This window comes from Cynocephalus volans, chromosome 10, assembly GCF_027409185.1.
Source record: "Cynocephalus volans isolate mCynVol1 chromosome 10, mCynVol1.pri, whole genome shotgun sequence".
NCBI classification, from domain to species: Eukaryota; Metazoa; Chordata; class Mammalia; order Dermoptera; family Cynocephalidae; genus Cynocephalus; species Cynocephalus volans.
In genome coordinates, this window is record NC_084469.1 from 93,063,477 (window position 1) to 93,200,023 (window position 136,547).

A 136,547-nucleotide genomic window follows, 5' to 3' on the forward strand; every position below is an offset into this window, starting at 1 on the left:
CTGCAGCTGGGGTGGGGCTGTGGGGTCACTAGTTGTGCCTAGAGGTCCCCACACCCTGCAGGGTGGTGGTCCCCGAGGCAGCAACTGGTGGCTGGTGAGGGGACAGGGGGAAGTTACTGAGAGACCCAGGCCCAAAATGCATGTGTCTGGCTTCACGGGGGTGGGGGGGCACACAGTTGCAGGTGCAGGCCCAGGGCTGTGCACACGTGTATGCACGTGTCTGTGCATGTGGCTGGTGACAGGTTCCAGGGAGACTCCCTACTGTGGGCCAGGCACTCATCCCGATGATGACCAAGACAGGTCCAGCCTCTGCCCTTTGGGGTCCAAGCCCATGGGGGCGACAGACAAGGGGCCTGACAGCAAGATTGTACTGAGAGGAGCCCCTTGGCTGGGGAAGTCAAAAGGTGGTGTCTGACCTGAATCTGAAGGTGCTGAGGGACAGCGCCGAGTGGCGATCTGTAGAAAGGACTTCCCAGGCAGGAGGAACAGCATGTGCAAAGGCCCTGGGGTGGGACAAAACTACTGTTTTTGTGTTGATCCATTTGAAGTCACCTTTTGTGTTACAACTTTGTCTCAAAAACAATAAAATTGTCATAACAGCAAAAAGGTGGAAACATCCCAAGTGTTCATCAGCCGGTGAATGGACACACACAGTGTGGTCCATCCACACACAGGAACATCACTCAGCCACGAACAGGAACGAGGCTCTGACACACGCTGCCACGTGGATGGACCTTGAACACGTCACACTCAGTGACAGACGCCAGACACACAAGGCCACACAGTGTGTGACTCCATTTACATGAAATGCCCAGAACAGGCCAATCCGCAGAGACAGAAAGTGGAGTCGTGGTTGCCGGGGGTTGGGGGAGGGGATGGGGAGTGACCACTGATGAAGACGGGGTTTCTTTTCGGGGTGATGGAATGTTCTGGAACTAGAGGTGGTGCTTGCACAAGTCTGTGAATGTGCTAAAATCCCCGCAATTGTACTTTAAGTGGATGGATATTGTTCTATGTGAATTATATCTCAATAAACCTGTCACGTTTTTAATAGTAACACCGAAGTTCGCGGCTAAGACTCTGTCCCCGTGGCCAGGTTGGAGAGCTTGTGCGTGGGGGGCTGGGGGTGGGTGGATTGGGGAGATCACCCCCCTCCCTCTCTGAGCCTCGGGATCCTCCTCTGGGGTGTGGGGGATCCCCAGGGCCTCCCCCCATGGTGCTCAGCACGGGTGGGCGTCCGTCCATCCGTCCACCCGCCGCTGGGCAGGGGCAGGGTGGGCACACACAAGGGTCTTTGTGCGGCTCACGGGCCTCATTAGGAAGCAGCCCCTGTCGCCGGGCCCAGCACAGCTGAATTAATTAGCTGACAGCGTTCCCTCTCGGCTAATTGTGCCCAAGACGCTGCAGTCACGGCGGGTGGGATGCAGCTGACGCTCGGTTGCAAGGACCCCTGTCCCTCAGACGGGTAACCCCCAGCCTCTCTGTGCATCAGTATCCTCCATCTGGGGGCTTGGCTGGGGTGAAGGCCCCTGGGACCCCAGAATCCACAGACATGCCTTTTGCAAAGCAAGAAGGGGATTCAGAGATGACAGACCAACCCCCACCTTGGCCTGGGGCACATGGGGAAACTGAGTCACGCATCAGTGGAGCTTGGCAACGGAGATGTCACAGAATCTGATTGGATCTCGAGATCCACCACGGATCCTGAGCCCCCCTGCACTCCAAACACAAACGAGGGCTGGTGGCCTCAGCCAGTCCTGGGCCCCAGGGATTCTGCCTTGCTCAGGCATGCCAGGTAGTGGCCACTTATAAGCACCTGCTGTGTACCCAGAGCTGGCCACCCACAGCCGTGTTTCTGCTCCAGGGCGGAAGGAGGGTGTTCCCATGGCCCAGAGGGGGAAACAGACCCACGATGGTTATGAAGGACATGGTGCCCCATAAATGCTAGTTCCAAGGCCTGGCCCCAAAACAAAGCATGAAACCATGAATCGCAGCTTCTCCGTGAGGCCTGGGCCCCCAATGTTCCTCAAGACGCCCCCTCTCCAGGCCGACTCCAGACCCACCTCCAAATTCTTAGCGTAAAGCTCTCCTGCAACACGTCCACGGCCCCAGACCCGCGCCTTTTGAGGTTTATGCTCATTTTATTATAAAAAAATACAGAATCCAAAGTTGATCGTGACGGAAGGAGGGGAGGCCCAGTCGCCAGCTCCAGGCGTGGCAACGCCGCCCACCCCGCCGACCCCCTACAAAAGCCCCCCGCCCGCCCACGCCCACCTCCTGGCGGCCGTACACAATATATATTTATATGTCATATCTATAAAACACAGAGTCAGGAAAGGCGGGCAGAAATATGAAATCTGTATAAACGCAATGTCTCGTTCATGAAAGTGTCTTCGGGGAGAGGTTCCCTTTCTTTTTGGTAGTGGTTCCTTCCCGCCCTCTTTATTTTGTCCTTTTTTTTTTTTTTTTTTTCTTAGAAACGTTATTGGGTCACGGAGTTGGGGGGCAGGTCGGGGGGGGGGGCTCCGACAGATGAAACGAGCTTATTGCAAAATGCAGCCTCTACCCTAAAATCTCCACCCACCCCACCCCCGCCAAAATAAAAGACCCGACAGGGCTGAGCAGAGCGAGAACGTTCCAGTCCGTCCGCAGGAACACAGGAAAAATAAAGCACAGTAAATGCTTGCTGGCTCTATTTACAGGAATATAACGTCTTCGCAGCCTGGGAGAGGCTGGGGGGCGGGGGGCTCCTCTGCACTGGCGGAAGCGGTTTCTATGGAGGCGGGAAGGGACTCCACGGTGGTGGCCGCCAGGAGCAAGAGGTGGGGCTGCGGGGTCTCCCGGAGCAGTTAGGGACACTCACCATTTGCCCCATTGGGCTCACTCTCGACTGTGTTGGGGCCTCTGGGGGGCCCTCGGTGGGTTCCAGCTGGACCCGACAAGTGGGGTGCAGAGCAGAGAGAAGCGGCTAGACCAGGTGTCAGCGACCCCGCCCCCCCATCCATTCTGTTTCCTCCCCAAAGTCACCAGCAACAGCAGGGAATAAATTAAATTAAAAACTCAAGTCTTTTCTGTTCCAACCGTGAAAAATACACTAAGAAAAAATAAAACTGCCGAGAGGTTCTCAGGTTCCCGGTGCCCCTGGAGGAGATGGCTAGGCCCGGAAGCCCCTTGGGGCACGGGGGCCCCTCGGCTGTCCCTCCCTGGGGCCTGCACAGGGGCAGGTGGACAGCCCCCTGCCCAGCGGGGCAGCACCAGTGGAGAAAGGAGCAGCGTCTCTATTTGGTCTCGGAGGCGTGGGGACCGTGGCCAGATCCTGAGGGCCAAGGTCAGGCGGTCCAGGTGCGGCTGTCCAGGTGCGGCTGTCCAGGTGGGGCCGGCGTCCCAGGGCCAGGACTAGGAGCCCAGGAGTGTCCAGAGTACAGGGACGGTGCTGAGGAAGAGGCGGCCGCTGCCCAGGCTGCTGCATGAGTTATTGCTGGTGAAGATGGGCTCAGGGGCCTCGTACAGGGTCTCATCTCGGGGGGACACAGAGGCAGGAGGGTGAGTGGGTGGTGCAGACCCCTCCTGGGATCCCCAGGTGCGCCTGGCCTCAGCATGCACATCTGTGCAATGGGCTCCCCACCCCACCAAGCAGGTTCTCAGAGGGCCACTCGCTGCCCAGTCGGGTCCCGGATCCCATGTCCCCTCCTCCCTAGTGTGGTGGCCCCACCCCCTTGCCTGGCTCCCTGATAGCGACCTGAAGTCCTTAAACATCTCAACTGAATGGTATTGGGTGCCAGTCGGGGCTGAGCCTCCAAGCACAGAGTGTAGCAAACAGTAGGCCCCCAAGAAACGTGTGCTTGGTGCTGGGCGTGGTCCCTAAGCTGCTGGGAGTCCCCCACTTCTCTCAGGCTGTGACTGTGATGTCCCAAGGGCGCAGAACACAAGACCCTCCGGTCCCTCCTGAGGACTTCTCTGATGCCCACTCTCCGGGCAAAGGACTTCCGCTTTCTCTCTGAAAGGTCTGAAATGTTTGCAGATGTGGAAACTGAGGCTGGGGGCAGGGCTGAGGTTGTGGGGCTTCCGAGGCTGTGCTGTGACCACACCTGCCCCCTGGTCTTCTGACCGCTCCTTGGTTCTGTGGGTTTAGGACACAGGGGTGGGGGCCTACATCCTGCCCGTCCCCTGAGCACTTACTGGTCGGCCGCACGTAAACTTTCAGCCGCAGGCAGGGCCGGTCCACGGCATTGGGTGGCGTGGCAGCTGGAAGAGAGGGGGTGGGGGTCGGTGAGGCAGGGGGTCTCGGTATCCAAGGCCTGTGGGGCTGCAGTCTGCTTCCCCACGTTGGTGACCCAGCCCTGACCCAAGGTGGGGGGATCCACCCTAAAACTCCTAGTCATACGTCAAAGCCCCAGACGCAACGCCCCGTTTCCTGACAGTCCTCCTGCACAGCCCCCCGCCGCTCCCTCTGCCCAACGCTGACCCCAGAGGCTACGCACGTCTGTGTCATTGTCCTGCCCTGTGTTACCCAGGGGCAGCAGAGTGAGGCTAGGAAGTGATAAATAAAAATACACTTGTTAAAAGTAAAAAAATAATAAATTAAAAAAAGGGATTCAGCCACATAATTGACCTGGGTTCAGATCCCTGCTCTGGGTGCCTGTGGGCAAGTCCCCTCCTCTCTGGCACACAGCAGGTGCTCTGGAAACCATGATTTCCATCTGGGAGGGACCCAGGGTGCCGGTCACGTGGAGGCAGAAGCCACATTAGGTTCTGAGGCCGGAGATTGCACCGTTATTCCGCCCGCTCCTTGGCCCACGTGGCACCCGGGCGGCGGGGCTTCTGCGGTGTCAGGATGAGTCGGGGGCGGGGGCCAGGCCCGACCCCGCTGGGCTGTGCACGCGCGTGAGCGGGGGGACACGTGTGCGCCCCACACGGGACGTGGTCGGGCTGTCCCTGCCGGGCGCAGGGACCCCGGTGGCCTGTCGCTCGGCAGCCGCCACCTCTGCCCGCCCCCCAGAAGCCCCTCATGGTGGGAGATGAAGATAAAAAGCACGTAACCAAAATAACATTCGTCACAGAGATAGGACGAATAATTACAGTCATTATCTTTATGAAACTCCCGTCTCAGAAAGAAAAATGTCATTTTTCTTATATTACGGGGACTTAATTTAAACACCTTCTCCTGGCTTCCCCCCACCGTTTCTTCCCTGAATTAAAAGGAAACAATCCAAATAGAGCAGAGAAAGGAGGAAATGGGGACTTGTAAAGTTTAATGTGACACAGCGGGGAGCCGGGTGGCGGGTTCCTCCCCGCGGCCCCACTCCCCATCTGCCCGCGATGCTGAGAAATGTGGACCCCCACGCCACGACGGAGGCACGGAGGCCAAGGTGGGCTGCCCCGTTCCCCCATCTCAGGGTGGGCAATGCCTGGACCCCCGTATTCCTGGCCAAGTTCATGGAGAGGAAGGGGCTGCCCAGGTTGTGGCCGAGTCAGGACTCGCACCTGGGCCTGGCTGCTGCGTTTCCCTGGCATTCTACGGAGAGGAAAGGGCCAGCGCGGACCCTGAAGGTGCAGCCGGGACGGGGGCAGCCTCCCCTCAGCCCAGCCTGGGTGTCCCCGTGGCTGCCACCCACCAACCTTTAAACAAACAGCCCACCCTTCTGGGGAGGCCGGGAGCCCAGCGGTGCTGGGGGAGGGCCCGTGAGACCCCTGCCTGGTCCTGGGTGAGGCTGGGACAGAAGGTGGGTTTGGCCACACTCCCTCCAGTGCTGGGCTCCAGATGCCTCAGTTTCCCTCCTCAGTGCACCGGGGGGTGGGCGCCCCTGTTCTCAGTTGGGTCCATCAGCTCGGCCAGCCCGGAGGCCGAGTGGTCTGAGCTGGAGGCTGAGGTCACAGACGAGGTCACGATCGTGTGTGTGTGTGTGTGTGTGTGTGTGTGTGTGTGTGTGTGTGTGTGTGTGTGTGTGTGTGTGTGTGTGTGTCCTCAGCCCTGCTCTGAGCCTCAGTTTCCCCATGTGCGAAGGGTGGATGCTGACGGACAGTCTCGGCCTCCCAGGCTCTCCGGATGACCACCGGGGAACTTGGCACCCGGCAACCGCGGCCCCCGCCCCGTGCCCCGGGCCCGCCACTCACAGATGTAGTAATACTCGTGGCCCGGGCGGAACTCAAAGCCCAGGGAGAAGGGCGTGAAGAGCTGGAACTTCTCGGAGAACTTGAGCGGCCCCCCGGGCGCCGCGGGCCGGTTGCACTCCCAGCGCTTGAAGCCACGCTGCCGGTGGTCGCAGGACGCGTGGCCCTCGCCGTTGACCATGTACAGCACGTAGTGCTCCATGCGCTCGGCGGGTGGCAGCGGCGTCCCGTAATGTGGGCAGTAGATGTCCAGGTAGTCATTGATGCTGACCTCCACCGTGTAGCCGCCGCCGTCGTCCGCGCCACCCGCGTGGAACCTGCGGGGCAGGGGCGGTCAGCGACGGGGATGGACAGTCCGTGCACGGAGAGCTCCAGGGTCAGAACCCACAGTCCCCTGCCTGGCACCTCCCTGGCCTCAGCGTCCCCAGCTGTGCCACAGCAGGGCCGAGGAACAGGGGTGCACCCGGGCAGGCTGACATCTGGACCCCACTGCACACACAGGCCAAGCGGGGGTCCTGACTCTGCGCCTCCGCAGGAGCCGCCTCCTCCACCAGGAGGTCCCCACCCAGAAACGTGCTGCCGATCGTCCACGCCCCCTCCTCCAGCCAGCCCCCCACCCTGCACACACCCTTCCCCAGCTCCACCTGCCAAAGAGGACCAGGGCAGTGTGGGGGACACTGGCCAGGTGTGCCGGGTCCCTGTGGGGCAAGCTCTGCCTTTATCCCAGCCTCAGTTTCCTGGCAGGGGTGTGGCTTGGAGTGAAGGACCTCGGCTCCCCCGGGCAGCTACCAAGGGTTACACCCACTGCCCAGCTCAGAGGTGCCCTGGGCTCGGCCCCCAGCCTCACCCCTTCTGTCCAGCATGACCCAGCTGGTCCCTTGCCCCCTCTGAGCATCTCGAACCCTGACCCTGAGTCTTCCCTCCTGAGCCACGGAATCCAGCAGCTGCCCCTCCAACCTCCAGGGCACCCCACCAGGATCCTCCATGCCTGACACCTCGTTTCCCCCTGGCCCTGCCTTGTCTGTCGTGGATGGAGGTCAGCTGAGGGAGGGACCGGCAGCTCCCCCTCCATCTCTGCATCTCTGCCTCGGGCTACAGCCGCAGGAACCCTTAGATCTCCAGGATGTGGTCCCCGGGGTCCCTGTCGTGTAGACGCGGCCCGGACAGAGGGGGGTGCGAGGGGGGGCCCTGAGAGGGGCTTATTAGCACATAAAAGGCCTGAGCAGGGATGGATGGGGCAGGCGGGCTCACCCACGCAGCTCCTGCCTCCTCCCTCCCGCACAGGCCGGGGAAACTGAGGCCCAGCAAGGGTCGGCAGCAGAGAGGGCGCGAGAGGGCGCAGGCTGCTCCCACCCCAGCCCTGCCAGTGCCTCTGTGCCCACTGCGCCAGCCGCCACCGCCGCCTGCAGGAGGGAGCCTGCCGCGGGCCCCATGCCGGGTGCACTAATTGGTACAGCGGGCGCGGGAGGGGCAGCCGGATTATCAGATGGCATCGGCCTGGCCCCTCACCGCCCCTGAGACGCTGCAGCAGGCGGGGCTGAGGGGTCCCGGGTCCCCAGGGGTGTGGAGGAGGCGGGCAGGAAACTCCTGCTCACTCATGCCTTGGTTTCCCCGCTGCTCACTGGGGATCCAGCACAAAGATTTCCAGAGCCTGTGGCTGGGTCGAAGCTGGAGGAATTGCAGGAGCTGGAGGGAGGGGACTCACCAACCAGCCCCTTCCTCACTCTGTTGGATTCGTCCAGGGATGGGAGCTCACGTCACACCCACTTCCCCAGGAACCCGGCACAGAGGCAGGGAGGACGCGCTGCCGAGGAAACCCCTGCAGGGGTTGGTCTCAGGCCTCCGGACAGCGTGGCTGGAGCCCAGCTGGGCCTCAGGTTCATCCTCCCCTATAAGCCTCGTCTTCCCCTCCGTGCAGGAAGACCATCCTCGTGGCTGCGGGGAGAGCTTGGAGTGTGTCCACGGTGGGTGACGCACAGACGCAGAACAGCCCTGGGACAGCCTCAGACGGAGACAGCCTGGGACCCAGCCCATCCCTGGGTTGCTTAGTGGCCGGAGGGGCACACAGTCTCATTGACCTGCCGTGGACTCTGGCCCCTTGGGCACGATCGATGCAGAAGCCGCTCCAGGCTTTTTGAAAAGTCATTTCGCTCCTTCCCCGCCAGAGTGAAAGCCTCATTGATCAGCTGATCGATGCAGCCACGGCCCACAGCTTGCCCGGGACCCACCCACACCCAGGCCGGGCCCTGCAGGGGAGGCTGCGATGGGGGAGCCACAGGCAGGGGAGAGGGCGGATCTGGGCTGGAGACCCCCTGTCCTGGCCCTCAGTTTCCCCTGACATCCCTGCAGTGATGGCCAGTGATCCACAACTCGGCCTGAAAGAGCCTGGCTCGGCAGGACCCTTCCGGAGACGGGACTGGGTGTGGGCAGGTGGCCGTAGCGGCAGCCACTCCTTCCTGCAGCCAACACAGCCATGTGCTCTCTTCCCATCTCGTCTTTTGCAAAACATCAGAGACTGAGGCCACTTTGCCTGCTCAGTGGCTGACACTCAGGCCCCACCAGGCCGCAGCGAGGGCCTCTAGGCTCCTGATCTCCCCAAGTCCAAGGCTCGCTCTTCTGAATGTAAATCAGATCCCGCGACCTGCTGTTCAAAGCCCTCCCGTGAGCACCTCATTGCTCCGAATAAAACGCACACCCCCACTGACCTGGCCTCCCCAGGGCTCTCTCCTGTCCAGCCGCACCAGCCTCCTGATTCCACCCCAGGGCCTCTGAACGTGCTGTTCCTGCCGCCTGAATGCTCTTCTGGTCTCTGCCTGCATCTCAACCCGGCATGATCATGTTTATACCTTTACATGGTCTGCTGTCTGCCTCCCCGGGACCGTGAGGGTCGGCCACCTTCTCTGCCCCTTTCCCCATGGCCAGCACAGGCCCTGTATACAGTGGCACTCAATATATGTTTGTTGATGAACAAGTGAATTAAAAAGGCCAAAGGTTTGAAGACTTTGAGATGCTAGAGTCATGGGGAGCAGAAAGCAGCCCCCAGGTGAGGGGAGGCAGGGACCCCAGACAGGCAGGTGAAGGGGGAAGCCTCCCACCCCCGCCCGAGCTCTGGCCGCCTAAGTGGGCCATTTGTTTGCTTCCTGTCTTTGAGATAGCGACGGCCTTGCTGCGTTGGCATTCCCGGTTCCAAGTTGGTGGGTGAGCCAGGGGCGGGCACCTCACCCCTGCTCAGGGTGGCGCCTGCGTGGGGGGAGACACCCCCACCCCAGAACCAAGCGTGGTGAGAGCGAGACAAAGCCTTCATTTTCTCCACAAGTGCCACAGAAGCCTGGCAATGCAAACGCTCGGTGGGAGAGGCAGATAGAGATCGCAATTCCCACTAAGGGGTTAATGACTGATTCAAGGTCTTTTCCCAGACAGAGGGAGGGAAGGCCTGTTTCCTCCCCCGGCCACACCTTCACCCCACGCTGGTTCATCCTGCCGGCCAGGTGCCAACATCCATTCCTCCAGGCAGCCCTCCTGACCCGGGGGATCCTCACCCACCAGGGCTCCCTGTCCTGCCCTCCGAAGACCACCCCGCCATACCCTGCAGCCCCCTCTGGCGACCACCCAGCCTGCCACTCATTAGCTCCAATCCGGCGATCACCAAGTCATGAGGCACTAATAGCAAAGCGACTAATCAGGAGTCTCACCCAAAACCAGGGTGAGAGTGTGGTAAGCCGTCCTCCCAGACGGGAAACTGAGGCACGGGAGGAGCCAGCAGCCAGGGCCCCTGCAGGCGGGCGGGTGGGCACCTTCCCACAGGCCACCAAGTGGGTCTCCTCCTCTGCCTCTTGGCCTGTGCCTGTCCGCATCTCTCTAACGGGGCCGAGAAACTCCTGGGGGGTCTCCAGGCCCTACGTGGGGCAGAGCCCGCCCATCCCCTCCTACTGCCCCCACTGAGGCCTCCTGAACCTCAGCATCCACTCTCGGCTTTTCAAGGGGCCAAAGAGCTGTCCCCCCGATATCAGGAATGGCTGCCTTTCTTCCTGCCCAAGGGCTGGGTGGGCCCTTGAGGGAAATTAAGGACCCGAGGGTAAACTGAGGCAGGGACCCCCCCAGAGCCGAAGCAAGAGAGAAAAAAACGGGGCCGGAACAAAAGGCCAGGCAGGGGTTCACAGGGTCAGGCCCCCGTACCCCTGGGCCACGGACTCAGGTGAGGTGGGGGTGGCCAGGGTGCAGCGTCCAGAGGGTGTGGCTGTTCTGGGTCACCCCAACCTCTGGCTGTGCCCCAGTGCACGCAGGCTGTCCCTGACACTCCTTGGTCAGTCCAGGCATAGTCACCTCTTGAAGAAGTGGGGACACCCCAGACTGTGCCTGACTTCCTAGTGGCCTCGGTGAGTCACTCCCTCTCAGGGCCTCGGCCACCACACCTGTGATGTGGGATATCTGACCCCCCACCACAGGGCGGGCGGGCTCGGGGGTGTCAAAGCTGGGGGTAGGGCAGGCAAGGGCACTGCTTGGCACGTCAGTGGATGAAGGCCCTCAAAGCCAAGGTCCCCAGGTCACACAGGGAGACCCAGGCACGGCGGCTTTACAGTGGCCCCCCGCTGCGCTCCCCCATGTCAACCGAGACCCCTGCCAGGGCCGGCTCGGCTGCGGTGTTCAAACCTTGGTTAAAACAAAACCCTGCCTGCTCCTCCACTGGTGCCTGCCGAGCACTCAGCAGTGTGTCTGGGACGGTGGCAGCACCGTGGGGACCAGGCAGGAGGTGGCTCTGCAGCTTGCCCCAGCTCGGCACACTGTCTGGAAGACAAAGCCACTCATTCCCGCTGGACCCATTGCCCAGAGAGAAACCCCCCAAAGCAGCAGCTGCAGGGCAAGGCTGGGCCAGGGCACAGTGCCTCAGGGGCAGGGAAGGGGGTGTTGTCACCGAGCGCACATGGCCATGGGGGGCGGGACCCCCATGCCAGCCAGCCCAGCTCAAGGGCAGAGGAAGGGACCAACGGAAGGAAACCATCGGCCTCCCAAAAACGCTGCCTCCCAGCCCGCCCTCAGGGCATCTGCCATCCTAAGTACAACCTCCACCCCTGCCCGTGACCCTGAGGGCCCCTGAGGACACTCGCCGAGAAGGTCAGCCCCTTGCCCAGCCCGGCCCCAGCGGCAGGCTGGAGGTCACATCCCACTGTGCGACAACTCGCCGAGGGGCAGGGGTCCTCCCCACCTCCCAGCCTCGGTTTCTTTATCTGCACACGGAGGCCACCGAGGTCCACAGCAGGGAGAGACGAAGGCTGGGACAGGAAGGACGTGGTCACCTGTCCCACCCCGGGAAGCCCAAAGAAGGGGAGAGACAGAGACCTGAAGAAACAGTGACCCCCGTACATCAACAGGAACATCGGCTGGAACATTCGGGATCGGGCCACACTGACTGCCAGAGGCCCCTCCTCTGGACTGCAGCAGTGCCTCGGTTTCCCTCTCCATGTGGGGGCCTCCAGGGCCCTCAATGGTGCTCATGCCCTGCCCGTCCATGCCCCGCTGCCGTCGCTGAGCCAAACAACCTGCCGGGCTCGAGAGGGGCTGGGTCCCCCGCACTGATTCATCCAGCAGCCCGGCCACCCACCAGAGGTCACGCCCAGGCCTCCCACAGCCCCCTGGACCCCACCCTCGGCCCCAAATCCCCCAGGCCCACTGCCTCGCTCTCCAAGTGCCCCCAAGCCGGCAGGGAGCCGAGCTTCTCTCCAACAAAACAAAAACCCTCATGCAGCAAAACTCAGCATCACCCCTCCAAAGCCGGCTCCCCAGAGGCCAAGCGAGGCCGGCACTTCCATGGGGACTGGCGACATCAGCCACCGTGGCCACAGGAAGACATCTGCCTCAGGGGCCGGGACATCTCCTGCCTGGATGTGTGAGAGGGGGCTTGGCCGCAGCCCACCCAGAGGGCCATCAGGCCGTGAGGGACCCAGAGAGGGGTGGCCACAGCCTAGTGATGCCAGCGGGGACAGGCAGTAGCCCCAGTGTCCCCCACCTGGTCGGCACCGCCAGGTCCACATGGACTGGGTTTCCAATCAGAAGGTGGGACTGCGTGTACCTGCTCTGGGCCTCAATGGCCCGGCTGCACCTGGCCCTGTCCCCGTACCCGTGGGTAGAGAAGGTGAACAGTAGGGTGACGGGTGTGGACCGCTGTGGCCCTTGCTGCTCCCACACGAAAGACCCTGGGGCCAGCGGCACTGTCGCCCACACGGACACACTTACACAGCCACAGGCAGGCACCCCACAGATGAGCACGCACGCATGCACTTGACGCGCAGACACGCATGTGTACCCAGATGCTGCAAATGTTGCGTACATGGACACGTTCGTGCAGATGTGGGTGCACCGCACACGCAGGCACACTCGCGTGCACATGCAGGCGCTCATTCCACAACTGCACAGACACACATGTGAACATGCCAGTGGTCAGGCCGCCATGCACACGCAGAATCACACGGCAGCCTGCCACACAAGACACACACCTCCCAGGACCCTCAGGACACTCGTGTGTTATAGAGAAGAACACGCAGCCACACGCAACCACATGTAACCACACATACAGCAACCCAATGTGACTCTCAGGCACATCTGCACCCCACGTACAAAGATGCACAAGGATGCACACGCGCCGCCAGGCAAATACACACAAAATGCAGTGGCCGGGCCAGGTGAAGGCAGTCAGGCCAGGTCTAAGCCAGGGACCCGCCCAGCCCATTCCGGCCTGGCTAGAAACAGGCCCAGAGATACCCAGCAGCCAGTTCAGGGACGCTCAGCCCAGGTGGAGTGGGAGCCGGTCAGACAGACGCTGGACAGCAGCCAGTGGACGGGGGACTGAGGCCGGGTGGCCCCACCCTAGGGTGGCCCAAGGAGGTGGGTGCGGGGCTCCCTTGGCAAGGCCACGTCCACCAGCTGCGTGTGCACAGGACATGCACTTCACAACAGGGAGAATGCAACTGGGGAAACACAGCCACATACTTATTACCTTGGCGCAGGTACCGGGCCGGCCGGGTGGGCGGGTGGCCGACCTCGCTGCCCCACTGCCTGTGCCTGTGGGGCCCCCATCTGAGTACAGCAGCCCCTCTAGCTGCCCCCGTGCTGGCCTATCCATTGAGTGTGTCCGTCCCCTTCTCACAGTGCCTCTCATGCATGCGTCCCTCACACTCAGGGTCCCTACCTCTCTCCCCACGTCTCCTCCATCTGATGTAGTCACCAGCCTCTGCTCCAACCCCTTTCCTGTCTCCCCAGCCCACCCTGCCTCCTGCCTGGGGCCTGGCTGCCGCCCTTGCACCACCAGGCCGATCCCCCATCACCCAGGCACAGGCTCCAATACAGCCACCCGCAGACACCCAATCTCCTAAAGGGTCCCCGTGCTGCCGAGCTCCACTTCTGCAGAGCCCTGCAACGTTGCGACGAAACCCTGATTCTGGACGGATCTGGGCTTCCTGGGCAAGGCGTTCCCCCAGGCCCTGGGCTCCATTGCAGGGTGCTGGGCACAGTCACCATCAACCCCGGATGCCCCAGGCAGGAGGAAGAGGAGGGTCTTGGTGCTGCCGGGTCTGCTCTGTGCACCAGCAAGGCTGTCCCCTCGGGCAGCAGTTGGAGCAGGGCTGTCAGGTCAGACCCAGAGCAACAGGAGGTGGCCAAGTGGCCGGCCCAAGACAGGCACTGGGGAGGTCACCTCTTTCCCCTGGCCAGGGGTCCCGCCTGTGGTCCACGGCCCTGTGGCAGGTGAGGGCAGCAAGGTGACCCTGCCGACCCTCTTCCTTCCCCATTGCTGGCTCCTCGTGTGTTTGGCGTTTGCTAGAACAAAGGACAGGCCATGCCGGGGACCGGAGATTCCGGAGCTGAAACCAAAAACTTGGGCCAGAGAAGCGCTGCCTGCTGGGCTCCCTGAGCAGCCGGCGACAGGGAAGAGCCTTAATCAAACCCACATGTGACCGGCACAGTGAGCAGCATGGGGACCAGCTCTTCGGTGGCCCAGTCGTCCCTCCGCAGCCCAGGGTCCCTGCCCTTGATGCTGGGGGCCCCAACCCCACAGCCAGGCAACCGAGGGGGTAATCTGGGCTGGCTCCCCACCCCCACAGTGGAACACGGGCCGCCCTTGTCCCAGAGCCTGCCTCAAAGACAGTCCTTTATGCAACTTTCTGCCTGGGGATCGGGGACAGCAGGGGACAGTAGGCTCCAGAGGGCGGCTCGGACGGCACAGGAAGCGGCTGGAAAGCGGAGAGAAAGTGACCGGTGGCAGAGAAGCAGGGAGTGGGGACACTGGCTGCCTTGCCCGGGATGTGCAGCCCCGCCAGCCGTGGACCGACCCTGAGCCTCGGGACCCCCAAAGCCCTGACTCCCATGGGACTCCCAGTCTGCTCTGGCCTTTGAGACCCCCGAATGGGCAAGAGGACCTGGTCAGTCACCAGCAAACTTTTCGTACCCAGACTAAGTAACGGGGCTCCTTCTGCCCCCAATGCATTGTGCTCAGTGCCTGGCATGGCCCGGGTCCGAAACACAGGGGGTTGTGCAGTAGGCAGGCGGGGCACCTCGGCCGGGTGTGGCAAGCTGGGTGTGAGGCCACACGGGTCCCCATCCCCAGTCTCCTCCCCTCGCGGTGACCTTGAGCCAGACCTCTTCCCCTTCTGCGCCTCAGTTTCCCCATCAGCGTCAGAAGCACAGAAGAGGACACTACCCTGTCGCACCTCCCATGACTGCCCCCAGCCCCCTTGGTCCCTCAGTCTCCCTGTCCCTCCAAAGCTGGAATCCCGGACCCCTGGACTGAACGCAGTCGCCGGGTCAGTAGGAAGGGACCCTCCAACTTCCCCAAGTTCAGCTGCAGACCCATCCGCAGGTCGCGCCCCAGACTCCCGCCCGAGGGCATCGTCCCCACCGCTGGGGCAACGTCCCCGGGGATCCCCGCCAACTCTGAAGCCGACGGGGGTCCCCCGAGTCCAGGAAGGGAACTCAAGAGGCCGCAGGGCTTGGAGGGTGCCAGAGGGGTTCCCCAAACTCGTGGAGACGTGGGCACCCCGGGGACCGCGGGGCTCGAGTCCCCCGAGTCGGCCCGGCAGCGGGGCGCCCCGGTGGGGGGGGTGCCCGAGGGGCGCGTGTCCCCCAAACTCCGGGGGCCAGCGCTCCCTGGGGGCCTCCCCGCCCTGGAGGCCGCGCGCGCCCGGGGCGCCCCGGTGGGGTGCGGGCGGGGTGCGGGGTGTGCTCCGGGGTCCCGGCGCCCGCGGCCGCGCTCACCTGGGGTTGCTGCGGTTCCAGTAGACGGCGTAGCGGTCCGCGTTGGCGCGGGCGGCGTCCTCGGCGCGCGCCAGGGGCGGCCGCAGCAGGAGCAGCAGCGGCAGCAGCGGCAGCAGCGGGCGCCGCGCGCGCGCCATGGCCCGGGTCCGGCCGCCGCGCTCCCCGGCCGCCGCCTGCCACCGTCTCCGCCTCCTCCGCCGCCGCCGCGCGGGCGGGCTGGGGGCGGGCGCGAAGAGGGCGCGGCGGCGCTTGGAGATCCCCGGCCGCCCCCGCCTCCGCGCGTGCGACCTCGGGCGCCGAGAAGTCAGGCGGCGGCGGGGGAGGAGGGGCCCCGGGCGCGGGACTCTCGGAGCGCGGGTCGCCGCCGCCGGGGAGGGGCCGGGGCTCCGGCCTTTGTCCCGCCCGAGCGCCGGGAGGGCCGCGGGCGCCCCCTCCCGCCGTGCCCCGGCCACACGGGGCTGGGCCGGGGGGTCTCCCGCTTCCACCGCGCCCCCCCTCCCTGGCCCAATGTCCTCAGGGTCCTGCTGCAGCGACCCCAAGCTCTGCGCGGTGTGGGGGGAATCGGCATCGGCGTGGCCTGGCTGAGGGTCTCGGAGGGGCATGGGACGCATTCATGCCCCAGGCCACTGCCTGTGCAGGACGTGCAAGAGGACCCCGGCCCACCTCCCCAGTGCAAACACTATCAGCCCAGACAAACCTTCAATCAGGCCCAGCGAACTCGGCGCCTCCAGCGGGGCCCAGGGGAGAGCTTTGGGGTCCAGCAGACCAAAGTCTGAAACCTCCTCTGCTGCTGCCTCTCTGGGGGCCTCCAGGAGTCACTCCCCTCTCTAGCCTGTTTTCTTCTGGCCATCCCTACCTTGCCCCTAAGGGTGCCAGGCCCACAATAGGTGGCCCAACACATGTTGAGTCTGAGTCTGAGCAGCTCAGGGTGGGATCCAAGCAGCCCACAGTGCGATCCAGGCTGACAGCAGGGAAGTCCACACGCAGGAATCCAGCAGGCAGAGGACGACGGACCAGAAGAGTGTTCCGGGCAGAGGGCACAGCCAGAGCGAAGGCCTGGGGTCTGACCTGTTCGGGGAACTCAGAATGACCTCTCCTGGGAGGCTGACTGCAGGCAAGGACCTGGGACTGGGTCTATCGCTGCCCTTTCTCATGCCACAGCCTCCACCCTCACCAGACTTCTGGGCATGTAGAGGGTATGTTATCACCAAGTGCTGGCTGGAAAGTACCAGTGGTACCCAGCCAATTTCCATCTCTCTTTGATTGTTTCATTTGCCAGGCCTGGTGCAGAGGAGGGAACCACAGACTGGGAGCTAAGAGTCTTAAACTGGAAGGTCCCCATAGGAGGGATTATCAAAACTCCCTTCAGGGACTGTGAGAGCTCAGAGATTGACAAACTAACCTGTTCCCCAGCAAGGCAGGAGTGGCAAATGAACCTACCATGGCCACACACCTGCGATATGTTGTGGGCTTGTTCCACGTGTCCCCTGGGCTCCCTCCCTCCTCCCCCACTTCCCCACACCACCCGACCTTTGCTCAGGATGTGCCCTGCTTGGAAGTCTGTCCCTTCGCTTCCCTTTAAAATCCTGTTCATCCTTCAGGGCCTGTCCCACCTGCTGCCCCACCTTCCCTGCCATGACAAGTTGCTCGGTCCTCTGCCATTGGGAGCTCAGCCCGTCTGTTCTGGGTGTTCTGGGCTTGAGGTCTTGTCACCTGACCTGACTGCAGATGCCCGCATTTGAAGGCCTGGGGCGGGCCCAGCTGGCTCCCAGGAGGAGGATGGAAACTTGTCCCGGCTGTGACCGAGGCAGGCTGGGAAGGCACCCTGGGTGGCTGGGTCTGGTCTGGCTTTTTGGGGAGCAGAGGGGTGGCCACTCCTGATGGGAGCATGTCCTGAGCAGAGGTGTGGCAGCTGGATCCAAGCCCTGGACATGGCACCACAAGCCCAGGGGTGTCAGTGTGTCCAGCCAGGCCTCAGCAGTTTGCCTGGAGAAGGGCGCGTCCCAGAAGCTCCCTCTGCCCTCGGAGGACAACCCCTGCCCACTTTATGAGACCCTGTAGGTTGCGAGGGTGGATGGGAGAAAGGGGTCTCCACTCAAACCCAGCAGGGCCTGGGCCTGCTCAGGGGGAGCCAGAAGGGCACATGGGGCTGAGGGGACCACCTCGGCAAAGGCCCGGCGGGTTGGCTCATTAGCATGCAGGGGCCACCAAGGCGAGAGCCGCTGCCGCCTCTGAGCAGATTTGAGCAGAAGCTCTGTCTCCCTTCTGTTCTTGTCTCTCAAGGTCACAGCCCAAGCGGGGACAGGAACAAAGGCGCCATCCCTATCCCACTTCCCTGTGCCCGCTGGCCGCGCCTAGAGGAGGGGACTGGGAAGGGGAGGGCAGGGTACGGCTGCTCCAAGGCCTGGCTGCGGGCAAGGCTGCTCGAGGGGACACCTGCCCGGCCAGGGGGCTACTGTGGGAGCCCAGGAAGCCCTGTCCCCTCCCAAGGCTGGGGGCTGTGCCAACCTCAAGGCTGGGCAGGCAGGGGATCAGCTGGGGTGAGGGTCACTCTGGAGTAAGTTTCCTTTGGAGTCAAGGATCAGAGGTCAGGCTCACTCCAGGCACAAGCATCAGTCAGGGTCAGAGTTTATCCAGTATCAGCTATCAGCCCCAGGATAGGGTCTTTAATGGAGGCCCACCCTTGTCTACCCGGGTCTACCCCAGACTCGGTGGCGGGGGTCTTTTCTGGCCCGTCCCCCTCACCCGCCACCCACTATCCCAGGCCACAGGACAAGGCCGCAGGGCTCGGAATCAGTGTCTTGCGGCACCTCAGCCTTCAAAGGCCACAGCCTGACAAAGGAAGCTAAAAATATGCAGGGAGAAATTTCTCATTACAGAATAAATTGAACCAAAACCGCTGCCTGCTCTGGCTGGAGTGGTTTTCAGATGCCCCAGCTCGGCCAGGTGGGGGTCGGGCAGTAAGGGGTTGCCATGGCAAGGGAGCGCCACTCCTGATGTGAGCCCAAGCTGCCTCCACTGGTCTCCCCACCTGTGGGGCAGGGACAAGTGTCTGCACCCTGCGGGGGGCAAGGAGTGTCACCCCTGGGCTTTAGATAGTTGTCCTTGAAAATAAAATTGTGTCCCTTCCTCCTGCTGACTAAAGTTCCCATCCCCCTGTCCAGCCGGGCCCTTAAAAATCTCAGCATGGACCCCGAGACTCCTGCAGGCCCAGGGCCAGCAGGGGGACGGGACAGGCAAGTGCTACTTCCCATCTCATCCACCTCCCCCCAGCTCCTGGGCCTGGACACAGATCCGTCCTCCGCTGGCCACCACCACCAGCCAGACCCCCATGTTCAGAGCTTCCTAGGACGATGGAAACGTTCTGCATCGGCGCTACCCCACGCAGCTCTGGGTGGCGACTGAGACATAGGATTTTTAATTTCAAGTAATTTTAATGATGTACATATAAGTAGCTGCTGTACGTGCTTCCCGGAGCAGAAGCTGTGCCTACCCAGGACACAGATGTTAACAGCCGCCTTGGGGTTAGTGGCAGCTCAGGGCCCCCCCACAGAGAATGACTTGGGTACCAGGGGCCACCGACATGTGCAGCCTGCAAGGCCACCTCACAGGCCTATCCACCTGTCCCCATTTCCCAGATGGAGAAACTGAGGCCGGGAGTCTGGGGCCTGTCTGAGGCCACAGTTCTGGAACCTAGGCCTGACCAGCTGCAGTGCAGGAGACCCCAACCTGGAGCCTGGTGGAGGGGTCTGGTTGCCGTGTGTTCAGTGGGCACATCTGGGGGGACGGGGGGGCAGGAGGTGGTGGGAGGGGCCCGGGGCCTGAGCACCCCCACCTGGCACGGGACTTAGTATCTGCACAGGTGGCTCCCGTGTGCGAAGGTGTGTGTGGTCACGTGTGTCCAGCGAGGCTGTGTCCACCCGTACACGTGACCATGGATGTCGCACGTCATGTGTGCCTGGGCCTGCGTGCTGGAGTGCATGAGGGTGAGGAAGGTGGAGGGAACCCGGCCCATGTCAGCTGCAGGCGTGCACACGCGCACACAGCCCGAGGGCCAGCCCAGACCCCAGGCCTTTCATCTTGTGCTGACAGGCCCCTCTCCCAGCTCTTAGCCGTGGAGAACTCCCTGCTAATAGTGCATTAACCTTGGCGGGGCTGCCAATTACTCCGCACTCACGCCGGGAGTGCGGGCGCGGTGGACAGGCCCTGACAGGCAGCAGGCAGAGCCCACCCTCCCCACCCGAGGTGGGGGCAGGAGGCGGTGGGGCTGGGGAGGGGGTGCAGCGTATTCCCGGCTCTGGATGGCAGAGCGTGGGTCTCTCCTGACCTCATTAGAGTAATTAATGTGCCTTTTGAAGCTCAAGAAATCGCTCAGAGCTGTTGGAAAGGGGCGCAGATCACAGGGTGGGGGGACCAGGGACAGTGTCTTCGCGCCTGTTAAAAGCGTGTCCCAGTGGGTCAGACGTGGAGAAGTGGAGGCACAGAGACAGAGACAAAATGAAGGAGGCAGATGAAAAGAGACAAACAGCGAGACGGACGGCTCAGAGACTGGCCCCCAGGGCCAGATGGAAACGCAACAGCTGGAGCTGCCCTCCCTACCCATGATCTCGGGGCCTCCCTGGGGCTCCAGCCTCATTCTGGGGGCTGCCTCCCCAGGGCAGGATCCTTCTAAACAGGCTGCGGTGTGCAGGCAGGGAGGACTTCCTGGAGGCAGTGGCTGAGGTTGAGGCAGGGAAAGGGGCACTGGAGCAGGAAGAGATATGTGAGCAGAGTCGGGGAGGGGTCAGCGGGTAGAGACGCCTCAACGAAGAGACTGGGGATGAGGACAGAGGACTCTGGCTGGAGAGGGGTGACCAGCCTGACAATGGGCAATAGACTCTGCCCATCCCAGGGTGGACGTGGGGATGAGAGGGAGCTCAGAAAGAATCATGAGAAATGGGCTCCCCGGACAGACCTGTACCCGCCGCTCCCTGGAGTAACAGTTTGGCTCCTGGGGAGAAGGCAACAGAAGGGGGAGGTCAGAGGGGGCCGGGGTCCCCTCCAGATGCCCCACCTGAGCCCAGCAGAGGCTGGGTGGGACAAGGCTGCCACCTGGTGGTGGCTCCTCCTTATGACACGGCGGTGGTGGCTCTGGCCATTTGGCCTGGGGGGAGATCTCAGGCTGGGCAGCCAGGGGTCTCCAAGTCACCAAGGCCAAACTTACAGGGACAGGAGGTGACAGAAGGTGACAAGACAGAGCCAGACCCAGTCCAGACAGCAGCCTGCAGGAAGAACAAGGCCTTCAGAGGGACCAATGGGAACTCAGGCCCACAGACGATTCCACAGGAGGCTGACGGGTTAGGGGCGCATAGGGCACGGGGCCCTCAGGCTGCAGGCAACTCCAGCACCCCTACACCACAGCCCCGGGGCTCCTCTGGAAACTCCCCCAAAGGTGCTGGTGAGCTGAGGTGAGGATCTCTGGGGGCGTGGCCCTTGACCCTCAGGCTGAAGGTGGCACATGGAGAAGGGAGCCTGCAGCAGAGGATCTGATGGATGAGTAGTTAGTTCTCTCTAGGCCAAGAGGCAAAAAGGGGCAGGTGGCCCGCATTTCTCTGTTTACACCTATCCTCAGGACAGCTGGGAACCAGGCCAGAGAAGCCCAGCTTGGTTGCAGATGGGGAAACTGAGGCCGGTTCAAACCCTGCTTCATCACCCACCCCCCACACACTGAGCCAGGACACCCAAATCTGGAGACAGCAGGGAGCCGCGTGCCAAATGAACAGCCACTGCTGTTTTTGTACCCAGTCCAGGGGGAAGGCATTCCCAGACAGGCCCCTAAATCCACCTGCCCACCAGGCTTCAGCTCAGGGCTGCTTCATCCCTATGGGCAGAGAGAGAGGTGCACGAGTGACAGTCCAGCAAGGGGGCCCGAGTCCTGGCAGGCAGCTGTCGGGGCTCCTCTGGCTTCCATCCCAACACCCTTGGCCAGGTTGGAGCAGCATCCGGGAAGGCGAGGCCGCACAGGTTCCATCAGAGACTCTCGGTGAGGCCAGCACCTATGCCAAGAGAACAGGCCCAGGCGCCAGGCGTGGGCCGTCTCCTGTCCTTTCCATAGGATGCTGGAAACGCCACCTCCCCACTGCAGCATCTGGAAGGTGAGGAGTAAGAGGTGAAGAGGACCCACCCCACCAGGCAGAGACAGGAACTTGTCACCGCTGTACCTGAGGCTTACCCTGAACTGGTGTGGCAGGAGTGCTCCTCCCGCAGGATGGGGCAGCCTGTCCAGGCCCCCTCCATGCACCAGGATCCAGCCTCCCCTAGCCTGCCACACCCTGCCCCAGTGCCTGCCTCCAGGGAGGGGGCGGTCCTCCAGCTGGGGCAGGTAGAAAAAGCCCAACTCATGTCCAGCCTCAGGGCCTTTGTCCCTGATACTCCCTCTGTCTGGAATGCTCTTCCAGGGGCTGGTCCCATTAGATGCCACGGTGAAGCCTTCCCTAACCCTCCCAGCCAGGCAGCACCTGTAGTCCACTCTCCACCTCCGATTTAGACCTTGCCCATTAGGATCTGGCCCAGAGTGAGCACCCACTACCCCAAATGCTGCAAACTCCTCCTTCAAGAGATGGGTAAGTGAGGCCAGAAGAGACTGCTCCGAGTTGGCTACGGCCTGACCACCACTGTCTGCTGTGGTTATGCTGACGACCCCACCGGTTGGCTGAGTCCTTGGACCCTGAGACCTCCACCGGGACCCACCCACCCGAAGGCCCCTGGAGATGGAGAAAGGCTGTGCTACCATCTCAGATTCTTCGTCTCAAAAACAGTCTCCTTGTCGCTGTCCACGGAGGCCATCTCAGTGGGGTCCTCAGTGTTGGCCAGGAGGCCGTATCTGCTCCGCTGCGGCTTCTTCAACCTGGAAGCAGGTCCAGACATGCTCAGCCGCGTCTTGGGACCCCTGCTGGGAAATCTTCCCAGGCATTACGGACATACTGTCCCGCTTCCCTCCTTCCCGTGGGACCCTCACTGTTGTCCCTGCCCCGTCCCCACCACCCTGCTGCCAGCTCCCCAGCCGAGCTGGGTATTTGTCATGGTGATAGCCACACAATTATTAATGGCTGTCACAGCGTAAGCAGACACCTTCCTTGGCAAGTGCTGTTGTAACTGCCATTTCACTGATAAGCAGACTGAGGCTCAGAGAACGCTGTTTGCCTTAGTCAACCGAATGTTAGACTGTCTCAGGCCCAAGCCCCTGTCGGCCACAGTCCCTGCCCTTCTGCAGCCCAGCAAAGAGAGGACCTTCCTGCAGAGGACAGAGCAGGGAGGTCAGCCGTGGAGAGAAAACCAAAACGGGAAGTTAGGGACCCAGAGGAGATCTGGGCCTCAGACCGGAAAGCCAGGGGCTGCGGAGTGTGGAAGGAGAGAAACCGCCTAACGCTCCAAGTGGACCAGCGGCCCCTCTAAAGACCCCGCGAGAAGGCACAGGGAGGGGTGGGAGGGGCCCGAGGGCGGGCACAGCAGGGCCGAGAAAGGCTGGCCTGAGGGGACGGGGAGAAGCGGGACCCCAGGAGGTCCCTGGCCGCGGGCGAGAGGCGGCGGACCCAAGGAGAGGCGCGCGGGGGGACGTCGGGGTGGGGAGACGCCGGGGCGCCGAGCCGCGGTGCCCAGGGACAGCAGCTGAGGCGCCATCACTCGTCTCCGCCCAGCGCGGGCAGGACGAAGACCCTGCGACGAGTGCGAATCGGCCTGGGCCCTGCGCGCGGCGGGAGGGCCACGTGACCGACCTGTCCGGCGACGCGACACCCGCCCGGGAAGGGGCGGTGCCCGCAGCCCAGTACGTGACGCGCGAGGCGCGCGCCGATTGGCCAGTGCCGGCCGGGAGGCGACGCGCGCGCACACGCACCTGAAGGCCCGGATGAGGAAGTAGAGTGCGGCCAGCGCGCTGAGGCCCACGAGCACGCAGAAGGCGCGCAGCAGCGGCGAGCCCGGTGCGTCAGGCGCCAGCACCTTCGTGCTGTTGGCCGGCGCACCCGGATGGCTGCCGTTTGTCACGGTGGGCGGCGACGGCGCGGCCTCCTGGGCCCTACACAGCCGCGCGGACAGCAGCAGTAGCAGCAGCGGCAGGAACGGCGGCAGCACGCGCGGCCCCATGGCCCGACGGAAGCGCTGGCGGCCCCGCCCTCTTCGGCCGTCACTCCCGTGCGCGACCAATGGCTCGCGGGGGCGGGGCCCGTCCCGGAAGCGCCATCCTGCCCTTCCCACAGTACCCCGCGTCCGCGCCACCGCCCCCTGCCGGCCTGTGCGGGGCTGGGCCCGTCCATCCGCAGCCACAGCCTCAGTCCCGCCGGACCTGGCCACCGCCTACGCTCGGGGGGCCGACCTGCTGCTCCGCCAAGCCGGGCAGCTCAGCGGGTGGCGAGCTCCCTCTCGGTCGGTGACCGCGGGGTGCTCCTGTGTCCAGCCCCTGCCCGAGCGGCTTCCCTCTACGTGGGCCCCCGCCACCTCTCCCGGGACCCACCCTTCACGCCGCACCCCAAACCACACACTGCGCCTTGTGGGTGCACACACGGGCCCTTTATTCAAATCCAGCTCTCCTTGGTGTCGCCCTGCCGCGGGTGAGACATGCTGCTGCTGCGCCAGCCGCCAGCACACCCAGCACAGGATGCCCGTCCTGCTGGAAGCACCCGCAGCCCGCTGACAAAGCGCCTGCGGGAACGGGGAGCAGGGGTGAGGCGGCGAGGACAGGGCCCGGCACAGGCCCTCGTGGGAAGCCCCCCTCCCAGCCCAAAAGCTGCTCCCCGGGTGGGATCACAGAGGAGCAAGAGTCCAGGACAGGAAAACCAGCAGAAAGGCCAGGTGCAGGAGGGCAAGGGGGCCCAGGCACCACTAGCAACAGAGGGCCTCAGGGCTGCATGTTGCCCACCCCAAAAGCACTTACAGGGGATAAGCCTGAAAGGCAGGCAGCTGTGTCTCTGACTGTGATTCCAGGTAAAGTCCCTCCTGGGACGGTGACCCTGCAGGTCATCTCTGCTTTCAGGCCAGCCTTCCCTGTGTCCCAGCTGGGTCCTCTTCAACCTGTCAAAGCAAAGGAGCGTTATTTCTGATGTCCGTGCTGGGGCTCACGGCTGCCCCTCCCTGCCCCTCCCCCAAAATCATCCACAGCACCCAAGAGGGTCTCAAGCTAGTCACAGGGCCATGACATCAGAGGCACCGTCAAGGGCCAGCGTGCCCAGGGCGGGTCTGCACCTGTGGAGATACGGCCAGAGCCACGTTCCACCCTTAAAGCAGAGCCAGCTGCCCACTTGAGATGGAGCTGCTTAGAGACCGGTGAGGGCTCTGGGGAAAAAAACTAATGGTGGCCACAGACATCAGAGAAAGCCAGTTAGGAGCATGACTCAGGAGGTCTGGAAAAGACTGTCAATTGATGAACAAAAAATCCAAAAGGCAGGGTGTTCGGTGGTCTCCAATCCTGCTTACGGATCGTACCTATGAGCGAGGCGTCACTGCCCGCAGCCGCTCACCTGGCCGAAAGCGGGGAAGGGCAAACAGCCAGGCCTGACTTTAGGTCTAGCTTAATTGTTAAAAATAAAAAAAAAAAAAGGAAAAACAAAAACAGTCAAAGGAACATTCCCCGGGTACATAACTTTACTTTCAAATGAGCTCTCAACAAGAGGAGGGATGTGGACACGAGCGAAAGGCGTTACCTCGAATTACAGGGCTATCTCCACATATGAGCTAGCCAAGGGAGCAGCTTGCGTCTCAGAGGTTTCTGTTGGGCGCACAACACTTCTGTCCTCCGAGGGCTGCAGCTTCCATAGGCTAGCAGAGAACGCTCAGAACTTGTGAACCAGCAGCAGAGCTAGCTAACGAGCCCGTCAGCCTGCAGTCGCCCAGGGACGCCACGTGCTGTCCACTCTGGCCTGCTTCTAGACCAAGGCTGTCCAGGTCAGTGTCAGGTGCCCACATGTACACTGTCCCTACTAAGTGGCCCGCCCCGTTGAGCTCTCCGGCTGCCACCACCAGCAGCCTCCCAGGGCTGCCCTGCAGTCTGAGCTGCCCGCTCCCGTCACCCACCTGGCTCACCTAACGGGACCGATGGCAGTCAGCTTTACTCTGCCTTTCCTCGTCTACCTCTCTGCAGGTCTCAAGTCGGACTTACAGACCTACCACTCCTCAAACTGCTGAGCTCAGGTCTGACTGCAACAGCCGCAGCAGGGAGTGTGTTGTGCAATGAAAGGGAAATTGTCAGAGCAAGGTTCGTTTCACACGGTCTTTTAATCGGCTTCGTAAAGCCAAAGAAAACTGCATACAAGAATTCCTTAGCCACTGCAAATACAACATCAATGGAGGATGCATACGTCTTCCGATAAAAAAGGACAATATAAATAAACATCTTCAAGAACCTCTCGGGGACGTCTGCACGTCTACCGTGGGCATACAGGGCACAGATGGGTGTACAGGCCGGGGCTCCAGGGCAGCCTCTGCCACCCCAGCACGGTGTCCTACCACACTACACTCAGAAACATTACATGGAGTTGGAAAAAAGCCACAGCTTGCTCAGCTTCCGACAGAGCGGATTCAGAGTTCGATCTCAGAGAGAAGTGAATTGGGGCACCCAACTTCACTGGGCCAACCCCACTAAAAAGATAAAAAAGGCAACACAACCAAAAAAAAAGAACCTAAAACGAAAACCAAAAAAACTCCCCAAAACCCACATAACCCCCGACGACTTTTTCTAAAAATTCATGGCTCACGGTAAAAAAAAAAAAAGTAAATCTGAAGAGCTTTTCAAAACGTTTTTAAAACCCTTAAAAACGGACAGCGCTTCCTTTAAAAAAAAAAAAAAAAAAAAGTCTACCGATGAGGCCACGTCGGGGGTCAGAAGCAGGCAGGCTGGGTGTGACAAGATCAGAACTCAAATAACTACAAAAGTGGGCATACAAGGAGGTGTGTTCACTACACATGAACGATTCAGCGAAGCTCCCAAAATCTTTAAATATACAGCCATTGGAAGGACGATCTCGAGCAGGAAGGATTTTTACTCGTTGTGTGTAGCTGAGGACAAGAAGCAGGCACAGTGTAAAGGCACTGAAGCACACAAGAGGCAGCATTTCACACCCCTGAGTCCAGACCTGGAGGGCTCGACCCTGCGGCTTGGGAGCAACCAACCCCCCCTACAGCCGAGGGAGGCCGTGACCGGGCGGACACGCATGCACCTATGCTGGACTGCTCGGCAGGTCCCTCTCTCTCCCTTTCGTTTCTGGTCAGTCTGATTTGGCTTTTATGTTCTGTGGCAGAAATAGCTCCGAGAGGACAGACTTGTTCTTTATGGGCAAACACGGTGACAAGATCTGAGCATCAAGCCTAAGTTGCTCGCAGAGGGCACCAAGCCGTACACAGCTCCCACCGCAGGCCACGGCAGCGTGGCACCCTTGGAGCGTGACTTACCGTAACTGTCGTAGCTGTCTCTGTAGGACCCACCCGAGCTCCGGTCACCATAGCCACCCTGACTCCGGCTGCAGAAAAGACACATGGGAGCTGGACGGCACCTGTCTACTGACGTTCGCCTGGGGTACACCGTGCTGCCAGCCCCCCCATGCCAGCCGTTCATTATGGGGACGGCTCCAGGGTACTTTAGACAAAGGTCAAAAACCACCCCCAGCTGTGCTCCCCTCAGCTCTCCTACCCCATAACTATTCTAGGCAGTCCCCTCTCTCTGTCTGCGCCACCTCCTCACCTCTCCTCCATGCCCGGCCACCCTTGTGCCCAGGCTGGACCTCCACCTCCCTCACCTGCTGTAGTAGTCTCTGGAGCCTCCGTAGCCCCCACTCCTGGACTCGAACCGGCTGCCCCCATAGCCTCGGTCCCCTCCTCCTGCAGACAAACAAGGAGGAGGACTGAGTTCCAGCCACTGACAGTAGCACTTCCACCGCACCCTCAAGGATCCCAGTCCCTACTCTTGGCACTCACCTCTGGAGAACCCACGGCCCCGGCCTCGGCCTCCGCGGAAGAAGCCCCGGCCTCCGGCAGAGCCACCTCGGTACCCACGGGATCGGTTGTCAGACGACTTGCCTGCCTGGTCAACTCTGATCTGCCGCCCATCTACAGACTGGAGACCAGAGGTGGCACAGATCAGCCTCTGCACCTCCCCATCCTCTGCAACCTCGTGCAGCCCAAACAGCCCCCTCACCTTCCCATTCATGGCCATCATGGCGTCCTTGGCGTCATCGATGTTCTCAAAGGTGACAAAACCAAACCCCCGAGATCGCTGGGTCTCCCTGTCTTTCACGACCACCACTGTGCAGGGGAGAAAGGTCTGTGGTCAGCACCCCGTCGTCCCCATGAACAGAAACGAGGACAAACCAGCCCCATTCAGCCACCTGCCTGGCTCCAGCCTCACCTTCAGAGATCTGTCCATATTTTGAGAAAACCTGCTCCAGCGACTGCTCATTGGTGTCAAAACTCAGCCCTCCAACGAAAAGCTTGCCTTCATCTGATGCCATGGTGGCCTGTGGCAAACACATACCACTGATGTCCTGAAGGAGCGTCATCTCTCACCACCTCCCCTCCACTGTTTTATACAAATGACATATGCTCTTTAGAGGAATTACTGGAAAATCATTTTTTCTCCATTCTGTTCTGTCCCAAATTCACACCTGGGATTTCTTAACTCAAAAAAACTCATTCACCACCCTGGACCCAGGGGGGGAGGGGCGGGGGCGTCTTTTTTGTAAGTGGCCCGGTTCCACCTACTCCCTCACAGTGAGGGCGGGGCCTCCCGTGCCTCCTTCCCGTCCCCAGCCTCGGCCGGGGCAAGGGTGTCCCCCTCCGTCCCTCTTAGGGGACTGGACCAGGAGCTAGGGTGTCACTTTGAGCCAGACACACGTTTCATAATTAGCACCTCTGCAGAGACCTTTATGTTTGAAAACCAGGACTACTTAAGGGGGCGGGACAAAAGCTTTTACTGGCTGGGGACGACCACAGGCCAAGGGCTCCGGGCACAAAGGCCTGAACACATGTGGAAGCCGCGCACTGGGGACTGTGCCATTTCGGACCCAAACTCTGGGCACAAGGCATGACCGGGCAAGGGAACACTAGAACTGAGCTGGCCAGGCCCGCATTCGCGAGGGTGTCCTTCCCCTCGTGCAACTCCAACGGGAAAAAGAGGAAACTAAGGCTCGGGGACGCGGTAGGCCCGGAAACAGGCCAAGGAGGCAGGACCCGCCGAATGGCCCCGCCCCGCCGCGCGCATGCGCCCCGCGCACGCCCTGCGCCACTGCATCCGGGTACTCGGCGCTCCCGCCATTTCGCTGGGCGCAGCATCGAGCTCGCGGCCGCCATTTTGCGGCAGCTTCCCGCTCACCGGCGGCTCGGGCCTGCGGTGGTGGGCATCCTCTGGCCGCGGCTTGGCCTGGTCTCCCGCTGCCCCTCGCCGCCGGCGGGGCGGACCCCACCCCGGGCCCGCCCCGGCACCGCCCCCTCCCAGGGGCGTGCCGCCGCGGCCACGCCTCGTCTAGCCGCCGCAAGCCGCCCGCCGCCCCAGGCTCCTCGGAGCCGGCGCCGCCAGGGCCCTCACCACGGAGTCGGGCAGGTCCCTGACGCAGGCAGGAAGACGACACACTACAACGACCAGAGCCTCCTAATGCGCGAGTGAGGGGGGGCGCTGCGGAGCCCGGCCTTATATGTGCCGCCGCTGGGCCCCGCCCCGAAGACCCGCCCCCCGCGCCGCGCAGGCCAGTAAGAAGCCCGGAGAGCCGCGGCCGCGCCTCATATTCATGAGCTGGGGGGCCGGGCCTGTCACGGCCCCGCCCTCTCCCGCGCGCTGCCGCCGGGCACAGTGATTGGCTGGGATGTTCCCAGTCCGCAATCCTCCGCCCGCGTGCATGGGGGCGTGGCCGGCGCACCGCGGGGCGGGGCTGACCCACTTCCCCGTGCCCGCCCCCTGGCCTGCGGCGGGGAACAAAGGAGCTTCTGGCCGCTGCTTCCAGGTGCTCCAGCCTAGTGGGGACCCTGACCTTTGCTGTGCCCCAACGATCCCGACATGCGGTCCTTGCCCAGATCGCCATGCCCACCCAAGCCCCGGCTCTCAGACAGCCCAACTTTATCTGAACTTGACATCTGTCCTGACATGCTTTCCAACATAACCGACACTCCAGTTCTCCCAAGACCCCAATACTCAATTTCATGCAATCATCCTCAGTGCCTACCCAAACCCCAACACTGAGACAACCCCATTTATGTGAACCCCAATATTCGCCACAATCCCAATTCTATTTCCCAACATTTTGGGGCACCCCAACTTCACCCAACCCAGTTTGCCTACAAACCTAACCTGAACCTTGACTTTATCCTCGCCAGGTGCATCACTCACACCCCAACATTCACCAGGCCAGATACTGTTGTGCATCCAGGTCCCGTAGGCTGCCACCTACCTGGGCACTGGGCTCTCCCCTGCACCCAACAGGCAGCTCATCCCTTGGCCTCCCCTCCCACCGTGCACCCCAGTCCCAGCCACCGCACCGTTCTGCACACCAACAACACACTCCCCCCCCACCGGGAAGCCAGCGCCCACTCAGCACCTCCACCCGGGTCTTTTCCTCCCAGAAAGAAATAAGGCATGGGGGAGGGGCTCTATGGCCACCACTTGCGCCTTGCCCAGGCCTCAGCTCCTGCTGCCTCCCACCCCACCCTGGTTGGAGAAGCCAGAGCGGACCCCTGCCTGCCCAGACCTAGACTCAACTATAGCTCTGACCCAGTTTTGAGTACAGACCCTTTGTGGGGGAGCTGGGAAACAGAGACCTCCGTGTTGCCGCTCACCCCAGAGAAGTCGCAGCCCCACTCCGGGCCTCAGACTCACACCCACCCTCAAGTGGGTCGAACTGACCAACAAGGGACGTGGGCAGGCAAACTGTCTCCAGCGACACGGTCTCCAGGAGCCCTCATCGGCTCAAGGACCCCCTCCCCCAGGAAGAAGGTGAGTGACTCACTGACACCCCTCTGTGTCTCGTCCCCTCGACATCACAGCACCCCCTCCCCGTCAGCACCAAGCTGCTGCTGCGTCAGCCACTCACGCAGGGTGGTTATTAAAAGGAGCAGAGAGAGACTTCAGCGCTCAGCTCCCCTGCGCCCGCCCACCCACCGGAGAGTCCTAGATCAGGGGCGGGCATGCCCAGCCCGGGAGCACTTCGGGCCCACCCTTTCCGATCTGCTACTCCCGCAGAGTCGGGGCGGCGTGGGGTGTGGCTGCCTCCTCGTCCCAGAGCAGCCCAGGGGGTCCCCGTAATCACAGAGGCGCCTGGGTCATTCTGGGCCCCACTCCCCACTGTCGCCTGGTTCCCAGTCTTTGCCTTTTCCTGGTTTTGTGAAGTGCTCTGTGTTCGTTCATTCATGCATTCCGCCAGCACCTAGTTATTAGGCGTTTACTACGAGCCCTTTCCTGGGTACCGAGCTCCACGAGCGCCCACGGCCCCCCTGGATTCCCAGGATGGCACGGACGCGTAACTGCGGGTAGCCGTGGCGACGTGCACCCGCGCCCGGGCAGGTGTGCTTGGCTCTCAGGTGTGTACCCGTTGCCGTACCTGTGTCCCTGTGCGGCCATGACCCTGTGTCCCCATGGCGGGTGGCTCTCGGCGGCTGGGACCCACTTCGTCACCTCTGCTGCGGCCCGCCAGCGGGACCCGGGCCGGAGCGCGCTGCCCGGTGCGGACACGAGGCGGCGCTGCGGCCTCGCTCTGTCGCCCTGGCTCCCGGCCCCGCCCCTCCGCCCAGCCGCCAGCTGCGAGGCCCCGCGTGGGAGAGCGGGTGCCCCTGCCGCCCTCAGTCCTCTCCCGCCCGGACGGCCGCTGCGCGGGGTCCCGACCCCGGCCTCGCTCGCCGCCCACAGCCCGCCCCCGCGCCTTGGCTCCGGCGGCGGGGGGAGGGGGCCTCAAAATAGCAGGGCCGGGGCGGGGGAGGCTGCTATTCCGGGCGCGGCGCGGATGCGGGATTAAGCCGGGAGTCTCCCGTCTCCGCGCCGCCCGGTCGGCTTCTTCACACATCACCCCCCTCCCCAGTCGGCCGCCCTAACGGGTGCGCCCAGCCCCCACCCGAGACCGGGGCGCCGCGCCCCGCCCCCCGCGGGGCATCGCCATGGAGACGGGGGAGGGGCCGCCCACTCCGCCCTCCCCGCGGGCCCGGCCCTGGGGACGCCGGGTCCTCCCCCGACCCCGACTAATGACCGGGCGGGAGGCGGTAATGAGCGTCTGGGCTCCGGACGGGCGTGGCCGGGGATGAAAGGCGCGTGGGGGGGGACCCCGGGGCCGCATAATTAACCTCCCCCTCCCGGCCAAGCGGGGGCCGGGACGGTGCACCTGGCGGCCGCCTGGCGGGGGCGCGGAAGTGGGACCGTCCTGGCAGAGGCTGCAGGCCGCCCAGCTGGCCCAAATCCGCGGGGCGCAGAGCCAGGGTGGGGGATGCGGAGACCGTGTGCGGTGTTGCCAGGTGTGGTGCACATGTGTGCCCGTGGGCAGGGAACTCGTGGGTACCGAGGCTGAGAAACGAGGATTACGAGAGACCATGCTTGTGTGGACACGAAAGTGGGGCTGTGCGGGTGTGCACGGGACAGTGGGGTGTGTGTGGGCGGGGGACGGGAACACGTTTGCAGGGCGCCCCATGTACAACACAAGGGGACTGTCGCTGAGACCCAAAGTGTGCGCCCAATCCGGATGTGGATGTGGGAGCAGCCGGGGACAGGGCTGGGTGTGCGTGACTCGGGTGGGCCGGGCCCACAAGAGCATATGTGCCCATGCCTGGTGGCGTGACTCATGTCCCTGGGGTGGGCACGCGTGTCGTGTCAGCAGCAACCATGGCCTCCTAGGGCGGATCAGAGTCACGCAGAGGAGGAAGGGTTAACCCCTCCGCCCAGTTCCCACCTGCATAGCGAGGTAGGTGGGATCACAGTTCCCCCGAGGCCCCAGGTGCCTGAGATTCTGCTTCCTGCAACACAGGAGAGCCAGAGGCCTGCACCTGGCTTCAATTTCCCTCCATTCCTAGGAGAGGGTCTCCATCCATGAGGAAGGGGGACAAGCAGGGCGGCTGGGCGGGGGGCACAGGGTTGGGTCTGGGCCAAAGCTGACTCACCCCCTCCCCACAGGCCTGAGTCACAGCCCAGGAATGTGGAGGCTGCGCAGGCCCCATCTGCTCCTGCCAGGCCATCCCAGCAACTCAAAGGCCAGGCCTGGGCCACCGAAGGACACCCCAGCACACACATCCTGCACCACACCACACTCATGTCCACACATCCACATCCGCCTGCAGCATACCTGCCGGGCACACACGCAAAGTCACAAAGAAACCCGGCACTCAGCGGGCGTCCAGCAACCCCAACCGACTCTTGCAGGGCAATTGTGGTTCCCTCCAACTGCATGCACCCATGACAGACAGGCTGTGAATGGGAACCAGACAACGCATGGACACACACCAAGAGGTGGTGTCCTGGTCCTGTGCCTGGGCAGAAGGCCTATGGGAGCCCCGTGCCTTCCCCCTGGGGTCACACACCTGTTTGTAGTTTTGGTACTCACGACACTGCAAAGAGACCCAAATGGTGAGCCCTGCTCCTGAGGCACGGACGGGCAAGTACACGCTGGGAACATGCAGCGACGTGCATTCGCACATATGGCACTTATTAGCTGTCTGTGCAATACCAGAAGCCCTGCAACACCCACGAAATCTGAGGCTAGCCTAGGTGGCTGGCTAGTGCGGGCGCTGGCCCTGTACCCAAGGGTTTCTGAAACTGGGGAAGGGGCGAGGGCCACAGAGTCCACAGCCAGGCATACTTAGGTGTTGCTTACCAACAGCCCACACCCCCAGAAGCGGGAAGGGCTGGCCCCCTCAGCCCTGTCCACTCATTCGACCACCAGCCCAGTGTGTGACCACAGCCCCACATGCAGGGTGTTGCCCACACGAAGGTTCTCTGCAAACGCCAGGAGGCACAGACAGAGTGGCCTGGGGCTGGTGGTGTCTCTGTGACAACACTGGAGTGGGACAAATGGATAATGAGCTCTCCTCCTCCAGACAGCTGCAGGAGCTCAGAGACCCACCGAGTGCACACCAAGACACATGCGCAATCGCAATCAGCAAGTCCACAGGCACCCGCATCTGCCCGCCCCAGTGTGTCTGGAGGAACCCGCATCCAAGCAGACCCCGTGTGCACTGAACACGTGTCCAAGCACCCACAGCTGCCCAGCCACGGATCACAATCGCTTGAGGGTCAGCAAGGGCTTGGACCTCAGCAGCTGCCTGTGAGAAGTGGGCTTGGTCGCAACACCACCCAGGAGCGCTAGCGCACGCACAGGGAGCGCCTGGCAGGGACTGGCCCAAGGGTGCCCGGGGAGAAAAGACAGCAGCCTGAGAGCCTGGGTCTCTTGTTCTCTTTTCTGGATGTTGCAGCTACACAGAATTGTCCCTTACGCTAAATCCCACACTACGTTTGTACTTGCAACATTAACGAGTCTTTTGGAGGAGGTAAATTAGGGCAGCCTGTGGACACACGGCCCCCTCACCGCTGTACCCCACCCAAACCAGCAGACTGGAGCTGTGCTCGGTGAACGTGCACCCATGGAGGGTGTGTGGGCAGGGTGTTTGTGGCTGGACGGCATCAGGGTGTTTCGGCCCCCTGCCCGCCCCCAGGGCGCGTGATTGGGGGAGGACGCTGCCTTCCTTCTAGGGTGTCTGCTGGTTCCTGGGTGTGACTTTCGATGTTGGAGTTTTAAGGGGGGTCTTGGCCCAGGGTGAGAGTGGGCTTGCCGTTTGTATTCAGGGATCGCCGGTGGTGGCGGATGAAGGGGGGGGGGAGGTGTTTGTGTTGGGATCCTGGCACACAAGCGGCGCTCAATAAATACCGCAGACTGTTGAGGGGCGTGCTGGGCACGTAGGTCCCAGTGTCCGGTGGCTGTAGCACACGGGAAGAAGGGGCTGTGTGGACAGTTTGTGGGGTCTCGGTCACTCTCCTGGAGGACTGAGTGTGGGGAGCGTCCTGGGCATGAGTTGCAGGCGGGGAAGCTAGCTGTCTCCGGCTGCCCGCCGCGGGGTGCCCGCCTCCCTGGAAGGGGCCGGCCCAGCCCACATTCCAGAGGGGTTAGGGGTGCCCTCCTGGCCCGCGCCTGCTGCCTGACCTCTGACCCCGGCCCGAGCCCACTCCCTGGGTCCCGGGCACCCGCGGCAGCTGCTGGCTCCAGGGAGGGGCTGCCGGGCGGGGGAGGAGGCTGGAATGTGCGCCGGGGGTGAGGGAGGGGGCGCCGGGGCGGGGACGGGAGTGGGGGAGGTGGTGGGACAGGGACAGAGAAGGGACGGAAATAGAGACGGCCAGAGCGAGATGGAGACGGAGACAGAAGTAGGGGAAGGCCGAGAGAGGAGACGGAGGCAGACAGAGGAAAAGACAGCCGGACAGAGGGTGGGGCACACAGACAGACAGACACCGGCGGAGGCCCGCCCAGCCGGGGGCAGCCTCCCCCACCGCGCTAGGCCGAGCTGCTCACCTGTCCCAAGTGACACCACAGGCGGCCAGTTCTCTGCCCTCCCAGGGCCGAGCAGCCCGTGGGTGGAGCTCCAACGCCCTTGGCCATGGGGTGGTGGCGTCCCCAGCCTCCAGCTCGGGAACTCCCATTCCCACGGCGCCTGGAGAGGAGGGCGGGGTCGCCAGGCAAGACGGGGCGGGGGCGGCTGTGTCCGGGGCACCTGTTCAATCCCATCTCCTCAAAGGCTTCTGGCCAGGGGACCTGGCTCCGCCCTGCTGCCCGCCCCAAGCCACCTCCAGACCATGACCTTTGGCATTTCAAAACCTTGGACCAGTTCCTAGGGCCCATTGGGCCAACCCCCGGGGACTACGGCCTCCACTGACCTCCTGCCCTCCCACAGTTGCCTCATCCCCCGAGGAGCACTGTCCACCTGTAAGGTCACCACCTGGCCTGAGGCCTCCAGCCCGGGCTCCTTCCTGCCCAAGCAGCCACAGTGGTGCAGGAGCCCAGCCCCTCCCCCAGTCTCCCTCGCTGTCTTCCCAGGCTAGCTCCAGGGGCCAGCCTTGGACCAAAGGTTTTAGCTGACATCCTTCCCACCTGGCAAAGGCCCACACCTATTCACTCTGACCGCCGCCATCTCAGAGTGGATGCCTGGTCAGAGCCCAACCTGAGCCCACAGCCAGGCAGCTGGCAGCAACCTGGAATTCCTGCCTCCTGGATCCTCAGCTCGCCCGGGCTCCCGGCCAGCCTCTCCGCCAAGTGCTCACATAGGCAGTTCCAACATTCTCTCCCTCCCCAAATCGCCATCCCTCTCAGCAGCCCCCTGCCAACCAGCTCCCTGTGAACTGGAAACCACCTTCAGGGCATGCCCTCGACTTCCAGACCCACCTCCCCAAGGGGGATGCTGACGGGGTCCCCATCTGTCCCCTACTCAGACCTTCCCGTAAGCCCAGGCCAAGCAAGTGTCCAGTCACCTCCTGGATGGCCTGGGCTCTGCTCCCCCAATCTGCTCCTCCTCTCTGGTCCCCCATCTCATCCCTGAAGTCACAGACTTGGGGATCTCCCCTCTCGGGTCCTTGTCAGTGTCGCCTTTTCCTCCCATCTTTTGTTTTTTCTCCTCCAAGTTGGCTTCCCAGCTGCCCCCCAAATGCACCTGCTTTCACGCTTCCTGGCCTTTGCACACGCCGTGCCCCCTACCTGGGCCACCCCCTCCTTCTTCCTACCACAGCTGCCAAACTCCTATTCCTTTGGAACGCCTCAGTCCCAAAGTCCCCTCCTACAGGTCACCTCCCTGAACTCAGATTCCTCCCCTAGCCTGGGGGCTGCAGAAAGGCTGGGCAGGGGGTCGAGCACGTGGGGTCACAGAGGAGGTGGGAGCATCAGGACACGCCTGGGCGTGAAAGGAGGGGTGCACGTGAGCGTGCCTGTGCCGGGGGTCCACGTGCGGCGCCCCCAGGTACGCCCCCTCTTCCGTCCAGCCTCAGCCGCAGCCGTCAGGCCCTCGACTGCGTCTCCCGCCCCCAGGCTCGCAGATGGGCGGGGAGAGGGGCGGGGCCGCGGCGCCTCCGAGCTCGCGCCTGCGCACTCAGCACCGAAGGCTGAAGGCCCGCCTCCCGGTGGCCACCCCACGCTGCTATTGGAGCCCGAGGATAAGCGAAGTGTGCGGCCACCAATAGGCTTCCACGAGGGTGCAGGCGGGGGTGGCCGGGGCGCCCTCCCGGTGGTGACATCAGGCTCCTTTCGCAGCGCGTTGCCCTGGAAACCGCGTTTCCATACCCGCGGGTTTCCGGGGCCGTCCCCTCCCATTCAGCTTTTTCCTCAATGACGGGGGTGGGAGCGGGGCAGGGCCGACCCCGCCCCCTGCGGTCCGGCAGCCCTTGTCCTCTCCGTGCCTCAGTTTACCTTTCTGTGCCTCCCAATTCACACGTGGCCTCCACCTGCTGCCCCTCGGGCCGCTGACCCAGCCCGCCCCAGACCCCCAGGATGGGGGGAGGCAGCTTCCGGACAGGTGGGCTCCTGGACAGCAGGGGATGTGTCCCCGCCCTGCAGGGTCCCCTGGGATTCAGTAGGAGCCTCAGTGGACGGCCTCCATCCTGCTTTCTCATCCCCCCACCCAGGGAGGGGGCGGCGGTGACCTGGGTCACACGCCCTCAGCCCTGACCCTTCGGGGAAGGGGGCGGGGCTGCGGGTTCCACCTGAACCTTCTCACCAGCATCACCGCCCTGGGGCCCTCCAAACCCCGCGGCGACATTTGCGCCCACTGACGTCGAGGCCTGGAGGGACCGGCCTGCCTGGGCGTCTCCCTTCCTGCCGTGGGCGTGGAATGATTCGGGGGTGACTGGGTGGTGGGAGGAGCAGGGCTTCAGAAAGATGCCCCCAGGCCACCTGTCCCCCTTCCCGTTGGGGCTCCTGGTGCAGAGGCTTGGATCATCAGAAACCGGGTGGGGGGTGGTGGTCACATAGTTTAACCAACACTCCTAAGCCTCCAGCCAAGTGATGTTTCTCTCTGGGCGTCGGTTTTCCCATCTATAAAATGGCAGTGTAATTACTTCTAACTCTTAGGTGGCAGTGCTTGTTAAATAAGGAAATGCATGTAAAAGAACATTTAGGAGCAGTGTGACTGTCGCGGTTCTGCCCAGCCCCAAGGTGGATGGTGGGCCCCCAGGGAGGAGGAAACCCTAGCTCGGTCCCTGGGGAGGCCCAAGCTGGCTAAGAGCAGGGGACAGAGGGCATGGCGGGGACTGGGGGACCCAGGGCTGGCAGGGATGGGAGGTACAGATTGGGGAGGTTCCCAGGCAGAGCAGGGGGCGGCCTGGGTTCCTGGATAGGCACTGCTGGAACAAAGGCCTGGAGGTTGGATGCGTGTGATGGTCAGGGCTGGGGAGTGCAGGAATGCAAAGCCAGGGTGTGGCTGCAGAGGGCTGAGAGGTCACCCAAGGCTGCATCAAACCAGAAGGCCTTGGACACCAGCCCAAGGATTCCTGTGTATCCCCAGGTTGTGAGAATTGGAGCCTCAGGAGGTGCTGCCCCCCTGGCTGGCCCTGTGATCTCCCTGCAGCAAGCCGGACAGTGGTGAGACTCCAGGAATGACAGCCAGTACACAAGCAGGAGGTTCACAGGGTCGGAGCCCTCCCACCCCTGCAGCCGGGGCAAGCAGAGCCCAGAGCGGGCAGTCAGGCCCGTGTTCCTGTCCACACAGCACTTTTCCCAGAGCCGGCAAGGGATCCACCCAGAGCACACAGGCCTTTGCCCCACACCCCAAAGGACTTCCGGCCTTGGGTACCAGGAAGTGGCTGGCCCCTCCCTCCTCCGCCCCAGTAGCTTCCCGTCCACCCAAGCTGGGGAGGGAGCGTGGGAACTGCTCCGGGACCCTGCCCACCCTGTCCCACATCCCCAAGACGGGCAAGACCCCCCCATGTGAACAGGCGGGACATCCACTCGTGTTTCATTTTCTGTTTATTACTTGAAATCACGGTGCCTGTGTAAGCTTTTTTTTCAATTTCATGTTTTTATATGGGAAACTCACGCGAGGTGCCGGGACCCCCCCAAAGCCCGACCCCAGAGGGTGGGTAATGCTTTCTTGGGGAGGGGGGGCCCTGATGAGGGCAGAGGTGTTGGGCCAGTTCCTGCCTCCACCCTCAGACCCGCAGGAGGCACAGACGTCATTTAAAAATCGTTAAAAAACAAAACAACACACATTTAAATAGGTATCCAAGACAGTTCTTCAAAAAACAAACCCGCCCCTTTTTTGTTTTTTTCTTTTTTTTTTTTTTTTGGAAAATGAAAACAAAACAAAAAAACCCAAATTCTTGACCTCTACCCTCTTGGACCCCTCCCTGCCCACCCCCCACAAAAAAATTTACAAAGCTACAGTTAACACATTATGTTCACATCTGAAACCATTAACTTTAAACACATAATGGGGCTGGGGGGATCTGGGGTTCACCTACAAGGACAAAGCGGGTAGGAGGGGGGACCAGGACGAGACTGACAGGTGGGGGAGCAGGGCCCAAACGTGTCCATTATCCTTAAGAAATAAAAAGTGAATGGGGGGAAAAAACCAAACACTCCACCCCCATTGAAACGGCCCTGGGGGCAGAGGAGGGTCTGCCCTATGCCCCGGGGGCCACAGACACCTGCCCAGGGCATGGGCACCGAGTGGAGAAGGTCCAAGTTAGACCAGCAGCGGACCCCCCCAAAGGGGGTTAATGCTACACAGCGTTGCCCCTACCCAGGGGATTCACAGCTCAGCACCCCCATCCTGGCTGCAGGAGAGGGCCCCCCACACTCCACAACCCCATATCCCTCAGGTTGGGCTGGGAAGGAGGGGTGGGGGCGTCTCCCTGGCCCCCCAGCCATTTCTCTCCCAGTTTTTCAAGCGATTCCCAAACCCTATTGGCTCAGTCAGAAAATTAATAGTCTATAAATACCCCAAGCTCAGGCAGGAGGTCAGGAAAAAGGGGGGTTGGGGGCAGGGGGTGGCAAAGGAAACCGCACTGTCGTGGCTGGCAGGGGCTGGGCGGAGGTCCCTTCCCCTCCCTTCCTTTCCTGGCAGGAAAGGGTCCCATGTCCCCCACCTGAACCTAAGGCTGCTCCCCCTCCCGGGCCAGCCTCTCTGCTCAACCAGCCTCACTTTTCTTTTTGAAGACAAAAAAAAAAAAGGAAAATGGAAAAGGAGACCAAGAAAACAGGACAGACGGACCAGAGGACACAGTCCCCGATCGACGCCAGCGACCTGGGGGCACACATGGGTTCTGTGTGCAGGTCCTGCTGGCCTGGGGTGAGGCCACGTCTGCGGCGGCGGGTGGGGGTCCTGTCCGCGGCCCCCTTCCCCTCGTGTGTAAAGTGCATTATGAGGCGTCTACATTTTTGACTTAAAACCTGAATCGGGCAGGGGAGGCGGAGGGCAGGGGGCGCGGAAGGGGTGGGGGCGGCATCCTGGTCGCCGCTCTTAGCCATCTGGAAAGATGCTACATATATGGAGATGGGGAAGGTGGCCGGGACACGGGAGGGGGACGAGGTGGGACTGTGTCAGGAGGAGAGGTAGGAAGCCAAGTCCATGGGGGGTCAGAAGACCATGGTAAGAGTTTAAAAAAACAGAGAGAGAGAAAGGCTACTGGATGGGAAGGAGGTGACCGCCTGCCCTCCGGGCTGAGCCGCGCTCTCCCGTCCCGGGCCGGTGCCTGGCCTGGGCCGCCAGGGCCAAGGGGGCCGGATCCTAAGCGACCACGAACTCTGACTTGATGTCGGGGTTGACTTCCGGCTTCCACATGGAGTCCTCGAAGTCGAGGCCCAGGCCCGCGGCTTCGCTGGGGCTGCTGCCTCCCCCGCTGCTGCTGCTGTCGCTGCGGCCGGCCTTGCGGCTGGGCGGCCAGTGGTAGGGGCCGCGGGCGTCGCGCCGGGCCTTCCTGCGCAGCCGCTTCTGCTGCAGCAGCAGCTGCAGACGCTGCACCTTGCAGCGCGTGGCCCGGTTTTCCGTCTGCCGCAGCCTGTCCCCTGCAGAGGAGGTAGCAACCCGTGACTTCCAGAGGCCCCCACTCCTCCAAGAGAGACCAGACCCCTAAACACGGAGGCCGCCGACCCCCGGCTCATGCCTCCATGGTCAAAGGGCCTACCCTCCCAGACACGCGGGCTACTGAGGGAGCCTCCAGTGTCTACTGCGTCCTGGCACGCTCAAGCGCCACTCCCTCATCTGCAAGTTTTGAGTTCAGGTCACTGAACAAATAAGTTGTAGTCTGAACCCTCTGGCTGCTCTGTGACCTGAGGAGAGACCTGAGCTTGTGCCTCAGTTTCCCGCTTTAATAAACCGGGCTGTGGAGGAGACCCAACAACAACCCGGGCGCCCACTGTGCTGAACAGACCATTGTCCCATCCTGCATGACTCTGGATGGGGAGAAGCGGGCAGGTGGGGAATGGGGCGAGCTTCCTGGCTTTCCTAATAAGTCCCTGCACTGCTCAGTGAAGTGGGGGTGTCTCTGGCCCCGCCTCTGCCTGCCAGGCCTGACTTGGCCATTCATAGGGGCTCCAAATGCCATCTGGAGATGGTGCTGGGGGGCAAGGAGGAAGTGGGGACGGAGCCCCTAAGGAGTGCACAAGGACACTTTGTGCCTGGACACACACATGCCTCCTTCTCTCCCGCTGGAGCACTGGAACGGCAGCTGCTGCACCCCTCCCCCTGCGCCCCCAGGCAGGTCAGCTGCTCCCATGCCCACCAGCTCACACAGAGGGGCCTTGAGAAGCTGGCAGGCTGGGAGGGGACGGCGGGACCCTGGAGGGTGGCCACTCACCTGGGGGGGGCTTGCACATGCGGATCTGGCTCTGTAGCAGGGAGGCTGGGGGCACCAGCTTCTCGCAGGAGGTAGTTTTGGGGGTGAGGTCGGGGGCCGGTGAAGCGGGTGAGCACTGGGCATGGCAGCGGAGCTGGGTCAGCGAGGGGGGCATGCCCTGGTAGTGCCGTGTGGCACTCAGGAGGTCGTTAAGGATCTGCAGGATGGTGCCGATGTCACGTCGCGGTCGCCCACTGCTGTCCTGGCAGTTGGGATGCAGTGTGCCTGCGGGTGGAGGGGACTGTGAGCACTCGGCATGCACAGGGTCACGCGTGTGTGCTCAGAGAGTGTATGTGACTGAGCGTGGTGGAGATTCTCGAAGAGGCTGCACACAGAGGATCGTGGGTGTGTAACCACCTCTGGTGGACATGTGACCTCCAGTGCACAGGATCACGGGATGCATACAAGATCACTCATGTGTATGGTAGGCACTGTGACACCTACCAGAGAAGGTCCCTGAGAAGACCCCTGGGGCGTGGTTTACAAAGCTCTCAATGACAGCGCCAGGTTTGCGGGAGCGGGGTGTAGGGCTGCCCCCTGGGGTGGATGTGATGTTGGCACCAGGGCTGATGCTGTTGCTGGCTGGGGGAGAGCAATCCATCTGCTGATAGAGAGAAAAGGGCTGTGAGTCTGGAGTTCAGGCTCAGGGGATAGCCCACCACCTCAGGATCTAGAGATAGCTCATCAGACCAGTGCAGGAGCTCACCCATCAGCTCAGGATCTAGAAAGAGCCCACCACTAGCCCCGGTTCTAGAAATACCCAATCACACCAGTTCGGCAGATCACCCATCAGCCCAGAATCTAGAGATAGTCCACGACTCCAAGGTCAAGGGACAGACTTTAATAGCAAGGGACACATCTGGGGTTCAGAGTCCTTGCCCTTTCAAAGTCTAGCGAACCCCTCAGGTTCCAAAGATAATCCTTCCCCACTTACCTCAGAGCAGGTGGTGGAGGCTGCATGGGATCGAAAGGAGCCGGCAGTGACAGGTGAAGGGGACGCAGGCGAAGGGCTGGTGGGCACCGGGGGGACGCGGGCAGCACTGGACACTGGCCGGCAGGGAGAAGACACAGGAGTGGCTATGCTGGGGTCCCCTCGGGCAGCGGCGGCTGCAGCTGCAGCAGCAGCCAGCACGTGGCGGTGCTGCAGTGGGGCATGCTGAGCAGCTAGCTGCAGCTGGACGAACATCATATGGTCACCCACTCGAAGTGCCAGGGTCAGCGGTGAGCGGCCTGACAAGAAATCACTGACCTGCAGAGAGAGTGGCCCATCAGGCTGGGGCTCCAGCCTGCGGTGCCCCCAGCCCGGCCCGGCCCGGTCCCCCCAGCGCTGTGTGACCTGGGGCCTCTCGCCGCCCCTCTCTGGGCTCTGGGGTCCCTGTCGGTGCCACGGACGCTTAAATAAAATGAATCTGTATTTCCGGAAGCCTCCTCCGCCAGCCCGGCCCGGCCCGGGCGCCGCTGGGGGCTGTGGGGGACAGAGGCGGGTCAGACAGGGGCCTGGCCCTCCCTGGCCAACTCGGTTTTTATCAAGGGGAAACTGAGGCCAGAGTGGGCGGGGCCTAGCTGGCATTCACTGTCCTCAAATAACCTTCACCTCACCTTTTCCCCACCCTCTTGGGCTCCTAAATCCCCTCTGCCTGTGGACATGGGAGGGGGACTGGTTTCAGGCCCCCTCCCAGCTAAGTCACCCAGGCAGCGAGTGGGTGGAATTCCTGGACAAATTCTTCCGTCCTAACCTTTGCTTTCTCAAGATAAATATTTATCTGTTCTGGGCGGGGCAGAGGCCAAGGGGGTGGCGTCCTTGCTGCAGGAAGGGGGCCCTGACCAGGTCCCTGGGGCCCAAGTCCCCAGGGGCCTCAACATGCCCCAATGAACATGAATCCTCCAACCAGCCCCCCTGCATGGTGGGTGGAGCGTATCTGACCCCCCGTCTGCACTGAGCCCCCACTCTGGGGCCTGGCCAGCGCCTTGTTCTCCCCAGGGGCCGGGATGGGGGGGCGGAGGTTTCTGAGAAGTGACATAGGCCGGGATGACTCAGAGCCGACCGCCTCCCAGCGCTCCCCCCCAGCTCTCCACTGGCAGCGGCTGGCGTAACCTTCTCTGCTTGGGGCTCGAGGGGGAGGGGGCAAGCAGGCAGGCAGAGTGCAGCCCCCACCCTGAGACTCTGTCTACCCCCCACGCCCCTGCCAAAGACACCTCTTGCAGAAAAAGGCCTGGGGTAGCTTCCTCAGAGCAGCTGGGCAACACCACCCCAGCCCTCCCTGCAACTTCCTCCCTGAGGAGGGCGAATGGGCGGGCATGACTCGGTGCCAGGCAGGGAAGCAACCCTGGGGAGCCTAGTCACTCCGCCCAGCACCCCCCACCTCCCTCCTGACGCAGGCACCCCGGGGAGGATGTAAACCAAACACGCCCCGGGCCCCTCTGCCAACCGCAGCCCCCTCCACCCCCCGCGACAGGGAGCTCTGTTCACACTCGCCCAGGAAATCAGCTGCAGCCCCCACCCTGGCTCCTGGGACCCCTGGCTCTCCCCTAGCCCGCCTGTGCAGACCACCCAGCAGCTCCTGTCCCCCCACCTCCTCTGCACCACTTGGTGAGAGGACAGGATGATACACGCCGGGAAGGGGGCGAGGGCCCTGGGGCAGGAGGAAGGGAAGAAATCCGCCTCCAAAGCTGCTGAGCAGGTTTCCTGCGGCCAGGCCGGGGAGGCCCGGGAACCTGCCCACCCCTTCACCAGGGCGGGCAGCTGCCTGCTTCCCCCACCCTGGCAGCGGGCGGATTGCTGAAGCCTGTGTCACCCTCCTGGGAGGAGGCCAGGGCCCTTGTCTGACGAAGGCCCCGCCGCCAAAAAAAATAGGGAAAGGAGGAGGGGGAAAAAAAATAAAGGCCGCAACAGGAAAGAAAAAAAAAAAAAAAAAGGGAAGCCGGGTTCCGGCCAACCCCAGCCCCGCTCCTGGCCGGTTACTAAATATTTTCCTAACATCCTGCCTAGGCCTCCCTGGCCCTAGAGCTGGGTGCCCCCGTCCCCTCCCACTTTCGGGCCAGAGAACAAAGACCAGCGACAGGAGGGACGGGATGGATAACGAGGTGACTCCCCACCCCCTCCCGATGGGGTCAGGGAAGGCGGAAGAACTGTCACCCTGGGTGACCCCTCCCTCCCCCACCCCCACCAGAGATCTCAAAAAGGAGAAACTCAGGTTGCTGGGGGGCGGGGGCTTCTCGCTGGAGGCATGCAGGACTAGGGATACAGGCCCTGGGTGTGTGTGTGTGGGCCAAGGTCACCCCGCAGGCAGGCTTGTGAAAGCTTGGCCCCCTTCCCCCCACGGCTGCCACCGTGGGAGAGAAAGCCCTCAAGGTCAGGTGGCCAGGGCTGCGGAGTCGGGGGGAGGAATCAGGGTGACCAGGCCAAGCCAGCACTGGAGCGGCGCGCCCCCTCCCCCGTGGACCCCCTGGAAGCACACACAATCCGGCGGGCTCTCCAGGACGGCCAGGGGAGGCGCCCTGACCCCGGGGGCTGCCCTGCCGTGGGTGCGGAAGGGGCGGGCGCAGGTCTTACCTGGGTCTCGGTCAAACTCTCCAGGGCCTGCATCACAGACTGTTCGGGCCTTGAGGCCTGAGACTACAAAGAGACAAAGGGGGAGAAGGCGCCTGAGAGGGGGCTCGGCACCCCCGGGGCTGGCAGGGTGGTCGCTCGCTGGGATGGGCGGCGGCCCTTGCAGGGGAGGGACCTGCCTGTGTGGGGGCCGGCCCGGGACAGCCATTTACCATGAGGCCCGCTTCCACGGTGGGCACCAGCGTCAGCTTGCTGCCATCCCCCACGCCAAACTCTTGCAGCTTCCCCGAACTGAGCCGGCTGGGGGGGGAGGAAGAGGGTGAGACTCCGCGGGGACGGGGACGGGGACGCGGAAGCGGGGGCCGCGGGGGAGCGAAGCGCTCGCGGGGGCAGAGGCAGGAGCCGTTCCCGCCCCCACCCCTCCCTGGCTGCCGGAGCCAGGGCCCTCCGAGGATGCGGACGGCTCTGTCTGGCCCTGGGAGCCCCGATCCAGGCAGCTCAGACCCTTTGCTCCCCAGGAACCCCAACTCTGGACTCGGGCACCCTCTCTTCACCTGGACGAGGCACTGCCTCAGCTCTGGGGCCACAGGGTGCCCTTGACCCCCTCCCCCGCCCACCGAGGCCACCTCCTGCCTACAGCGCCCCAGCTCCAGCCCTGGGCTCCTCTGTGTGGGTGCCACGGGGTCTCGGCCCCAGCCGGGCCGGGCTCCCCTCCGTCTGTCCCTGGCGAAGGCCGCCGCCGCCGCCGCTCAGACAAAGAAGACCCTCCCCCTCCCGCCCCTCCCCCACCAGGCCCCTCCGCTGGGGACGGACACTGCGTGTCCCCAGAGGCCCGCGGGGGGAGAACTCCCCGGCCTGGAGGCGATTTAAATACCAGGGGGGAGGGGGAGGCTCCGGGGAGTGCCCGGTGGCGAGAACAAAGGGGGGCAGAGAGACGCAAGTGGGGGGGACACAGCCAGACGCAGAGGGGGCCGCCAAGCAGATGCGGAAGCCGGCGAGGGCGCAGGCACGAGAGGGGGCGGCTGCTGCCCACTCCCGCAGCCGACACCCCCGCGCCGCCCTGGGCCTCCAGCCTCACCCCGGGGGGGTCGCTGACGCTGGACCGGGGGCGCCCTCTTTGTGCAGCGACCCCGGGCGGGGGAGGGGGCCGAAGCAAGCAAGGCCGAGCAGAGGGCGCCCGAGAGCGCGCGGCGCGCCCCCGCCCCCCGTCTGGCCGCCCCCTTCCTTCCCCGCGCGGCGCGCTCTTTGTTCCCGCCCGGGGGCCGGGGCCCGAGGGGGCGCGGGGGCCGGGGGCGGCGCGCGGTACCTACGTGTCCTTGTGGAGCAGTGCCAGGCGCTCCTTGGGCACTTTGAGGCGCTGGGACAGCCGCTTGCGCAGCCCCTCCACCGTCTCGTCGGGCGGCACCGACAGGTCGTAGCGGGTGCCCGTCGTGCTGTGGATGGCCAGGCTCATGGGCGCCGCCTCGGCCGCCGGGCCCAGCTCGCAGGCGCCGCCGGGGGCCCCGCGCCGGCAGCTCCGGGCGCCGCCGGGCTGCGGCTCCATCCCCGGCGCGCGCTGGGGGGCTGGGGTTCGCGGGGCGCCACCGATCCTCGCCGCGCCTCCGGGGCAGGGGCGGGGGACTCCCCTCAACCAGGGTCCTCCGGGCACTCGAGGACGGGGGACAGCGCGCGTCCCCTTCGTGAACGTCCCAGCGGTGGAGAACAAATCAGAAACCAGAAATCCGAGGGGCGCTCCCTCCGGGATCGCGTCGGCTCCTGGGGGCACCTTCCGAGGGTGGGGACTGCGCTCGCGGCTCCTCTAAAGGGCGGCAGGTGGAGACCGAGGCGCGGCGCGGGGGAGGGTCCCGGAGGAGGGGGCGCCACTCAGCCGGTCGCGCTCCGTGCCGCCTTCCGCTCCGGTCGAGCTTCCTCGCGCGTCCCCTCCCTTAGCAACAGCCGCCGCCGCTGCCGCTCGGAGGATCTGGGGGTGAAAGTAAGCAGAAAAAAAAGTTATAATGTATCAACGTTCCAAGGGGCGGGACCTCCGCCCCCTCCCATTCACTACTTACTCCGCAAGCCCCGCACCGGCCAATCAACGCGCGCCTAACGTCCAGTCGGCCGCGCTCCTTGGCCAATGGGAGCCGCCGCGGCGCTGCCCCACGTGGCAAGCAGGCCCGCCCCCTCTCCCCCCGCCCCTGGCGCCCGGGAGACCAATGGGAGCGCGGGGGGGCGGGGCTGGCACCGCTCCGGAACCGCCCCCGCGACCCCGCCCGCGCCGGCAGCCATTCATAAAGGCCGGGAGCCCGCAACAAAGGGCGGGCGGGCCCGCAGCGGCTCGGGACCCCGGCCCCGGGCTGGGCCGTCTCCCCAGATGTCCCCCTGGGAGGGGCATGGGCGTGGGGAGGGGATGCGGGCATTGTTCCCGGCTTGGGAGGGGCAGGAAGTCTTGGGGCCTCCCCGCCGCGTCCGTCCGGGAAGCAGCCGCGAGCGGAAGTGGGAGCGTGAACCCCGCGCCTCGTGGCCGCGGTCCCGGGCCGGACGGCTCGCGGGGACGGTCCTGCCCGCCACCCCACCGTGGGTGGGCGTGGAGGTCTGGGCGGGGCGTGGGACTCAGGGCGGGGCCCCTGTCCTCGGTGACGTGGCCGGTGCCGGGAGGGCCCCTCCCAAGCCGGTGCCACCTCCTGTCCAGCGCCCCCCCGTCCCCCGAGCCGAGCCCGTTTCCCGAGACGCGCCCTCCCGAGCCGTGACGTGACGCGGCGTCCCCGGCTGCGCCCGCGCGCGGCGCTCGGGGCTGCGGTGAGTCAGCAGCGCCGGCGCGCCCTCTGCCGGCCCCGCCCGGGACAGCGGCCCAGAGCCCCGGGCAGGGGGCTCCGCGCTGGCCCGGGCAGGGGGGCAACCAGGCTGCGGGTGTAGGGGGGACCCCGCTAGGGGACTGAAGGCTGTAATTCCGGAGACTGGACCCGCACAGCCGGGGAAACTGAGGCTGGAGCCGCAACTAGTTCAAGGTCACTCGCGGGGAAGGGGGTGTGCCCCGGGGGGCGGGGCGGGGGCTGAGGTCCGGCCAGGGCGGTGCTGGCTGCGCCGAGCCCTTCCCGCCCCGCACTCCGGGGGCTTCCCAGGGCCGGAGGCACCTCGAACCCCACCTGCCCCAAGCACAAAGAAAAGTGGGGCGCCCTCCTCGGCCCGCGAGGTCCCACCCCCCACTCACCAGGCACGGCGGGTCCTGGGTCCCAGCAGGCTGGAGTGTAACCGCGTCCGGAGCGGAGTGCGCGGTGGTTGGGCCGGTCTGGGGCCCAGCGGGCGGCCACCGAGCCTTTATCCGCGCCGCCTTCCCTCGGGGTGGAGTTTGGGCGGGCGGGGGGCGGGGGGCCGGGCGGGCGGTGACGCAGGCTGGCCCCCGCCCCTGCTTGCCGGCCAGGGCCCCAGGACACCCTCGGGCCTGGCCACTGTGCCTCCAAGCTTCACCCTGCAAAGCAGGGGTGGGGGGAGACGTCCCTCGAATGCCACTGAGCTGGGGGTTTCTGCCGGCCTCGCTGTGGACTCGGGCGCACCGCCGGGACAGGGTGTCGGGGTGACCAGCGGATCCCGGCCCCGCCCCCTTTCCTGTCGCTCCGGGCCGGGTGCTTCCGCCTGGGAGGACGGGAAGAGGGGCCTGAGTCAGAGGCCGGCGTCCAGGAAAACAAGCCGAGGTCACCTGCCGTGGAGTGGCGGTGCCCCGGCCAGCTGCCCGGTCAGCCTGCCTCTTGCATCCCTTAACGGTGACCTCAGAGGGCATTTATGGAGTGATTAACCACCACCCTGCTGCGCGGTGTGTCTTATGGAAGGAATTGGTCTCTCTGAGCCTCAGTTTCTCCAGGGTGGCTTGGGAGCAAAATGAACATCCAGCAGAGCTGGCTCGGGAGCCTGGGGGTGTGAGGCCCTCCATACTGCCGTCATCCCACTGATGCGTGCACACACACTGGCTCCCAGCTTTGGAGTGGGCATAATTACCCATTTCCCAGATGAGGAAACTGAGGGCACACAGCCAATGACAGATGGGAAGCAGCATGTCTTCAGGTTCTCCCGGCAGGTTGCCCTGGGTGGGTGGCTTTCTGAGGATGACCCTGGCTGGGGGTGGGGCCCTCCGTCCTCCTGTCCCCTCTGGCCAGACAAGAGGTACCGCAGGTTCTACTCCACCACCTCCTGTCCACTTATCTGGTCTCTTCCTTTATCTGGCCTGACCACCTCTGCCCGCACCCTTGCCCTGGGCGCCCCTCCCAGGGCTGTGTTCCTTCCCAGGTCTCCTTCCTGCTCCCACCCAACGCTCCCCACAGCCTCTGGCCCCCCACCCTGAGACGGGCACACCCAGACACTCCCAGCCCCGCAGGGTCAGGGCCGGGCCAGAGAGGAGAGGCTGGGAGAACCCTTAGGAGGGGGTTACAGGGGCTGGGGTTTGAGGGATGAATAGGAGTTTGTCACACGAAGCAGACGGGCGTGCGAACAGCTTGCACACTGAGTCCTGAGCTCAAGCCAGGGAACTGAACCCAAGGCGGGAGAGGCAAAGTCCAGCCAGGCTAAGGGGCGTGGGGCCCTGGGAGGAACTGGGGACCCTTGTAGGGACCTTCCAGGCCAGGTCTGTTCTGCTTCCAGAGGGAACAAAGGTGGCAGAGAGAGGTGTGGGCTTTGGAAACCAGAGCATCTCCACGTGGGAGGAGCAGCCTGGGTGGGGGAGGTGGGGCCTCTGTGACTGGACCCTGGCTCACCCCCCTCCTGTGGGCAGGCGGCTCTGAGTTTGGGGGTTACTGCCAGGTTGTGGCCCTGCCACCTGGATACCGTGTGCTCCCAGGCTGATCAGTAGTAGAATCCAACACTGGGAGTTGGGGGCTGTGCTGGACAGCAAGGGAAGAGGGGGTCACTCTGTGGGAGGAGGACTGTGGCCCCTTGGGGACAACATGCCCTGTGCTGCCCACATTTAGTGAACATGTTGACATCACACTTCCCAGGTTTTTGCTATACGGAGTGTCCCCATGCCCAAGCAGTCTCTCCCCGCGTGTGAGCAGAAACCAGGGAGCCCTGCATGGACCCTCCCGGGGACAAACCTTCATGCTCTGTCCTGCCCTCGTGGAAAGGTCTTGACCCCTTGGTTCCTGGCCCCACCCCGGCTGCCTCCTGCCCAGGACGCAGCCCGGCCAGCACGGGCTGTTCCCGCGGGGTGATGGCAGGCTCAGCGTCCAGCGGCCTTTCTCCAAGGCTCACACCTACCCTGGGCGTGGCCTAGCTGTGTGGTGGGGGCAGGGGGTCCCCGGTCAGGTCAGGCACAGGCAGCTCAGTGCCAGTCTCCTCCTGCTGGGTCACCGCCAAGCCCTGGCTGTGTCCTTGGTCTTATTTATAGAGCCCTGGTGGCCCCACCAGGAACTCGAGGACCTGGGCTCCCAGCCGGGGAACAGGGGAGGGGTGGCCCTGGGCAGGGAGGCTGCACTTTTGACCCCAAGGCCAGTACAGCCTTCTCTGGGCTGGAGGCTCCTGGGGGGCTGGCCGCTTGCCGCTCAGGCCCAAGAGGAGCAGAACCCGGAGAGGGGCCAGGGCCACCCCTAGACAGTCCCATCTGCTGAAAGGACGCTCCCAGAGCTGGAAGCATGCCCGGAGGCCCCCAACACACTCACGCCGAGGCCTCCTGTGCAGCTGTGGGGAGTCACCCGCACGGGACTGTGACACAGTCCCTGTCACTGTCCTCACTGCAGTGACAGACAGGCCCAGGCGCTCCACATACTCACTCTCCTGGAATCCCCTGCCTGTCCCACTGCACAGGGCGGGGAGAGAACAAAAGGCAGAGACCCCTGCCCCTGCAGTTGCTGTGCACCACCTGGAGCCGGTGTCGGAGCCTCCCCGGTGGCTGCAGAAGGGAGGTCTGGCAGGGCCCAGGTGGGACAGTGCCAGAGAGCTGCCCCCTCCTTGGCCTGCCCCACCCCATCTGGGGCCAGCCCAGAGGCCTGAGTGCCCAAGGAGGTGCCAACACCACCGGGGATTGGGCGTCTGGCCAGGCTGGGGCCACCTACAAGCCCGTGTGCACAGGGCGGGGCCTCTGTGAGAGCGGGCGGGACCCGCCTCTTCCCAGGGGCTGTCTGGGGCAGGGCCAGAGCAGAGAGGACTTGGCCCTGCCATGGGGTCACAGCTTCACAGCACCAGGCCTGGACACCTGGAACCTGGCAGAGGCCCCAATTATCTATCCCAACAGCCCAGAGCCTGGCCCCAGGAGTGGCGGTCACACACACCCCCCCCCCGCCTGCCGTCCCCAGCCCTGTCTGGCGACCTTCGCCCATCCCCACCCTCCAGAGGGGAAGGCCAGCACTCTGCCCATCGCCGTGGAGGCTGCACCCCCTGCAGAGCTGCCCTGCACCCCACCCACACCTCCTGAGCCTCAGTTTATTGGAGACCCCAGAAGATTAAGTGGCCCCAGAGGGACACATAGGACTAAGGAAGAGGCTGGGCATGAGTGACAAAATCAGTGTACACAGGTCAAGTTTCTCGGTCTTTAATGGGGGCAAGGGCAGGAGGCAGGTCATTTGAAGACGTGGCTCGGGAGCAGAGTTCTCAGCAGCAGAACCTGCAGGGGCAAAGGAGTGGCAGGTGGCTCGTAAGGTTGGGGAGATCTTGGGAGGCAGGAAGAGAGCCCCGCTGGGTGACAGACCCCCAGCCACCAGGCCTGCCAAAGCCGGCGGCGAGTAGCTTCTGACTTCTCTGAGGCTTTAAGGACCCTGCAGAACCTGAAAGCCCGGGCGGAAGCCGGCGCTGTGCTGCCCCCTGGTGGCCACCGTGGCCAACAGCTCGCCCAGACGAGGAAGGCTCTGGAGCTTGCTGTGCCCCCGACAGCCTGGGAAATGCCCCGCCCCGCTACAGCCTCGGTTTCCCCATGAAGGAGCACGCACCGCCTACTCGAGGGCCTTCACCAGGGCCTCATTGGCCTCAATTCGGATTTGGATCTCTGCCCGCGTGGCCTCGTCCGCCGCCCCGGACAGCTCCGACTGGGCTTTCTCCAGGTTCGCCTTTGCTGCCTGCAGGGGTCGGGTGGCGGGTGAGGGCCGAGCGGAAACCCCAATCCAGTGCCTGCCCTTCCCTGGGCAGCCAGGGAGCTCTTGGACCGGTCCTGCCTGCTGGGGGCCTCAGTTTCCCCTCCGATACTCACCCCCAGGTCCAGCATGTCCAGCGTCACGGCCTCTTCGGCAAGTAACTGAACGGAGGAGTCGGCGTTCACCGTGATGGAGCCGCTGCTCACTGCAGGAGAAACGTGTGACACGGCCACGTCCACGCCTCGTCCAGGCGGGGGGCCAAGCCCAGAGGCCCCTGTCCACTGGCTCAGAGTGGCCCCCACAGGGCTGATCCTCAGGCCTGGAACGGAGGCGGGGCCGGCGGCTGGAGAAGAACAGAGACATCCCCGGAGAGCACGGAAGGCGGGAGGGGGGCCCGAGGTCACAGGTGGGACCAGGAGGCCGCCAGGGACAGAAGCCCCTTCCCTTCATGCCACCAGCCCATGAGGTGAGCCTGGATCGGGGCAAAGCAAGAGTCGGGTTCAAATCCTAGTTCTACACTGGACACACGTAGTACCACGGCCGTTTTCCTTCTGTTCTGACCGATTGTCACCCCCGATACTTTCCGCCACATCCTGGCAGGTGTCAGTACTCAGCTCTGCGCTGCACGGACAAACCTGCTAGACTTTACTTTTGTCACGGTCTCAACTGAAACGGGGACTGACCCTCTGAGCCACGTGTGCCCTGCCCAGCTCTCCACCCCACTCACCAAAGTACTTAGAGGTGGTACCGTCCTCCGCATGGACCACGACCAGCCCCGGCCTCAGAACCTGTAGAGTGGGCACGTGGGCCGCCAGGATGCCGAAGGCTCCGGTCAGCGTGGGCACGTCCACCTGCCGGACGTTGGCGCCACTGAAGAACACCTGGGGGGACAGCATGGGGAGTGGCGTCGCTGCTGAGCTCCCCCGACTGAGCTCCACGACCCCCGGGGACAGGACCCACTGGGGTGGGGACACGGAGCCAGCCCCGCGCCGGAGTCCGACGCTTCAGCTCTGGTCCTTTGGCCAGCTGTGCCTCACTTTGCCCGTCGGCAAAATGGGAACCTTTGACTGGGACCCACCCAGACTCCTCCTTCCCCGGGGACACGCTGGGAGGGCACGGCACAGCGTGCCAGGCCCGGAGGGGCGCCCAAGAGTCGCTTATCTCGGGGAGGCGCCCGGAACAAGGGGCAACGCGGGGCTCGGGGGCAAGTCCGGACCCTGGAGCTCGGGCCGCGGGGGGAGGGTGGACGGCCCGGAGTTCGGGGGGGAGGGGCTGGGGTTCCGGGGTGCGGGGCCGGGACCAGCGACTCCGCGGTCGCTCTCCGACCGAACCTGCGTGGGGGACGCGAAGGTGAAGGACATCTGGCCGGGGGCGGCGGCGGCCGGGGCGGCAGCGGCCTCGGCGTAGGCGCGGGCCTGGCGCACGAGGCGGCCCAGGCCCGGGCGGCGTAGCAGCGCGGCGGGCAGCATGGCGGCGACAGTGGCTGCGGCGGCCCGGCGGCCCGGAGGGCGAGTAGGACGACGCGCGGCGACGTCTGGGACGAGGAGTCCGGGCGAGGGCGCACGCGCGGACTACGAGTCCCAGCGGGCAGCGCGCGACGTCAGCGGCCCTCCTCCCGGGCGCGACGCATGCCGGGAGTTGTGGTTTTTCCCGCCCTGGCTCCTTGGGAGATCCCGGGGACCAGGTGGGTTAGGCGGTTCCGCACCGGGAGGAAGAGCCTGCGCGAAGCAGTGGACCCGAGAGCTCGGGGTCAGGGTCTTTAGGGCGCTCGTAAGATGCCGGGCGCTGGAGAGACATCAGGGAAGCCTCCAGATGCCTGCTCGGGGTCTGGGGGAGGACCTTTGGCGGACGTTCGACGCCAAGAACGAACAAGTCGTGTAGTGGGGTTGATAACAGTATAAAATCCGACAGGAGGGTGGGATGGGGCAGGCCGCGAACGTCGAAGGTGCAGGCAGGTGTCCCGGGAACGGCCCCCGAGGCGCGCGGCACGGCGCCGGCAAGCACCAGACGATGCGGGGACGGTGGCGGGAGTCCCGGGCGCCGGCAGGGGGCGCCCCGCGCCTGCAGATGCGCTCGCCGGCCTCCCCGCCCCCAGCCCCTCCGTCCTGCCCCCTCCCCCGCGCACCTCTGACGCAGGAGCGCGTGCGCGGGCGGCTCGGGTCTCCGCTGACGTCAGCCGCGGCCCGCGCAGCCTCGCTCGCGTCCATGACGTCACCGCCCCGCCCCCGCGCTCACGCTGGTCGCCTGCCCCGCCGGCCCCCTACCTCCCCTTATCTTGGGCTCCCGGGAAATGCGGAGTCCAGCCTGGGGGGGACGGGAGGGGCCTTATCCAGGAAGGACTCGACTCCTCGGGGACAGGAAACGGGAGGGTCATGTCACACCTGGGCCGGGGTCTGGGTCTGGTGGCTCAGAGACCCTGCAGCGGTGACACCCTGTGCCTCCCGCGGCGGGAGAGTCCGACACCTTCCGCGGCTCCTGACGTTGGGCCCTGCGCCCTCGCGCCCTGCCCGGGTGCAGGCTGGTGCGGTGGCCAGTATCCCTGCACCGTGAAGGGCACTGGGGCGTCAGGCCCAACGCCCTGGGCATTCTGGGCCCGGGGGCGGGCAGTGCGGTGCAGCGGGAGGTCGTACTGACTTTTCTAGGGGTGTCCTGTGTGCACCCTTCGCCTCTCCCAGATCCCGGGACCTCGTGTCCAGCTGTCACTGTCCTCAAACTCGTTCCCTGGTCGACTTCTCTCCAATCCCCAGTCTGGGGTGGTCCGCGGGTGATGGTATCACCGTTACTTGGGCTCCAGACAGTAGCGGGGCTGCGAGTGTGCAAAGGTAGCGGGTGGAAGCGCACTGAAACTCGAACATTTGGGAAGGGGTTGAAGGGTGTGGAGTGGGGGTGAATTGTTTGTCTGAGCGGACAAAGAGCCATCCGTGCTGGGCACCTGCAAGCGCAAAGGCCCTGGGGTTGAAGTGGACCTGCAGCGTCCCCACGCAGTGTGGACTTCCCCTGAATGACAGGGGGTGTCCTGCCATGGTACGGGGCTGGGCTGGGACCCGGCCCAGGCTGGTGGCAGGTTGGTGGTCTAAGCATCTAGCAGGACGAGGCGCTATTGATTGAGAGGGAGGGGTGGGGGGCAGGTTTGGGGGTCGATCGGAAATGGGGTTTCGGCCCGTGTCGTCTTGGCATCCCCCAAGGAGCAGGCGTGCGTGGGCGCGTTTGGGCCCCGGTCGACTCCGCACCGCTCTGAGCAGCTCTGTCATCGTTTGCGCGTTTGCTGTCCCACACCGAGAGGGGAGAAAGTGGGGGACATGGCGAGCCACCCCCGCAGTGTCACAGGGGATCCGCTTAGGGGAAGCGGGGAGGGGGCAGTGCATTCTGGGGACCCCCAGATGGGGGTGGAACGGGCGCCTGGAGACCCCTCCAGGAGCAGCAACACGGGGAGGGGTCGGCGCACCCCGACACCCCCGAGCAGAGGACTGGGTCGGGCTAGTCGTGCGCGAGGCCGCAGCGGGAGGGGGCGCCCGGGAGCGCAGGCTCCGCCCCCCGCCCCCGCCGGAAGGGAAGGGGCGGCGGCGGCCGGCGCGGAGCGGGCCAGACGCGGCGGCGAGCGCGGCGGGGGCGGCCGGCCGGGGACCGGGCGGCACCGGACACAGCGAGCGGGCCGGGCGGGCGCGCGGCCACCGCGGTCACGTGCGCGGCCCCACCCCCGCGCGCCGGCCTCCCCCGCGCGCCGCGCTCTCCATTCATAAATCCGCAGCCACCGGGCGCCGGAGCCAGCCGGGAGCGCCGCGCAGCCGCCGCCCATGGGCCGCGTGCCCCGGCGCTGAGGTAGGCGCGGCGGGCCCGGGGCTGCAGCGGGGCGGGCGGGGATCGCAGCCGGCTCCGGGGCCCGCCCTGGCTCTGCAGCGCCGGCCGAGAGCCGGAGGGGGCGAGCGCGGGAGCCGGGGCGCGCGTGGGGACCGACCCGCGGGGCTCTGCGGTTCCCTAGCGCGGCGGCCTGGAGAGCGGCCCCCCTCGCCCACGCCCTTGCCCAGCCTCAGTTTCCCTCGTAAGATCCGGCGGCGGCGCTGGGTTCCGTGTCGCCCCCCGCAGCCCGGCCGACTGGGGCCGCGGGGGCTGTGCCGTGGGGGTCCTCCGCCCCGCGCCCGAGAGCCCACCCCTCTAACCCTTTGGCCTCTGCCATCTTCCTGGGTCTCCTGTCACTGTCCCTGCGCCCCACCCCCTGCAGCCTTGGACTCATTTCCGACCCACATATGCGCCCCCTCCCCCGCTACCAGGGAGCCCCGGCCAGCCTCTGACCTGGAGCGCTGGGGACACCTCCGGGCCCCTGCCAGGGCGCTTCCGTTCTCTGGGCCTCAGTTTCCCCCGCTGTCGAATGGGGGTTAAAGCCAAAGCGGGCTGGGGACGCCCGAGGCTGTGCGCTCTTGTTGGGAAAGGGCCGCCTCGCGCGCGCCAGGGCTGCCGGTCATCTCGGCCCCCGCCTCGGTGCCCGAGGTCCCGGGTCCTTCCCGCCCGGCCGGGCTGGGCGCTGCGGGTGGGGCAGGTGCAGTCTCCAGGCGGCCCCTTTCCCGAGTGCTGAGCCCCGCTCCCGGGCTCGGTTTCCCGGTCACGGTGCAGACGCGGAGGCCGGCCGGGCTGGCTCGGCCCGGTAGAGGCGGCTGGGGCGCCGGGGCTGGGCACGGGTGGGAGGCGGCGACAGCGGCCATCTTGTCGCCCGGGGCTGCCCCGAGCCCACCCCCGCGGCGGCCTCCCTCCCGCGCGCCCCCTCCCCGCCCCTGCTCCCTGGCAACCCGCCCCCCCCAGCCTCGGCCTGCTCGCACGGTCGCCATGGGAACTGGATTCTTCGGGGCCGGGAACAGATGTGCCGCCTTTGTCCTTCGCGCTCCTGCTAGTGCTAGCGGAGGGGGACCTGCACCTCCCCGAGTCGTGACCCGGCGGCTGCTCCGCTCAGCCCCTCCGCCCCCTGCCCCGTGAGCAGGGCGAGCTGTCCCTTTATCCCGCTGGTGGTCGGGGGGTCCTGCCGGCTGCAGCTGGAGTCTCTGGGGCCACAGTGGGCCCTCCTGTCCCCCTGATGGGGAAGACGGGGGCAGCTGGGGTCTTGCCGGAGTGAGCTGCATGGCCTCGGTTTCCCCATTCCTCCCAGGGGAGCCTTCTCTTTCCTGGGCAGGGCTCTCAGCCAACACTACCTTGCCGGGCCGGCCCCACCGGCTGGGGAGGTGCTTGTGACACTGACACTGACGCGCGCGCGCGCGCGGCCACCTCCCCTGTTTTAAAGATGGGAAGGAAGGTGGAGATCCACAGAGAACCCCGCCCGTGCCCGCCAGGCACTGATCTGCGGGGCGCGGGGGCTGCTCTGGGGTGCCCCCACCTCTGTATGAGTCACTGCCCTGTGTGGGCTTCTCATTTCGGGAGGGAACTGGGGGGCTTATTTTCAGTGGCTCCTGTGGGGAGGGGTTGGCGGAGCTGGAGCTGAGGCGGTCCTGTCCCTCCAGGTTCCCCGTCCCAGCCTCAAAATGCAGCCCACCGCCACCATGGCCACTGCCAGTGCCACCACTGCCACGGTCGCCCTGACGTCGTCGTGGGAGAATGCCACCGGTCGCCCCACGGTGAGTGAGGGGGATGGGGTGGAGAGTGGGGTGATAGATGGACGTCAGAGTCCCGGCCGGCAGGACCCTGATGCCCCCCGTGCGCTGCTCCACAGACTGAGCCCGACCCCATCCTGGACAACTACGTGTTGCTGGTGGTGGTCACGTCGCTGTTTGTTGGGGGCACGCTGGTGGTGTTGTCCGGTGTCCTGCTGCTCTGCAAGCGCTGCTGGGAGGTCCACCAACGCTTCAACAGGTGCGAGCCCCGCCCCAGTGCGGGCAGGTGCGGTGTGCACGCGGGTGGTGGCCCCCGCTGGCCGGCCAGGGCTGGCTTCTAAGCGACAGGGCGCACAGTGTATTGGGGCGGGGTCCTCTGAGCACGGGGTCCCACAGCAGGTGTAGGTGTGTGGCTCCAGGACGCTTGGGGGCCTGGGGCGTGCTGCTTGGGTCCTTTGTCCCATGCCACTCTCCTGCCGTCCCCCCCAGAGCCATGGAGGAAGCGGAGAAGACCACGACCACCTACCTGGACAACGGCGCCCACCCGGCCCAAGGTGAGGAGCGTCACCTGCCACCCTACCCGCCCGTGCCTGTCTGCCCCTCGACCCCACCTGCCCCTCGGGCCGCCTGACCATCTGTGTCTGTCTGTCTCCCCCACCAGACTGGGCGCAGCTCGATCCCGACTCATCTCTGTTTCCTTAACGCCCAGGCGTAGGTGCGCACAGGCGCGTGCTGAGCGAGTGAGTGTGTGAGCGATGAGCGAGTGCCCGCCGCCCCGCGCCCCGGCCACGTGCGCCCGCCCCGGTCAGTCGGCCCGTCCCCACCCTGCCCGCCCGCTGCCGCCCCGCCCCGGACCAGGCACGGCCCACCCGGGGCCCACCCTCTCTTGCTGTCCTCGCAGAGCCCGACTTCAGGGCAGAGGACCCCGAAGGCCAGGACACTGAGACCGAGCGCTTCCTGTCCACCAGCGCCACCGGCCGCCGGGTCTCCTTCAATGAGGCTGCCCTGTTTGAGCAGAGCAGGAAGGCGCCGGACAAGGGCCGCCGGTAAGGGGGCCGTGGTGCAGGGGCCTGCGGCCCATGGGAGGATGGTGACTTGTCAGTGGTGAGCCTGGGGACATCTGCACCATAAGCTCAGGCCCCTGCGACCCAGCTTGTTGGAGGGACTGGCCTGTGCCAAGCACCGCTCTTTCCGTGCCCTTCCCCAGGCCCAGCAGCAAGGACGGGGCAGAGAGCGGGCAGTGGGCTCGGGGGATCCAGCCCGTGAGAGTTGGGGTCCAGCAGGTGTGCTGAGAGGCTGGTTGCTTGTCGCAGGTACACCCTGACAGAGGGGGACTTCCACCACCTGAAGAACGCCCGGCTCACCCACCTGCACTTGCCGCCCCTCAAGATTGTCACCATCCACGAGTGTGACTCTGGTGAGGCCAGCTCAGCCGCCACCCCCCACTTGGCGGCCACCCCCAAAAGCAGCCTCGCCATCTTCCAGGTGAGCGTGGGGGTGCGGGGTGGCAGCTGGTTTTGTGCGCGGGTGGTGGCCTTAGGGACTTTGGGACCCCCAGTCCCTTGCCTGACAGATGGTATCTTGCTCACTCTCCAGAGGGGCCCTTGTCTCAGGACGGGTGGGCAGTGGGCGGTGGACAGGAGGCCGACCCCGCATGCCCCCCCCACCCATGCTCTTTGACCTGTCACTACTTCCTCCTCCCCTCGGCTCTGTCCCACAGCCCCCGGGGAAGGCCCTCACCGGCCGCTCTGTGGGCCCCAGCTCCGCCCTGCCAGGTGACCCTTACAACTCGGCTGCGGGCGCTTCTGACTTTGCAGAGATCAGTCCCTCCACATCCAGCGACTCTGGGGAAGGCACCTCGGTGAGGACCCTCCTGGTGTCCCACACGGGGTCCAGAGAACAGGGGGCTCCCTTTTTTCCCTGCCCCCAACTCCAAGACAAAGATCACCCGCCTGCCACGGCCCACCTTGCCCCACCTGGTGCCCACACACAGGAGGAAGGGGGCGGGCAGCACACAGGACATGCTTGTGGTCACACACGCGTGGGGCACTCCAGGCCACTGGAGAGGCATGGCCAGGATGTGCCCCAACCTGCCCTCCACCAAGCCATAGGACAAGGAGCCCCTAGACACTTGTTCTGGGAAACCTCCTTCACCCCCAAAACCTTTCAAGTGTCCAGGTTCTTACCCCGAAAGCGGCAGAGGCCAGGGAGGACAGAACTGGCCTGTGCCCGGCTGAACTTCTCAGAGGGATGAGACTCCGGCCCCAGAGCTTAGACAGCTCCCAGCTACCAAGCGCCCTGGCTTCTACCTTCTCTGTCCCCTCTCTCTGAGCAAGTCACACATCTCCGTTCAAGTAATGGGTTGGGGGGTCTGGGGCCACCACTTGGGTCCAGAGAGTGGTCTGTGTGTCTGAGGGCCATCCCTGTTCCCTTCCAGTTGGACGCAGGTATGCGGAGCACCAAGACCAGCGGGCCCGGGGCTGCAGCAGGGCCTGGGGAGGCGGGCGCGGGCTCAGGGGCGGGCACGGTGCTGCATTTCTTCGCCCGCCTGCGCCGCCATGCCAGCCTGGATGGGGCCAGCCCCTACTTCAAGGTCAAGAAATGGAAGCTGGAGCCCAGCCAGCGGGCGGCCAGTCTGGACACGAGAGGTGAGCTGCGACCCCCGGTGGGGAGCAAGGCCCCAGTGGGCTGTCAACTGCCAGGTGCTGTTGGGCAGCCACAGAGCAGGGGTTCTGTCTGCACTGCTCGTCACCCAGCTCAGGCCCTGCTCCAGTGGGCATCGGTGGACCCCGCTGCCCTGCAGCTGTGTCTAGGGCATCCACAGTAGGTGGTAGATGAGGAAAGCGTCCAAGGCTACCTGGTCACTGTGGAGTTCCAAAGGCAGGATCGCTCTTCCTGAGCCATCAGGATAGAAGGGGAAGGTGGGTTCTCCAGAAAAGCCCCTCCCTTGTGTCCCTCCTGGGCTGGCTGGAGCATCCTGCAATCACTGGCTGACCTCAGCCATGTCCTTTTGCCTGCCTGGGCTCTGACTTCTGGCTTAAAGCAAGGGGGTTGGGCGAGACCAAGGCTCAGCGGACGTTTTCTATGAGGCCCCAAGTGGTAACGATTTTGTCTTTGTGTTCAGACAGCTTCTGTCTCAATTGCTTGGAGCTGCTATTGCAGCAGGAAGCAACCATGGACAGTACCTGATAATTGAATCTGACTGTGCCAATAAAACTTTATTTACACAAACAAGCAGCGGGGGCAGTTTGGCCTGTGGGCTGTGGCATGCTGACTTCTGGATTAGATGACAGCAGTCCTTCAATTCTGCAGACCTCTGGTCAAGTGGGAACCTGGCTATGGGGCTCCCTTATCCTGAGGAAGGAGCACACGTGTGTGCAGGTGTCCATGTGCAGTCGGGGTGAGGCCCCCTGACTGGGAGGCACCAGCAGCAGTAACCATCCCTTCCAGAGAGAGAAAGACAGACAGATATCAGCAGGGTGACAGCAGCTGGGAGGGTCTGGGTCCAGGTCAGGCTGCTGTGGCGCCTGCTGCCCTGTGGAGCAGGGGGCGGGTCCGTCATCAGGAGAGGTGAGAGAGGGAAGGGACACCCTGGGTGAGGGAATGCATCCTGGTGGCACCGGGAACCCCCTTGGTGTGGCCTGCTGGGGGCTGCTGCCAGCCCCCGCAGGGAAGCAGGAGAGTTCTCCCCACCCTGCCCACCTAGGCCGTTACTGGCCCGTGGAGGGGACGGCCTGTTTGCCTGCCCTGTTCCAGCTGAGGAGGGCGCAAATTTTCAGATGGGGCTGTGATTTCTGACGGTAATTACAGTCAGATGCAGCACAGAGGCGCCATAAACCTGTTTTCTGGGTGACTGCTCTCTCCTCCCCGAGGCCTGCCTGCGAAGCTTCCACCTGGCTACTCTGTCAGGGCAGGGTCCTGGACCAGGGCCAGGGGGCCACAGGCAGGGGTGGGGCAGCCCCCCTGCACTCCCCCTGCCAGGGTGGAGCTGACAGGAGAGGGCACCTCTCTCTCTCCCTCACCTCACCACCCCACCAGCCTGTCCCTGACTCTCCCATGCCCTCCGGCTGAAGTGCAGGAGCAGGTGTCCAGGGCGTGTCCTCGCTCTGGGCCACACCTGTCTGCCCAGGGCAGAGGGGGTGTGTGTGTGTGTGTGTGTGTGTGTGTGTGTGTGTGTGTGTGTGTGTGTGTGTGTGTGTGTGTGTGTGTGTGTGTGTGTGTGTGTGTGTGTGTGTGTGTGTGTGTGTGTGTGTGTGTGTGTGTGTGTGTGTGTGTGTGTGTGTGTGTGTGTGTGTGTGTGTGTGTGTGTGTGTGTGTGTGTGTGTGTGTGTGTGTGTGTGTGTGTCCACATCAACGTCAGGTCACGTGTGGGGGGGGCACGGGCAGGCTGACAAGCCGTCCCTTGCACAGGTTCCCCCAAGCGGCACCACTTCCAGCGGCAGCGGGCAGCCAGCGAGAGCATGGAGCAGGAGGACGGGGACACCCCCCCCGCGGACTTCATCCAGTACATCGCCAGAGCAGGCAACGCCGCCGTGGCCTTCCCGACCCCCCACCCCTTTCTGGCCAGCCCCACCAGCCCGCCCCCCGCTCTCGGCAGGTATTTTTCAGTAGATAGAGGTGCTAGGGGAGGGCCTGTGGGCCCCCACCCCGCTGCGTCCCCTCCAGGGAGCGCTCTCCTGGCCCTGTGGACATGCGCAGGGCCCCTCCCAGAGGCTGAATCGCTGGGACCGCCTCTCCAGCATGGACCGGAGCAGGGAAGCAGGGAGAGACTGGGTAAGGGTGGGGGGGTGCGGGTGACCCTGGACAGTGGCCCCAGGATCCCCAAGACAGGACAGGTGGGCAGGCAGGGCCACCGTGGATGCGTGTCCTCCCTGGTACTGCCACTTCCCAGTGGGATCCGAGGCCTAAAAGGCTCTGCCGTGGTCCCAGGTCCTCTCCCCTCTGCCCATGCTCCTGAGGGCTGGACAGATGCTTCTCAGAAACCGATGTGACCACTCTGGCCAGCAGTACCCACGCCCACAACCCTGACGTCCATGGCCCACATCAGTGGGATGGGGGACGGGACCCAGGGAGCACAGCAGGGCCACTTCATGGGCAGCTCCTGGTCTGGGTGGGTAACCCTGACTTGCGTGTCACCCTCCTGGTCCTCATCTATGATGAGTAGGCGAAAGGACTTACCCTGGAGTAAGGGCTGAGCTGGAGTCGACCTGGTCGGGTCCATCTCCTGAGACCCGCGCGTGCACTAGCGGGCTAGGAAGACTGACCCCCGCGGACAGTGTTAACTTCTCGGGGCCTTTCGGGGGAAGAGCCAGCCCTCTGCCATCGCAGCAGGTGTTTGGGGTGGAAAAGGAGAGGTTGATCCAGAAGGCGTCCCCTGCCGTGGGTCCAGCACCCGTTTAGGGCCCGCATCTCCCCAGGGCCTGGTCGAGTCCCCCGTACCCACCCTCCCCGACCCAGAGGCGGGATGGCGGGCGGGAAGGGGGCGCGGGGCTCGGCGGCCTCTGACGGCCGCGGCCTGGCTTGCAGGCTAGAGGCGGCCGAGGCGGCGGGAGACGCGAGCCCCGAGTCCTCCCCGGAGCGCGGCGGGGGCGGCGCGGGGCCTGAGCAGCCGCCGCCGCTGCCGCCCCCGGAGCCGGACGTCGAGCGGGACGCGGGCCCCGAGCAGGCCCAGACAAGCTACCGCGACCTGTGGAGCCTGCGCGCCTCGCTCGAGCTGCACGCGGCCACCTCGGACCACAGCAGCAGCGGCAACGACCGCGACTCGGTGCGCAGCGGCGACAGCTCGGGCTCGGGGGGCGCGGCGCCCGCCTTCCCGCCGCCCTCGCCGCCGCCGCCGCGGCCCAAGGACGGCGAGGCACGCCGGCTGCTGCAGATGGACAGCGGCTACGCCAGCATCGAGGGCCGCGGCGCGGGAGACGACGCCGGGGAGCCGCCCGCCGCGCCCGCCGCGCCACGCAGCCCGCGCGCCCGGCCCCGCCGCGCGCGCCGCGACTACAGCATCGACGAGAAGACCGACGCGCTCTTCCACGAGTTCCTGCGCCACGACCCGCACTTCGACGACGCTCCGCCAGCTGCGCGCCACCGCGCACGCGCGCACGCACACGCACGCAAGCAGTGGCCGCAGCGCGGGCGGCAGCACAGCGATCCCGGCGCGCGCGCGCCCGCCGGCCCCGCCCCCGGCGCGCCCCGCCCCCCGCGCGCGCCCCTGCGCCGAGGAGAGAGCGTCGACGGCGCCCCCGACGGCCGCGCGCTGGGCGGCGCGGGCGACGACCCCGCCATCTCGGTCATCGAGGAGGAGCCCGGCGGTGGGGGCTGCGCCGGCCCGGGCCTGGGCCTCGAGCCGCCCCCGGAGTCGCTGCTGGACAAGCTGGGGGCCGCCGGCCTCGACGAGAGACTCTTCCCGCCGCGCTTGACCCAGCCCGTCCCCGCGGCTGCCGCGCTGGCCGCCGCCGCCCCCACGTCCCCCGACCGCAGCCCGGCTTAAGCCCCGCGCCCAGCTCTCGGCGGCGGCGTCTCGGTCCCCACAGTCCTGACCCTCGAGCCTCCGGGCCCCTGGCCGTCGTGACGGGGGCAAAGGGACAGAGTCTAGCCTTCGGGCACCTCAGGACAGCGGGCTCTGGCCGGGGCCGGGCCGAGCGGGCGCTGGGCTCGAGGCCCTTTACCTCATCGTGGCGGGTGCCCCCTCCGAGCAATAACCGCCGGCGCCGCCGCCCGCCCGCCTCCCCCGCATGCCGGCGGCCCCGTCCCCGCAGCCGGCCGCACCGTCCCGAGGAGCCGCTGGGACTCATCAGTGTTTTGAGACGTGAACAAAACCCAAACGGCCAAGACTTCAAGTTTCCCAAGCTTTATTTATTGCCAAAAAATGGGGCAGGCCTCGCCGCGGCCGAGTCGCCTGTCCCGCCCCTCCAAGCTTCGCGCCCAGTCTGCACCATCCAGTGGTGGGGTTTCTTGTGATTTTGTTTTCTGGTTAATTATAAATATTTACCGCATACTCTTGTTTGCTCCGGGTTTTCTCTGGTTTGCCCAAGAGCACAGTGCCCTTGGGGAAGAAAGTGTTAGGGGGCCTGCCATCGGGGCCTGGCCGCTGAGCCAGGTGCAGACCTGCCTGGCTGTGGGAAGCCACGGAGGAGGCACAAGGTCCACCTTCTGCCAGTGGCAAGGACCTGGGTGGGAGGACCATGGCCAGTCCCTGCGGTGTGGGAACCATGTGCCACCCACCTGAGCCTCCCAGCAATCCCCAAACACCCCTCACAACCACAGCTCAAATCCACCTGTTTTATTGTTTCTTAAAAAAAGAAAAAAAAAGACAAAAAGAAAATGAAGCAACCAAACGACGAGAGTAAGGCGGCCGCGCGGCTCCCTCCGGCGGTTCAGCATGCATGGCGGCGAGCAGGTCTGTCCTCACACCAGCCTTGTCTGGCTGCAATCTGTCCCTAGCGGTGGAGGCCCTAACACGTAGCAGAGTGAGAACAAACCCTGAAGGGCGGGGCGCAGCGCGGCGCCAGTAGTCTAAACGTAAAGTGCATCGGAAGGCCGGGGCCCTGGCCCTCCTCCCCGCCTGGGGAAGGCTCCGCATGGATCACGGAGTCGACAAGTGTGTCCACTGCTGGGCGGTGCTGTGCACAGGCAGCTGAGGCCAGCACTGGGCCCCAGTCCCTGCCCAGCCCTCTGGGATGCTCCTGACATCCTGAGCAGTGGTCAGCACAGCTGCATGGTGGCAACCTTCCTGGGTGGCCTGTAGGCTGGGAGTCGGCAGAAGACAGAGGAAGGTCTGGGCCGTGGCACCCGGCTGGGGCTCCTGGAGACAAGCTGAAGGCAGAGGACAGGGGCGGGTCACTCTGGGTACCTAGTGTCCGGATACTCTCTGTATCCCCAAGGGGCAGGCCTCGCCCACAGGCCCACTGGTAGGATAGGGAAACTGAGGCCAGCTCACACAGGGACTGTCAGACTCCTGGGCCCCCACTGGGCGGGCGGTGTGAGGAGAGCCCAAGAAGGCTGCCCCCAGTCCTCCCCAGAATGAATAGATACGGCGACCTTCCCTGAAGGTCCCCTGCCTGGCCAGCTCTGGTGCAGTGGGCGCCTGTTTGGTGCATAACTCAAGTCACTGCCCCCATTGCCTGGGAGAGAGAAGTGGTTGGGCAGGGGATGCGGTCTCAGGCCCTCACCCCACCACCCATGTCCTCGGCAGGTGGCAGGGTCTCCAACATATCCTGGGCTGGGGCAGGCAGAGGTTGGAGGAGCACCAGGAGGGCCCCAGCCATGTCGAGAATGACTCAGCCTGAGCCAGACCCTGGTGAGCAGCTAGGAGCATGGAGCAGCCAGGCAGAGCTGTCAAGCTGTCCTGGCCCCTCCTCGGGCCTCCCCACTGTCCACCCTCACGGCCACCTCAAAAGCCTCTGGGCCGAGCCCAGAACCTCCCTTTCCTGGGAGCAGCCAGGGGAGTGGGCAGGGGCAGGTCCTGTTGGCTCAGCACAGGCCAGGGGTGCGGGTGCAGCTGGGCAGGGTCCTCGGGATGGCACCTGCCTTGTGAGGCAGCCTGTCACGCTCCAGGCCAGCTGAGTGGCCTGTGTCCTGCGGAACATGGCTGTAAAGGTCACAGCAATGGGCACGACTGTCAGAGATGGGGACGTGAATGGCAGAACAGGCTGTGAATGCTAGGACAGCGCCACCGATTGGGGCTGCTACACGACCCAAGGGGGAGGGAGGGTGACTGACTCGGTGACCCACCTGCAGGTGCCACCCTCACTGCTGCTTGCAGGCCGACAGCCGGCGGATCTTGCCGCTGGCATGACAGGCCTTACGGGTAGGGAGGGAAGGTTTGGTGCTCAGCTGTGCCGACTCCGTGCCATTCATACACACAGCCTTGGGCAGGCCCCGGCTCTGTCCGTTCTGACCCGCCTCCTCTTCCGGGACCTGTCCTAGAAAGGACACAGCAAGTGTGGCCTCAGCCCAGGGCCCAGGCCCACCGTCCAACAGGCCCAGGTCCCCTCTAGCCTCAAAGGCCTACACCCGACAGCTTTGGCAGTGACCTCTGTCCAGCCAGCCCAGTGCCTCCCAGGGGCTAAGCCTCCCCCAGGAAGCCTGAAAGAAAACCACCTCGACCTAGTGTCTGCTGCACCTGCCTGGGTCCCAGGCGGGACCCCAGCCTATGCTTGCCTGACAGTCCAAGTACGTGCTGTGGGGCATCTGTGTGCAAGTGGGGGTGGGCCACCCTGTGCCCCAGGCATGAGGACAGGGTTATTAGGGGCACAGGAACCCTGGGTGCTCACCTATGAGGATGCAGAAGAGGCTGGCTCAGGCTGGGAGTGTGAGATGTCAAGCACAGGGCCACAGGGCAGAAATGCTCAGCCTGGGGCCTGCCTGTGACCCGCGCCTGCCCCTGGCCCCTGACCAGCTGGACTTTCCTCATGATGGGGCGTGGGGAGGTGGAGGGAAAATGGTCCTCCCAAGAAACTCCTGCAGTGGGAGGACGCGCAGGGAACAGCCCACTTCCCCACCCCCTACCAGGAGCCCCTGCAGCCCATCCTGGCAGACATTAGGGGAAACTGCCTTGGCTGCCCCTCCCGTGGCTCTCAAGACCGATGTAGAGCCCTTCTCCAGCGAGGGGCCAGCTCCTGACTGAGCCTTCTCAGGTCTGGGCTCACGCCTGTTCATGACTCTGCTGGAACCAGTATGTGGTCAGGCACAGACACCGCCCTGCTCTGATGGGGGACCCTGAACACCATGGCTGCCTCTGATTGGATGTGGGACCCACCTACACACACAGAATGAGCCTCGTCCCCCACAAGGCACTGGGGCTGCCAATCCCTCATCCCACCCCAGACTCAGAGCCCTGGCACAGTGGAGCCATCCAGGGGCAAGCACCACAGCTGGGCTGAGCTGGCCCACGAGCACCGCCATGGACGCAGGTCAGAGAGAATGGGCCACAGCCCTGAACCCGGGAAGATGACCTGCTGGCACAGGGGAGGGGCCCAGGTCAGGGTGTTGGCTCAGGCTCTGAGGGGCCCAGCCCCCCACCTACCTCCCCAGAGCTTCTCAAGCCTGAGGGTCCCCAAGCAGAAGCCATGTCCTGTGAGCACCCTGGTGATGGGGCCAGTGAGTGAGTGCTCTCAGCCCGCCTGGGCCAGGCCTCAGCCACCTGCCATTGATGGCCGCAGTGCTGCAAGGGCAGACGCCTCCTTCCCCTTTATGCAGAGACAGGGCCCCAAGATGACTGCAGCCTGGCTCCCACTGGGCATCAGACAACAGACACAGCAGCCCCAGCAGGGTCTCCAGGTGGACATGCCCAGGAATGGGTGCCACCAGACCCCACAGGGAAGTGGCTGGGCTGAGGCCATGCGACTCAGGTGCCCCCAGGAGAGAGAGATGCCTCCAGAACCTCCGTCTCCAGCTCTGCTTCAGGGGCATGGCTCCTGGGCCTGAACGCTGCAGGAGTCCCACACACTCCCTCTCCCCAGGGCCAGCTGCAGAGAACTCAGGCTTACAGTGGACCAAGGGGCTCCCTGAAGGGTAGGACCGGCTTGACAAGGCCAGGGGAAGTCAGGGCTCCCCAAAAGGCCCCCACTACTCTGGAACCCTTCCCTGGCCCCCGTGACTGGGGTTCTGGCCTCATGGCTCCTCTCCACCTGCCCTGCACACCCGCTCTCTTTGTGATGATACAGTAGGAGAGAGACCCTCTCTGACAAGCAACAGCATGAGTCTGGGGCCCTGCGGGGGCTGGGCTGCAGCAAGCATCCACCTGAGACACACAGCCAGGCAAAGTTTTATGATGTGAACCCGCTGAAGTGGCCCGGACATAACAGAACCAGAGTGCTGCAGGGAGGGTGCGGCTGTTAGGAGACGAGGAGTGGGGCAGGGGCCTGCAGCTGCGGCCACTATGCTAAGGCCGCGAGCTCCTCCTCGGGCACTACTGCGGCACCGGCCGCCTCGGTTTCCTCTGCAGAAAGGCCTGGACGCTTGCTCTTCTGCATGCCTGTCTCCTCTCTAAGCCCTGCCTCAGATGCCTCCTCATGACCTGGGAAAGCAAGGGCGGTGCCAAATTAGGCTGGAGGGTATGCAGTGGGGACGTGAGGGAGGGCGGGCCACTGGACCCTCTCTCCACCCTGCACCCCAACTCACAAAGCCTGGCAGGAAATAGTGAGATGTCCCTTGCCCTCTGCCCTCCGGGGTCTCCCTGACCTCCTCCTGCTGGAACTCGGGCCAGGAAGGCCATGGGGAGGCACTGGGCAGGATGGCACCCAAAGCTGGACAGCAGGGAGGCTCCCTGGCCCGTCTGCAGCCCCTGTGGCCCCCTAGACAGAGGCGGCCTGCACTTGGGCTCAAGGCCATCTGACACGTGGCAACTGGCACCAGAAAGCAGAACCAGGTCCACCCCACTAGGAGTCCAGGCCGAGTCCGCAGAGCTGGAGCCGGTGCTGGCACCTCCTGGCTGCCCATGCTGCAGCCTCGGCCACTTACCAGGCACCGTGAAATCCTGAGTGTAGATGATGTCGTCCTCAATATCAAAGAGGTCCTGGTCCTCATCTTCGCCAACCCCGCCGTGCAGGTCCTCCAGGTAGGGCACCACCGTCATGCTGCGCCACCGGTCCTTGGTGTCTGGGCTCGGTGGAATGGGCACCAGCACCTCAGCTGGTGGGTGTTTCTTCCGGAACCAGCTGTAAAAACCCAGAAGCAGTGATGCCCATCAGGATGGGGTCATCCAGCTCCCTGTCCTGGCTAGACAGGGCCTGGCTCCTTGGCTTGGGAGCTGGGCACCAGGCTGCACACTGGGGGGCTCGACAGTGCCCCTCAGCCGCTTCTCCCACCCCCGTCCCAGTCTGCCACGGCATTCCTGGGAGCAGACAGGCTACCCAGATGGAGGGCCATAGAGCCACCACACAGGAGCAGGCCGGCCTCAGGCTTCCATCCTCCCCGCTGCTCTGGCCTCAGAAGCAGGCTGAGACAGGTCTGCCTTTGGCCCCAAGCCCCAGGCCTGGAGGGCCACCCAAGCTAGGAGCCGTCCCCTGCTGTCCAACCTCCTGGGCTCACCCAGATACGCGGCCCTCTGGCTGCATGGTGACAGGCCTGGTGTCAAAATCCTTCCCCGGACAGGGGCCCCTGCACTACCTCACCTCAAAACCTCAGTCCTGAGGCTGCACTCCAGCCAACCGTACCACCCAGCTTGTCCTCTTGGGGCCTGGTTCTTGTGGTGTCCGTGAGGCAGGGGACACAGCCCACTGCCCACTTGGGCCTCCCTGGCCCCTCCCCAACCATCCACTGGAAGGCCAAGGCCCCTGGCAGGCCACCTGCCTTAGAAATGGGGCAAAAGCTTGAGGCTGGAAGCGATGCCCCTGCAGCCCCAGGGAAGGGCCTGCTGCCCTCAGCCCGTCTACTCCCGAAATGCCCCCAGAGGATCTTCCTCAAACCCAGGCCCAGCCAGGCAACCCCCCTAGCTCTCAGACACCCCAAGGCACAAGTCAGCACCAGGTCCTCGGAGGTCCAGGTGGCCACGCCCCAGACACGTGGCCTGTGAGGGCTCCAGGAACCCAGGGCAGGCAGAGGTGGCGCAGCTGGGGGTCCCAGCAGACAGTGCTGCTGCTGGAGCATCCAGGAGGAAGGAGGGGGGAAGGCCCAGTGGCACAGGAGGGTGGCATGCACCATCTCACCCCACCAAGACCCAGACTGTCCCTAGAGAGCGAGACCATCATGGTCAGAGGCCACAAGATCCCAGGACTGCACATCCACCCATGATGGCCACCACACAGGAGGGCTGGGCAACCCACAGCCCAGATGTCCTCCTGGCTGACTTTGGCCCTGCCACCCCCAGGGGCCAAGGGGTTGGGGTTACCCCACAGAGCCACTCACCTGTGCTGCCGGATCTGCCGTATGGAGAACCGCTTGGCGGGCTCATACTCCAGCATCCCTGCAGAGACCAGCAGGGAGGAGTCAGCACCCAGCATGCGGGCCCAGGGCCCCCTGCAACTGACCACTGACAGTCCAGCCTGTCTGTCTGGCCCCCAGCCCCCTCTGTGGTCCCCACATGGCACTGCCTGGAGGACAGACCCGCCTGGAAAACAGAGAGCAGGCGAGGCGTGTCAGCCACAAAGGCCCCCGTGTGCATGGAGCCCATGTGCTCTGGGAGGAGCCTCTGCTTCCATGACTCCTGGCAGGGGCTGACACGGCTCCTGGGGCAGTGCCGTGGACAGCCAGTGCCACCTACTGCTCTGCTCAGAAAACACAGCAGGAAGAGGAGTGGTAGACCCATCTGAGAGCCAGGGAAGCCGAGTCCCCACAGACCCCCAGTGCTACACAGTGGCTGCTGCCTTCAGGGGTCAGGGGTTCAGAATAAGACAAAGAGCCCAAGCCAAGCCCTGCATGGGAAGGGGTACAGCCTCACGGGGTCAGCAGGGATGCTGAGGGCTGCACAGACGAGACTCTGCTCACAAAGGCAAAATGGGCAACAGAGTCTCGGGCCAATGGTTGGAGGAAACCCGAGAACCAGTCACCACTGGCAGCCCCCACCCAACATACCAGCCTCGCCTCCTGCCTGGACACCATACCTCCCACTACACACGTCCATGTGGCCCTGGGCTGCAGACAGAGGGAAGATGCCCCTCAGTGTGAAATGAGCCCCTCACCTTTCAGCAGGTCAGAGAGCGGGGGGCCGCAGTCCCCAGGGATCGTGTAGTCCCCCCTCCCGATGTTCTCAAACAGCTTGTAGATGTTGTCCCCCTCGAACGGGTATAGGCCTGTTGTGATGTTGTAGCTTCATTTCCGAGGAAAAGGAAGAGAGACAGGTCAGTGGTCGCCGTTGCCCTCCACGTGACCCCACAGCGTGAGCCCTGTGGGCTCCAAGACAGGCCCACGGAGACGGGAGTTCGCCAGGACGCAGAGGCTGGGTGCAGCAGGAGATGTGAGTCCCCTGGACCCTCTGTCACCCGCAGGGCTTCCTTTGGGTGAGAAGACTGTCTAGGACTGGGCGGAGGTGGTGGCTGCACTGCTCTGTACAAATACCACAGATGGCCGCACTGTGCATTTTAAAAGGGTGAGTTACACCTCAATAAGATAAAAATAAAACGCCCATTCTAGCAGCTGTTGCCGGGGACGGCTGAGGCAGGTCCCCAATGCTGAGCACACTGACGTGTTTAGAGCTCGGACCAGGATCCAGGGCACTTACAGCGTGACCCCAGCTGACCAGATGTCCACCTTGAAGCCGGAGAAGGTGTCCAGACCATTGGCGATCTCGGGCGGCTGGAAGGCAGGGGAGCCCTGGCTTGTGCGGCACGTGTCGTCTGCTGCAAACGGGTGCAGGGCCTCGGCGACGCCTAGGTCAGAGATCTTGAGTGTGCCGCTGGTGGTGAGCAGCAGGTTGCCGGGCTTGATGTCCTTATGCACGATGCCCTGGCTGTGCAGGTACTCGAGGCCGTCGATGAGCTGGCAGAAGTACCTGCAAAGGCCCCAGTGTGACGCCCTCCCCATGTCCCTGACACCAGGTAAGATCTCATCCTACCTAACTCCAGAGCCTCACAGAGACAAGAGCCACAGCTAGGGGGCCTTCTGGGGTCACAGCAGAGGAGAGGCTGGGCCCATTGTTGGACCACACTGGCCGGGGCTGAGCCACCCCCACCCCTGCCCATGCCAAGGACCCCAGGCCCGCAGCTGGCCTTGTGCCACAGGCCAGCAGGACCCCAAAGTCGGCTGGAGCAGCGAGCCCCCTCCCTGCCCCCAAGAGGCTGCAGGTGGCTGTAGGGGGAGGGGGCCATGGGCCTCAGGCCTTGGGCACACTGGGGCTGGCAGGCACCACGAACTGGGGTCCAAAACTGTCAGGAGTAAGAAAGCTTGAGCTTTCACTTCAATGATCATCAGAAAGAGCGGCCTGTATGTGGGGATGGGTCATCCTCAGCCTGGGGGAGTAGGCACAACCCCCACTGGTGGCACACTCACCCGTGGGCTTGGCACACGGGGAACCGCTTCTCGGGCACGCTGTCCAGCATCTCCTGCATGCCGCACACGCAGTACTCCATCACCATATACGTGGGCCGCTAAGGAAACCACGCTCAGCGGCCACGCCCCCACCCGCCCGGCAACGCTCGGGCAGCGGCTCGGAGGGACGGACAGACGGCTCTGCCGCCACCGCCCCGGAGCGGCCCTGCTCCAACAGTGGCTGAGTTAATGAAGATGAGCGAGAAGGTTTAAGGGGGAGGGCGTGGGGCCTGCCAGGGAGACGAGACCACGATTCCTATATACCCATGCCTGTGACATCAGAAACCCCGGTACAAATGCCAGGGCCCGTGGGGAAGGGGGTCCCTGGCCCTCACAGAGCTCAAAAAGGTCGTCAGGGGACAGTTCTGCGCCTGCAGCAGGACCTGAGTCCCATCTGCCTACTTGACCACACCTTGGTGGAAAAGAGCCAGCCCAGCAGGGGACCCCCACAAGGGGGAGGCTCCCAGAGTAAAGGCCAGGGCCATGACACTCCCACGTTCCTACAGAACAACTCATTTCCTCTGAGCAGAGATCAGCTCCTCAGATGCCCCCCACCAGGGGCTCACGGGTCCACACACAGTAGCCACAACCAGCACCACACCCTGATGCCAGAGACCTCAAACATGGGGGTCCATGTGCACAGCCCAGAATAGGCCACATAGACGAACACCCAGCCACCCCGCCCCCGGGCTCTCAGTCTTCAGCAGGAAGTTCCCCATATGGGGGTGCCGCTAACATCACATGTGGGGGCGTCCGGAACAATACAAGGATGTGCCAGGAAGACCAAGGGAACCCGAAAAGGTCACATCCGCGCCTTGCCCTGTGTGAGGAGGTGTGGGGGCAGGAGGGCTATGCGCCCCAGTGGCCCAGGACATAGCTGGTGGGCTGGCAGGACAACAGAGGGAGTGTGAGGAACTGATGGCAGAGTCACGGCAGGAAGCAGGTCTCAAGCAAGAGGACGTGGGTCCGGGCACCTCCGGGGAGACCCTGCAGACGGCTGCTTGCGGAACTGCCGGCCCCCCACCCCACGGCCCCGACCATGGCAAGGATATATTTTCTGCTTCTCTTCATTGTACAGAACGTCCACCAGCTGGATGACGTTTTTGTGCCGTAATCTCCTCAGTAGTTGAATTTCCCTGGAACAGAGGACTGGGGTGTCAGCAGACCTGACACCAGTGATCCCCCCTATAGGGCTGGGCCACGGACACAGCTGGGGCCGCCCTCCACCTGGATGGAGCCCAGGCCTTCAGTCCCTGCTGGCTCCAACCAAGTTAGACTCAGTTTACAGCCACTTGGGGTCGGACCTCACTGGGCCCAGGAGGTGGCACTAGCATCAGGCACCAGGGCGGTGGGGCTGGTGGGTGGTGGAGCTGGTGTACCTTCCAGATGGGGACCACACACCCGGGATTGGAGGCAGAGGAGGGACAGGGTGGGGATCGGGAGAACTGGGCAGGGGGTTAATTGTCAGCGGGTCTGCAGAAGGCACAGCCGCCCCCCAAGTGTGCTATTCTGTCAACGGCAATTCTAGCAGTGTCAGTCTCTGGCCTGGGAGAGGAGTGGACAGGGGCAACACAATCAGGATACTTCTTCACCTTTTCAACTGAAGAATAAGTTTTGCTTCCTTCAGATGAGACCACCAGGGGCTGGCCCGTGGCTCATCTGGGAGAGTGCGGTGCTGATAACACCAAGGCCATGGGTTTGGATCCCTATACAGGGATGGCCAATTAGCTCACTAGGGAGAGCATGGTGCTGACAACACCAAGCCAAGGGTTAAGATCCCCTTACCAGTCATCTTTTAGGGAAAAAAAAAAAAAAAAAAAAGATGAGACCACCAGGCCAGCGGTGCAGACCAAGCACCCATGTGCACCATGGCCCTGTCAAGGCAGCTTAGCGCACGCTCAGCATCTCCCTAAGCATTCTCTTCCTCTTGACCCCTCAGAGGGCCCCACTCCCCAGGCACCCCAGGTGAGCCTCCAGTGAGCTGCGAGGATGGCGCACAGGAAGGCCATGGGAGAAAGAGCAGCAGAAATGCTGCCATGGTGCCCCACACTGCCCACCCTGCAGCTTGCCATAGACGCTGTCCCCTCCGAAGTCTGACCAGGAGCATAGCAGAGCCCTCGTGCTTGGTGGAATGGCATGGAAAACAGCCTGTGGTTCATCAAAAGGTTAAACACAGAGTGACCCGAAAATCCCACTTCCAGTTATATGTCCATTTCAGGAGAACTGAAAACCCACGTCCACATAGAAACCTGTGCATGCACGTCCACAGCAGCATGATTCACAACAGCCAAAAAGTGGAAGCAGTCCACGTGTCCATCCTCGGATGAACGGACAAACACAGCGAGGTCTATCCACACACTGGAACATCACTGGGCCATGAGAAGAAACGAGGCTCTGACACACGCTGCCATGTAGATGAACCTTGAACATGTCACATTTAGTGACAGATGCCAAACACAAAAGGCCACACAGTGTGTGATTCCATTTGTATGAAATGTCCAGAACAGGCCAATTCACAGAGACAGAAAGTGGATTTGTGGTTGCCAGGGACTTGGGGAGGGGATGGGAAGTGACAGCTGATGGGGAAGGGGCTTCCTTTTGGGGTGACGGAATGTTCTGGAATTAAGCTGTGGTGATAGATACTGTCTTAGTTCATTTTCTGCTACTGTAACAGAATCCCACAGACTGGGTGCTGTGGTCTGAATGTCCCCCAAGCTCATGTTGGGAATTAACCCCCAATGTGGTGGAAGGCAGAGCCTTTAAGAAGTTATTGGGGGCCAAGCCCGTGGCGCACTCGGGAAAGCGCGGCACTGGGAGCGTGGCGAGGCTCCCGCCGCAGGTTCGGATCCTATATAGGAATGGCCGGTGCACTCACTGGCTGAGTGCTGGTCACGAAAAAGACAAAAAAAAAAAAAAAAAAGGAAGTTATTGGATCGTGAAGACTGTGCCCTCACGAACAGATCGATCCATCCACAGAGTAACGGGTTGATGGTTTATTGGGTTATCAGGGAGTGGTTCTGATGGCTCTATAAGGAGAGCCCGTAAGCAAGTCAGTTCTTGCTCAGGTCATTCTCACAATGGGACACCCTGGTGGCTACGAGAAACTGTACAAAGGCCCCCCACCCACAAGAAGGCCCTCACCAGATGCACCCCTGGACCTTCGACTTTCCAGCCTCCACAACTGTGAGAAATAAATTTCCTTTCTTTATACATTACCCATTTTAAGTTATTGTTATAAGCAACAGAAACAGATTGATACGCTACATAATCTATAAACTACGCAAGTTTATTTGGCAGATGGTCCTGGAGGCTGGGATGCCAAAAATTCAGGGGCTGCACCCGGTGTCGTAACACAGCAGAAGGCGTCATAAGCACGAGAGCACGTAAACGGGTCCAACTCACTTCAATGACAATCCCACTCCCGTGATGATGACACTGATCCACTGGTGAGGGTGGTGCCCTAGTGACTCACTCTCCTCTTAAAAGGTCCCACCTCTCAACACCTGCACTGGGGATTAACTTTCCAACACAGGACTTCGGGGCACACATCCAGGTCACTGCAGCTGTAAAACTGTGAATGGTGTAACTGCCACCAAATTGCACATTTCAAATGGGTGAACTGCATGGTATGTGAATTAGATCCCAATAAAAATTAAAAAAAAAAAAAAGAAAGAAAGAAATCCGGTAACAAGAAGCCCAAGCATGCAATATAAAAAAAGCCAGGTGGGGCTGGCTGGTTTCTCAGTTGGTTAGAGTGCAGTGCTGACAACACCAAGGTCCAGGGTTCAGATCCCCATATGGCTGGCCGCAAATTTTTTTAAAAAGGTGGGTAGAGGAGGGGTCATCCCTCCACTCAGCTTGTCCCTGTTTCAGCCCCATCTGCAAGGCCTAGGTACATGAAAAGGTGAAAAGCCTGCCTCTTCCAGAAAGCCTTCCCTGACTGCTCCCCCCAGTGCATTAATCCTGCAGCCCCAACAGTGTAACCTCAGATGGCAAAGGACAGGTTCCTGCCAAGTCACAGGGTCATGAGAGGGATTCAGACTGGGCAGGAGTTGGGTGTGGAGAGTAGCAGGCAGCTTGGGGATGGGCCAGGGAGAGAAGGATGGAGGGAAAAGGAGGTGGGTGACAGGGAGTGGGGCACAGAGGGACACAGCCCCCAACAAGAGGCACCAGTATGAGACAGCCTCTGACACTGGCCCCACATAGTGTCCTGTGAGACCCCACATACTCCAGCCTCCCACTGGGCAGTGGGCTCGGGGCTGGGCATGGGGCCTGGCAGCGTGCAGCAAAGCCTGTGTCTCCATTCTCTCTGGACGACGCGTACCCTGGTGGCCCAATCCCTGGCAGGTCTGCAAAGTTATTTATAGAGCTGCTGGGACCTGTGTTCACGGCCTGGCGGGCACCCAGGCAGTGAGGAGACAGTGAGGGCCAGGCTGGACCCAGCAATGGCTCCCCTCCTGCCTGCGGGGCTGCTTGGTGGGCCCAAGAGGCTCCGACAGCACAGCTTCAGCTTGCCTCCATCCCCCAGGGCTCAGTGACTTCACTAACTGTCCACAGCAGTTCATGCTGGGACCCCAGAAGGCAGGATGGAACTCCTACTTGCAGAGGCGGAAACAGTGGGGCACGGGCAGGAAGCTGTGTCTTCAGATGGGACAACGCTGAGGCACAGCAGACCAGGTGTGGACACTGAGGTCCCAGCATGGAGAGGGTACCCACCCTCCTGCCCTCAGGAGCTCCTGTGCCCACCCATTAGGGACACCCAGGGCCATTAAAGCTGACCTGTCTACAACAAGACGAAGGCACTTCCTCCTCCCACAGTGGGAGCAGCAAGGGCAACACCTCTCACCCCACTCCACCCTCCACAGTTGCCACCTACTCAGCGAGGTCCAGCATTGTCAGGGGACACTAAGGGCCACCACAGGCCCTTGCCCACCTCCTATCCACACGCAGGACACAACACAGGCCTCATACCCACAAAACACCCTGCCCTCACCCTTCCCGCTTGTTGTAGTTGCTTGCTGAGGTCCCAGGAGGCTGCGCACATTGAAATCCGCACACTGATGGGGAGGGAGAGAGGAGGTGAGTCCCAGAAGCTGGGGTCGCCCTGGTTTGTACCGTTTGCCCCATCGAGATTTTACTCTGGTGTCTGCTGTGAGCAGGACTGGACTCAATTTTTCCCAAATAATTAACGGTTTCTCCCCCTTGGCACGATGGACATCAGGGCCAGATCACTCTCTGTGGAGGGGCCCTCCAGGGCACTGCAGATGCTGAGCTGCGTCCCTGGCCTCCACTCCATGCCAGGAACACCCCCAGTTGTGACAACTGCAAATGTTCCCAGATGCTGCCCAGTGTCCCCTGGAGGCAGGACCGCCTGGGGAGACCCCTGCCATCCTCCCTGGAGCCGTCTCAGCTCTGCCCCTCATGCTGCCCCCAGGGCCCAGCCACTGGCTCACTCATGTGACAGTGCTTCCCAGAGCCCCTCTGGGCTCGGCTTGGCTCCATGGCCTCTGCCCAGTCCAAACCTTGTGGCTCCAACTCCCTCAATGCTCCTGACCCTGGCGACTAGACCACTGGCCATGGAGTCACCAGGACCAGCCCCTCACTTGCCTAGCTGTCCTCCCTCCCTCTCAGCTCGCCCTGTCCTTACACGCATCCCTCATGTACCTGGATCTGGATCTTCCCGGCAGCCCAGACCCTCCCCATCATACTTGCTGGCGCCAAAAGCTGCCTGCCTTCTCTGGACTTGTGCTCCAGTGGCTGATCCTGACAGAGCCTTCTTGCTTCTGGCCAACAGACACACGAACACGGACCCATGCAACACAATCCTGCCACCTGCCCCTGCTCTGCTCCAGGTGATGCCCAGGGCCACACTGTACTGGCCGAACCATCGGGAAGAAATTAATCCTGTACAGCTGTGCCTGTCCCCCAGAGACAGGAGGGAACACTCCAGTAGAGCCGTCTGAACGCTTCTCTGTCCTCTCCCTGGAGCTCAATAGGGCAGTGAGCCATATCCCCTTCTTAGGGGTGGGGGGAGGTTATTTGGAATCGCCTCCTCCCCAGTTCCAGGTCAGGTCTCACAGGTGTCTCAGGTGCAGAGCAGGCTCCTTTCAGGTGCTCCAGGTGCACAGCCAGCTCCTTTCAGGTGCTCTGGGTGCAGGGGCAGAGCCAGCTCCTGTCAGGTGTCCCAGGTGCAGAACCGGCTCCTCTCAGGTGCTCCAGGTGCAGAGCCGGCTCCTCTTGGATGCTCCAGGTACAGAGCAGGTTCCTCTCAGGTGCTCTAGGTGCATAGCCAGCTCCTTTCAGGTGCTCCGGGTGCAGAGTTAGCGCTCCTCAGATGCTCTCAGGTGCAAGTGCAGAGCCGGCTCCTCTCAGGTGTTCCCGGTGCAGGTGCACAGCCACTTCCTCTCAGGTGCTCCTGGTGCAGGTGTAGAGTGGGCTCGTCTCAGAGACCATTCTCCAGCACCTGCTATTCACCTAGCCAAACAAATGCTCACTGAGCTCCTACCTGGGCCAGTGAGGGGCCTGAGACAGGGTCTTGGAGACAGATGAGTGGCACATGCCCTTAAGGACTGCACCCAAGCTCCTTTGTGGGACGCATGCTTCATCAGCAAGCCCTGCAGCCCACACATCTCCCTGGGGCCCTGGAGCCCCTGCATGGAAGGCAACCAAACTCCAGTGCCTGCTTCCCAAAACTTCAGATAGGATGGGGGCAGCCAGCATGGAGTGCTGGCATGGCAACAAGACCCTCCAGCAGGGAGTGGCTGCAGCCTCATGAGGTCCGACACATCCCCAAACAGCCCCACCAACCCTCCAAGTCTAGGCAGTGCAAGGTGCTCCCGGCTCCAGAAACTTCTTCCAGACACCCCTCTTCTTTCCAAAGAGACCACTTCAGTACTTTCGAAGAGGCCCTAAACATGTTCAGCCAACAGGTAGCTACCCACGGAGCTGGGGGACGCCTGGAAAGTTCACCACAGGGTTCTTCCATTCAGCCTCTGGAGGTCTAAACTCCAACGCAGACCGCCAACAAGACCACGAGGCAGCTTCAAAACTGACCGTGGGAGTAGGGACCCCCACTGCAAGTCAGGGGGTCCAGGAAGCTCACCCTGAGGTTCCATCTGCCCCTGGCTCTACATGGCCGGGTCTGGAGATAACGTGGGGCCGGAACCAGCTCCCAGGGCCAGGCCACCCCCTTCTGCTGCTGCCACTGGGTGAAACCATCACCAAATGTTCATTCCCTCCCAAGGGAAGTTCACACTGGCAAATTCCAACCAAAAGCAGACAAGGGTGTCCTTTCCTCTGCAAATCAACAGCTTAATATTACTATTCTGACGTCGATAGAGTATTTTAGTAAAAAAACAGGTCCACGCTCTGAAACTAGGCCAATCCACTTTGCGTGTACACGACTGACCGTTCACTTAATTAAATGGTGCCAAACCATCCTGCACAAACACAGAACTCACATTATTTACACCAGGAAAATAATAAATACGTCAAACTCTAAAAGGAAAGAGAAATCTTATGTACCCAGGAAGCAGAATTATGTGCATAAAAGCGAAAGAGACAAAGTGACTGGAGAAACATCACACACTCAGGAACACCCAAACTGTGTGGGATAAACACACAGCAGGATTCCCCGCAACGTTTCACCGGAGACGCCTCTAGGGGATGTGGTGTGGTCTGTACCGCCTGCTCCGTATTTTCAACATTTCCTATGGGCACTGCATCTTGGACCAGAAAACAAAAGAAAAGCACCGTTTAAAGAAAAGGGAAAACCTGAGTGAGGACACAGGAGGTGCTTGCAGCAGAGAGGAAGCAGGGCCTTCCGGGTGCACCACAGCCGCTCATGGAGGGACCCCGTCAGGGACCTGGCACCTGGGGTGGCCAGGGAAAGGGGACTGTTTAGTCAACATGTGCATTCACAGGAAGAGGGACTGGGAAGGAGGGTCACAAAAGCTGTTCCCACTTGCCGGCATGGGAAGTCGCCTCCAGGGTTGGCTGGGAGACAAAGTGCCCAGTGGCGAGGGGATGGGCCAGGCCCCCACCTCCCACCAAGAGGGCAGGCTCCAGGGGCATGCTCGCGGGTGGTTATGGCTCTGCCCAGAGACCATGAGCCAGACCCACACCCCTTGACTGAGAGTCACTACTGATGCTTCTGAAATAAGGCAAAGGCCTTGGGGGTATTCAAGGGGGACTATGACATGAGAAGGCTGGTTAGAAGCATGGCTCAGCACCCGTGTCCACAGCAGCAGCATTTGAAACCACCACCACAGGGTGCACAGAGCCCAGTGTCCACCGAGGATGGACAGACAAACCCAGCGTGGCCCATCCACACACCGAATATCACTCAGCCATGAAAAGGAATGAGGCTCTGACACATGCTACCACATGGATGGACCTTGAACATGTCACGGCTCAGTGACAGACCCCAGACACAAAAGGCCACACAGTGTGTGATTCCATTTACATGGAACGTCCAGAACAGGCCAATCCACAGAGACAGAAAGTGGATTCGTGGTTGCTGGAGGCTGGGGAGGGAACAGAGCTTCCTTTTGGGTGATGAGAATGTTCTGGAACAAGAGAAAGGTAATGGTTGTACAACTCTGTCAATGTCCTAAATGCCACTGAATTATACACTTTAGAAAGATGAACTTTACAATATACAAATTACATGTCAATAAAGCTGTTAAATATAAGGTCCAGTTTGGTTGACTACGTGACACACACCAGGGCAGGCACCCAGGATCCTGAGTGAGGAGGTGGCATCCTGCACCTGCCTGGCTGGCACAGGTACCCAAAGCCCAGCGTGGCTCACTGTCCAGCCCAGACCCCAGCCAATGACCCGCCATCTTCCTCGGGTCTGCAGCCAGCCCAGCCCTGAGTTCCCACCTCCTTTCAGCATCGTCCCCTCCCTCCCTCTGCATGGGAAGTAACCAAACAGGGAGGCACAAGAAGCACGTACAGAGCCAACTAGCTGGTATGGGCGAGTACAGGTGGACACTCCTGTGCCCTCCTGCTGGTCACCTCTACCAGGCCTCTCAGCGGATCCTTCCCAACACAGGAGAGGGAGGCAGGGGACAGCAGGTGCTGGAAGCTCATAAAGGCCACTCAGGACGTTCTGTTTGCTGAGGGAACAAAAGCCGACAAAGTCCAGGCTCAGATTCTCAATTTGCAGAAATCCTATTTACCATCCACATCTGCACACGTTTACAGAGCTGCCCACCTTCTGGCTGGCCGTGGGGACCAAAGCTGATCAGACACACACGCTCCCTTTGACCCAGAAATCCCACTCTGGTGACATGGGCTTCAGATGCCCTTGCCCGCCTGTCATGCCGAACACGCACAAAGTAACTCCCTGAAATGGCACATGCCTGGGTGGCCAGTGCACACCCTTGGGCACAGGGCTCATCAGGACCGTCAGACAAAACGGTGAACCCGGCAGGGCAGGGGTTGTGAACGCACAGCTCGAATCTGGACCAACACTTGATTTTGTGTGGACACGAGCACACAGTGATCTCTATGTTTCTAAATAGTTATAGAGAAAAAAACAGAACTAAGAACACTATTTTGTGACAGGTGAAAATTCTGTGAACTTGCAGTCTCAGCATCCATACACAAACAGCGACGAGATGTCTGGCTCCCCAAGGTCGGGCATGCCCACAGAGCCGGGCCTGTTCACTGTCTGCTGACCCGAGGGCATATTCTCGCAGGTGTAAAAAAGGAAGAAATAATGCACAAAACCCCACTGGCAGATGCACAATGGCAGAGGACCCTGGTGCAGCCAGAGAGGACCAGGGGAGACCTGCCTTGGGGCACCCGCTCCCAGCCTTCACGTGTTCCCTCCCTGTGAATCCACTGATGGCCAGAAAAACAGAAAGATACAGATTTTTTGAAGTGATCCTTCAAAGAGTTTTATATGTTGTTAAAAAGTGCTTGGGTGGCTCAGGAAAGGACACTAAAGAAAGACTCAAAGGAAATATGGGAAGACGCTACAGTGTTAAGATTACCAGCAACCTTCCTTTTTTTCTTCTTGATGCTCTTTGGGATTTTCCCATCTTATGGTAAGAACAGATTACTTTTTACCAGTGACAGGGGGACGAGGCACAGACCCCACGGCAGCCTTTGTGGCAAGAGAAGGGAAAGGAAGGGATGGCCGCCTGCTGGCTTGCTGTGTCCCCACCCACTCCCCTTGGCAAGTGTCCACACTCTGTACTCTAAGAAAAAAACTTGCGACGTGAACTGAGGGACAAAACTCCTAAGGCTTGTCTGGAAGAGCAATCTGTATTGAGTTTATTAAGCTTCTCGCAGGCAATGGAGGCTTTTTCCTACTGGTGGGTGAGGCAGGCCGGGGAGCCAGACCTTGTGCCTTGAGAGCGGACACCCCCGTCTTCTTGCAAGGGTACCACATGTGGCGGGCCCGCAGCATCTCCTCTACTTCATCAGGACTTGGGACCATGGAAGTGCCAGCTCCCAGAGCAGGGCAGGTCCACCCTGGCAGCACCAGGCCTGGACTTGAGGAAGGAGGCATGGTGGCTTCTAACTCATATCTGCAAACCTGGCAGCCCCAAATGGCAGCTCTGATGGACCCTGGACATGGTGGACAGGAGCGCTGGGGCCAACCTTTCACTCCAAGGGGATCCTCTCCAGAGGCGAAGCCCTCACATATCCACAGCTGAGCTGGTGAAATCAGACGCCTGACGGTGCCTGCAGCTGCCAGAACTTATCACTAATTTCGAGGCCGGCTGGCCACTCGCTGTGGGGTCTGTGGAGCACAGTACAGTCCATATTCCACCACCCACTCTGCCTCCCTGGCCTCAGTTTCCCATCCTGTTCTTCTGAAGGACAGCGTGAGACTGGCTTCCTTGCAGCCCTCTGTCCTGTCTCCACCACTGTCTTTTTTTTTTTTTTTTTCCTTAAAAGATGACCGGTAAGGGGATCTTAACCCTTGACTTGGTGTTGTCAGCACCACGCTCACCCAGTGAGCGAACCGGCCATCCCTATATGGGATCCGAACCCGTGGCCTTAGTGTTATCAGCACCGCACTCACCCGAGTGAGCCACGGCCCGGCCCCTCCACCACTGTCTTTGAGCTCCTTCCTGCAGCTATGGGGGTCACAGGAGTCCTCGGGACTTCTGCTGACCATTCAGGAAACCAGAGGGCTTGGATACTCGCCACCTAGGTTTTCTCCGATGCCAACACTCTATGGTTGATGTTTTCTAACAGATCCTGCATACAAATCTGTCAAAACTCAACCTGCACGTGTGGAGCATGTGCCCATATCACACACACGTTTCTCCTCAGCTGGCCACACCCCAGGCCTGCCAGCCCTTGTCCACCTGAAACCCGCCTCCAGTGCTGGAGGACCCTGCGAGCTCCCGCCCAGACACCAGTGGCCACCAGCATTCTGGCACCAGAGGAGCCAAGCCTCTCATGGAGAAGCAGCAGGCAGGGTGGGCTCGGATGTCTCTCAGCTTCCAACGAGTTCCTCCCATTTCAGGGTGCACAGGAGGAAGGACCGATGGGCCCCCACACAGTTCAATCATCTCATCCAGCCCGTGTCCCCCATGGCCTGCAGCTCACTCCCCAGGCACCTGAGATGCTCCACCAGTACAGGAGTCAAGTGCCAACTTTATTCCAGAAACTGATCCAGGCCAGAAGAGAGACCAACAGACAATTCCCAGTAATAGTGCAGGGGCTGGACCAGACCCTGCAGCCAACTTGGGGTGAGGACCTGGGGCAGCCAGGAAGACTCAGAGGATGGCAACGCCACAGCCTAGTGGTGAGGGGCCTATCCAGACATAGGCAGCTCCCCTCCACCCAGCTCTCAGAGGCTGAAACCCAGCAGCCTGTGGGCCACACACACCCTCGTGTGCTTCTGGTTTAATGAGAAAAATGACTTCGGAGTTGGATTTCTGACTCCTGGGGGTGAGGCCATCACTGGCCCCACGAGAAGGCACCTGCTGTTCCCCCATCACCAGGGTCTCTGCTTGGCCCCTTCACTCCCGACCATGTGCACCTGGTGCCCACAGGACTGACCCCTGACGAATACGCCCAACCTCCACCTCCCAGACAAGAGACTGGGCAGTGAACTGACCCACTGCCCCAGGATTCCCCACCTGCTCAGTCCCCAGACCAGGCACCAAGACTTTAAAAAGCCCTTGCTGAAACACCGTGCACCTCCCTGGAGGGTCCCATGTTACACCCGACTGTTCTGACTCCCAAAGCACTGACTTTGGAGGCCGGGTCACTATGGCTTCAGCCTGACCTCGCATGACAGACCTCAAAGCTCAAGTGCAGGTTAAGATGAGCAAGCACCGCCTGGCAGGAAGGAGGAAGGTGAGAGTGGATCCCAGGAGCACTTAGCACTTCCCAGGCCCGCCCTCCAAGGTCACCGTCCACCCGCGAAAGGTGTCCCTGCCAGTACTGCGGTCCAGCCTGGCAGATAAGGTCCTTTCTTGGAAGTGAGAGGTGAAGTTTCAGAAGTTAAGAGCTGGGACAGGAGGCGGGGCCTACCAGGCGGCCGCCAGTGCAGTGTCCGGCAGAGATAAGGAAGGGGCACCTGCCCCCACCCCCCAAGCTAGGAAGAGCTGGGGGCAGGGCCCCCTGTCGCTCTGGGGAGGAGCTTCCCCACCACAAACCCAGCCAGGTCCGGGATGCCCGCAATGCCTGAAGAAACCTGCTTGAAAAATGAGGTCCCTTGGACACGGTCACAACTTGGCCCACAAAGTGCTCTCCCCCGAGGGAGAGCCACCAGAGCCCAGGGACGTTTCCAGCATCACATCGCAGGCAAACTACGCTTCCCTCCCGCTGACTGATAAGCCAGCAAACAATTATTTTTGGCAGCTGCAGGGTTCCCCTCCGACAGGATAAACAAATCACATTTCGCCTGGCCCTGCTAAAGGCCACCGGCCACACGCTGAGCAGAAAACCTGCTGGTGGCCGGACACAAACTCTCAGGGTCCAGACAAACACAAGCTGGTTCGAGCGGGCACCAAGGTTCTTTGGACAGCTGGGACAACCTAGGGAACAAACGTGCGTGTGCGTGTGACCCCTCCCCAGGAGAGTTTTGCTGCCAGAGCATTTTAATCAGCGTCCAAGAGCCCAAATGAACACTCGCCCAACTGCCGCGACCCGCCTGACTCAGTGGCAGTCCATGTGCCGGTTTCCAACCACACATTCTTGGCCCGGGGGACGCGGGCCAACTCAGGTTTTTAAGAGGAGGAAGGAAAAGACAGACGGAAGGGAGGGCGGGAGGTGGGGGGACAGCCACGGCCCCAGCCCCAGGGCCTACACCTACTTCTTCACGTTGGCCTCCCCGTTGGGGATCCTCCGCAGCTTCTTCTTCTTGAGAATCTTGACCGCTCTCCTGCACAGCGTCTCCGAGTCCAGAACCTCCTTCACTTTGCCGTAGGACCCTTCCCCCAGCAGGTCCCCCATCAGGTACTTGCCGATGAGCTTGGCCCGCTTGCGGCGGGGCTGGTAGATGACCTCGGTGGAGTCGATGCGGTGGATGAACGTGTCCATGCCCACCGACATCAGCTCGCCCTCCGTGAACATGCCCAGCTGCTGCGGGCCCGCCACGTCCATCCTGGCCCCGGCGTCGGGAGCCTCGATGCCCCCGGCCGGGCGGGCGGGCGGTCCTTGCCGGTGTCCCCACTTCCCTCCTCCAAAGGTCCAAAAACGAAAAAAAGAAAAAAAAAAGAAAGAAAGAAAAAAGGCAACGAAAACCCCAAAACGAGCACACCCGTCCTCCAACAGCGACGATTGTCAGTTCGGGCTGCGAGCCCGGGCGCCCGCGCAGGGGCAGCGTGTCCGTGGGGCCGCCGGGGCTAGCTCACCCTCTGGGGGCCGCCGGCGCGCGGGCCAGCGCGGGCTCGGCCGGGCCGCGACTTCCCGGGACCGCCCATGCCCGGACCGGGGCGCTCGCCGAGGGACGCCGGGCCGGGGACGCGCTTCGCCTGGCGCCGCTCGGCTGCCGCTACCCGGAGCCCTCGGGGGGCATCGCCCTCCCCCCGCGGCCCGGCCCGCGACCCCCGGCAACGGCGGCCAGCCCGAGCGCGCTCCCCGCCGCGAGCGTCCGGCGGGTGGCTGAGGCGGCGCAGGCCGCAGGCACCGGACCGGGGGTTCCCGAGGCTGCTGGGGCCCGGGCGACTCGTCCCCCTCGCCGCGGCCGCCGCGCGTGTGGAGGTGGCGGAGCGGCGAGGGGGGCCCAGCCCATGCACGGCCGGCCGCACTGCCCGCGCTCGCCGCCCGCCGCCGCCGCCACCCGCCGCCCGCCGCGCCTCACTCGCGGGCGCCCCGGGACGCCTCTCCCTTCCGCGCCCGACACGCCGCCGCCATCTTGTTTACCTCCCTCCCCCTCCCTGCGCCGCCGCCGCTGCCGCCGCCGCTGCCGCCGCCGCCGCACGCCGCGCCGCAGGGCACGCCCTCTCGGCGCGCCGACGTGCCCGCCCGTTGGTTGAGCCTGCAGGCCCCGCCCCCGCAGCCCTCCCTGCTGCCGCTGCTGGTTGGACCGTTTGGACCCGGGCGGGCGCCTGAACGGGGATTGGCCCGTGATTGGCCCCGCCCGAGGGGTGGAGACATCGCTCTCATTGGCTTGTTGAGATGCCCGTCACGCGCAGGGGACAGAAGGCAGGCGTGACCTCAGAGGGGTTTGGGGCTGGGGTCGGAGGCCACGGGCTCCATTGACCTCGGCGGGACGTCCGCGAGTGGGCGCGTCCCTCGTGGGCCGGGACGGCGGCTAGGGGACCCTGTGGGTGCGGAGGCTCCTGCCGGGTTCCCTTCCCCAAATCCCCCTTTGGGTCTGGGTCAAGGGTCAAAAAGTAGCCCACGGTGGCCGATTCTGGGCAAAAATCCTCGCTAAGCGACTCCGGGACTGGGCGGGGACGGCCGCGCAGGCGACAGGGAGAGCCGCCGGCACGGGGCTTCTCAGGGCTGTACGCGCCCCTGGTGCCCAGCCCGGGTTTCTACCTTCTTTTTGTTTGTTTCTTAATTTTTTTATTCGGGCGGCCCGGTAAGGGGATCCGAACCCCTGACCTGGGTGGCATCTGGACCGCGCTCCAGCCGGCTAGCTCGCCCCCGGTCCTCTGCCTGTCTCTGTTATTTTGTGGTGGTGGTTGTTTGGCGGCTGACCAGTACCATTTTCTCTCTTTCTTTTTTTTTTTTTAAATTGGTGGCTGGCCGTGATCTTGGTGTGGTAAGGCTGCTCAACCCGGCTGAGCTAACCAGTCAGCCCTCCGGTCTTCTGTGCGTGTGTGGGGTGTGTGTGTCCTGCTTTGTCCTTCGGCGGCTGGCCGGTACAGTGATCGCGCCCTGGACCTTGGTGTTAGCAGCACCGCGCTCTAACCACTGAGCTTACCGTCCAGCCCTCCGGTCTTCTGTGCGTGTGTGGGGTGTGTGTGTCCTGCTTTGTCCTTCGGCGGCTGGCCGGTACAGTGATCGCGCCCTGGACCTTGGTGTTAGCAGCACCGCGCTCTAACCACTGAGTAACCGGCCAGCCCTCCGGTCTTCTGTGCGTGTGTGGTGTGTGTGTGTGTGTGTACGTGTGTGTCTTGCTTTGTCTTTTGGTTGTGTGTGTGTGCGCGCACGTGTGTGTGTCCTGCTTTGTCCTTCGGCGGCTGGCCGGTACAGTGATCGCGCCCTGGACCTTGGTGTTAGCAGCACCGCGCTCTAACCACTGAGTAACCGGCCAGCCCTCCGGTCTTCTGTGCGTGTGTGGGGTGTGTGTGTCCTGCTTTGTCCTTCGGCGGCTGGCCGGTACAGTGATCGCGCCCTGGACCTTGGTGTTAGCAGCACCGCGCTCTAACCACTGAGTAACCGGCCAGCCCTCCGCTTTTCTCTTCATTCACGTTAGGTTACTGTTTTGCCAGCACAAACTGCCTGTCTTGCGTGAGGCTCTCCTGGCCGCTCACCGCACGCTCTGCCTCCATTTTCTTGTCTGCACAATGGACACGGGAAACCTACTTTTGAGTGGTGTTGTCAGCACCACACTCACCCAGTGAGCGAACCGGCCATCCCTACATGGGATCCAAACCCGCGGCCTTGGTGTTGTCAGCACCGCACTCTCCCGAGTGAGCCACGGGCCGGCCCCGTGACATATGATTTTTAAAGTACTTAAAACACTTACAATCATAAGCATCGCTACTACTTAGGGTGTGCTAACACCGTGTGTCAGTATCACTATCCTGAAAACTCCATCATATTGATAAGGGAACTGGGTCTCCAAGGAGGATAGTAATCAGGCCAAGGCAGCACATGGGTAACTGGTGAATGGAAAGTTCGAACCCAGGGCTGGGCTTCTTCCTGCAGAGCTACCTGTTTCCCAGGGAAGTTCTAAAGTTATTTTCCAGTTCATTCATCCTGGGGTTTCTCTTGTTACCCGCCCGCCTCCCCAAAAGCTCATCCTTGACTTGTCTATGGTGTAAATATTTAATCCTTGGTGTTTAAAGCCCCGCTGAGAGTTTGTTCTTTATTTACCTCTCTGTCTTCTGCCTTGGGACTGGCTAGACTCTGGTCCCTTTAGCCACGTGTGATAGCTGGCCTGCAAGATGGCCTCATGGTCCTCATCTCCTGGTCTTCCCATCTTTTGAGAGTTCTCTCCCACATTGAATCAGAAGTGGTCTGTGGGACCAAAAGGCTATGGCAGAAGTGATGGTGTGCAACCTCCAGACTAGGTCATAAAAGGCACTGAGGCGCCTGCCTTTTAGGATCTCTGGGATCACTCACTCTAGGATCAAGCAGCTCTTCGGAGAGGCCCACGTAGCCAGCAGCTGAGGTCTACCGCCATGGGAGGGAGGCACCTTGGACGTGAGTCTTCCAGTCTCCATCAGGTCTTCAGAGGATGCAGCTCAGGTTGACAGTCTGACTGCAAATTCACAAGAGACCCCAAACTAAAATAGCATCCCCAAATCACATCACACCCATGAGAGATAATAGATGATCATTGTTACTTGAAGCCACTAAGTTTTGGAGTTATTTGTTACACAGCACCTGATAGCTAATACACTATGTTTCACAAAGGATGCTTGCTCTTCCACAAAACTCCCCGGAGCTATGGTGCTGGGGACACCAGCGTTGCCTGAGTTCTTTGGCTGGGCTCTTCTCAGCCAAAGTTGCCATGTTGGCTTTGAGCAGCCAAGGGGAAGCTGCCCAGCCCTGGAAGAGCAGACTGCCTCCTGGAGGACAAGCTGACGATAGTCCACGGTGACAAGAACCTTCTGAAGACAAACAGGAGGAGAAACACCTCCGGCTGGGCACAAAAAGGGCTCCGGGTAGATTTAGCAAAGCCCTCCTGCAGGAGGCAGTGTTTGATTAGGTCCTTGACATATGTAGATAGAAGGCGGTGGCGTGCTCTGTGAAGGTTCAGCTTAAGCAGATGCTTGGAAGTGGGAACTCGTGTGAGCTGCAAGTGTTTTAGATGAATTGGCTTCAGCCTGGAAGCAATGGGGAAGTGTGCAAGGGGCTGTTTGTCAGTATGCTTTGTTTTCTTTTCTCAAATTAATGCACATTTGTTCATAGTAGCTCTGCTAACCTTTCCAGAAGGTACCAGGCACTGCACTGTTCCCATACATCCCAATCCCAGGACGTAGGCACCAAAGAAGAGTCCTCGTCTAAGGTCATTCACTTACTCAAGGTCGCGGAGCGCCTGAGCAGCAAACCCAGACACGGAACAGCCAGACTGTCAGGAGCTACTACACTGTGATGGTTGATATTAGGTGTCAACTTGACTAGATTAAGGAATACCTAGAAACCTGTAAAGCATTATTTTGGGTGTGTCTGTGAGGGTGTTTCCAGAGGAGATTAGCATGAGGGCCTGAGTGGACTGGGTGGGAAAGACCCGCCCTCAGCATGGGTGGCACCATCCAATCACTGGGAGCCTGGAAAGAGCACAAACAGAAAAAGGTAAATCTCTTGTGCTGGAGTTGGGAGACACTCTTCTCTCTTATCTGTGGACATCAGAACTGCAGGCTCTTCACACTTCGGGTTCCAAGACTTACACCAGCAGCACCTGGCTCTCAGGCTTTTGGCTTCAGTCTGAGAATCACGCCATTGGCTTTCCTGGTTCTGAGGCTTCTGGACTTGGATTGAACCACGCTACCAGCATCCTGTTTGCAGACGGCCTGTCGTGGGACTTCTCAGCCTTCATAGTCGCATGAGCCAATTCCCCTAATAAATCCCCTCTCATGTCTATATACATATCCTACTGGTTCTGTCTCACTGGAGAATGCTGACTAATGCAGTCACTATTGTTTACAGGAGAACCCACTTAAAATTAATTTCACCATCTCATGGTCATGGAGGGAGGTGTACACTGAGCAGATGGAAAACAGAAGAGAAGTGTACCCACCTGAAAAAGATCATCTACAAAACTCCTACTGCCCACGTCACATATAATGGTGAAAGATGGACTGTCCTGCACCTCATATCAGTGGCAAGACAAGGATGCCCCTCCCTCCACCTTGAGTCAACATCAAACTGAAGGTTCTAGCCAGTGCAATAAGGCAAGAAAAAAAAAAGGTACATAGATTTTAAAGGAAGAAGTAAAACTGTCTTTATCCATAGGTGACATGATCTTGGACACAGAAAACACTACAGAATCTGGGCTTGCTGGTTAGCTGAGTTGGTTAGACACGAAGGTCCAGGATTCCATCCCTGTACCAGCCCCCCACCCCAGCCCAAAAAAAGGGGAAGAAAGAAAATACAATACTACCAAATCTTTAAAAAGCTACTAGAACTGATAAGTGAATTTAACACTTGCAGGATACAAAGGCAATACATACAAAAACCGATACATATACATATATTTTGGGTGAGTTTACATATATATACACATACACATTCTTATCAATAGCAATTCTATATACTGGCAATAACTGTTGGACATAGAAAATTTTTTAAAAATATCATTTAGAAAAGCACCTGGGGAAAAAAGGGTCTCTTTTAGTCCTGATAATAACCATGGTATTAGTTTCCTGGGGCTGCCATAATAAATTAACACAAATTAGGTAGCTTAAAATAGCAGAAATTTATCTTCTCACCATTCTGGGGGCCAGCAAGTCAGATTCAGGTATGGCAGGCTACACTCCCTCTGGAGCGTCTGGGGAGGGTCCTTCCTGCCTCTACCAGTTTCTGGTGGTGGCCAGCAGTCCTTGGCTTGTGGCCACACTCCTCCAGTCTCTGCCTCTGTGGCTGCGTGACCTCCCACCTGTCTCTGTGTCTGTCCCCCTCTGCATTTCTAGGTCCAATCTCTCTCTTATAAAGATACATGTGATAACATTGGGCCCAGGAGCCACTCCTCTCAAAATCCTTAACTTAGTCTTATTGCAAAGATCCATTTTCCAAATAAAGTCACACTCACAGGTTCCAGGAATCAGGACATGGACTGATCTCTTTTTTCTGAAGGGCTGTCATCCAGCCCACCACCACCACGTAAAGTCGGGTCCATTTCTGTTCATTCCACAGGGGAGAAAACGGAGGCTCAGAGAGGGAAAGTCACTTCCCCAAGATCACACAGCCAGGCAGTGTCAGGGCTGGGGTTAGAACCCAGACGACCTCAGTCTAATGCCCCTGCAAACACGCAAACATGTTTTCCCACAAATGGCATAAATTCCAAGTTGCGTTCTGCAATTCCTCCCACGTGTGTTCATCTGAATCTTCCTCATTTAGTCCACCGCTGACAGATGCACCAATGTGTATTTAAATGAACAGAGAAGACTTTTTAAAATCGGGAGCTGATCCCATCAGATTTGAGCTCTAGGCTGGGGGTTTGAGTCCGAGATCTGTGAGTTCCCTAAACCTGTGTGCAAAATTGGTAGGGGTGTGTGCATTTTTGCTGAGAAGGATGCCTGAGTTGGATCAGATTCTCAAATGACCCATAGCAGGGTGACTGGTGTGGCACTGGGGGATAGGAGACAAGCCTACACTAGCATATCAGCAAGCTCTAATCAGACCATGGATTAGCGCCAAATTCCTTTTGAGAAGGAAATCATAAAGATCAGAACAGAAACCTATGAAAACAGAATAATGAATGGAGAAAAATCAGTAAAACAAAAAACATGTTCTTTGAAAAGATTGATAAATTTGATAAAACTCTGGCTACATTGACCAGAAAAGAATGATCACCAACATCAGCAGAGGAAAAGGAAAAGTGCTTCTATAGACCCCACAGATAAGGGATTAAATACTAGGAAGAGCTCTCTGCCTGTAAATTCAGCATCTTAGCTGAAATGGACAGGTGTCTTGAGGGACATGAAAATTAAACCCACTCAAGAAGAAATAGAAAATCTGCATGGTATTCCATTGAAAAAATTGAGATTTTTTTTTTTTTTTTTTTTTTTAAAGATGACCGGTAAGGGGATCTTAACCCTTGACTTGGTGTTGTCAGCACCACACTCAGCCAGTGAGTGAACCAGCCATCCGTACATGGGATCCGAACCCGGGGCCTTGGTGTTATCAGCACCGCACTCTACCGAGTGAGCCACGGGCCGGCCCCCAAAATTGAGATTTTTTATGAAAAACCTTTCAGCAAAGAAAACTCAGGCCCAGATGGTTTCACTGGTGAATTTCCACCAAACGTCCGTTCTAAACAATTTCTCCTAGAAAACAGAAAAGGCGGGAACACTTCCCAACTCAAATTCCTTTTGGTATGTTCTAACTATTTTCCTGACTGACCACTGACTTATGGCCAAACTTCTTGGAATCTGGGGAGATGTGTAACAATCTTGGTATCTGTAGGCCCCACTGCTCTTCACAGAGTCCCCACCCCACTCCTGATGTGCAGGACACACGGAAGTGACTCAGGAAATGTTTGGTGGCCATTACAGAGAGAATCGTTGAAGGTGGAGTCTCAGCTCAAATGCCACCTCCTCCTAGAAGCCCTCCTGGTCATTCCCTCGAATGCCTGAATTGAGGTGTGCTGTGAGCTACACACTGGACTTCAAAACCTTAGTATAGACAAAACTTTGATAGTGATTGCATGTTGGAGATGATAAAATTTTGGATATGTTAGGCTAAAAGAAATATTAAAATTAACTGCTTCCTACCTTCTAGGACGGGTATCATCAAAAATATGGACAATAACAAGTATTAGTGAGGACATGGAGAAAGCAGAGCTCTCGGATAAATAATGCAGCCACTTTGGAAAGCACAGTTAAAGGGTCAGACACAGAGGGCTGGCTGGTTAGCTCAGGTAATAAGAGCATGGTGTTGTAACACCAAAGTCAAAGGTTCGGATCCCTCTACTAGCCAGACACCAAAATAAATAAATAAAAGGTTAAACAGAGTTTCCATATGGCCCAGCAGCTCCACTTCTAGATACATGCCCAAGAGAACTGGAAATATGTTCACAAAGAAACTTATCCATGAATGTTCATAGCAGCATTATTCGCAAAGTCAAAAAGTGGAAACAGCCCAAATGTGCATCAGTAACTGAGTGGACAGACACAGTGTGGTCCATCCACACGCTGGAACATCACTCAGCCATGAACAGGAATGAGGCTCTGACACACTCTGCCACGTGGATGGACCTTGAACACATCATGCTCAGTGACAGATGTCAGACACGCAAGGCCACACAGTGTGTGACTCCATTTACATGAAATGTCCAGAAGAGGCCGATCCACAGAGACAGGAAATGGACTCGTGGTTGTCTGGACTGAGGGAGGGGATGGGTGTGACTGTAAATGGACATAGGGCTGCTTGGGGGTGACAAAATGTTCTAAAATCCTCCTTTACTCCTCCCTCACAGGTGAGCCCACTGAGGCTTGCAGAGGGCGAGCCACCCGCCCAGGTCCACATTCCACGTCCCTGGTAGAACTGGGACCCACCCCCCAAGTGCCCAGCCCAGGGGCCCCCAAGACTCTCTTGAGGATGCTGGCTGTGTCTGTTCGGGTGACGCAGGGCCTGGGGTTCATAGCAAGCCATCCAGGCCAGCACAGAACCAGATCACAGGGTGCTTCCCAGCATCACGGGACCTGAGACCCCGGGGCTGCTCTAAGCCTCTGAGGACACCCTCTCTCTCCCAGCCCTTTGCCAACAGAAACCCTCTGCTGGGTGGGGGTGTCTTGGCCTCTGGCTTCCCATTTCTCAAAATGGGACCACGTGTCATCGCTATAGGACGCCATCGGTAGTGAGATGATGTATTATTTTATGAGTCACCACGGAAGAAAAGCCTCAGCAGCCGACGACGATGCTCTGGACCGAAAGAGGCAGCCTGACCTACAGGATGGTAAACCGAAAAATGATCATCATAATAAGAATAGGTGATATTTATGTCTATTTCCGTAGCACTGGAAGAAATGTTTTCTCTGCATTCTCTTATCCTCACCAGCCTGCAGGTTCTGTTAAGGACCCCAGGGTACTTGGGGGGGAGTAGGTTATAGATGGGATCTCAGGTTATAGGTGGGAGCCCCAAGTAATAGTGGGGGTCCCAGGTTCCAGGTGGAGGCCCAGGTTATAGATGGGGGCCTCAGCTGGCCCCTCCCAGGGCTCAGGCCTTGCTCCCCATCTTTTCCTCTGCGCTCCGTCCTTCTATCATTTCTCCCGCCCACCCATGACCTCCCCGCACCCACACATGCTTGTACCCAGCCTGTGGTGAAGGGGCTGAAGTACCGTGCCTGTCCCCAGACCCACTCACCCGCAGCAGCCCCCATTGCTGACCTCAGCTTCCCCTAGCTCTGATAGCGAGACCCCCACCCACCCCCACCCTGCTGAGAACTGCCGACGGGTCCTCCTGGCCTCTCTGTCTTGCCACAGACACCGGTGTCCTGGATCTCCTCCTACTTGGTCAGTCTCTTAAAAGTCAGGAAAAAACAAAAGAAAACAAAAAGTAGCAGGGTTCTTGACTGCAGAACACCCCCTCATCTATGGGCCCAGCTCAGCCCCGCACGCAGCAGAGAGGGGTCAAGTTCCTGGCCACCTCGCCCTACAGCAGTCAGAGGGGCCATTCCTAATCGTGGTCAGCCCCTGCCCCGAATCCCGACACTGTGGCCCCATTTGGGTCAAAATGTGGACAGAAAAGGAGCTGGCCGTCCATGTGGACCCCTGAGGCCACTAGGGGGAGGGCGCGGACCATGGCTTAGGCTCCCTGGGTCCCGATGTACGTGCATGTGTGTGAGTGCATGTGACACGCTCGGGACCACAGGGTGCCAGATCCACACGCTGTCTCTTGCAGTGGTGACACTTTTGATCGCTGCCGCTGACACCCTTTGTCAGACATGGTTACAGATAGGGCAGGGATGCTGGGCCTCACATGCCCAAAGCCCCCACCATTCACTGTACACCAGGGTCTCCCCCTCAGCACTGTGGACATTGGGGCTGGATCCTTCTCTGTGGTGGGGCGTCCTGGGCACTGGAGGTGCTGAGCAGCATCCCTGGCCACCCACTCCATGCCAGGAGCACCCCCAGTCATGACAACCACAAATATCCCCAGACACAGCCCTGTGTCCCCTGTGGGCAGAATCTCCGCCAGGTGAGAACCTCCAGGCTAGAGATACAACTTAAGAGGTTGACGGATGAAAGGATACAATGTCTAGGATTTAGCTGCAAAATAATCCAAGCTGTGGTGTGCAAGCTGAAGGATGTGGGAGGAAGTGTCCTGATATATTGCTGCTTGCATTTTTAGTTTTAAGTAAGGTAAGGGGTGGGTTGAACAGTGCCCACCCCTCAAAAAAACCTACGTCCACATCCAAATTTCTGGACACTGTGAATGGGACTGTAGACCTTGGTGTTACAACGCCACACTCTAACCCTAAATCCAACTCAGGGGTCCTTATAAGAGACACACAGGGGAGAGCTCTGTTGGTTAGAGCATGGTTGGTAACACCAAGGTCCTGGGTTTGGATCACCATAATGACCAGCCACCACAAAACAGAAGAAAAGACACTCACAAAGGGAAGATTTGACAGTAGAGGAGAAGGCAGACACAGAGGCACAGACTGGAGAGATGTGACGCGGCCACAGGCCAAGAGACGCCTGGAGCCCCAGAAGCTGGAAGGGGCAGGAAGTAGCCTTCCCTGGAGCCTCGGGCAGGAGCACAGCCCTGCCACACCTGGATCTCAGAGTCTGGGTTGCCCTAGGATGGAATCGCTGGGTCATATGGTAATTCCATGTTTAACGTTTTGAGGAACCGCCAGATTGTTTTCCAAAGAGGCTGCCCCACTTGGCATTCCTGCCAGTGATGTTTTAGTGTTTTGTCTGCTTTGGCGGCTGGTCAGTATGGGGATCCGAACCTTTGGCCTTGGCGTTACAACACTGCACTCTCCAAGTTAGCAGATCAGCTAGCCCTGCAGCACGTGAGTTTTGAAAGCATCACGCACACGCTAAAATGGGTGGGTGATGCATGGAGGGGAATGGGTGGTTAGATAAACAATACAGTAAAACGTTAATCATAGGAACTGGGTGTTGGGTTTTTGCCATCAAATCCTTTCAATTCTTCTGTGTGTTTGAAAATGTCCCTAATAAAATATTGGAAAAGAATAACCCAGGGGTCGAATAGAGATGAAAGAAAACTGGCTGAGAATTGATATTGGTTGAAAATGGATGGGGGTTCTGAATAATGTGTTCTACCTTCTACTTTAAATAGATTTACAAGGGACTGGACCCCCTGCCCACAACCAGGCACACCACCAGCACCAGGGAGCATGGCAAAAACATCACCTCCATGTGGGTGGTCCACCACAGCCACCACAGTAACCACGGCTGCCATGAAAGCGGCTAGATGCCACAGCCACGACGCAGACGGTCTGCCAACCACTGGAGTGCACTGACACAAGGAGAGTCACCAGCAGAAATAAAGAAGAGGATGACTCTCTCCACAAAGCCCATTCCAGAGTGACAGAAGAAGCATCTGCTCTATGATAACATTGGGGAACTGATCACATCTCTCAGCATTGAACAGATCATCTAGGCAGCAAATCAACAGAGTAACCATTATTCTTTGAGAGGGAGAGAAGAAGTCTAGGGTAATTAGACGGGGGAGGGAGAGGGGAGAGGGGGATGGGGAGAGACTGGATGAGGGGCATAAAGAATAAGTATGATTTGTAACAATATACATACTAGTAATAATGATTTGATCCACATATGTCAACATTGAATCCCCAAAACATGTATAATTAATTATGATTCAAAAAAAACCAAAGAAAACAAAAATAACTCAAAAGTTAAAATAAATAGGTTTACAATACTCTGGGGCAGCTGGCTGGTTACTCAGTGGTTAGAGTGTGGTGCCAATAACACCAAATCCCAGGGTTCTATCCCTGTACTGGCCAGCTGCCAAAAACATAAAATACTCATGGCAGACAGTTTGGAGATACATTAGCACACACGTTAGGGTGGCTACTATTAAAACAGATCAATGCATTTTTATTTATTTATTTATTTATTTATTTATTTAATTTATAAAGGAAAGAGGTTTATTTGGCTTACGATTCTGGGACAGCTGCATCTGGCACGGGCCTCAGGCTGCTTCTACTCATAGTGGAAAGTGGCAGCAGCTGGCGAGTACAAGCAGGTCACATGGCAAGAGGAAGCAAGAGAGAGAGAAGGTGCCAGGGTCTTTTTAAGCAATGAGCTCTCACGGGAACTAATAGAGCAAGAACTCACTCATTAATCCCTCCTCCCCCAGGGAGAGCATTAATCCATTCATGAGGGATCCACCCCCGTGACTCAATCAGTTTCCAACACTGCCACATTGGAGATGAGATTTCCACGTGAGTTTTGGAGGGGACAACACATACGAACTCCATCATTCTGCCCCTGGCCCCCTAAAACTCATGTCACTCTCACATACAAAATACAATCATTCTATCCCAACAGTCCCAAAAGTCTTAGCTTGTTCCAGCACCAACTTAAAAGTCCTAAGTCATTACTAAAAGACAGAGATTGCCAGCCAAGAATACTCTACCCTGCAAGGCTATCCTTCCGAAATGAAGGGCAAATAGTATATTTCTCAGACAATCAAAGACTGCAGGAGTTCACCACCACACGACCACCCTTACAAGAAATTCTCAAGGGAGTACTGGGTTCGTTTCCTGAAAAATAACTACCACTGCCATAAAAACCCAAGAAAAATCAAAACCCACTAGTATAATAAGAATGGCATTCATGAAGAGAAAACAAACAAAGAAAAAAGGCTATCTACAACCCAAGGAACCAACAAATACAGAAAACAAACAGTAAATCAGAAAGCAAGGAACAAAAGACACCTAAGACAACCAAACAATAATCAATAAAATGCTAGGAATAAATCAACACTTTTCAATAACAACTCTTAATGTAAAAGGCTTAAATTCCCCAATCAAAAGACACAGACTGGCTGGCTGGATTAAAAAGGAGGACCCAACTATATGCTGCCTTCAAGAGACCCACCTCACCCATAAAGACTCACATAGACTAACAGTGAAGGGATGGAAAAAGATTTACCATGCAAACAGAAATGAAAAATGAGCTGGAGTAGCTATTCTTATATCTGATAAAACAGACTTTAAACTAAAAACCATAAAAAGAGACAATGAGGGACACTACATAATGATAAAAGGATTGATCCGTCAAGAAGACATAACAATCATAAATATATACACACCCAATGTTGGAGCAGCCAGATTTATAAAACAAACTCTATTAGACCTAAAGAAGGAAATAGACACTAATACCATAATAGCAGGGGACCTGAACACCCCACTGTCAATATTGGACAGATCATCTAGGCAAAGAATCAGCAGAGAAACACAAGATCTAAACAACATTCTAGACCAATTGGACTTGGCAGATATCTACAGAACATTCCATCCAACAACCTCAGAATATTCATTCTTCTCATCAGAACATGGATCATTCTCCAGGATAGATCACATACTAGGTCACAAATCAATTCTCAACAAATTCAAAAATACTGGAATTATCCCATGTATTTTCTCAGACCACAACGGATTAAAACTAGAAATCAATAACAAATGAAATTCTGGAAACTATACAAACACATGGAAATTAAACAGCATTCTACTTAATGACATATGGGTCCAAGAAGAAATCAAGCAGGAAATCAAAAAATTTATTGAAACTAATGAAAATAATGATACATCATACCAAAACCTGTGGGATACTGCAAAAGCAGTACTAAGGGGGAAATTTATTGCATTAAATGCTCACCTCAGGGCCGGCCCGTGGCTCTCTCGGGAGAGTGCGGTGCTGATAACACCAAGGCCCCGGGTTCGGATCCCATATACGGATGGCCGGTTCGCTCACTGGCTGAGTGTGGTGCTGACTACACCAAGTCAAGGGTTAAGATCCCCTTACCGGTCATCTTTAAAAAAAAAAAAAAAAAAAAAAAAAAATGCTCACCTCAGAAGAATGGAAAGATGGCAAGTGAACCACCTAACATTTCACCTTAAAGAACTAGAAAAACAAGAACAATCCAAACCTAAAGTTAGTAGACGGAAAGAAACCATTAAGATCAGAGCAGAACTTAATGAAATTGAAACCCAAAAAACAATACGAAAGATCATTGAATCAAAAAGTTGGTTTTTTGAAAAGATAAATAAAATTGACAAACCATTAGCATGGCTAACAAAAAAAGAAGAGAGAAGATTCAAATAACAAAAAATAGAAATGAAAAAGGTGATATTACAACAGATTCATCTGAAATACAAGGAATCATTCGAGACTACTATAAACAACTATATGCCAACAAATTTGAAAATCTGGAGGAAATGGATAAATTTCTGGACACACACAAGCTCCCAAGACTGAGCCATGAAGACGCAGAAAATCTGAACAGACCAATAACAATAAAGGAGATTGAAGCAGTTATCAGAAGGCTCCCAACAAAGAAAAGCCCAGGACCAGATGGATTTACAGCAGAATTTTACCAAACATTCTAAGAGGAATTGACACGGATTCTTTACAAACTATTCCAAAAGATTGAAACGGACGCAAATCTCCCAAACTCATTCTATGAAGCAAACATCATCCTGATACCAAAACCAGGTAAAGATATAACCAAAAAAGAAAACTACTGGCCAATATCCTTGATGAATATGGATGCAAAAATCCTCACTAAAATACTAGCAAACAGAATACAGCAACACATACATAAAATTATTCACCACGATCAAGTGGGATTCATCCCAGGGATGCAAGGTTGGTTCAACATATGAAAATCAATAAATGTGATACACCTATTAATAAAATCAAACACAAGGACCATATGATCATCTCTATAGATGCTGAAAAAGCATTTGATAAAATTTAACATTCATTCATGACAAAGACCCTCTATAAGTTAGGTATAGATGGAAAGTATCTCAACATAATTAAAGCCATATATGATAAACCCACTGCCAATATCATCCTAAATGGGGAAAAGCTGAAAGCTTTTCCTTTAAGAACAGGAACTAGACAAGGATGCCCACTCTCACCACTCCTGTTCAACATTGTGTTGGAAGTACTAGCCAGAGCAATCAGAGAAGAGAAGGAAATAAAGTGCATCAGATTGGAAAAGATGAAGTCAAACTGTCCCTGTTTGCAGATGTCATGATCCTATATATTGAACAGCCTAAAGCCTCTACAAAAAAACTCTTGGAGTTGATAAATGATTTCAGCACAGTAGCAGGATACAAAATCAACACACAAAAATCAGTAGCATTTCTGTTCTCCAATAGTGCACATGCAGAAAGGGAAATCAAGAAAGCTTGCCCACTTACAATAGCCACCAAAAAAATAAAATACTTAGGAATTGAGTTAACCAAGGATGTGAAAAATCTCTATAATGAGAACTACAAACCACTGCTGAGAGAAATTAGAGAGGATACAAGAAGATGGAAAGATATCCCATGCTCTTGGATTGGAAGAATCAACATAGTGAAAATGTCCATACTACCCAAAGTGATATACAAATTCAATGCAATCCCCATCAAAATTACAATGACCTTTTTCTCAGAAATGGAAAGAACTATCCAGACATTTATATGGAATAACAAAAGACCACACATAGCCAAAGCAACGCTGAGCAAAAAAAATAAAGATGGAGGCATAACACTACCTGACTTTAAACTATACTACAAAGCTATAATAACCAAAACAGTATGGTACTGGCATAAAAACAGACACACTGATCAATGGAATAGAATAGAGAATCCAGAAATAAACCCACACACCTACAGCCGTCTGATCTTTGACGAAGGCACCAAGCCTATACACTGGGGAAGAGACTGCCTCTTTAGCAAATGGTACTGGGATAACTGGATATCAATATGCAGGAGAATGAAACTAGACCATACCTTTCACCACACACTAAAGTCAACTGAACATGGATTAAAAAATTAAATATACACCCTAAAACAATAAAACTTCTTAAGGAAAACATAGGAGAAACACTTCAGGAAGTAGGGCTGGACACAGACTTCATGAATATGACCCCAAAAGCACGGGCAACCAAAGGAAAAATAAACAAATGGGATTATATCAAACTAAAGAGCTCCTGCACAGCAAAAGAAACAATTAACAGAGTTAAAAGACAACCAACAGAGTGGGAGAAAATATTTGCAAAATATACATCTGACAAAGGATTAATATCCAGAATATACAAGGAACTCAAACAACTTTACAAGAAAAAAACAAGCAACCCAATTAAAAAATGGGCGAAAGAGCTAAGTAAGCATTTCTCTAAGGAAGATATACAAATGGCCAACAGACATATGAAAAAATGCTCACCATCACTCAGCATTTGGGATATGCAAATCAAAACTACACTGAGATACCATCTCACCCCAGTTAGGATGGCTAAAATCCAAAAGACTCTGAACGATAAATGCTGGCAAGGTTGCGGAGAAAAAGGAACTCTCATACATTGTTGGTGGGACTGCAAAATGGTACAGCCTCTGTGAAAAATGGTATGGAGGTTCCTCAAACAATTGCAGATAGATCTACCATATGACCCAGCTATCCCACTGCTGAGAATATACCCAGAGGAATGGAAATCATCATGTCGAAGGTATAACTGTTCCCCAATGTTCATCGCAGCACTCTTTACAATAGCTAAGAATTGGAACCAGCCCAAATGTCCATCATCAGATGAGTGGATACGGAAAATGTGGTATCTCTACACAATGGAATACTACTCAGGTATAAAAAAGAATGAAATACTCCCATTTACAACGACATGAATGGACCTAGAGAGAATTATATTAAGTGAAACAAGTCAGGCACAGAAAGAGAAATACCACATGTTCTCACTTATTGGTGGGAGCTAAAAATATTTATTTTGGCAGCTGGCTGGTATGGGGTTCCGAACCCTTGACCTTGGTGTTACAAGGCTGCACTCTAACCAACTAAGTTAAACGGCCAGCCGGAGCTAAAAATAAATAAATAAATTCACACATACACAAACACACAAAAAATGGGGGGGGCGGGGAGAAGATATAACAATTACAATTCCTTGAAGTTGACACGACAAGCGAACAGAAAGGACATTGTTGGGTGGGAGGGGGAGAGGGAGGAGGGAGGGGGGTTTCAGTAATGGGCCACAATAATCAACCACATTGTATATCGACAAAATAAAATTTTAAAAAAATAAATAAAATAGAAGTCCTAAGTCCAAAGTCTCCTCTGAGACCAAAAGCAAAAGTCCTTCCAGCTTTGAACCTGTAAAAGTCAAAACCAAATTTATCTACTGCCAAGAAACAATGGTGGAACAGACATTGGGCACACATTCCCATTCCAAAAGGGAGCAATAGGCCAGAAGAAAGGAAAAACAGACCCCAAACAAGTCCAAAACCCAGCAGGGCAGACATTATGTCTTAAAGCTCCAAAATAATGTTCTTTGACTCCAAGTCCTGCATCCTACGCACAATTGGGCATCTGGGCCCCCAAAGCATCAGGCAGTCTCATTTCCACAGCTCTGCCAGGTGTAGCCCATTGGGCTGCGCTGGTGTCTGCAACTTTTCCAGGCCAGTGTTCCTCTCTGGTAGCTCCATAAGTCTGGGTTTTCCATGGTGGTCCTGTTGCCTTGGCTCTACTAGACATTTCCCTGGTGGGGGCTCCCTGTGGGTGCTCCAACCCCACTTTCCTGCTCAGCATTGCTCTAGTAGATGGCCTCAGCAGTGGCTCCGCCCCTGCAGCAGGTCTCTGTCTGGGCTTCCAGGCTTTTCCATACATCCTCTGAAAGCTGGGTGGAGGCTGCCATGCCTCCACTGCTCTCACGTCCTGCCGGCCTGCAGACTTAACACATCGTGGAGGCCACCGACGTTTTGGGCCTCTACTCTCTAGGGCTGCTGCATGAACCACCATTTGGGGCTGCTCCAGCTGGAGCAGCTGGGATGCAGGGAGCAGGTTCCCAAGGGCAGCTGAGCGCCAGGTCTGTCTTCCAGGATAACTCAGTCCTTCTAGGCCTCAGGGCCTGTGATGGGTGGGGCACCCTTCCAGACTTCTCAAATGCCTTTAGGGCATTTTTTCATTGTCCTGGTTATTAGCATCTGGCTGCCTCACCACCAAGATAATGTCTTTAGCAACCAGTTTATCTGCTTCACCCTTGCATTGTTCTCCAGCTCTCTGCTTCTTTACAGCATGGCCAGGCTGCAAAGTTTCCAAATCTTTATGCCCTACTTCTTTTTTAAATTCTGGCTTTATTTTTTTTTTTTTTTTTTTTTTTTTTAAAAATCGAAAAGGAAACATCAAATTTAATTTAAGAAAAAAAAAAAATCAGAAATTGCTTGTAAGAACAATGAAGCAAACCAACTCCTGAAAAAGAGTTTTGCATCTTGGTGCTCACGTTCATTGCAATGGTTGGAGAAAAACAAAAATGCCATTTAGTTCAAGAAGTTCTAAGTTATCTGCAAATCGACCCATTTCAGGAATGAGAATCCTTGGGTTATTTCTCAATATTAAAACATATGCAGGTTTGTCTTTTGAATGTTTTGTACATTTAAAGAGGCAACTGTACAAAGTCTCCTTTTTCCCATACAGGATAGATTGTTTCAGCCAACTCTCAACGGAGGAGCAACTAGCACAACACCATCTCCACGGACAAAGAGCATCGGAATATTCCGTTTCGTTGATTTATATATCTCCTCATACGTTTCTTCATCAATTTCTATAGTTGTCACAGTTTCTTCCACATCTCCCAATATCATATTTAAATGCTGATCATAAGCATGTAATCTGCCTCGAAGCTCTCGGTCGTTTCTCATTTTCACATAAATTCGCTCATCCAGGCTGAGCCTGATGAGATCCAGGGGCTCCTCTACGGTGTTGGTAGTTTGTTGCTGGTCCACGTCGTCCGCCATGTTTCAAACCTAAATTCTGGCTTTATGTTATGCTTTTGCTGCCACAACTCAGAGTTAGCTGTTAGAAGTAGCCATGCAGCATTCTTAATGCTTTGCTGCTTAAAAATTTCTTTGGCCAAATGCTCTGGTTTACAACTCTTAAGTTCCAACTTCCACAAAGTCTAAGGGCATGGACACAATGCAGCCAGGTTCCTTACTACGGTGTAGCAAGGGTGATCTTTTATCCAATTCCCAATAAGTTCTTCATTCCTATCTGAGACCTCATCATCCACATGGCCTTTACGGCCCACATTTCTGTCAGCATTCTGCTCGCCACTACATAAGTCTCTAAGGCATTCCAAACTTTCCCTTGTCTTTTTCTCTTCTTCTAAGTCCTCCATACTCCTCCAACCTTTGCCCATTACCCAGTTCCAAAGCTTCATCCACATTTTCAAGTAGCTGTATAGCAACACCCCACTTCTGGTATCAATTTTCTGTTTTAGTCTGTTTTGTGTTGCTATAACAGAAACATCTGAGACTGGGTAGTTTATAAAGGAAAGAGGTTTATTTGGCTTACAATTCTGGGACAGCTGTATCTGGCAAGGGCCTCAGGCTGCTTCTACTCATGGTGGAAAGTGGCAGGCAGCTGGTGGGTACAAGCAGATCACATGGCGAGAGGAAGCAAGAGAGAGGAAGCAAGAGAGAGAGAGAAGGTGCCAGGGTCTTTTTTCAGATAAACACATTTAAAAAAATCAAAAAACAAAAAGCAGAAAACAGGAAGGTTTGGCAAGGATGTGGAGAAGTTGGAACACTGTGCACTGGTGCTGGGAATGTGAAATGGGGCGTCTACTTTGGAAAACAGTTTTGTGTTTCCACAAACAATTAGTATAGAATTAACATATTAGAAAGTGATGCTGATAACACCAAGGTTTGGGGTTCAATCCCTGTACCGGCCAGCAAAAACAACAATACAACAACAACAAAAACATGTGACCCAGTGATCCTATTTCTGGGTATGTATCCAAAAGAATTGAAAGCAGGGTCTTGAACAGATATTTGTACATTCATGTTCACAGCAGCATTATTCACAATAGCTGAGAGGTGGAAATGACCCAAGTGTCCATCCATGGATGGATGGATAAACACAGCATGGTCCATCCACACACTGGAATATTATTCAGCCTTGAAAAGGAAGGGAATTCTGACACACACTACCACGTGGATGAAACTAGAGGACGTCATACTCAGTGAAATAAGCCAGTCACACAAGGACAAACACAGTGTGATCCACTCACAGGAGGTCCCTAGAGTCGTCAGATCCACAGAGACAGAAAGCAGAATGGGGGGTGCCAGGGGCTGGGGAGGGGGATGGGGACTGAGTGTTTAATGAGGACAGAGTTTCGGTTTGGGAAGATGAGAAAGTTCTGGAGATGATGGTGGTGATGGCTGCACAGCCACGTGAATGTGCTTAATGCCACTGAGCTGTGCACTAAACAGGGTTAAGATGATAAATTTTACGTGCATTTTACCACAATTAAAAAAAGTCAAGATTCAGCATCTTCCAAAATGACAGATGCACAGAAATTCCACTGCAGAGAAATCTCTGCCAGATTCATTTGTCCACGTGGGAGATGCTGGGACTCTGAGGCCACCCAGAGTGGATCATGGCACATCCCAACTATGGAATACTATGCAGACGCCCAAAGAATGGGGCACGCTTTATACCCTCATGTGCGCCAAATTCCAGCACGTGTAAAGAGAAGGACAGGATGCCGAGCTCCATCACCCTGCTGCCATCCACGTGACCAGTGGGGAGAAGACAGCCTGGGCTGATGTGTTTTCCTGCAGAGTCTTCTGGAAGGACATCCAAGGAGGGGTCCTCATGGACAGGGCACTGTGGGAAGGAGATACTGATGAGTACACTTTTTTTATTTTGGTAAAACACACATAATGTAAAATTCACCATCTTAAGCATGTTTAGTGCATAGCTCAGTGGAGTTAAGCACGTTCTTTTTTTTTTTTTTTTTAAAGCTGACCGGTAAAGGGATCTTAACCCTTGACTTGGTGTTGTCAGCACCACGCTCACCCAAGTGAGCCACGGGCCGGCCCTGACATTAAGCACATTCACATGGCTGGGCAGCCATCACCACCATCATCTCCAGAACTTTCTCCTCTTCCCAAACCAAAACTCTGTCCCCATTAAACACTCACCCCCCGTCCCCCTCCCCAGCCCCTAGCACCCCCCATTCTACTTTCTGCCTCTGTGGATCTGACGACTCTAGGGACCTCCTGTGAGTGGAACACACAGTGTTTGTCCCTGTGTGACTGGCTTGTGTCACTGAGCACAATGTCCTCAAGGTTCATCCACGTGGTAGCACGTGCCAGAACTCTCTTCCTTTTCATGACTGAAGAATATTCCAGTGTGTGGATGGGCCACTTTGTGTTTATCCATTCATCTCTCGATGGACACTTGGGTTGTTTCTACTTTGTTTCTATTATGAATAACACTGCTGTGAACATTTGTGTAGGCTGTTGTGTGGATGTGTGTTTTCACCTCTCCTGGGTGTGTAGCTGGACATGGGATGGCTGTGTTACTTGGTGCTTGAGTTTGCAATGGCTGCTGTAATCCACTGTTACATACTTAGCTACTTAAAACAACACACATTTACCTGATCACAGTTTTGGAGGTCAGAAGTGTGACATGGGCCTCACGGGGCTAAAATCAAGGCAAGGGTATGGATGGTTCCACTGGAGGCTACAGGGGAGGACCCGTGTCCTCATTTCCCAACTTCTAGAGACTCCTGTAGCCCTCGGTGTGTGGCCCCTTCCTCCATCTGCAAAACCAACAGCGCAGCATCTTCCAGAGTCTCTCTGCCTCTGACCCTCCTACCCCCTCTTATAAGGACACTGTGAGGACACTGGGCCCCTGGATAACCCGGGATGACCTCCCATCTCAAGGCCCTTAATGTCATCCTATCTGCAGAGTCCCTTCTGCCACAGGAGGTGACGTATCCACAGTTTCCAGGGATCAGGATGTGGACACCTTGGGGGACCATTATTCAGCTGACCACATGATAATTCCACGTTTGATCACTTAGGAAGTGACAGATTGTCTTCCAAAGTGGCTGCACCATTTTATCTATTTATTTTTTGATGGTTGGTTGGTTAGTACAGGGATCAAACCCTGGATCTGGGTGTTATCAGCACCACTCTCTAACTACTGAGCAAACTGGCCTGGACGCTGTGGCTATCACAGACACAATCCCACTGCTACCAGCACAGGAGTTTTGACCTGCTTTTTTTCTGACCTAGGCTGGCTCTCCCCTCCTTTGGTAACCTGGTGGTCCCTTGCTCCCAGGAGGTTATCATATGGATGCCGAACTTAGCGCGGACACCTGACAGGCACTGCACACTGCAGCCTGGACTCCTAGGCTCAAGCAATCTTCCAGCCTCAGTCTCTTGAGTGCTGGGGACTACACTTATTTTTTATTCTAGCCACTGCTTGTATATTTTTACTTTTTAAAAATTTCTCAATTTCAATGTTTAATATGGTAAAGAGCGGCAGCACTAACCCACCTGACCAAAAGCTCTGCATCCCTTAATAATTTTAAGTGTGTAATGGTTTCCAGAAACCGAGAAATTCGAGTATCACTGCTTTGGAGACGCCTCCTGAAATATTTACGGATGAAATGAGGCGAGAACTGGGCTTTGCTTTCAGATAATCCCAGCTCAGGGGTGGGGAGGATCCAGAAGAAACTGGATCGTCTGTGAGTGGGAACCAATTGGAACTGCATGTTGGACACATGAGGGTCTGTATAGTGTTCTTTCTACTTTTGTTTTTGATTGAAATTTCCCACAGGAAAAAGTTTTTATGAATTAATCGTATGATCTGGCAATTCCACTTCTGGGTATATCTCCAAAGGAATTGAAAACAGGGTCTCGAAGTGATATGTGCACACCCACGTGCACTGCAGCATTATTCGCTATAGCCAAAAGGTCCAAACAACCCAAGCGTTCGTACACGGATGCATGGATAAACACAATGTGGTTCATCCGTGCACTGGAATATTACACATCCTTTAAGAGGAAGGAAATTCTGACACATGCTACCACGTGAACGAACCTCAAGGACAATGTGCTCAGTGAAATAAACCAGACACATAAAGACAAACACTGTGTGATCCACTCACAGGAGGTCCCTAGAGTCGTCAGATCCACAGAGACAGAAAGTAGAATGGAGGGTGCCGGGGGTGGGGAGGGGGCTGGGCAGTGAGTGTTTCATGGGGACAGAGTTTCAGTTTGGGAAGATGAGAAAGTTCTGGAGATGATGGTGGTGACGGCTGCACAGCCACATGAATGTGCTTAATGTCTCTGAGCTGTGCACTTGCATACGGTTAAAATGGTAAATTTTATGTGTATTTCACTACAAAACACACACACACACACTTTTGTTCGGTAAAGTACAAAAGATAAATGATAGACTGTGACAAATATGTGAAACATATCACAGACAAAAAGAGTTAATATCCATAATACACAAAGAGCTTCTAAAAACAGGACCCATAGCCCAATAGAAACACAGAAAAGAGATGAACACATTTCACAGAGAAAGAAATACAAGAGGTCCTTAAAACAGAAATGACGCTCCTACTCATTATGAGACATGCAAATTAAAACCACATTGAAATACTTGCCGTCACCTAGCAGGACGGGCATAAATCCAAAAGTCTGGCCACAGGCGCTACAGCCCGGGCTGTGGGAAAACAGGCCTCGTACGTTTCTGGTGTGTGTACAAAACATCCCAACCATGGTAGAGGCCAGCTTGTCCACGTCCAGTCCATTCACTCTTCGGCCCAGCATTCCCCTTCCAGGAATCTGTCCCACAGATGCGCTGATGAGATTGTAAAAAGGTATACGCATAAAGCTATTTATTGCAGCACTATTTGTAATCTTAAAAGGCTGGAAACATCACAAAGTCCATCCATGGGGGGCCGGTTGAAGGAACTACGGAATTTGGTACATGCAGCTGGAAAATGGAACGGGGACTGTCTCCACAGACTTTTATGGAGTGACCGCCAGGCTATAGCTAGGGGAAGAAAAGTGTTTAGAGGGTGTATGGTGATAAAAATATAAAAATATATATTAATACTTTACAAGAATGAAAAAGAAGAGGCAAGACTATTGACAGATGATGTATTTGTATATCTGGAACACCCAAAAGAAGCTTGGAAAATCACTATAAACAATAAGAAGCTAGCAAAACAGTAGATTTTAAAATCAACAGAAAACAATCAACAGTTTTCACACGTTTAAACAAAAGTGAATTCGCAGATATAGTGGAAGAGAAGACCTCAGTTACATAGCTAAAGAAAATAAGAAGCCTAGGTACAAACTTGACAAGAAATGTCCAAAATCAATTGCATACTTAGAAAATTAATTGAAGAATAAAAAAAAAAAGTTTAAAAAGTAAAGAAAAAGAAAAACGGTAAGGTCAGAGTTAGAAATTATTCTCCAGGTGTATCTGACTGGGTAGATTTAACTTCCAAACTATTAATATTATACATAATTATAAAGCAAAATTAAATCTATTTGGAAAAACAGCCCTAAAACTCAAAATAAAAAGAAAGCTTATGAACCTACCCGTATATCAGGTTGATGGCATAACTGCACAGAGAGGAATGATTTGAAATGATGTCCAGCACAGTAATTTGACTGTATGTCCCTAATGGGATATTCTCTAGAGACAAAGGAACTGCAAAAACTCTCAACATCATTATTATTCTTTTCAGTAATCAACTTCTTGTTAGTACGGTTGGTATTGTTCTGTGATTGCTGAGAATGTATCACAGGACACAGCAAATAAGTAATTATACTGGGAACCAGGGTTTTTGTTGTATGAGAAAGGAGCTAGGAGGGTACTTCAAAAAGTTCATGGAAAAATAGAATGAAAAGATAATATGAATCTTTCTATGAAAGATCTGAAGAGCCCTTGTACAGATACAAGACGGATGAGGTTAAACAAAAACCCTGTAGTCCTGAATTTAAATTGGAAGTGTCAGTATAAACTTGGGATATATTTTATCTTGAAAAAAAGTATTTCCTATCTCTGTCTAACGAAAAGGGCTAAAAATAGCAGCAATGGGAGCCCCTAGTATCTAGATTATAGTCACTAAACACCATTTCTCATGAAAAGGAACCAGGAATCTTTGGAAATATGGCTAATTCCAGGTCTGGAGCAAGAAATGTAACCAACCTGAGCATGGTTTGTCTCACCCAATCAAAAAGCAGGGAAGTTATCCAAGGTGTCTGGGTGCACATCGGAAAGACTCAGGGGCCAACTTGAAGAGGCTCCCACTGGTTAAAGATGGGACGATCTGAGCACTGGTAAAATTAAGCACGACAATATGAAATACTCCAAATATGTTAAAATCTGTTCATAATGACATTTTTCTTGAGAAAACTCATTGGTCATCTTTGCAGGATGCTAGGGAACCAAGTTATTTTGAAAGCTGGTAAACACAAGGGAAGAATCAAGCTGTTCTTTCTATATCAATTACTAGACAAAGTAAGTAAAGAATTGATGGGGAGAAGTTTCTCTTCCTAGAAGCATTCCAAATAATAAATGAACAAGAATGATAAAATTAGGACGTCTCCACTAATGAAATTATAAGTCCGGGCAAGACTTCATCAAAGGCTTCTAGTGTCACAAGGGCAACAACCAGATGGAACTATGCAGCATAACCAATGGTGTGTTCTTGCCCAAAATTCACACCTGGATCTGATCGAGCCTATGCGAAATGCAGAATTCAGAGGAGCAGGTTAAACAATCAGGAATTCTATCAGCAAATTCCAGACTGCTTGGAACTTCTCAGGACAACTAGGTTTATTTAATGAACAGATTGGAAGAAAGGGGGTGGGGATATTGCCTAAAAATGTCTTGAGACATATTAATCAATTGCCAAATGTGGACCTTATTTGGATCCTGATACAAGCTGGGGAGAGACAGAAACAGACATATACAGAGAGAGACAGAGAGACACAGACACAGAAAAAGACAGAGAGACAGTCAGAGAGAGCCTGGTTTCTTCCTTCTAAAAACATTTGTTCATCTTGGGATATGTGTCAGTTGAGAGATACTTTAGCACCGAGATATACAAGGTAGAGTAGGGGTTCTCTGCTTTCTAGATTCCCAAACTAAAAGAAAGCACTCTACATCAGTAGTGTAGCTAGATTTTCAGGTAGCCACAGAAATCATTCAAGCCAGCTAGCTGTGTGCCTATACAATTCTCCAAACATGGAATATTAACAATCCTGCCCATTAAAACCCAAAATATTTTTATGAAAACTTTGCATTGAAAAATAACCAACATATATGAAATAAACGAATCAAAAAAAGCTTGATGAATATATAAATGTATAGCTCAATAAATTTCCACGCTGTGAGCACATCTGTGTAACCATCACACAGACCAAGAAATGGACGGTTAGACAAAGAAAACAACTGCCCCAGAGACCTCCTGTCACCCCTTCAAGCCACTGCTCCCTGTAAAGCCGCTTCCTGACTTCTGTTGCCAAAGGCAAGATTCACCTGTTTTTGTATGCAGGATAAATGGAATCACACGGTATGTTCTCTTTTGTGTCTGCCTCCTTCCCTTGGTATTATGCTTGTGAGATGCATCCAGGTTGTTTCATGAAGCAATTGTATATTCTCTCTCTCCATGGTGCTGATAAGCTTCCTGGGGACAGAATGATGTGTGCTCATCCTTGACAATTTTCTCAAGTTCACCTTCAGAAAAGTCTCAAGATCCTTGAATATCTAGTCCTTTCCTACCTTCCCAAATGAATTTCTCAGCTGTGGTCAGCAGAATAATAGCCCCCAATGACGTCCATGTCCTGATTCCCAGAACCTGTGAATATGATACGTGACATGGAAAGGGGGGAAGTAAGGTTGCTAATCAGCTGACCTTAAAATAGAGGTTGCGTTGGATTATCCAAGTGGGTCCAACGTGATCATAGGGGTCTTCAAAGTAGAAGAGGGAGGCAGAAGAGGAGGTCAAAGTAATGTGACAAAAGAAGGACTGGACTGGCTATTGCTAGCTTTGAAGACAGAGGAAGGGGCCACAAGCCAAGGAGTGTGGGAAGCCCCTAGGAACTGGAAAAGGAGGACACAGATCTTCCCCTGGAGCCTCCAGAAAGGAATGCAGCTCTGCTCACACCCAGAGTTTAGCACAATCAGATCTGGGTTGGACTTCTCCAGAACTCTAAGATAATAAATATATGTTGTTTTAAGCTATTAATTTTCTTAATTCCCCTTCTTAATTCCAGTGAGGTATAAAAACAGACAAGGACACTCTAGAAGTGTGTATCCACCCAAAATAATTGAAAGCTGGGTCTTTAAAAGATGTTTGTACACCCATGTTCATAACAGCATGATTCACGGCAGCCAAAAGTTGGAAACAACCCTGTGTCCATCAACAGATGAACAGATAAACACAACGTGGTCCATCCACACAGTGGAATATGACTCAGCCTTAAACATTAATGAAATTCAGACACACGCTACAACGTGGATGGACCTTGAGGACATTGTGCTCAGTGACATAAGCCAGTCACATAGGGATAAACACTGTGTGATCCACTCACAGGAGATCCCTAGAGTCATCAGATCCATAGAGGCAGAAAGTAGAATGGGGGGTGCCAGGGGCTTGGGAGGGGGATGGGGGGTGAGTGTTTAATGGGGACAGAGTTTCAGTTTGGGAAGATGAGGAAGTTCTGGAGATGATGGTGGTGATGGCTGCATAGCCACAAGAATGTGCTTAATGCAACTGAGTCGTGCATTTTAAACATGGTTAAAATGGTGAATTTTATGTTATGTACATTTTACCATAATTAAAAACAAAACAAAAGGAAAACAAACAGGGAGCCAAGCTTGGGTTACATACAGCGGCTCCTTGATGGTGGCTGTAGCACCAAGTGACAGTTCCCCAGCCCCTGTCACAGGAGGAGAAGCTGCCACCTTCACACGGCGGACCCTGGACCCAGGCAGACCTGTCTGTCCAGGACGTCTTTCTTCTCCTCCTACATCCATCCAGCTCCTACTCACCCCTTGGGGCCTAACTCGTGCTCTCACACCCCTGCCCCACACCAGGAAATCTTTCACGGGCCCCCCAAGGGACACAGCTCAAAGACGTCTCTAAATCAGCCCAGTCAACCTAATGGGAGTTCTATGAGAGCAAAGCCTTATCCACATCCTCTGCCCAGCACCCAGCGCAGGGACCGGCCTGGGCCCACACAATTAACACCAGGGGCTCTTCCAAGAGGTCCACCGCTTCCAGCCAGGAGGTGGAAAGTCCAGAGCTAGTGCTGAAGTCTCTGGCGCCCATCTTCCCCATCAGGGCTTCCTGCCCCTGCCACAGGGCGGGGGGCCTTCATGCCTTTGGTTTGGAGGGGATGGACCCTGATGCGGTGTGAGTGTTGTCTCCTGTCCACGCAGGGAGCCAGCTTCCCTGCGGTCTCCCTGCATGTCCCAAACACCTTCACAATGCCCGGGGCTGCTGCCGTGTGCCAAGAATGTATCCGTGGACAGAACCCTCTGAGTCTCTGGAAATTTATATTCTAATAAGGGGGAAGAAAACAAATAAAGAAACAAGTAGGGGCCGGCCTGTGGCTTACTCGGGAGAGTGCGGTGCTGATAACACCAAGGCCACGGGTTCGGATCCCATATAAGGATGGCTGGTTTGTTCACTGGGTGAGTGTGGTGCTGACAACACCCAGTCAAGGGTTAAGATCCCCTTACCGGTCATCTTTAAAAAAAAAAAAAAAGAAAGAAACAAGTAAATAATTTCAAACAGTTGTAAGTGCTGTGAAAAAAATCCGGTTCCTCAATAAGTGAAATATAGAATTACAGTATGAGCCAGCAATTCCACTCCCAGGTATGTGCCCAAGAGATTTGAAAATGGAGACTCAGATAAGTACTTGTGCACGAATGTTCACGGCAACGTGATTCACAGCAGCCGAAAGGTGGAAAGGACCCAGTGTCTATCAACAGGTGAATGGATACACACAGCATGGTCCTTCCACACAGTGGAACATCACTTAGCCATGAACAGGAACGGGACTCTGACACATGCTACCACACAGATCAACCTTGAACACACGACGCTCAGTGACAGATGCCAGATACAAAAGGCCACATACTGTGTGATTCCATTTACATGAAATGTCCACAACAGGCCAACCCACAGAGACAGAAAGTGGATTCATGGTTGCCAGGGGCTGAGAGATGGGGGTAGGGAGTGACTGCTAATGGGGGTGGGGTTTCTATTTAGGGTGATAAGAAAGTTCTGGAACTGGGGGCTGGCCGGTTAGTTCGGTTGGTTAGAGCACCGCCTTGTAACACCAAAGTCAAGTTTTGATCACCCTGCTGGCCAACTGCCAAAAAAAGAAAAAACAAAACATTGTACTAAAAAAAGAAAGAATCAGACTGGGCTATGGGATGGAGGGTGATGGGTGGGAGGCAGGTAGGAGGTGACCGGGGAAGGCTCCACTGAGGAGGGACCTTCTGAACTGACACCTGAGTTAAATGAAGATCTGGGTGAGAGCATTCCTGGCAGAACAAGCAGCACGTGCAAAGGCCCTGTGGTAGGGATGGACTTGACCCGTTCACAGAACAGAGGAAACCAGCACAGGAATTAGGAGTAATTAAGAGGGTCAGGAGGGAGTGAGAAGCCTCCATTCCCACTGGGGGTCATGTGCTCGTTTCCTGGGGCTGCTGTAACAAAGTATCACAAACTGGCTGACTTGAAACAATAAAAATGTGTTTCCTCACAGTCCCGGAGGCCAGAAGTCCAAGATCAAGGTCTCAGCAGGGGCGGTTCCTCCCGGAGTCGCTGAGGGAGAATCCCTCCCGGACCTCTGTCCTGGCTTCCGGGGGCTGCGTTCCTTGACTTGAAGACGCGTCACCCCCACCTCTGCCTCCGTCTTTCGCGAGACTTCCCCTCTCGGATTTCTTCCCCCTTCCCGTTTCTTCTAAGGATACCTCTGATTGGATTTACGGCCACCCTAATCCAGGATGATCTCTGCTCCACATCCGTAACTTAATTCCATCTGCAAAGAGCCTTTTCCAAGTAAGTTCACACTCACATGTTGTGGGGTTGGGACATGACTATGTCTTGGGGGGGGGCACCATCCAGCCCGCTCTAGGGACTCAAAATCTAAACAGGAGCAATAGCAGGAAACATTCATGGAGCCTTTCCTATGCTCCAGCCCCGTGCTTATCACTCTCTGCACTATCTCCGGAAGTCCTGAAAGGCCAGTGCCGTAACGTGTCCATTTCACAGATGAGGAAACTGAGGCCCGGCAGACAAGGTCCCTCATCCCGTGAGTCCCCCAGCTAGTGAGTGGCTGAGCTAATGGGTCCCGACCCACTGCCAGTCTCGCCGCAGAGGCTGACTCTCACCCCTGCACCATTCCACGGTCGTCTCCAACCCCTCCAGGTCGGGCCACGGCAGCGCACACCTCCAGGGGGCGCCCTTCCCACCGAGGCGCACGGCGAGGGTGTCCGAGACGCTCCCGCCTCCCCGGTACCCAGCCCGGGTCAGGGCACATTCCCTGTCAATGGCGAGTGGCCGTCGACTGCCCCATAACACGGGGTCCTGAGGACATTTCTTTGCCTGCGAGGACCGCGTAGGGGACACCCCCTCCCCCGCTCTCTGAAAGCAGCGCCGGGAAGACCTTCCCCGCCCCCCACCCCCGTCCTCTAAGGAACGAGCCCGTCGCCGCCGTGTGTTTACACATTTGTCCCTTGCTCTTTCTTTAAATCTGCGCTGCGCCGTCACGAAGTCGTCTCTGCACCTGCCCCTGGCGTGGCTCGTGCAGCTCGTCTCTCTCAGCCAATGGGCAGGAGCGGATTCTGCAGGGGGTTGTCCCTTTCGCTGAGGCGGGTCCCCACCCACCCCTGCACACAAAAGCCCCATCACTAACTGTCCGCAGGAAGCCGAGCCTGTGCCAGCTGCGCGCAGCAGCGAGGACCGGGGACGCAGCCGCAGCCGGGCCCGGGACCCAGCGCCACCCGGAGGGCTGGACCGGAGACCCGTGCGCGCTGCCGCGGCGCCGGCGACCTTCCTCGGATGCAGAGCCCGCCGCCGCCGGCGTCCTGCTCCGGGGCTCTGCCGGCCTGGGGACCGCCGGGGATGCCCGGGCAGGGCTCGCCTGTGTTCGCCGGTGACGAGGACAGGCCTCTGCGGAGGTGAGTGCGCCGCCCTCTGTCCCAGCCCTCGGGGGTTTGCCGGAGGCATCGGCAGCTCGCAGACCCCTTTCCTGTCCGGCACACGGGCGGTGGGAGCGGAGAAGCACCGTCTGGGGACTCCCGCCGCCGTGTCGCCGATGCCGAGGACAAGCACCCGTGCGCCCCCGCGCCGTCCCCCGGGAAGGCGGAGATTTGCACCGTTTTCTGGGCGCGCTTAGAGCTCAGGAGGCTCCAAACCTCAGCCTCCCCCTGGGAGGCTGCGAGAGCCCCGCGCCACCTCTGGGCTCTGCCGATTTGTGACACCCGGAGGGACTGGGAAGCCACCAGCAGGTATGGGAAGGAAGGTCGTGGAGACGTGTGGATGAGGTTGGCCCGTGGGGTGGGGAGCAAGGGAGGAGGCGACAGACACGGATCCCTCCTGCTCGTCTGAGCTCCTCTGCTTGTGCGAACAAGGCCACACCATGCCTCAGAGGAGCACTTGTCAGCTGTCCCTCCCGGTCACTCTCTGCCGTCTTTGACGTCCCCAAATGTGCAACCAGGATCTGAGTGCGGGAGTGGACCGGGCCCACTGGGGACCCGCCACACCCCACAGTTAGAGGATCGGGGGGTCAGCACATGTGGGGGCTACAGCATCTCGGCTATGGGTCCCCCCCACCACAGGGCGGGGGAGAGTGTTCCTGGGGGCTGAGGCCACACCCAACTCAGGATAAAGACGACAGAGGCAAAGACCACTCCCTCCAGAGGGAAAATGGAGTCCACACTGAGAGCTGTCCCTTGCAGCCAAGGTCTAGGGCGTTGCGTGGCCCTTGACATCAGGAAGGGATTTCTTTTTCCATCCTGTCTCACTGTCCCTCTGCCATGAATGAATGACGACATTCAGAAACACCCTGAGCAGGGGAGGGTCTAGTTTCTGCGTCCCCCTCCCTTCCGGCCTGGCTATCTGGTTCAGGCTTCCTCTGGGTCCTCCCTGCCTCCAGAGCCACAATCCCAAATGCAGACCCTCCATCTACAAGGCTGTGGTCAAGTGCGGGCTTTGTCATGGGAAGGGTGTGGGGCTGGGGGTCCGGGAAGCCTAAGATGCTGAAAATTGGGGACAACCACACAGGAGCTACTGGGAGGACAGAAGCGTTAAGTATATGAGGCTCCACAGTGACTGCCGAGCAGGGGCCTGAAATCCTTTCACAAATGTGTGAACATACGGGGAACTGGTTATTTCATTTAAAACAGGATTTCTTAACCTTGGATCTGTGGACGTTTGGGGCATGATCATTCTTTGTTGGGGAGGGGGCCGTCCCGGGCATTGTAGTGGATTGAGCAGCATGTCTGGCCTTCACCCAGGACACTCCCTGTCCCCTCCCCCATCGTGACATCCAAAAATGCCTCCTGACGTTGGCAAATGTCCACTGGCAGAATGGCTTCCAGTTGCAAACCACTGGTTTAAAAGCACAAAACATAGGGCCGGCCCGTGGCTCACTTGAGAGAGTGTGGTGCTGACAACACCAAGCCAAGGGTTAAGATCCTCTTACCGGTTATCTTTTAAAAAAATAAATAAATAAAAGCACAAAACAGGTAGTATTGGTAAAGTCATAAGATCCCAGAACTTTATGTTCGAGAGGTATTATAGAGGTCATCTCTAATTCAACTCTCATTTACAGACATGGAAACTGAGGCCCAATGAGGTGATGGGTCTGGGAATCCACCACGCCCCAGGGCAGACCCAAATTCAGTCTCCCTTGGCAGCTCTGGTCCTCGCCCCCAACAGCCCAGCACGGAAGCCACAATCCAGAGCACTGGTCCCTACCCTGCCCCTGCCCCTTTTGGGCTCCTCAGAACAATAAAAGCAAGACTGGAATTTGTGGTTCTTCATTAATGTGATCTAACTTCAGACCCCAGTCTCTGTCCACACTGCCTTTTATAGCCCTGGGGTCAGCAGGTTGCCAAATCTTGCTGCTTTGTAGGAGGACAGAGGGGCAGGGCAGGTGGCCTGGAGGAGATAGAGGTGGGTTGGAGTTGCCCAGGTCCTCTTTGAAAATGTCAAGATGAAGCATATCCGTCACTCACACTTTAGTGCGAATTACTTTGCTTCGTTTTATTGCTTCCCAGTTGAGGTCCAAAGGAAGGAAGGGAGGACGAGTCATGGCTCCTCCTGGAGAGGGTGGATTTCAGGGCTTTTAAGGGAGGGGGGCTCATAGCTAGAGTCTCAGCTCCTCACCTGGGTTCGAACTCGACTCACCTGCATGTCCTCAGCTCTCTATGCCTCTCTTCTCTCATGTGAAATGGGGAAGCTTCATGGAGCTGGGCAATGATTCAATAAGACAACGTGAGAGCTCTTTGCAGATCGATCTCTGAAGTGCTGCCCATGGGTGGGCACGTGTGTGTGTTTCGGTGGGGAGTTGTTGTTATGATTATTGTCCAGTAAAACCCATTCCTCCATCTGCGGCTCCCCTTCAGGGCTCATCCCTGCCTCAAGCCAGCACCTCTTCCCAGCTCCCACGGGGACCACCAAAGCCACGCTCCAGATGGAAAACGTGGATGTGAAGGAAGAATGGAAGGATGAGGATCTTCCCAGGTAGGACTTCCCATTTTCCCATGGCAGCCGTGGAGGGAGCAGGCCTGGCGTCTCTTTCAGGGGGAGCCCAGGAGATGCTGCCAGTTGGCAGCAAGGGCCTCCGGCAACTGCCTGGCTAGAGTGTCCCTAAGTGGAACTTGTCAGGGGCTCCTTACGGGCTGAGACAGTGTCAGTGCATCCTCTCTGTGGCCTCAGAGCAGGTAAGTCCAGGCCAGACACATGACGAGTATTTGCTATATTATTTAAGATAAATTCACAACCCCCCCACCTCCAAAAAAGCCCCACCCCACACTCTTCTAAGAATTCTGCACCTTCTTCTAAAACCGTCTCACTGACATCACCGTATTCATACCTGGGTTCCTATGAATCCAGGTGGATCTTGTGTTTTTACCTGCAGCAGACAGAGGAACCATGTGCTACCCCTGCTCAAAACCCCTCAGGCAAATGCTCATGCCATGGAAAACCCGGGGTCCAGCCTCCCCCTGCATCCTCAGCCTCGTCTGCATTACTCTCTGTCGCTGTCATGCCCTTCTAGCTACAGTGGCTTCCTGCCTATTTCTTCTCCTTGACCGGCTGACTCTTACCCTTCAGACTTCGCACTGGCTGTTCCCTTGTCCTAGAATGCCATTCCCAGATGCTCCGCTTTCCTCACCTCCTTCAGGTCTCTGCCCCCAGGCCACCTCCTCAGGGAGAGCTCCCCACCCTTTTCTTTATCCTGATTTCCTAAATTGCTTCCTTCCTCAGTAATGGCTGAATTGTGGTCCCCTCCCCCCACAAAGATATCCACGTCCTAATGCCTGGAACCTAGAACTGTTATCAAACATGGCAAAAGGCACTTTGAAAATGTGATTAAGGATCTTAAAGTGATGAGATTATCCTGGAGGATCGTGGTGGGCCCTAAATGTCATCCCAAGGGTCCTCATAAGAGGGGGCAGGAGGGTCAGAGGCAGAGACTGGAAGACGCTGCGCTGCTGGCTTTGCAGACGGAGGAAGGGGCCACGTGCCGAGGGCTGTGGGCGCCTCTAGAAGCTGGGAAAGGAGGACACGGGTCTTCTCCTGTAAACTCCAGGAGAAACCAGCTCCACCCATGCCTTGATTTTAGTCCAGTTAAACTGACTTCAGACTTACTTCTGGCCTCTAGTTTATAAGAAAATAAACATGTGTTGTTTTAAGGTGCTAAGTTCATGGTGATTTGTTTCAGCAGCCACAGGAGACTCATACGGCATCACATATGAGGATACTTCACAAAATTCATGGAAAAATAAAATTGAAAGATAATATGACCCTTTCCACATAGATTTTTTTTTTTTTTTGGGCTGGCCAGTGTGGGGATAGAACCCTTGACCTCGGTGTTATCAGCACCATGCTCTAACAAGTGAGTTCACCGGCCAGCCCTTGCATGAACTTTATTAAGACCCCTCGTATGCTAAACACTTTGCATGGTCACTTTGTTTACACGGTCTCCACACTAAATGGAAACCCCTGAGAGCAGAATCTTTGTTCTGATCACTGCTATATCCCAGCCTGAGGGTAGTGCCTGGCATACAGTCGGTGCTCAATAGATAATGGGTGAATGGGTGATGCTCCCTGGTAGGAATAAAGGCTCGTGTGGGAAGGGAGCGGTGCAAATTGCTTGTTGGGCTGTGTGATTCTGGTCTGTTGGCTGGAGACAGCTGTCCCTCTCTCTCCCCTCCAGTGCAAGGAGTTCAAGGGTTCGTCACGTAAACCAGGGCTAGCCGGTGTGCACAGTGGGTCAGAGCATGGTGCTGTAACACCAAGGCCAAGGGTTCGCATCCCCGCACCAGCCAGCCACCTAAAAAAATAAAATGAAACAGGCTGATACAAGAGGTCTCAAGCTTCCTGTCCATTCATGTCCAAGCAGAAGTGGGGTTCTGAGGGAGGCACCCCCACATTTGAGGACGTCAGCCCTTTCTTGAGCCAGTCATTCCCAGGCTTCTAAATCCTGAGTACCTATGTGTGTTTCTTTATAGTGAGTGGTGCCGTGGTGTCCTCAGAATAGCTGAATTCTGTCCTTTGTTGAGTACTGTGGTCTGTGGGAGTTTATATTCATGGTCTTCAAGTCTTTCTGCAGAGAGGTGTCCAGTTAGTTGGCACCCGGCTCCTTTCTGTTCACCTTTACAACTTTCTTCTCCTTTCCACATTCCCTTCTATAAGTCTTTCTCTTCAACGTGATGTAAATAGTGTTGATACCTGGACATTTAAGACAGAAGCCATCATAACACAAAGACTTGGCCATTGGGGCAAATTAAGGATTGTTTTTTAGCAAGGAACTTGTGGTATAGTTAGGAATACTCTGATATAGGCAAGAAATGGGTTTTAAAGTTGTTACTTGCTTCTGGTGTACCCTGAAAAAATTGTACAGGACTCAGTTCCCTCATATGGAATCAGTTGAGGTGATCTCTGTGGGCTCGCTCTTGTACCAAATACCCAGAGACTAGAGCAGGCTCTGGCCAGTCCTGAGCATCACTTATCCTCCAGTCCCCATGAACTCTGGCCTCTTCCTGAGCCTGGACTTTGAGAACTTTTGACTTCAATCCCGTGTCTCCAGGCAGCAAACCCTAAAATGTCCTAGATATGAAAAAACTCCCCTTTGACTCAGCACTGATGCATGCTGCAAACTCTAACGTTATTTTGAGCAGCACAGCGTAACCAAAATCATGAGCTTTGCAACTGGATGACCGTGGTTCAAATCCCATTTCCCCAGCAGGCTTGCTCTGCCCCCTAGGGCGACTCTTTGGGTGTCTTTGTGCCTCCACTTTCTCATCTGTAGAATAGGAAAAATAATCCCTTGCACACAAAGTCATGAGGTTTAAGTGAGATGGGCTGACCTAATGATGGCAGCTACACCTATAAATGATCCCCCTGGTAATGTTATTATTATCTGCTTGTACCTTGCCCACTCTGGCTCCTTTTATCCACTCCCCACCAGTGGGAACAGGACATGAGGGTGTCTTTCCAATGAGGTCCGCCCAGCTACAGGGGTTCCTCTCCCATTTCAGCGGCTCAGTGTGTGCACGACAGTGGCCTCACCGTGCAGCCTGGGACCCATAACCTGTATCTTTGTCAAGATGGTGCTTCACCCACAAGGCTTCTGTCTTCCTGTCTGGAAGAAATGAGAGCAGCTCCTTGATGCAGGGCCCAGCTGTGGCTGCACATAAACAGCTCTGTCTGCTGCCAGAGAGGGCACGGTTCTGTTCCTTCCTGCCCAGTGATCTCTTCCTCTGGGTGTCTTCATGCTTCCTCAGGGAGGACATCAGAGCCTCATGCACACTGCTCTTCTGGAATTTTCCTTTACCTCTGTCCTTCTGCAGACTCCTGGAGAGCCAGAGCTGAGCACAGCCTCAGTTTCTCCATTCATTAATTCCTTCTAATGATATGCAATTATATGCCAAGTGAGATGCTGGGGACACATGGGGAACAAGACAGTCACTGTCATGGCACACTCGCAGTCCCCTTATTACTTCACAACCCAGTGCAAGCTGGCAGCTGGGTTTGTGGCACTTTGAGAGTAACTGAGTGGGGTGTGACCAGATCGGGGAGGTCAGGGGAGGCTCTGACCCTCATCTGTGAAAGATGAAGAGGGATGGAAAGGTCTTCCAGTTCAAGAAAAGATGGTAACCTATACTTTTCGCGTCACATCTTAGATTTGTTGGCACATTTTAAATGTTTTTAAATGCTGTGTGAGCAGGACAAAACTAGATGGGGTGCATCAGCCATCAGTCTGAGATTTTGTAGCCCCATTTTGGGTAAGTTTGCAAGTGGTTGTTTGTTGCCTATACTCCAGGACCCTGGGCATCTGGGTTGATTCCTCAGCCCCAATCTACCTCTTTAAGCCTCTTCTGACTTTATTTGAAGCTTGCTTTTTAAAAAATTGAGGTGAGAGACAGCCCGTGGCTCACTCGGAAGAATGTGGTACTAATAACACCAAGGCCACAGGCTCGGATCCCATATAGGGATGGCTGGTTAGCTCAGTGGGCGAGCGTGGTGCTGACAACACCAAGTCAAGAGTTAAGATCCCCTTACCAGTCATCTTTAAAAAAAAAAAATTAATAAAAATAAAGACAGGGGTTGGCCAAATGTGGCCAACTCCGGCCCACCGCCTGTTTCTGTATGGCCCACAGGCTAAGCACGATCTTTACATTTAAATGGCTGGAAAAAATTGGCTGGCTGTGAGCTCAGTTGGTTACAGCGTGGTGCTGATACCACCAAGGTCAAGGGTTCGGATCCACATACTGGCCAGCCATCAAAAAAATAAACAAATGGTTGGAAAAAATTAAAAGGGTAATTATTTCATGACGTGATCGTGATAGGAAATTTACATTTCAGAGTCAAGAAATAAAGCTTTCTTGGCACACAGCCACATCCATTTGATCACGTATTGTCTATGGTTGATTTTGTGTTACAGTGGCAGAGTTCAGTAGCTGCCCCAGACTGTGTGGCTGGCAAAATCAAAAATATTTACGTTCTGGCCCTTTACAGAAAAGGTTTGCTGGTCCCTGGCTTAAAACAGGACTCACGTATTTCACTCATGATCCTGCAGGCGGGGCTGAACTGGTGGTTTTCCTGGCCTCAGCGGGGCTCCCTCCTGCATCTGAGGTTGGCAGTATCAGACGGGGCACTGTGGCACTTACCCTGTGGTATCTCCTGTGCCAGCAGGCCAGCTTCAGTCCCTCACAGCAAGATCCCATGAGACGGAGTGGATACAGGTGAGGCCTCATGAGCCTAAGCTCGGGACAGGCGGGGCATCACTCCCACTGCAGCCTATTGGCCAAACAAGGCATGAGGAAGGCCAGCCACATGGACTGGAGCACCAGGCTCCATTTCTAGACTGGAAGAGTGGCAAGGTCACAGTGGAAAGGGCCCGGACATAAGAAGAAAGGAAGGACGGGGACATTTGGCAACCAATCTATGACATTGTGGTTTCAGGAGCTGAATAAGAAAAGCACAGCTCATAGGTTGCCAAAACCCAGGGACTCTAGAGCAGTGGTTCTCAACCGGGGTCAATTTTGCCATGCCAGGCACACTGGGTACTGTTCGTGGTTGTGACAACTGGGGGGTGCTCCTGGCATGGAGTGGGTGGGGGCCAGGCATGCTGCTCAGCACCTGCAGTGCCCAGGACGGCCCCCACAGAGAGTGATCCAGCCCCAGTGTCCACAGTGCTACAGAGCTGCCACTGAGAAACTCAGATCTGGAAGGACAAGGCTGGGGTCCCTGAGGTTGGGGACTGGGGACTAGAGCCTAGCACTGGGTGGCAGCAGAGGATACTGATTTCACCCAGGCTCCAGGTCTGACAGGGAGTGGACCACACCCCTTTTCTGGTTTCCCATGTTAGAAGGTCATGCTGATCATCACTGGCCTTCTCGTAATTTCTTACAGCATTTTTCCACTTCCTTTTAAGAACCAGATCAAAGCTGTGACCTCCCATCTTGACACAGATCCCTGCAAACTACAGACAGACTTGCCTGTAGTCACTTTGGGTTTCCCTGACCCTGGGTTAAGAATCCCTGCTGTAATGGGTGGATCAAAAAGCATTCATTGAAATTAAATGGCAAATATGATGTTATATATATTTTGCCACCCTCCTACCAAAAAAAAATAAAGGGAACGAGGCTCTGACACATGCTACAACGTGGATGAACCTTGAACACATCATGCTCAGTGAGAGACTCCAGACACACAAGAAAACATTCTGGAATTAGATTTTGATGATGGTTGCACAAATCTGTGATTATACTAATAACCGCTGAACTGTACACTCTAAATGTATGCATTTTGGTGTGTGAGTTATATCTCAAGAAAGCTATTTCTTTAAAAGGTATCTGTGGGGCCGGCCCGTGGCTCACTTGGGAGTGCGTGGTGTTGACATCACCAAGTCAAGGGTTAATATCCCCTTACTGGTCATCTTTAAAAAAAAAAAAAAAAAAAAAAATCTGTGGAGCAAGCATTAGGCATAAGGGGGACCGGAGGTCCCTGGGTACCGAGGAACTGGGGAGAGGTGCCAAAAATCAAGGAGGTCTTACAGAGAGCAACTTACAGAGAAATGGAGTCATGGGCCTAACTGATGTACAGGCCCAGAGAGTAAATATCTGAGGCTTTGCAGGCCACATACAGTCTCCGCTGCACTTTCTTCTGTTTTTTGTTTGCTTTTGTTTGTTACAAACAACAAACAAAATTACAAGCCCAGGGACTGTACAGAACCAGGCTGCCGGGTGCCAGTCCAAGGCAGGATATGCGAGCGAGTGGCTGAAGTGCAGCAAGCAAGCAGCCTGAGCTCTGGAAGGACCAGCTGCACAGACGCTGGAATGGCACCCAGCACTAGGGAAGGGGAGTTGCTGGAGATGGCCCGGAAGTAAAACCTCCAGGGCCTGCGAGGGAATAACAACCACACTGAGTCAGAGTCTGAGCCCTGCAAGTCCAAGCTGGGGGCTTAGAGGTGTGCGGGCACGGTCAGGAAGTCCCAGGAGGAACAGCGACAACTGCCTCCCCCCAGGTCCAGTGGCATTCAGGGCATGGGGGGGGGGCACCAGGAGAGGTGGTGCCCCGCAAGGGAGAGCTAGGTTTACCTCTATTAACCATGGATTTTTTTCTTTTTTGTTTTTGTTGGCTGGTACAGGGATTAAACTCTGGACCCTGGTGTTATCAGCAACATGCCCTAATCGACTGAGCTGACTGGCCAGCTTAACCATGTGTTTTACTTTCCGTATTTGAGGACGTTTTGCAAGCCAGAAAGAGACGGCGCCTCCCAGGGCTAAGCAATTCTTAGAGATGGCAAAGGGCCTGGCTGGGAGCATGACTTTCCCATGCACACCCCCACCCAGCCCTGCCCTACCTTACAACATCCCAGCACCAGTGTCTCAGTCCGTCTGTGCTGCTGTGACAGACCGCCACAGACTGGGTCACTGACAAAGAACAGAAACATTTTCTCACAGTTCTGGAGGCTGGGAAGTCCAAAATCAGGGCGCCGGCATGTGGTGTCTGGTGAGGGCCTTCCTGCTGTGTCCTCCAGAGCGGAGGAACACTGTGTCCTCATGTGGCAAAAGATCAAGTGCGCAAGGTAGCCACAGGCTGCCACTGCCCGAAGCCAAATACTGCACCGTAGAAACCACTCTGAGTGCAGAAGCCACAAGGTGCGCTGCTAATTTCCAAACCCTGGCTGGTTTCTCTTCATGACTCCCTAAGAAAGAGCACAGCAATGTCACACACACTAGGTTAAGGGGTCGGCATGAACTTGCTACGGGGTGGAACCGAAACACTAGCTTTCATCTATTTTCAAAGTACTTTAATATAGTCGTGAAAAGCACAGCAAGGGCCCCGAGCTCAGTGCACACTTGTGTAACGGGCAGTTCGCCTCTGTGGTGGGCACAGCAGGGTCTGTGAGAAATTGGCTCAAGAGGTCGTACCAGGTTATCAGCCAGAAACTGACACGGGGGATACATAAAAATGATGGGGAGCAGGGTGGGGCATCCTTTCCCCCAGGGATGCCAACGCTGGCTCCCCGACTGAGGCTGTGGTCTTGGGTGAAAGGCTGAAGGACGGAGGACAGCAGAGATGCAGGCCTTGGAGAACGGTGGGGAGGGGGTGTTTGTCGCACCCCTGTGTCCCTACCCATGGATCCCTCCTGCCCCTGGCCACTTCTCAGTCTTTAGCCCCTCCCCCGCCATCTCTTCTCCAGGCTCCTTTCTCTCCCTCTCCTCCCAAACGCCTGGGTCCCTGTCCCCTACTAGGTCTTAAATATCCAAACGCCTACTCCGCTGCCTCTCAGGGTCCCAGGTGCCTCTCATTCCTCACTTTCCCGGCAGGGTGGCCTTTCCCTAGAAACACCAGGTGCCCACCCTCGAACTGGTCTCAGGACCTCTCACCATGCGCAGTCTGCTTCCCACCCCAGTCCTCTGGCCCCCTCCTCAGTCCTCAGTTCCCCCCACCTCCCCACTCCATCTCTGCCCCTCCCTCCGGTACCCTCCCAGGTCTCTGTTTTCTCTTCTTCTCTGACGGGGCCAGTAGCCCCAACGCCCCGCACTCCCTACCCGGCCAGGTACCCTCCCAGACCTGCCGCCTCTTCCCCTCACCATCAGGGGTCAGCTCCTCTCTACCCTTCCGGCTGCCCGGCCAGATAACCTCCACCAGGGGTCAGCTGCCGCCCCTCCCCCATCATCAGGGGTCAGCTCCCGCCCCTCCCCCACCTCCTCGGGGTCAGCTCCCGCCCCTCCCCCACCATCAGGGGTCAGCTCCCGCCCCTCCCCCATCATCAGGGGTCAGCTCCCGCCCCTCCCCCATCATCAGGGGTCAGCTCGCGCCCCTCCCCCATCAGGGGTCAGCTCCCGCCCCTTCCCCATCATCAGGGGTCAGCTCGCGCCCCTCCCCCGCCTCCTTCCCATCATCAGGGGTCAGCTCGCGCCCCTCCCCCGCCCGGCCGGGCGCCCTCCCGTCTGTCTCCTGTCCCTGCTTCAGCTGGCGCCGGAGCCTCCTCGGGGCGGTCCCCTCAGGGACTGACTCCCACCCGCACGGTTCGGGCTCCATTCCCCCCACAGGCCCGGCGCCCGCTCCCACGTCAGGAGCCCCTTCTTGCCCCCCGTGACAGACACGAGTGCGCTCTGCGGCCATCGGAGCCGGTTCGCACAAGACGCCGCCCCGCCGGCTCCTCGCGGCGCGGCTCGGGGCGGAAGGAGGGCCGGGCCGGGCGCGGGCGGCGCTGCGGGGCCTTTACCTGAGTTAAGACCCGGCGCCCGCGCGAAGCTAAAATAACCGCCGGCCGCCATCTTCGCGAGTCCCCCGAGCGCCGCCGGCCCGTGACGTCACGGACACTCCCGGAGCTGCAGGCCCCGCCCCTTACCCGGAGTCCCTCCTCCTTCCCCAGTCAGACGCCCGCTCTCTCTTCAAGCCCCGCCCACGCCACAAGCTCCGCCCCGACTCGGAGACGGGACCTTCCTTTCAATGACTCTGCCTCCGGGGTCTCTGCCTCTCGCCCCGCCCTGCGTCGAGGCCCCGCCCCTTCCTCAGCCCGTCTTCCCGTTGACCTCTCGGATGTGGGGTCGCTGCACCCCAGGCCGGCCGTGAAGGCGGTCTTTGAGGCTCCCCTCTCGGGAGCTGGTCCTTCGGTCCTGTGGGCTCACCTGCCCGTCCCCTTCTGCCTGCGGCCCCTCTTGGTAGAGGGTGGCTTTACCTTTTGCCCCGGTCGGGTGGGTTTGGGAGCCCTGCTCACCACCTCCTGGCTGGGTGAGGTTTTGCAGACACAGCCAAGGCCTGCTTGTCCCTTCGGCGTCCCCCTGGGGGCCAGCCTTTACGTGGCGACTATCTAAAGTCCCACGCAGCACCCCAAATTCAAAACCTTGGTACCTCTAAATGGATGTTTCACAGCCATGGGCAATTTGCCTCCAGAGGATACTAGGCAATGTCTGGCGACATCTGTAGTTGTCAGGACCGACGAGGAGGGTGCTCCTGGCATGGAGTAGGTGGAGGCCAGGGACGCTGCTCAGCACGTGCAGGACAGCCAAACCACAGAGCGTGATCCAGCCACGAGGTCCGCAGTGCCAAGGGGGAGAGACCCTGGTGTAAAAGTAGCTCGTTTTGAGAGATTTAATGAGCCACCTACTATGGGCTCGGCCCTTGGAGGATGCGGTACTGAGTAAAACTCACATTATACCAGACCTCCAGGAACTTAGAATCAGACAGACAGATCCTAACCAAACGTTTCATTGCAATTATGGTGCTTTTAAAATTAATAACAGCTTCATGGAGTGATAGTTCATATGCCATACAAATCACTCATGGAAAGCATGAAATTCAGTGGGTTTTAGTGGTTTTATATGCAGGGTTGTATAACCATCACCACTATCAGATTCCAGAACATCTTCACCTTACAAAGAAATCCCGTATCCAATAGAAGTCATTCCCCCAGCTCCCGGCAACCACGAACCCACTTTCTGTCTAGTGGACTGGCCCGTTCATGTAAATGGAATCAAACACTGTGTGGCCTTTTGTGTCTGCTGTCTTTCACCGAGCGTGATGTGTTCAAAGTTCGCCCACGTGGTAGAGTGTGTCAGAGCCTCATTCCTTTTCATGGCTGAGTCATATTCCAGTGACTCGATGCACCATATTTTATTTATTCATTCATCAGCTGATGAACATATGATATGTTTTTGGCAGTTGGGAACCTATAGAGTGCCAAGAGAGTATAAACCCACCAGACCCCAAACCAGATCAGCGGTATCATGGAAGGTGTTTAAGCTGAGAGTTAAATACGAGTTACAGAGGCTGGGGGCTTCTTAGACGAGCCAGACATTTTGACTTACAAGATTGCCGTGGGTCACATTTGTCACCAGACATGTTTCTTCAATGGGTGGGATCCTTGTACAGCTATTCAGGTGTCAGCTCAGTACCAAAAGGCAAGTCCAGTTACATTACAACCAGACAGTTACAAGTCTGGTTATGACAAGCCTGATCAGGGGGACCCTTAGTTGCAGGCGAGGCCAGGAAGGACCTATGGGCAGGCCAGAGAAGGGGGACCCTATCAGCAGGCCAGACCATGGGGGTCCCTTAGTGCCAGATCAGGTCAACCCAGGCAACTCTAGGGGCAGGCCAAACAAGGGTATCCTTTGTCAAGTTTTATAATTTTTTTTTTTTTTTTTACAAAAAGATGACCAGTAAGGGGATCTTAACCCTTGACTTGGTGTTGTCAGCACCACGCTCTCCGAAGTGAGCTAACCGACCAATCCCTATATAGGAATCCAAACCTGTGGCCTTGGTGGTATCAGCACTGCACTCTCCCAAGTGAGCCACGGGCCAGCCCTGAAATGTGTATTTCGATAGTTACCCTTATTTTTGTAGTTTCCTCAGAATCTGTAGGCACGTCATTTTTTCACTCCCACATTTGTGTATTTTTATTTGAATCAAATTTATTTAATTAAAATAAGTACTGAAAGTGAATGCATGTCTTTTGTTGGATTTTTATTATTCAAATAATAAGCTATCAGATTTATTAATCTAGTAATTCTATCATTTTCTCCTCTCCTGATAATCTGATTTTGTTTTTTTATGTTTAGTATACCCAGTCTCCTGTGAATCTGTGGTTTCTTATTATTTTCTTAATTTCTTATGATGAATAAGTAGTTTCAGAATATTTTAATATTTGTTTTTATTTTATTTATTTATTTAATTGTATTATTATTTTCTGAGATGACCAGTAAGGGGATCTTAACCCTTGACTTGGTGTTGTCAGCACCACGCTCTCCCATGTGAGCCAAATGGCCATCCCTATATATGGATCCGAACCTGCAGCCTTGATGTTATTGAGCCACGGGCCTGCCCTAATATTTGTTTTTAATAATGACATATAAGGGAATGAATTTGCTTTAGAGAAGATATTTGACTTTACCTAATTCCTTTTAGCAATTTAAATATGATGGACCTTATTATGATTTTCTCTTCTTTTCTTTTTTAATCCTAGTTGGGGTTTGCCAATCTACTTGGATTTTCTTGAGTTTGTGGATTGACTTATACCCATTTCAGAAAACGCTCAGGCATTACACCTTCAGGGATAACTTCTGCCCCTTCTCTCTCCCCTCTCTGTCCCTCTGTTAGTCCAATTACACATATGCAGTTGTAATGAGGCTCGTCCATCTCTGCTTCTCCTGTCTTCCTCATGGAAGGCCCATCAGGGATTTGGATGAACATTCTAGTAGGTCACTGGTCAAGCATAAAAGACTGTGGCAAATCTACTCGTGACCTTTGGAGGTTTCAGCTTGCTGCTTTAGCACCCACGCCCTGCAGCTTTCAAATGTGGCAAAAATCTTGAGGGACCAATCAGCAGGCCTGTCCCTCTGGGGAAACATTATCTCCCAGACACTTTGAGACTCAGGCAGATTTTACTCTGACTTTTAGGAACCCTTTGCTCGGCTCCTCAATCCTCCATGTTTATCCCCAGAACCCAGACGATGTCTTGTGGAAAACACGAGCCACACCGGGAGACAGGAGGTGCTCAGTTTCCCTGGGTCCGGGTTTCCAGACGTGCCTCTGGGTTTCCAACCACTCCCCAAAGTCTCAGGCCCCTCCTCAAGGCCCTCCCCGACAGGAAAGCTACTGCTGCCAGCTAGACCTATTTTCAGCGCTAACATGGGGAAAATAACACCATAAAGGGGTCACTTATGCAAATACAGTGGCTGGGCATGCTCAGTAGAGAGGGGTAATGTAACCCTGGGAGCTGGATGACCTTCCACTGCAGTGCTAGAGAGCAGGGAATATTCTCGAATATGTATTCTTTGAATCACAAAACTTTTTAATTTTGGTGATGTTCAGTTTATCCATTTTTTCTTTCATTGCTTGTGCTTTTGATGTCACGCCTAGAAAACCGTTGCCTAATCTAAGATCCTGAAGCTTTATGCTTCTGTGTTCTTCTGAGAGTTTTATAGTTTTAGCCCCCCCCCAGTTTGGTCTTGAGGAGCCCAAGGGGAAAGGCTGATGGGACCCAGAGCCCATGCTGGGTGGAAGGGGGTGCTGTGGGGTGTGAGAGGAGGAGGATCTGGCAAGCAGGAGTGACCTTGATGGGACCCGGCTGGGAGGGGACAGCTACGCTCCTACAGTCAGTGAAGGGACCCTCAAGGAAGGGGGCGAGTGGAGAAGCATCTGGAGGACTGGATGGGGGTCTTTGGACGCGGTTTCTGGGATGAGAAAGTCTGGGGCAGAGCTGTGAGGAGTCTGGAAAGGGACTGTGAAGTGACACTCTCCCCTGCTGTCCATTCCTCACCCACCTCCTGAGTCCTGGGGTCTGAGGCCTCAGGTCAGGGGTGAACTGGCACAGGAGGGTCCAGGGCGGGGGCTGGAGAACGGCCTCTCTGCTCTGCCAGGTGCCTCAGATTCTGTGACGGCCACCATGAAGGGTCACACAGAAGCTGCATGGGCACCAAGTGACAGCCCCGCCCCTTTCCCCCAGGGGGATCCTCCCTGGGGTGGGCGGGGCCGGCTTTCATTGTGACTCCACCCTTCCCTGGGTTCTGGCCACGCCCCCATTTCTTCCACCTTTCTCATCCACCAATGGGCTGTGAGCATTGAGGCCACGCCCACCTACCTGTTGCCTAGCACCGGCCGCCCCCAGCTGCTCTGGCTCAGTCGCTGGTCCGTGCCTTAGCTGGAGGGAGTGACTGTCCAGTGCTTAGCCATGATAAGGCGGAAGTACCCCTTTCCTTTTCCCTGCCCCGAAATGTCGGAGGAAATCCGACAGGAGAAATTGGCGAGGGCCAAGAAGAAGGTATAACATGCTGGGTCGCAGCCCCGGAGCCAGCCCGAGGCCCCTCCTATGGTGGGACAGGGGCAGGACTCGGTGTCACTTCTGAGGCACACAGGGATTGCCCCTCTGTGCCTCTTGACTCCCCCCACCAAAGTCTTCTCAGCCATCCCTGTCCCCTCAGCTGCCCAGACCTTGCCCTTGCCAACTGTCTCTGGGTGACTTTGGCCTGTAAGGTTACTTCCAGGGCTCCCCACCTGGACTCAGCCCTGGCCTCCTGCTACCCCAAACCAGACCTTCCTGGGCTCCCTGGGCCCCTGGGTTCCCGTCTCCAAGGACCTCAGTCCTGGCTCTGCTCTTCTTCCCCACAGTGTTGCAGTGACTCTGGCATTTGGTAGGAAGGAGTGGAATGTAGTCACCTTACGATCCTACTCTGAACTGTCCCAAGCCCACCCACCCCCGCCAGGAACTGTCATTACTGTCTGGAGCCTGGCCTTTGACCTGATGACCAGTCCCCTAAGTGTTTTCACCCTCCTTTGGGCTTCTCTGGTCGTGGCACAAATTTCCATTTGGAAGGGCACTCAGGACTAGGGGACCCAGGACTGAGAGGTTTCTGGCTCCCTTGCCCCCTTTACTTAGACATTGCCTACCTAAAAAGCCTGCACTTCACCAGTGAGCTCAAAATGTTGACAGTATCTCTGGGTGACCATTGGGAGAACGGGTTCGGTTTGGTTTTTTCCTGGGTTTCTACTCTCTAGAGACACTTAACAATTGATTTCTGAGTCTGGATCTCACCTTAGAATTCCCTAGGATTCTGGGACCAGAGCGCCTTTCAGTCACTACTCTCTGGAGGGAGATGTGCTTATCTTCTGTGGGATAAATCCTGGGCAACTGAACTTCACAGCTTGAATCTTGCCCAGATCCTGTCAATCTGGGGTGCCACAGGACTCAGGGGGCCTGTTTCTGAAGCATCAGATTTGCTTGATTCTTTTGAAAGAGAAAAAACCTCTTAATGTACTTAGGGGTGACATTCACCTGGATTCGTAAGCTCATAATGGATTTCTCTGAAATGATGCTTGGGTTGTCCTCTTTTTGTGAGGTCCCCAGATCCCTAGGGGTGTGCCCTCATGACTTCTGCCATTAGGGTACATTGACATAAACGTTTGAGCAGTACTGGGGTGCAGCTCTCAAAGCTCTGTGAGGGAGGGCCCCGATGTCTGATTTGTATTTGGCCCGCCAGCAGCTGCTGATTCATGACAAAGCCCCAGAAGACTGAAGTTCAATTCCATTCTTGCCTTTTTCTAATCATGCTATCAGTCCATTTCTTCAGCCATTTGGTGATCATGACAACACCTTATAGGGTTGCTGGTGGCATTAAATCAGATGGTACAAGTAAGAATACTTTGTAAAAATTGTAAAGTAGGTGACAAACCTAGGAGCTTACACATCTCCTGAATATTACTGCTTTTCCTTTTCACAGTTAAGAGAGTTCCAACAGAAAAAGAGCCTAGCTGGTACTGCTGATGAAAAAATCACCAAAACTGGCAGTAGGCCCCAGCCCAGCACTTGTGGGAGGTGCCAGTCACCTCAGGAGGTGAGTGTTGGCTGGTCAGGCTCCTGGGAACAGGGGCCTCAAGGGGCAGTAGGGGGTAATGGTAATGACCATGGAAGAAGTGTCAGGGACTGGGTAAGAAGTCTGGGTTTGAATCCTATGTCTCCCTCTGCTCGGGATATGACATAGGACTCTTCTCTGAGCTTCTCCCTTGAAGCTGTGCACACAGATGGAGCACGAGCGTGGCTGTCTCATTGGATCCTGCTGCAGGAAGCACAGGATGATGTTGACAACACCAAGGCCCAGGGCTCAATCCCTGTACTGGCCACCACCAAAAAAAAAAAAAAGTGCAGGATAAGAGCTGCTCGGGAGTGGAGGGACGATGGGGAAGTGAGACCTTGAGAAATGGGCACAAAGGAGCTACAGGAGGAGGGCCTGGTCCAGGTTAGGAAGAAAGGACAGCAGAGGGCTTAGCCATTGAGGGGCAGAGCACCTCCATGTGTGCTCTCATCTCTTCCAGCCCCCATCATCCATCACTGGGGAGGCCTTGAGGACTTCAACTTACATTAAGGAGCTGGAGGTAAGTGCCCTCCAGGCCAGCCCCCCGACCACCTCCCATGCTGGGGGCTGGGGGCCCCGCTGCCAACCGAGACAGACGCCACCCCCACCCCTAATGATCGCTCTCTCTACCTCTCTCCCAACCCTCCTCCAACTCCTCCTCTCTTCATGTGTCGCAGAGCCGGTGCCTAGTTCTGCAGGCAGTCCTGGACTCCACCTACGCAGTAAAGAAATATATAGCGAGTGTGGTGCAGGAACTGGTAAGGGTCCAGTGGGGTCCCCTGGTTCCACGCTGCCAATCCCTTGCTGTTCCATCTCTGCCTCCCTGGTAAGAGATGTTTCTTTCCTCTTCCTACAGAAGGAGAGTCCGTGTCGGCAGCTGGACTCCCTGCAGGAACAACTGCAGGTGAGTGGACTCTATGGCGTCCCTCATGTGCCCTAGAGAACCTTCCTGTCCCTCTCTCACCACCGTTTGGCTTTTCTCCCAAAGGCTCAGATTCGGACCAATGACATCTTAAAGTCCGAAAAGGAAGAGATGGAGAGAGCCCTGGCCGATGCTCGTCAGGAAGCCCGGCAGAAAGCAGGTGTGGATCTAGGCAGCCTTCCTCCCTCAACCTGGTGCCTTGGCAGGCCTTCAGGGGAGTCCTTTGGGTTCCATCTTGACCTCTGTCATTCCAGGAGAGTGTCAACATCTGCGGACCTGCCTGGACTCCCGGGAAGAAGAGATCCAACAGCTGCAGGGGAGTCTGACCGCCTTCTCCACAGGGCAGGAGGACGCCGAGAGGGTGAGTCCAGCCACCTGCCCTCACGCTTGCACCTCCACCCCCAGGGGGAAAAATGGGCTTAGAGAATTAGATAGACCTGGATGTTCACAGCCCAGCTGTACGTGATCTTAGCACTTAACCTCTAATACCTTGCATGTCATCTACAAAATGGAGCTAACGATAGTAACTCCCTCCTATGGTGATTTGTTCCATTTTTATTATTCGGATAAACAGCTTTCAGATTTATGGGTCCATCAGTTCTGTCATTTTCCCCTCTCCTGATAATTTGATTTCATTTTTTTGTATTTAGTTTGTTATTATTTTATGATGAATAAGTAGTTTTAGAGTATTTTAATACTTATCGTTTAACTACAATGGACTTTAGTATGATTTTCTCTTTTCTTTTTTATTCCCAGTTGGGGTTTGGTTCTTCAATCTGTGGATTGACGTATTGTACCCATTTTGGAAACCCTCAGGCATTACACCTTCAGGGATGGCTTCTGCCCCTTCTCTCTCCCCTCTCTGTCCCCTACTGAGTCCAATTACACACACGCAGTTGTAACGAGGCTCGTCCATCTCTGCTTCTCCTGTCTTCCTCAGGGAAGGCCCATCAGGGATTTGGATGAACATTCCAGTAGGTCACTGGTCAAGCATGAAAGACTGTGGCAAATCCACTCGTGACCTTTGGAGGTTTCAGCTTGCTGCTTTAGCGCCCACGCCCTGCAGCTTTCAAATGTGGCAAAAATCTTGAGGGACCCATCAGCAGGCCTGTCCCTCTGGGGAAACATTATCTCCCAGGCGCTTTGAGACTCAGGCAGATTTTACTCTGACTTTTAGGAACCCTTTGCCTGGCTCCTCAGTCCTCCATGTTCATCCCCAGAACACAGGCGATGTCCTGTGGAAAACACCGACCATGTCGGTGCTTCTCGATTTGTGTGATTTCTCACCCCAGCACCAGTCCTGAGGGACCAACCAATTCTTCCCTGGTTTCTCGGTCACCCACGTGGGTCAAATGTGATCATCAGTCCCTGCTGAGAATTAGCAAAAACCTGCCCTAGAGTCTCCCTCTATGAAATTCCAGTTCATCTATTTATTGCTTCCATAACTTGGTTATGC

The 136,547-nt window shown here is 57.9% G+C and overlaps 8 protein-coding genes across 15 annotated transcripts; 1 reads left to right on the forward strand and 7 right to left on the reverse strand.

Moving 5' to 3' along the window:
* Positions 1-3,396: 3,396 nt before the first annotated feature.
* EFNA2 (ephrin A2) lies at positions 3,397-15,491 on the reverse strand. The gene is made up of 4 exons (XM_063113187.1): positions 15,355-15,491; positions 6,115-6,428; positions 4,180-4,245; positions 3,397-3,518 (listed from the first exon to the last, which is right to left on the reverse strand). Exons 1-4 carry the CDS (start codon positions 15,489-15,491, stop codon positions 3,397-3,399), a joined length of 639 nt encoding a protein of 212 aa, XP_062969257.1.
* Positions 15,492-18,800: 3,309 nt separating this feature from the next.
* Positions 18,801-23,475, reverse strand: FAM174C (family with sequence similarity 174 member C). Its single transcript, XM_063111764.1, has 3 exons — positions 23,228-23,475; positions 22,124-22,240; positions 18,801-21,481 (listed from the first exon to the last, which is right to left on the reverse strand). Coding segments are annotated over exons 1-3 (366 nt in total). The 3' UTR covers positions 18,801-21,480.
* A 401-nt stretch (positions 23,476-23,876) lies between these two features.
* On the reverse strand, positions 23,877-28,991 carry CIRBP (cold inducible RNA binding protein). 2 transcript variants are annotated; one of them, XR_010024598.1, is made up of 8 exons: positions 28,901-28,991; positions 27,725-27,833; positions 27,515-27,621; positions 27,295-27,433; positions 27,117-27,198; positions 26,773-26,840; positions 24,263-24,399; positions 23,877-24,030 (listed from the first exon to the last, which is right to left on the reverse strand). XR_010024598.1 is itself a non-coding variant. In XM_063110302.1 (7 exons), exons 2-7 carry the CDS (start codon positions 27,825-27,827, stop codon positions 26,363-26,365), a joined length of 516 nt encoding a protein of 171 aa, XP_062966372.1. In that variant the 5' UTR covers positions 27,828-27,833; positions 28,901-28,991; the 3' UTR covers positions 25,581-26,362. The 2 variants fall into 2 exon arrangements, 1 of the variants encoding a protein (XP_062966372.1); XM_063110302.1 differs by lacking the exons at positions 23,877-24,030; positions 24,263-24,399 and adding an exon at positions 25,581-26,379.
* A 9,264-nt stretch (positions 28,992-38,255) lies between these two features.
* On the reverse strand, positions 38,256-48,245 carry MIDN (midnolin). Of its 4 annotated transcripts, none has more exons than XM_063109052.1 (9): positions 47,881-48,245; positions 46,004-46,653; positions 44,906-44,993; positions 44,697-44,759; positions 42,480-42,608; positions 42,078-42,392; positions 41,588-41,744; positions 41,105-41,368; positions 38,256-40,313 (listed from the first exon to the last, which is right to left on the reverse strand). In XM_063109052.1, the coding sequence occupies exons 2-9, from the start codon at positions 46,234-46,236 to the stop codon at positions 40,036-40,038; spliced, it is 1,527 nt and encodes a 508-aa protein (XP_062965122.1). In that variant the 5' UTR covers positions 46,237-46,653; positions 47,881-48,245; the 3' UTR covers positions 38,256-40,035. The 4 variants fall into 4 exon arrangements, with proteins under 4 accessions (XP_062965122.1, XP_062965120.1, XP_062965124.1 ...); XM_063109050.1 differs by having other exon boundaries at positions 41,588-41,747; positions 47,881-48,242; XM_063109054.1 differs by lacking the exon at positions 42,480-42,608 and having other exon boundaries at positions 47,881-48,243.
* Positions 48,246-51,167: 2,922 nt separating this feature from the next.
* ATP5F1D (ATP synthase F1 subunit delta) lies at positions 51,168-53,223 on the reverse strand. The gene is made up of 5 exons (XM_063111115.1): positions 53,050-53,223; positions 52,446-52,599; positions 51,835-51,923; positions 51,578-51,703; positions 51,168-51,255 (listed from the first exon to the last, which is right to left on the reverse strand). The coding sequence occupies exons 1-4, from the start codon at positions 53,185-53,187 to the stop codon at positions 51,581-51,583; spliced, it is 504 nt and encodes a 167-aa protein (XP_062967185.1). The 5' UTR covers positions 53,188-53,223; the 3' UTR covers positions 51,168-51,255; positions 51,578-51,580.
* A 2,191-nt stretch (positions 53,224-55,414) lies between these two features.
* Positions 55,415-64,282, forward strand: CBARP (CACN subunit beta associated regulatory protein). Of its 3 annotated transcripts, XM_063110135.1 has the most exons (10): positions 55,415-55,537; positions 57,202-57,315; positions 57,411-57,550; positions 57,781-57,845; positions 58,193-58,337; positions 58,605-58,776; positions 59,012-59,152; positions 59,729-59,939; positions 61,702-61,888; positions 62,818-64,282. In XM_063110135.1, the coding sequence occupies exons 2-10, from the start codon at positions 57,223-57,225 to the stop codon at positions 63,773-63,775; spliced, it is 2,112 nt and encodes a 703-aa protein (XP_062966205.1). In that variant the 5' UTR covers positions 55,415-55,537; positions 57,202-57,222; the 3' UTR covers positions 63,776-64,282. The 3 variants fall into 3 exon arrangements, with proteins under 3 accessions (XP_062966205.1, XP_062966206.1, XP_062966207.1); XM_063110136.1 differs by lacking the exon at positions 59,012-59,152; XM_063110137.1 differs by lacking the exons at positions 55,415-55,537; positions 57,202-57,315; positions 57,411-57,550 and adding an exon at positions 58,001-58,095 and having other exon boundaries at positions 57,788-57,845.
* A 270-nt stretch (positions 64,283-64,552) lies between these two features.
* On the reverse strand, positions 64,553-86,274 carry STK11 (serine/threonine kinase 11). Of its 2 annotated transcripts, XM_063110139.1 has the most exons (9): positions 85,547-86,119; positions 73,305-73,388; positions 72,214-72,303; positions 71,447-71,716; positions 70,908-71,035; positions 70,135-70,192; positions 68,749-68,945; positions 66,019-66,209; positions 64,553-65,100 (listed from the first exon to the last, which is right to left on the reverse strand). In XM_063110139.1, exons 1-8 carry the CDS (start codon positions 85,834-85,836, stop codon positions 66,034-66,036), a joined length of 1,293 nt encoding a protein of 430 aa, XP_062966209.1. In that variant the 5' UTR covers positions 85,837-86,119; the 3' UTR covers positions 64,553-65,100; positions 66,019-66,033. The 2 variants fall into 2 exon arrangements, with proteins under 2 accessions (XP_062966209.1, XP_062966210.1); XM_063110140.1 differs by lacking the exons at positions 72,214-72,303; positions 73,305-73,388 and having other exon boundaries at positions 85,547-86,274.
* Positions 86,275-103,930: 17,656 nt separating this feature from the next.
* Positions 103,931-104,528, reverse strand: LOC134389348 (U6 snRNA-associated Sm-like protein LSm3). The gene has a single exon (XM_063112895.1). The coding sequence runs from the start codon at positions 104,523-104,525 to the stop codon at positions 104,217-104,219; it is 309 nt and encodes a 102-aa protein (XP_062968965.1). The 5' UTR covers positions 104,526-104,528; the 3' UTR covers positions 103,931-104,216.
* Positions 104,529-136,547: the final 32,019 nt, after the last annotated feature.

What these genes read in the sequence shown, in the direction of transcription:
- EFNA2 (XM_063113187.1), bottom strand. Translation starts at nt 15,491, where the DNA reads ATGGCGCGCGCGCGGCGCCCGCTGCTGCCGCTGCTGCCGCTGCTGCTC. An exon ending in CCACGAGTATTACTACATCT is followed by an intron (nt 4,246 to 6,114) that starts GTGAGTGGCGGG and finishes CCTCTCTTCCAG; the next exon opens with CTGCCACGCCACCCAATGCC. An exon ending in AGTTTACGTGCGGCCGACCA is followed by an intron (nt 3,519 to 4,179) that starts GTAAGTGCTCAG and finishes TGTCCCCCCGAG; the next exon opens with ATGAGACCCTGTACGAGGCC.
- FAM174C (XM_063111764.1), bottom strand. Translation starts at nt 23,475, where the DNA reads ATGGGGCCGCGCGTGCTGCCGCCGTTCCTGCCGCTGCTGCTACTGCTG. An exon ending in TTCCTCATCCGGGCCTTCAG is followed by an intron (nt 22,241 to 23,227) that starts GTGCGTGTGCGC and finishes ACCTGCTTCCAG; the next exon opens with GTTGAAGAAGCCGCAGCGGA.
- CIRBP (XM_063110302.1), bottom strand. Translation starts at nt 27,827, where the DNA reads ATGGCATCAGATGAAGGCAAGCTTTTCGTTGGAGGGCTGAGTTTTGAC. An exon ending in ATATGGACAGATCTCTGAAG is followed by an intron (nt 27,622 to 27,724) that starts GTGAGGCTGGAG and finishes TCCCCTGCACAG; the next exon opens with TGGTGGTCGTGAAAGACAGG. An exon ending in GGGCCGTGGGTTCTCCAGAG is followed by an intron (nt 27,199 to 27,294) that starts GTGAGTGCCAAG and finishes GTTTGTCTGCAG; the next exon opens with GAGGAGGGGACCGAGGCTAT.
- MIDN (XM_063109050.1), bottom strand. Translation starts at nt 46,236, where the DNA reads ATGGAGCCGCAGCCCGGCGGCGCCCGGAGCTGCCGGCGCGGGGCCCCC. An exon ending in AGAGTTTGACCGAGACCCAG is followed by an intron (nt 42,609 to 44,696) that starts GTAAGACCTGCG and finishes TGTCCCCCACAG; the next exon opens with CCCCCAGCGGCGCCCGGGCC. An exon ending in CCTCCACCACCTGCTCTGAG is followed by an intron (nt 41,748 to 42,077) that starts GTAAGTGGGGAA and finishes TCTCTCTATCAG; the next exon opens with CAGATGGATTGCTCTCCCCC.
- ATP5F1D (XM_063111115.1), bottom strand. Translation starts at nt 53,187, where the DNA reads ATGCTGCCCGCCGCGCTGCTACGCCGCCCGGGCCTGGGCCGCCTCGTG. An exon ending in TACCACCTCTAAGTACTTTG is followed by an intron (nt 51,924 to 52,445) that starts GTGAGTGGGGTG and finishes TTTCTCCTGCAG; the next exon opens with TGAGCAGCGGCTCCATCACG. An exon ending in TGGACATGCTGGACCTGGGG is followed by an intron (nt 51,704 to 51,834) that starts GTGAGTATCGGA and finishes CGACCCCTGCAG; the next exon opens with GCAGCAAAGGCGAACCTGGA.
- CBARP (XM_063110135.1), top strand. Translation starts at nt 57,223, where the DNA reads ATGCAGCCCACCGCCACCATGGCCACTGCCAGTGCCACCACTGCCACG. An exon ending in GCGCCGGACAAGGGCCGCCG is followed by an intron (nt 58,338 to 58,604) that starts GTAAGGGGGCCG and finishes TGCTTGTCGCAG; the next exon opens with GTACACCCTGACAGAGGGGG. An exon ending in GCAGCCTCGCCATCTTCCAG is followed by an intron (nt 58,777 to 59,011) that starts GTGAGCGTGGGG and finishes TCTGTCCCACAG; the next exon opens with CCCCCGGGGAAGGCCCTCAC.
- STK11 (XM_063110139.1), bottom strand. Translation starts at nt 85,836, where the DNA reads ATGGACGTGGCGGGCCCGCAGCAGCTGGGCATGTTCACGGAGGGCGAG. An exon ending in GGGGAGGCCAACGTGAAGAA is followed by an intron (nt 73,389 to 85,546) that starts GTAGGTGTAGGC and finishes CCTCTGTTCCAG; the next exon opens with GGAAATTCAACTACTGAGGA. An exon ending in GCTCTCTGACCTGCTGAAAG is followed by an intron (nt 70,193 to 70,907) that starts GTGAGGGGCTCA and finishes TGGTCTCTGCAG; the next exon opens with GGATGCTGGAGTATGAGCCC.
- LOC134389348 (XM_063112895.1), bottom strand. Translation starts at nt 104,525, where the DNA reads ATGGCGGACGACGTGGACCAGCAACAAACTACCAACACCGTAGAGGAG.